Below are 126,425 nucleotides of genomic sequence, written 5' to 3' on the forward strand. Positions count from 1 at the left end.
CTAACTAATGGTGAGTGAAACTGTCGACTAGCCGCAGATTTTATTCTGCATCTGCTGAGTTCTGTTGCTTTTTTTCCAGTGTGAAGCCGTAATTCAGCCCTTCTCTTTTCTTCTTGTTTCTCAGAATGGTCGTAACTCTTCCCGCACCGTGCCTCATCTTTCAGGCTGGGAGTCTGATGTTCTTTTTTCAGCACATAACCAGCTCCATCATTCTAATGTAATTGAACCCAGAGCACAGTCATCTATCAGTCAGTCTTGACTGCCTCTGTGTACTGCGTGCTGGATTTGTGGGTGTGTGTGATCTGGGGAGATAGAGGTGATCAAACACGAAAAGACATAACACAGGAATATTATATTTTATTCATAGCTTTAAGGGTTTAGAAAGAGGAGTCATCACAAACTGGTTAAATACTACATATTATGCGAACGGGTGTGAATGGAGTATTTACACCACTAAAGTCATTCATCACCCCAAAACACTCCTGCTTTTTCTATTTCATGTGACTACATTAGATTTTGTGCAGAAAATGTGATTTTTTTTATGAGCACATTACAAATACACAAACATCTCCTAGCTGGACCGGAGTCTTTGACATGAAATAATGAAGACAGCATGTCACAGAGACTATTTTCAGACGTGGAATAATCCAAATTTGTATATTAACCTGTGCAGTGGTGTTGCACACTGAAACATCTTAGCAGCTCTTGGATGACTTAACCTGAAATTTAGCATGAAATTGAAATTTTGAGCACATGTGATCTGAAGTTGCAGGGATGCTTCAACCTGTCTGAATTATCAGGAGATAATATTAATTCATTCCACACTGCTTTTATGCACTTAAGTGACTTTAATAGGCTTATAACTGCACCCCCGTCCTGTCCTGCTCTTTCTTACACACATTTACACACAATCACCTTAAATATTCACTCTGATTTTCATTATTACCTTTCTTGCAGTTTCCATTACATGCACAAGTGTGGTCACAGATGAAGCAGCATTTGTAACTTCTCTTTTCTTTCAAGGTTGTGTAGATAAATTTGACTTTTTAAAAAGCCTGATTGGAGTGTTTTTATAGGTGTGTGTGGCGCAAAAAGCCCAGCGTTCAAACTCAGCTTGCCAAACAGAATCATGTGTTAGTATCATCAGATACAAAGGTCAAAAACGTTGCACTTGCCCTGAGCAGATCACGGTGCCATCTTGCTCTTGACAGCTATCTTAGAAGATGAGCGCTGCTCTCTCTCTCTCTGACTCATGCGCGACATTGTACACTGTCACCAGGCCTCACTGTTCAGACTCAGCCCTGGGCTTTGATGAGGCTGAGAATGTGTATCTATCTGCAGCAGTGCACATACACACCTGCTTCTGATAAGAGCAGATGATAAGACAAAAGCTAAGAAGGAAGTTTTTTTTTCTCTTTTTTTAAATGGTCATGTGTCTTTACAGAAGCCTGTTATTGACTCTGACAAGTGAGACCAAATAAGGGTCCATGGTGAAACATAAGAAGATCAGCGTGACAGAGCTTCAGCTCCCATGTTCAGCCGTCTGATACAAGGATGACCCCTACAGGATTGGAGGGGGAGTGATGCATGGGACCAGGTGAGGACTGGGAATGAAGGATACTTGGCAAAGAAAAATGCTAATCTGCCCAGTTGCTGCATGAAAACTTTTGCCACATATGGACAGTGAATCAATCAATCAATCTTACTTAAGCACAAGTCCTTTCCTCTAATGCTATCCTTCATGGGAGAAACTGTATCTTTGGCCTGTATTTGTCTTGGAGACAAGTCCTGGTGTGATGCGTGTTCAGGTGTCTCGTCCCGGATTAGACTGTCAGAGCGCATCAAGCTCAGTTTCTGTCACTCACCATCACACTCAGACTGCTAGCGTCATCTTCCATCCGCTGCCTGTCTCAAGACACACATGAAAAGCAAATGAAAACCTTCCAGGCATCAAATCTGAACAATCTGTTCTCATCCTGATCCTTCAGGTAATGTTTCAACCTCGGTGCAACACAACCCACAGGCTTATACTAATCTCTCTCTACCATTACCTCAAGAGATGCCTGATCAGAGATAACATTTATAATTAAATGTCTCATTTTACACTCTTCCCTACTTTTTATTTTTATTTTCAGCATATGTCTTTGTGTGGTTACATTTCTGTGAGTTAAAATTTGTTAAGAATATTTCTATGTAGTTATGAACATAATGTCACTTTCACTTTATCTATACAATCCAATTTGACACCTCCCAGACACACTCAGCCACTTCTAGTATGCACCATCTCTTTAAAAGTCCATTTCCAATAGAGTTGAGCCATTTTTTAAAATTTTTATTTTACCCTCATTTATACAGATTTGACCCATTAAGACACATGGATCTTGAGGGAGGGACCTGTCCACAATAAATACAAGTAGTTACAAACATACACGACAGTACAAATATACTCATGAAAGTGCTAAAAAATGTATTCTAAATTTACAAAAATCAGGAACAAGACCTCAATACTCTTTTAAAAATGTAGATAAACACAACTTGCGTGTTTAAAAAAAGGGCAACTTGGCCTTCACTATTATAAAGTGTTTTAGATTCAGGACAGAGTTTAGCATCGTCCTGCTGGAATATGCAAGGCTTTCCTTCCTGTCTTTATGGAATTATAATTTGCTCTAAAAACTTGATAAATGCTCCAACATTAATGGCTCCTTTCCAGATGTGCAAAATTGCCTGATATATTACTAACCTGTTTGTGCATGGGCCGTCACAGCTTTCTGCAGATTGCTGAATGTCTGCACATATGCACCACATGGTGCTCTTTTTTTTTATTTTTATATCCAGACAAGTTAAAGATTGTTACCTGTAAACCTAACATGTTGCAACATGTTCATCCTTTGTTAGTGAGATAGTAAAACTTACATTTCAAACCTTGTGTTGCCCTGTTCCAGTGTTGCTGCCATCAGATTCAAGTTCAGCTAAATATCACGAGACAGTAAGATGTATAACTTTCAACATTTCATTGATTTCTGGGCACTTTTGTAAATTGGATATTGCTTCATGTTTCTATGTAATTGAATTCTGTTTATACATGTTACACAGATTTGTCAGACCTGGTTTTATACATCTCAACAAAATGAACATGTCTCATTGGCCTCACTGTTAACTAGAAAACGGTGAAGAAGTCAGAGAGGAATAAAAATGATACTAAAAACTGCTGATTAAAATGATCCTGATTGATGACTAGTCCACTTCTATCACATGCATGCAGGTACACACACAGACTTGTATCTCTTCATCTGAAACTGTTGTGCATGAGAGCCACTGTCTTACTGCATTGTTACATAGTTTGTAAAGAGTTGCTCAATAATGCATTGTCAGACTAGACATGAACAGCTCGACGGAAAAACCTTACCCCAACAAGCTGCTCTGTCTAGACTAGACACACCAGAGGCACTGCATCAAGCTGGAGGAAAGGCTCTCAGACCCCCAGTGACTTAGTTTAACTTTGCGACAATTCACTGCACTGAATAAGGTGCACCCAAGACGATATCATGGAATCAATTGTTTCCTGTAATTTAACAAAGGGATTATTGCAGGGAGGGAAGGGAACAAAACACACACACAAAATTACTGCTTCTAGCACAACATGGAACACCTGCATCCAACTGGACTTGCAGCAATCTGACGAGAACATATCTATGTTGTTCCCTAATGTTTGATTCCTTCCTTGTGTTAAAGACATCTGAGACATCTCACTCTAAGATGTAAGTCGCTTTGGAGAAAAACATCTGCTAAATGACTGTAGAATTGAATAGAAAGTGTGTGGTTGTGTGTGTACTCATTCATACTATGGGGAGCAAAGTCTGTTTGCAGGAGTACCATGTGAGAATTTAGCTCCTTTTTGAGGAACACTGGTGTGTCTACATCAAGGCTGAATTATCCAATGGGTATTATGGGCACAGGCCCAGGGGCCCACGTCCACTTGGGGCCCACATAGGGCATATAACAGCAGTTTGGACATGAAACAAAATGTACATAAAAGCCAGATAGTTGCACCACAGTGTCTAGTGTATTGTAATTGGTACCAGTGGCTGAAAGATGTTAGAAATGCCGTTTCACAGTGTATCACTCACAATTTTTACAATGTTGCGGTGACAAAGGGGGCCCCTAGAATACTCCGGGCCCTGGGGCCTGTGCACTTTTGATCCGGCCCTGGTCTACATACTATAAATTATTCAAGAAGTTTCAGATTATTTAGTTTTAAGTTTAAGAAAGTGTTGTGTGTTTCTAGGAGTGAATTTATGACAGGAGAGGTTGGACTGAGGAAATTAAAAAAAAAAACTTGTGGAAGAAGGGGTCGCGATCAAAAATGTTCATTTTATTAAAACAACAAACAAACAAACAAACAAAAAACCTTAACGCAAACTGAAAACTTTCACACTTTAACGCTTAAATGATTAAAAAATTTCATTATATTTTAACTTTGTTGTGTTCAGCCTGGACTCAGAAGTGGAGTGGCCATGAAGTCCCTCCTCTTACAGGAAGAAACCTGCAACAAACTTCCTGCTAATCGTTGTTTGGCAACCGCCAAATAAAAGAAACACGTAGAAGAGCTTCCTGCTGTCCGTCTCTCAGCTCTGCTCCGTGATCATCCAGGATGGCAACTCTGCTTTGCAGACTGGCAGCGTCGAGGTGTCTGACAGTGAGTCTGCGCGAATCGCACCGCCGAACCGCCCACGTGATCAACCAGGACGGAGCGCGACTCGTGGGCCGAGGTGGCGGCCGCCCTCTGACGGCTCCCCCAGCCGCCAGCAGCCGCGGACAGAGCTCCCAGGCGGCCGTGGAGGTGGACCTGAAGCGGTTAGAGGGGGAAGATCAAGGTAGGAACACAGCTTGACTGTTCTACTATCAAAGCCTGTGGAAATGTCAACTGTATATGTTTACTTTTTCACAATGAACAGTCTGTATTCCCATAACTGATAAGACACACATCTAAACTATCATTATTAGAAAAGGTTGTTGTGTTTATTTCTCTGGAGACATCATGAAGCATCAGAATGCAAAATGAGACTCTGACACGATGGATAATAATAATAATAACAATCATAACAACAACAATCATAATAATAATAAAAATAATTATTGTTATGATTGTTGTTTTCGTTGTTGTTATTAAATAAAAGAAGAATTAATAACAAAAGAAGACGAAGAAGAGGCTTTTTCTAAAGGAAAAAAATGATAAATAACTATCCCTTCTTAAATTGGGCCATCCTATTTGGAACTGGATTCTTGTTTTAATGAATGAATTTTATAACTCATTAATTGATCTTTTCTTTCTTTTTCTTTATGTGGGAATTGAGGCAGTCCCAGTGAAGCTGCTCCAATAAAATAAATAAATAAAATATTAGAGCTAATACATCCCCATAAAAAACATGTGAGAATATTACAACCCATACCAACTAAATCCAACATAAATTTTATTTCCAGTTATAAAGGTGTTTAAAAAAACAATAATCTTTCATCCATTTCTTGTTCGAGGAACCTAAATGAGGAGCCTCCTGTGTGCGTCACTGCAGCACCTTGCAGGTTCCTTTAGGGTCATTTTTTAAATACTCTAAATGTTTGTAAACAAAACTTTGTCTACTGTCTTGCATCACTGTCATCAGAGCAGTTGTCTCCAGCTTGGAGTGCTCCCCTTGAACATTTAAAATGATGAGCAATGACACATGATATATTTCACTTAATTAGTAGGGTTATTAACGGGATCTATTGTTCTCCAGTGAGAGGGATGTCACACATGTGGAAAACATTCAGCATAACTCTTTATCTTCCGAGGACTGGACATCTACTTAGATTCATTCCAAGGTCCGACTGTAGAAATTACAAACATATGAAAAATCTCAGACGCCACAGGCCTCAGTTTGCATGGTAAAAGTTCCCATTAACGACAGCAAAATTTTAAAAGTTGTATATCCATAAATATCCAATGAGATCTCATATTTTCCACAAACTGCTGACAAGCTGTGATTCTTCGTCAGTCTTTGTTCAGTTTGTCATGGCAACCGGAAGTAATACTTGCATCTTTATCTCTGTTATTAAAAGAGAATAACATGTTGCTGCTGTCCTCGCTCCCCTTGTTGCTTTCTTAACGTCAGGCATCGTTGAAGTTATGATGTGCCGACATAAAGCAAGAAACGCTCTCGGCCATGTGTTTGTGTCACAGGTAAGCAAACCTCTACAGCTATCAACACGCGCAGGTTTGCACACACACACGCTAACAGAGTCCTCTGTGTGTGTGTGTGTGTGTGTGTGTTCAGATGAGGGAGCTGGTTTCCAGTCTGTCCAGTGACTCTGCTGTGCGAGTGGTTATCTTCAGGAGTTTAGTACCAGGGGTTTTCTGTGCAGGTGAGAAGTCTCAGCTACATCTGAAGCATACCAGAAAATCTGCCTCAGTATGAGGTGATAATGTGTGTGTGTGTGTGTGTGTCTGTGTCATGTGTGTCTACATAGGTGCCGACCTCAAAGAGAGAGCGCTGATGAACAACACTGAGTCTGATCTGTTTGTTCACAGCCTGCGCTCCCTCATGACTCAAATAGGTAGAAAGTTAATCGATAGATCAACGGACTTATGGTAATACGTGCGCACACACACTTGTGAACTCACCTCACTTTGTCACAATGACTTGGCAGCATCGTTGCCCACACCGACCATCGCGGCAATGGACGGCGCTGCCCTCGGAGGTGGACTGGAGCTCGCCTTGGCATGTGACCTCCGCACTGCTGGTGAGCGACTTCACCTACCAATCCAGAGCTTTACGCCTGAGTCACATCTTTGTTTTATTCATTCAGGTGATGTTAATTCAGTTGGAAAGGTGATGTCATGTTCTCTTTGCAGCCGTCACATATCCAGTCATATAAGATCAGCGAGTTGAAACAGGGTGGCGGACAGCAGCACTTAGGGTCATTTCTCCACACTGACAGCTCTCTTTTTTTGCATCACTGTGGATCAGAGCAGTGATTCTCAACTCAGGCGGTCCCCCAAAATCATCAGTTTCTTATAAAATTTTTAAAGAGGGGTTTAAAACCTTAATTCCTAATTGGTACATGAAGCTGATGAACTTGGAGTGTAACTGGAATAAAACTGTACTTCAGAGCAGTGTGTTTCTCAAACTGTTTTCTGCAACCTCAGGTAGAGTAATCTATCAGCCAGGTACACCCAGGTTTGATAGCAGAGGTAAACAACAGCATCTTTGATTGGAAGCAGAGGTAAACAAAAGTATCTTTGCCAGATTTCTGTATATATGGAGTGAAAATACGTGTTCAAGTTTTCCCTCAGCTTACTCAAAGTTTTCAATTTTAAAACATGCATTAACAAACAGAACAATCAGTACAAACACTGGAATGAAAAGGAGGCAGGAAGGAGAAATATCTTATATAATCTGCCCATCATACATATTAAACCAAACATAACACATTGAACTAGAAAACGCTGCATTTTCCAGCTGAGAAAATGTCTGTTAGCATTTCATCCATCACCTGCCAGCGGGCAGGATGAGGTCGTTGGCCACATTGCAGGGTTTCCTTTTGCTTTAGCCACATTAGAAACCTCCAATTTTGATGAGGAAGTGGAGGCTTTTCTTATTATGTCATGTGTTCACCTGAATTATACAAATTTCCTCCTTAAAACAAAACTCAAGTGGCTTCAAAACAGGACAGGCGAACTTTCCAGCGTGAAGCCATGAGAGATGCGGTGGCTTCTCCCCACATAAGGAACATAATTCAGTTGCAGTTCATAGATGTAAATCCAATTAAAAACCTTTCTGCTGTAATACTAACAGTTTTGTTTACTCAGCCTTCCTCTTTTTTTGGTACCTGACTGTTTTCAGCATCGCTGCGACGCTTGTTTCCATGCTGACCAGTAATTGACAGGTGATGTTATTTACTATGAGCCAGAATGTGTCAAAAATCCTGGTTTATTGCTGACATGTGTTTGTAATGATGAATTAAACTTCATATAAATTTTAGTTGTTAACTTTACATTTAGAGTTTATTAAACTATTTATTACACGATTATTACATTACATTTGTCTCTCTGTGTTGGCCCTGTGATGAACTGGCAACCTGCCCAGGGTGTACCCTGCCTCTCGCCCAGTAATTGCTGGGATAGGCTTCAGCTTTCCCGCAACCTTTAACTGGACTAAGTGGTTTGGGAAAAAAAAAAGAATGAATGAATGAATATTACATTTTACATGAACACACTCTTACCGGGCCTCTGACAGCAAGAAGGTCGCTGGTTTGAGCTGAGGGGAGGTTTGAGCAGCGGTTTTTCTGTGTGGAGTTCGCATATTCTCCTGGTTTATGTGTGGGTTCTCTGCAGCTACTCAGGCTTCCTCCCATCATCCAAAAACATGTTTTTTAGAGTAATTAATCTCTCTAAATGATTGTTTGTCCCTCTGTGTTGGCCCTGCGATCGACAGGTGACCTTTCCAAGGTGTTCCCTCCCTGATGAGTGCTGGGATAGCACCCCCAACCTTTAATTGGACTAAGCGGTATAGAAAAAAAGAACACAAACTATTTTTGCTATTTTTGTATTAAGCCCGGCTACCTCCTGGGGTGTACCCCCGTTTGAGAAACATTGCCTAAGAAGAAGGAAAAGCTAAACTGGATGTCTGAAATATAAAAAAAAGTTATCATTAGTCAGGTAAAAAATCTCTTTTCCTCCTCCTGACAAGCTGAAATTTTAAAGATGTGTGTTTTGCACCTGTGGGATTAATGTTCTCACGATGAGCATTGGGGTTAATGATAGCCATCTGCCCAGCTGTTTGTACAGATGATTCGGTGTGTGATTGGCTGTGTTAGGCGCGGCGGCGCGGCGATTGGTCCGACCTGGACGAGCTAGGTGAGCAGGTGTTTGCGTGTGCTGCTCTGACAGAAGCATCAGTCAGACTTTACGCCTTCCGGAGCTTAATGACACTCAGCAGCAGAGACCTTCAACTGTCCTTTCTCTGCGTTTGTGTGTGTTTCAGCATATTCTGCACAGATGGGTCTGATTGAGACGACACGCGGGCTGCTCCCAGGGGCCGGTAAGACAAGCAGAGGTCACAGAAGTGACCCTGGACGGTATTGATTCTCTGGGTTGAGAGATGAAACAGCTGTGAGAGTTCACCTTGACGTGGTTTGTCCTGCAGGGGGCAGTCAGCGGCTGCCGCGGATGGTTGGCATCACTCTGGCCAAGGAGCTCATATTCACAGGTAGTGATACAGAATTGCAAGTGGTACAAAGGTGCAGATCACAAAAGGGGTTTGTGTGTAACTCTGTTAATGTGTTTTTATCAGGGAGGCGTTTGGGGGGGCAGACAGCTCTGGAGATTGGGCTCGTAAACAGAGCTGTGGAACAGAACCAGACGGGAGACGCTGCCTACCGAGAGGCTCTCAGCCTGGCCAGAGACATACTGCCCCAGGTTAGGAAGTAAAAGTGCTCTTTTCTTATTCTGATGCAGCTTAGATGCTGATATACACGGTCTGTTCCTTCAGACTCTCTGAAGAGAGAAGTCTCTTCTGCTTCTTGTCCACCTCTTTCATTCACCCTGGTGTTTTCCTGCCACCTTCCTCTCGCTTGTCTCTTCTCTCTCTCCAGGCTTCTGTCACTCCAGATATCTTTCACTCCAGTTCAGATGCTTGCAGTCGGCTGGGCCAGAGTGGCAGCCAAGTGGAGAAGTGGACCGCATAGCAAAGCCCATACAGTCACAGCAAAAGCTCAAACTAGTGTGGATTGAGGGAAGAGACAGTAGATTGAAGCGATAGAGAGCGAGATGGAGTGAAAGCGATGATAGCTTTTTCATCTTTTTGTTGTGGTTATTTTCTTCCACTTACCTGGGCTGCGATGGCAGCAGGCTTATCAGGAGCCATCAGATCGCTCTGCAGCGTTTTACAGCTCTTCCACAACAGGTCGCAGACGAGATGTGATGTGTGATCCCTCCAATGGATGATAATCTTTACCGAGCTGCACATTGCCTTAACTGCATCTTCTTACCCCACATGAGGAAGATCCCAAAGTATTTATACGTCCTGCTTGACTGAGCTGTAAATACAGATCTTTTTCATGACGATAGGAAGTAGGAACTTCATGAGGATGGTTATTATTGTGCTTTTCCCTCTCTGCACAGGCTCCTATTGCTGTGCGGATGGCAAAGGAAGCAATGAGCAGAGGCATTGAGGTACGTTGTGAATCGCAGAGCTTCAGTGATTTTTCTTCTTCTTTTTTTGACAGTTCATTACAGAAGTGAAAGCGGTGACTTTTATTTTCTTCTTTTAGGTTGACATTAGTTCAGCGATGGCCATAGAGAGGATGTGCTATGCTCAGGTAAGAGATGTTTTCAGAATGCTGGGTCTGAAAATGGCGATGTGAAAAATGTGGATGATTCCACTTTGTTACACCTAAACACAGTTGATGCTTCATCTGATGACAGCTGTAAGGAAATCATCTCCATCACTTTTCAGGTCATCCCCACGCGGGACAGACAGGAGGGCATGGCGGCCTTCATCGAGAAGCGACCCCCACGCTACACTGGAGAATAAATGTGACACTTCCATGCCCACACATGCTCCACACACACTCTCATGCCAGACTGGTACCATCGATTGATTTTGTCCAGTGTCAGTGCATTAGTCAAGGTCAGTGGTAGTTGTTTGCTTTTGTGACAATCAGAATGAGATTCAGCAGAGTAAATATCAGGATATGTACATTTTTCTTCTTTATGACATTCTGCTCTTTATGTTATGGCTGAATAAATAAAACCACACACACACACACACCTTCTCCAGTTTATGGCAATGTACATTCTTTATTTCAAAACATGACTGAGCAGCAACATGGCACCGTCTTAGCAGACATACAGTATCATGACGTTTTGCATTTTCCATTTGAATTAAATTGTTGTGAAAAATTAAACTGGCCCTTTTTTCCTTTAATTCTGAGCAACGTTTACTTGTTCAAATAAATATAATTTTCAGGACAGGAAAAGAACAGTTGTTGTTCAAACTCATGATCAATCAGGGGAACATGCGTAAATAATACGGCCATCATATACTGAGGAGATGGGGCGACGTAGCGTACCATTTTGTAGCCAAATATACTATATTCATTTCAATCTATATACATCTCATTATTGTAGCAAACCTTCTGACCCGTCACCTGACCTTTATCCCAGTTATCACCGTCTTATTAAAAGTTTGTAAAGAAAAGCTGGTAATGATTGTGTAGAAAATGGTAACAGGCTTAAATAAGAGCAGAAAAAGGAAAATGTGGGCGTCAGGTTAGTGTCTTCTCTGTGCAGCAGAAGCACAACTGATAATATGGCAGATCAAGATCACACGGCTGCTAATTTTCCCACTTTGCCATGACTCTTAAAACAAAAAAAAAAATAAAATAAAGATAAACAATAGAATTATTTCCATGCAAACAAATTCTGAACAATATCTATTTCTCTCTCGTTGTCTATTATGTACAAACTACATACACTCTTGGAGATGCAGCTATTTGTACGGACGTACATACACACATGCTCACACCAAAGTGCTGTCTCTGTCTTTAAGACTGACACATAGAAACGCAGAGCCAACATAATATTTACAGAAATTTCTCAAAGAGAAAACAGTTGCGACTCAATACGTAATATCTTATCATGACAATGCTGCCCACCATTTGCATCCTGGTGAGTGCATTTTGCACTAATCCAGTCAAAACAGCACGTGATACTCAACGTATCGTGTAAATTCTGCTCGAGTTTTCTGTGGTGCTGACCTTTTGCCACTGAGACCACTGATTTAGAGCTGCACAATGTTCAGCAAAGACCAATGCACTGGAGACTCTCAGACTTGTTATATAATCAGTGTTTCTGCTGTGATGTTGGAAACATTTGAACACACTGACACACCCTTGGCTAGTGGTCTTTCACATGATAGCAAAGGCATCAGCTGATACAAGACTAGGAGGGGAGTAACAGTAGTTTTGCAGACCCAGAAGCGTGGGTGTCAGTGATCAGAGCGCTGCTATGAACATATAAGCAGGCATTCCTAATGAATAGAAGCAGCATTCAGATCAGCATGCTTGAGCTCACAGCAGTGTCATGCATACATTTAAAGATTAATCAACCAATTCGGACAACCAGAGCATTTGGCAACAGGAAAAAGCACATCAGGAAAAATGGCCCCCAGTTCAGCTCTAAGGTCTGAGATTTCCAAGTGTCACCGGCATGTTTTTTGGTACAAAAAAAAACAAAAAACAAAACCACTTGATGCCAAAGTCAGCAAGCACAAAAATACTCTAAATCGAGCTTAACAGACCAACAGCTTATCATAATTTAAGATTTTAATTGGAAGATTTTGCACGTAAATATTTTTGTTTTGAAACAAACACAAAGGTAATAAATAAAGTTAGTGTGTGCAAAGATTTGCAACGCCTCTGTCCTTTACTCTTCAGGGGATTCGTGTGCGAAATATGCATTCACTGTCGCACACATGCAACTTCCCTCACTGCGGTGGGAACCAGTCTTGTGTCCTCTTCTTAAGGAGGGAGCATCATTCTGAAACAGATGTTAAAGGATGAAATCTTTAAAGGTGTTCTCAAGTATGAGCTGGAAAATGTAACTATCGCTGCTGCACGTTAGCCGTTACCTCTGTGGGGGTTAATGTGGCGGCGGCCGACGGCTCATGTGCGCAGGTTGACCTGTTCGGGCTCGGTGGCGTTGCAGGCTCTCCAGAATGCTTTCAGCCAGCAGCTTGACGTCTCTGTGGGTCTGAGGGTGTGCATGGATCTGTTCCAGCTGCTGCAGACCGCCCTCTTCCAACAACATGCTGCAGTAGCGAGAAGCTGCAGACAGCAGACGAGAGGTTCCCATCACTTTTTATAAAAAAAACAGATAAAAAAAAAACCAAAACAGCACGCTCCCATCCAGCCCTTTATAATTATTCAAGTTATTTTTAGTGGTACTAAATCATTGCCAGTAGACCCAGTTCCTATGTATGCCTCTTCTGTATTGAGAAAACTTATTTCTCAAGATATTTGCAAGTTGTGTGTTTGTGTGTGTTTGTACACTGAATTTATGTGTACAATCACCAAATCCCACATTATCTTAAAAACATAATACTCTGTTTACCCCTCTTCATTACCACTGGATAATGAACATTTACATTGTATGAGCAGCGATGTGGTGGCAATGAAGAGGTTAAGTTGATGCGATGTTTGGTGCGATGTCATTGGTTAGCCTCAGTCAGGTGGTAACAGTCTGGTACATTTGAAGGATGGATGTAAGACATCGATAACGTGAACTTGTCAGGTGTCACGCTGCAGGAATCAACCACTTCCAGCGGTTTTGAAGGATCCAGCAATGTGGTGAGACCTAGCAAGACTGTAACCATAGCAACCACAGGTGCGTGTCCCTCCTCATCCTCTGCTTACTTGTTTGTTGATTTAGAGTTGAACAGTATTAGCCAGGACCAGCTTGGTTGAGCTCTAGTAGCCTTTCTCTGTGATGAACTGATGGAAACTTGTGCAGGTTAATAACTGAGCGTTCTCCCAGTTCCTCTTGTACTGGGATGCAGCGGCGTGCTGAGTGGCGAGAGCATGATGACAACATCTGCCTTGTGCGGAGTGTTTTGTGATCTGAACCGATCTATTAATGTATCGCTATTTAGCATCTTTTAATAACTGATCTCGTCCTCAGACAACACGTCTGTCATTTAATTATAAATCGTATTTTTGATTGAAATGTTTAGACGGACTTTGTTAGTCATAAATGAAATGGTGTACTTTCCTTTTCCCCAATAATAGAGGAAAATACTTTTAAATTGTATTCTATACATAATCTGCTTCCACATGGGTCAAATATGAACAAACTGACAAATTAAACTGGATTTTGTCCCCTCATAAATTCAAAGTTCATTTGATAAAAGGAGCCCGCCCACAGCGATCAATTGCCCGGCCTGGTACTGCGTTGTAACGCCAGCACTGCTGTGTGTACACATATTACTGCCGTCCCTTTCCAGGAGTATCAGTCACACTTTTCAGTCTTGTCTCATTCCTGGAAATCATGACTTTCCAGGAATATAAGAAACAAGATTTGGTTTTATTACAAGGTGCTAAAGTCTGCAACATGTGAGCGGTTCAGATGGATTGCTAACAACATGACAGCAATTATTTTTATTTTGACAATGAATCAGCTTCAAAAGTGCAACTGGTTTATTATTTCAGCTGAGTCATTAATCTTTCAATAAGTATTGATCAACACTGGTAAAATGTATATTTTATTCCTATCAAAGGACACTGATGCTGGTGTTAACGTGAGTGTGTGTGTGTGTGTGTGTGTGTGTGTGTGTGTGTGTAGGGTAGGGGTGAAAATCATGAATGTTTTACATAACAAATCAGATGTTTACGATGCGGCTATAAAACAATTATTGTGGGACACCTTTACATTTTACAAGTGTTTGATACTAGTACACTCTCAAAAATAGAGGTAAAAGAGGATAAAAACAAGGATATTTTTATACCTACAGGTACATTTTAAAGAAATGTTCTCTCAAAAGTACAATACTGGTCTTTATGAGACTAAAAGCACACCTTCAGAGTATGAAAAAGGGTTCAAAGTGACATAAAGTACAAATTGTACCATTTTAACCATAAGGGTACCTGCAGAATTGAAAAATGTTTGTCGTGACAAAATCTGTTGTTAGCAGCAGTGCTTTAAGTTGGCCGATATGTAGCGGTACGCAGTACCGGCACTTTTAAATTCTATCCTTTTGCATACCGGAACTATTTTTTACAGTGTATTTTACATACTGGGACTTTTACCTTTACTTTTCTTCGGCAATCAGTATACCCTCCTACGACTTCACCACATATTGCAACTTATATTTGTTGATTTTAATAAGAAGTTGCCTCAAAAGAAATGTATAGTTAAGACCAGTTTAGATGCACAACGCTTGCTGTAGCCCACAACGTCACGCCGCACGTCACGTTGTTCACTCGCTTCTGTGTTTACATTGAAGTGGACGTGCTTTGAATGAGAGAAAAGGTGGAGGAAAAAAAACCTATCGTGGTTGTAATGTTACAAACTAGAGCAGAGTTGAGTGATGACAGTAGTACTACTTAACAGTCATTTACTACACCAGACAATGAAGGTCAGATGCTGCAAACTAACTGTATTACTGGTCAGTATTTTGAGTTTTTGAAGATTATTTCTAGAATAAAGATAAAATAATATTGCTAAGTTGCATGGACCAGGCCTAATGCTGGGAAAAACATTAAAAAAAACAAAACATATGCAGTTTCAGGATAAAGTGCTTCAGCGTATGTTTGCTATATCTGTCAGTAGTGTCAAATATGCCACTGAGGATGTTTTTGTAGTTGGCCATGTACACACTGAAGCCATCCCTTTATTCTTGAAAATCAAGTACATTCTGAATGTTGACACTTGTTGGGTGTTGTTTGGGAAACTGTTATTTCTTTGCTCTTATAACAATCATTTCCATGCTTACCAAGTAACGGTTGATTCTGCTCAATCCCGGAAATGAGTTGGACTATCAAGCTCTAGATCAGGGGTCACCAACTCCGATCCTGAAGGGCAACCATCCTGCAGCTTTCATTGTTTTCCAGGTACAACACACCTGACCCAAACCAATGGCTCATTAACAGGCAGGTGCAGAAGATGACAACAAGTTCTTGGAGAACCTTTTCACTTGGATCAAACGTGTTGTACAAGGGAAACACTAAAACCTGCAGGGTGGTAGCCCTCAAGGACTGGAGTTGGTGACCCCTGCTCTAGATACCCTAGATACTTATAAGGGGGTACCCTTATAAGTACCCTGTTGTACCTTTTTAACTGGGAACATTTCTGTACTATAGTTTGAAGGTACATTTATGTCTTGCAGGGTACATAACTGTACTTTAAGTGACACAACTTGATAAGGTACAGAAATAGACCAGAACTGAAGGGTACAGAAATGTCTCTCAAAAAAGTACACCCCCAGCGACAAGCATTTGTACCCTTTTAGGTACAAGTTGGTACCTCTATTTTTGAGTGTGTATAAATTTACCTCTAATTTCCATTTTGATAAAATTACTGGAAGGAATCGGTCAAAGTTCATCATATTCTGAATCTCTAACATAAATAATAAACTTCTAACCAACGTTATACTGCTATGTGCAAAATGTTGTTGTCTTTAGGTTGACACAACTTGAATATAGTGTTTCTTTTCCACGTACTTTTTTCTTCATCTTCACAGCCAAAGAACTTTCACATGTAAGCTTTTAATGCAGAAGATATTACTGACATTTCATATTCACCAGTTGTGTGTGTGTGTGTGTGTGTGTGTGTGTGTGTGTGTGTGTGTGTGAAGTGCATGCCACAGGCTCTCTCAGTTCTGTCTTTTCCAGAAGAGCAACGCCCCACCCCTCATACAGCTACACACACTCCTAAACTACTTTAATGTGTGGAAGTGTGGACATGAAAAACATCGTGCTCTGTATGACACACGACTCGGGGGCTTACACCTGCTGCTCTTACCGTCGAGCGTGAACGTGTCTGTAAGGTTTGCTCCGCCAACTGGACGCAATCAGTGTGTACATCTGTACACATCTGTACCATTTGTACAGTACAGATGTGTAGATTTACCCTTTCAAGAATTATTTTCATCCTCTAAAATGCCATAAAACAAGCAGGTGCTCGTTCACATCAGCTGTACCCAACAGGAGAGTTGTGACGTGGTGAAGATGTAAATGCAACTTGTCTGGATTAGACAGACAGGTTGGAGCTACTGGACTACAGTAACCTTTCATACACACATATGTGTGTGTGTGTGTGTGTGTGTCTTACCGTTCTTGCTGCACACATGTTGCATGGCCCAGGCTGCCCACAACTGGACACCAGGGGTATGAAAACACTCCAGTAGGGGAAAGAAGGGGTTAAATGACCTAAAGAGGCAGACAAAGACAATATATTTCCTTTTTCGCCTCAGTGTCAGATGTTTTGGGTTGTTTCCTGTAATTTCATAACAGTGTTTTCAGTTATGATTCATGTTGGCACTTAAAAAACACCTGCAAACGAATGCAGAAGTCGCGATGCGCTTTAGGGACTCCCACTTTAAACTTCAACTCTGCTGCGTCTCAAATGTAAAGAAAAAAACCAACTCTCTACTTCATGCATTTATTTGACCGCTTCATTCGCCTGGTTTATTTATTTAAATGACTGCACATCTACAGTTTTAAATATGTTATAAAGCACTCTGCCTGAAAAAAACATCTTTTATAAATCATGCACAACTTTCAGCTCACCTGTAAGCCACCATTTCACTCTCTGGCGGAGGCCACTTCATAATGACTGCATGCTAGAGACACAAACAAATTATAATCAATGCAACTATTTATGGCGGACGTCACCGAGGTCTGAGCATGTTTGCGTTTTTTCCCTACCAGCTGTTCAAGCAGTGAGGAGCGAAGACTGGGGCTGAGCGTCCAGGCTTCCTCCCCTCTGGAGGTCAGATGTGCAAGGATGCCCGCTGCAAAGTAGCTGACCTCCACCTCCGGGCTGTGCAGCAGAGTGCTGATGTGATCCAGAAAGCCCTGCACCATCAGCTCTCCATGTAGCTCCCCAACCTCTGCTATGTTGTTCTGCACAGCAAATAGATGTATTGGCCAACATTCATGGTTTAAAGACAAACAAACAAACAAAAATAAAGCAGAAAACTCACCAGAAGGCCAAGAACCTTCTGCTGAATGGAGGACTCGTTGGGGAAAGACTGCAGAGAGGTTGAGCAGCATGAAATGTTAAAATACAAAACAGCAATGAGTCAGAAAGCCTTAAAGGTTTACACATGTGCAGAAAAGGTTAAAAACACTCAAGTATGACCAATGATTCATTTTACAGGATTCTGCTTCAGGCTGTTGATGCTTCATGTTCATGTAGACATGTCTGTGTACCTCCAGAACTTTGATGAACAGATCCAGCCCCTGGTTCTCGATGAAATGGCGGCAAGTTGTAGGTGATTCATCTGTGAGGTTCCAGAGTGCGCTCAGTGTAAATTTGAGGGTTGCGTCCACCACGACCTGAGTCGCCTTCTGTCGCACGATGTGGAGCAGTTGCTGCAGCCAGAGAGAGAGGGAGCAGGAGAGCGGTAGAGAGACACAGAGAAAGAGTATTTGTCATGAAAATTCAGCTTTTCCTCTGGTTAATTCACCATTAAAAGAAAAAAAAAAATGACCCAAACACACCTTCACTATGAACAGCTCTGCTCCCAGCTGGGCCGTCTGCTCCGTGGACAACTGCAAAGAGTGAAAATCAGCATTGTCAAATTACTCAACAGACTATTTACAATCCATGGAAAGCAGCTAACCTGAAATTTTTTTTTAAAAAAAAGCAGCAAACAAACCTTAGCAGCCAGAATGGAAATGATAGCGACAGCCATTCTCTGCATGTTCTGGTCTTCGTGGTTGCAGAGCCACTGCATCACCAGTTTAGCTGCTTCGAACCTGACAAGCAAGTGGATCAAACAGAATATTTTAAACTCCGCTTTTGACAGAAGTAAATTATTCATCGTGCTAAGGCACATTTATTAATAGGATTATTTTTTATCTTTTAGTGTTTTTCTTATTGTAAACATTTGCTTCAAAAGGACAAGAGGGTGTATGTGATAAGTTATGCGTTTTTCACCTGTTAAAAGGAACCTCTTGCAAAATGCGATCGCTGCAAAGAGACAGGAGGCAGTTCTTCTGCAGCTATGGGAGAAGAAAGCAAAGCATTGTTGGCAAACCTGAAAAATATCAGTCGATACGTCTTGACATGACTGTCGATGCAACTTTTCAAACACCTCTGGACAATTAAACCGGTGCATACAGAAGAAAAAAGCGCAAACTAGTAGTGTAGTGAAAACGTAACTATAGTATGTGGAACTCACGTGGTATAACTTTTATGGTATAACTTATCGGTTCTCTAGTTTTACTGCACATACACTACCAGTCAAAAGTTTGGACACGCTTTCCCACTGGATTTAATGGGAAAGTGTGTCCAAACTTTTGACTGGTAGTGTACATTGGTGCTAATTTTTAGATGTCAGGATTTAGTTGCTTGTCCAGTGCAGCCAGGCTTGTTTGGGTAAAGGTGAGCAAGAATTGTAAATTCAGGAGTTATCTGACGTCCAACTACTGGACGTGTTCGCTCCGTTATGAAAGCTTTTATTTTGCACAATTTTGACTTCATGCCTTTTAAAGGTTTGGTTTTCAACAAATAATTTTTTTTCCCCCAAAGGTCATAAAAATGAATGTTTGATCGATCCAAACAAGTTAGGTTTATTTCTGCAAACATCCACACATACACAAGTAAATATGTTTCAACCTCCAACAGCCTCAGCAGGTAAAAAAATCTTCCATTTCTTTGAGTTGTAAAACATTTAAACGGGTTTAAATTTAAGACCATTTCTTTTTCTGTTATTGGTAAATTAAAAAATAAGTTACACTGCATCTCAAACAAGAAATATCCCAGTAAATGAAATTACAGCTGCGTTATTGAGGTAATTTTGATCGTGAAGGAGCAGTACAAGTGTGAGGTTACCTGCTGGTGGTTGGGGAAAGTCCTCATGGCCTCCAGCAGAAGCTGTGTGACGGTACTCAGCAGTCGAACTGGCATTCCTGCTGCTAGGTCCTGCTTGGTCAGGTTGAACACACATGCACTAGCTGCCAGCTGGACATTTAGAGTTGCAGGGTGATTCTTCATACCCAAAACTACCAGCTAGGAAAAAAACAGAGATAGAAATATTAGGTAGCATTACTGATGTTGTTTTTTAAGAGATTATGGAGGGAATCGAAGCAGCCTTGATGGAAACAGAGAGAGAAAAAAACAACCTGAGTTTACCTTTAGGATGTCAGGTCTTGGTTTTTCCATGACATGAGTCAGGCTGAACAGATGAAATAGAGCTTCTCTCACAAAACCCTCCCTCTCACTGTACCGCCGCAGTGCCTCGCAGATCTGAGTCTCGTTAGCTTCCCCCGTTACCTGATCACACACACACACACACACACACACAAACACACACAGGATTAGCTTAGCAAACCTCAGTTTTCATGCTGTTTGATTAGTGTGTGTCTATTCCTACTTTTAGATTTCCTTCTCCAGAAAGGAAGTCCGAAAAACCAGCATCTGTGGCTAGAAGTCCCACAAACGTCATCCCGGGTCTCTCCTCAACAAACACCTTAACAGCTGCATCTGTCACCTGCACCATCAAAAAAAATCATCACATGAAACTTCCCTCTGAAGTCGGTGCGTTACATTTTAGTCGCAATAAAGGTAAGAAACTGGTGCAGTCAGGGACGAACCTGTTTTCTCCCCGACACATCGAGGGAAACAAGAGCGGGCAGGATCCGCGGCTGCGCGAGCAGTTGGCGAGCCACGTCTGAGGTAAACTGCTTATCATCACTGATGTCCAGGTGCTGCATTTACAGAGTTTCACACATATAAAACAAGCATGGAGAGTCTTTTTCTGTCTTCAGAAATGATAAACAAAAATACTTTTTTTTTTCCAGATGTGAATAAACTCACCTGCAATACATTCAGCTGGCCGATGACCCCCAGCAGCTGCTTGGTGCTCATCTCTAGCCTCTTCAGCTGGTGCAGCGTCAGAGAGCGCAGCCGCTCCTTCAGGCCCAGCAGCGGAGTCAGGTTGGTAACTGAAGTGTTGGAGAGATCGAGACTTTCCAGCCGAGGCAGAGAACACACATCAACCAGCCCAGAGTCGTAAAAGTCTACGTTAGCAAGAGAGAGGGAGCGCAGGCCCTGTAGGGAGCTGAACTGGTACCAGATTGGCTCTTCTAGCGAGGACATGGTGAGACCAGTTAAAACAAGTCGCTGGAGGGATTCCTGCAGATTGTTTCAGGACAAAAAAAACAAACATGACTAAATAAAATTATGTTAACTGAGAGAGGAGGGTGCGGTTCGGGTCACACAACATGTCATGTCTGTACCTGACAATATTTATTTGTGGCAAGTCCCTGCAAAATATCAGGAATGGTGAGGTCTGCATTGACTCTGGCAGCATCCAGCTCAAGCAGTCTGTGAGGGCATAAGGCTTTCTGAAAGGCCTCTGCAGAGATCCGTGCAGTGCGGACGCAGGCTCTTCTCAGCCTCAGGTATTCGCAGTTCCTAAACACACCCACTGTGCTGTCATTCAACAGACCTGTGATGGGATAAATTTGTGTTAAGGTTCATCTTCGACAAAGATGAAGTTTATGATGCAACATTATAACAAAATAAGATAGACAAGAGATGCAGGCATATTCCTAGTTTTAGGAAAGAGGCTACCTAGGCTAAGAGGAGATACAGGTGATAAATCCCACCTGAATATCAAATGTGAATTAGTTTCTGGCAATATAAGCTGTAAACATGAGCAGACCTTTTACTAAAACACGGTGAGCTTATATAATAACCAGATATGTTAAATATTACTTGTCGAAATAAGACATGAAAACATACACTAGCTCAGGGGTGTCAAAACTCAAGTACTTGAGGGCCGGTATCTGACAGGTTTTTGTTGTTTCTCTCTACCAACACAGCTGATTCAAGTCAAATGGATCCAACAGCTTCTTGTCAACCTGTTTAATAATTTCAATCAGGTGTGTTGGAGCATGGAGATAACAAAAACCTGCAGGTTACTGGCCCTCAAGGACTGGAGTTTGACACTTGTGCACTAGCTGATGCATTAACACCAAAATGACAAAAATGTAACTGCAGGAGAAAGATTATTTGAAAACAACACAAAAACTATGATCTTGTAATCTAGAACTAGGATTATGTTTCTGTTGAAAATATACACTTTAAAAGGAAACAGAATATTGTGGCAAATTAAGATTAATGCAGAGAATAATGCTCAAAAACTCCTAGATTGTTTAGTTAAAGTTTAGTTTAGGGAAGCAGACACCCTCCCCACCTTTAAGACTAGGCTGAAGACTTATCTCTTTGATAAGTCCTATAGCTAGGGATGGTTAGCATCCCTTAGTTATGCTGCTATAGGTTTAGACTGCTGAGGGACATTTCCTGATACACTGAGCTTCTTTGTCTCTTTCTTTGTATCTCTCTCTTATTTTCCCCCCAATAACAGTGTTGCATCATTAACATGTATGGCTTCTGTCTCAGCAGGTCTCCCTGGCTGGGATTAGCAGTTCTTGTTGTCTGTTGTCTTTCTGTCCTCTTCCCCCCACACAGCAGAGGCAGATGGCTGCATGTCCTTGAGCCGGGTTCTGCCGGAGGTTTCCTTCCAGTTAAAAGGGAGTTTTTTCCTTCCCACTGTCGCCAGTGTGCTTGCTCAGGATGGGAGATTGAGTTGGACCCTCAAACTCAATCTGTTGGTTCCCTAATATAGGCTATTATGAATTGGCTTTCATTATGTTCTTTTTTCTGTCTGTAAAGCGTCTGGAGATGGCATTGCCATGATTTGAAGCTATATAAATAAAGTTGAATTGAATTGAATTACCATCTCCTTATCAATTTTCAGACCAACTACACCAATAAAGGTAAAACACTGTCATTTCCCTGGAGTTCATGCATCCCCCAAAACGTACTGATGTATCAGGCTTACCTTCAGTGGACATCTTTGCCAGCAGCTGGTCTGCTAGCTCCTGTGGGAAGAGCACAGCCTCCCTGAAGCACAAGGATCCATCTGGCCGCTTCACGCAGAAATACTCCAGGTTTTGGCTCACATAGGTGAGGCACAGGTCTGTCAGAGCCGCTGGAGCCGCATCATCCTGACAACACCGACAGCTGTTTATGCAGCTGGATCTCACGCAGCTTCTTCACAGGTTATTATGAAGAATGATCGCAATGACTTCATGACCAGAAACCAAAACGGTGACTTACCGTGTTTAGGAAACTGCAGGCCATGGTTGTAGAGAAAAACTGTGTTTTTTGTTTTCTTTAGCTTATGCAACGGAGACTGGTGTCGATATTAGCAGGAAGGACACTAACTTCGTTCCTTTGTTGTCAAGGGCTGATTCCAAAGTTTGCAATGTTCAACTTGCAGCTTGTAGGTGCGACAGAAAGCAGGAGAGGACAAGATGTGACAAACCAACCAGCTAGCTCACTTGTTGTCGCCTCGGTGATGGGAAATCACTCCCGATGCAAAAATGTCGAAAGCTGTCGGCTGTCGGTGAATTCATGTCGACTAGTCGCTGCTGTGTGGACTGAAGAACCAACGGGACACGGAGTATTCAGTTCGGGGCTTTTTTCCGACTGGTTCAGAAGAGACAGACAGTAAACAAAGGTCACAGCACAGGAAGTACATTACCAGAGGGCGGGACTACGGAAGCCGAAAGAGGAGCGTTACAAAACCAGGGCGATATCATCAAGAAACAAATCTGCTCGTCTTATTCTTATTGTCAAGGGGAAACTATCGCTTGAGTGACCGTAGTGCGCTTTCATAACAACTTCACCACTTACAGCAGCCATGTTGAGTTTTTAAGTCAAGGGAATATTGTGTAACGTTTTGTAAATATTTCCTTCGCCAAGGTCAAGTAATACTGGATGTGGGGAGAAGAGCCAGTTTAACACATGAGACTGTTGTGTGTGGGTGTGCAAAATCTGAGACATGGCTGGACTTATCAACTTTGAAGATGAGAAGGAAGTAAAGGAGTTTTTGGACAACTTGGGGATGGAATACAGTTTTCAGTGCCACAAAGAAAAGGATCCAGAAGGTAGGCTAAAACCCCGAGTTGTTTACAGATAACTGGTGCAGAAACACTAGTTTTATGACGTTGCTGTTAAAAAATAAATAAATAAATGCCTATTTTCCCCCTAGGGTGTCAAAGGCTTGCTGACTATTTTGAAGGAGTGAAGAAAAACTATGAATCTGCAGCACATGTACTCAAACACAACTGTGAGACTAATGGACACGGAGAGAGCTGTTATAAACTGGGAGCTTACCATATCTCAGGCAAAGGTAGTGTTTTTATCCTCTATGTTCCTCTCTTTTCCCATATAGCCTACATTTTAAAGGAAATTATTGCACTTTCCATTATTAACTGGTCATACTGTATTATATTATATCATATCATATTATATTATATTATATTATATTATATTATATTATATCATAAACATAAAACTGTTACAGAAAGTAGGTCATAACTGTGACTGTTCAAACATATAAAGGTTAATGTTAGAACCTAATAAATTTTTTAAATGTTTTTTATTTGGGTAAAAGTCTGAATTTAACATTAAAGTTGTATAATTGTAGTATGTCTTACAAAGAAATACCGATTGAAAACAGAGACATTGGAAGCAACAGGTTTGACTTTGTGAATTGTAAAAATATTAGCTCATTCTGAATTTGATGAATCCGACACATCTCAAAACTTAATGCCATTGTGCAGTACCTCCTCTTCTTTAAACAACTGTAAATGTTAAGAAAGTGTGGAATTAATGGGAGTTTTAAGAGAAGAATATTGTCCCAGTCCAATCTACTTTTGACCTTTGCCCTGTCCCCTGCACACAGAGACTCCTTCTGATTTTCTTAATCTGTTAATATTATTTACTGCACAACATAGGAACCTCAGAGTCTTCAGTTTTACATCGAGAAATTCCTTCTGAAATTATTTACTATTTTGAGACAGTTTGTGGCTGAAGGGTGAACCTCTGTCCATCTTTACATCTGAGAGACTTTTTCTCTCTGAAGTGCTCTTATATCCTTTTACATTACTGACCTGTTGCCAATTAATCTAATTAGTTGACAAATGCCCTCCAGTTGTTACTGAAAGGTGCCAATTAATTTCCCAGTCTTTTGTCACTACTTTCAATTTTTATTTATTTATTTACTTAATTATTTTTGGTGTGTTTCTGCCATCCTTATACCAGTTAGCTTATATTCTCAATGAAATGGTAAAATGTCTCAATATCTTATATGTTGTTTATGTTCACTTGGAACAAAATGTGGATTTACGAGATTTGCAAATCATTGCATTATGTTTTTTCTTCACATTTTACACAGCATTCTGACTTTTTTCTTTTAGATCTGGATGTGTAGAAACTGCCCTAAACAACTTAAAAATTTACAGCAGTTTGCTTGTATAAATATTTACCTTACACCCCTGCAGAAAAGACTACATTTCCATGGCAAATTCTCAGTCTAAAATGTTTCCAACAGGTGGAGTTACTGTGTGTCTGAAGACTGCTTACTCCTACTTTTTGCGCTCCTGCAATACTGGTGGAAAGAAGTCTGTAGACGCTTGCCATAATGTTGGTCTGATGGCCCATGATGGGCGAGCCATGGAGAGCGGGTCCGACCTTGCTGCAGCTCGACAGTATTACGAGAAAGCCTGTGATGGCGGCTTTGCTCCCTCCTGCTTTAACCTCAGTGCCTTGTTCATTGAGGGCAATTCTAAAGGCATGGCACCAAATATGACTCTGGCTTTTAAGTATGCCAACAAGGCTTGTGAGCTGGGACATGTGTGGGGCTGCGCCAATGCAAGTCGGATGTACAGACTCGGGGACGGTACAGAGAAGGATGAGAAGAAAGCAGAAGAGCTGAAGAATCGAGCGAGACAGCTGCATGGTGCAGAAAAAGAGCGGCAGCTTAAATTTGGGGAGTAATTATGACAAACTTGATTAAATAATCTTTGTTTGCTTCAATTTTGTGTTTGGTGTTAATTAACTTGAGCAAAAAATCCAGGAAAAGGAACTGACAGTTTCAAAGGTGGGTGATGATGCATTAGTTTTAAAGTAATCTGATAAGATGGAGATTTTGCTTCCTTTACAGCCTGTAAACTGTAAGATTTTAGAAGAAGTTTTCATTTGTATCAAAAGCTAAATACAATAAAATAATCTTGCTCATTATTTTCATCAGTTGTGTTCAAGAATTTTGTGTATAAATGACAAATGTATAAGACACAAGCTCTTAAGGTTATGCTGAGGTGGAAAACACTAAAGATATTTAAAAAAAAAAAAAAAAAATTAAAACTGCGTTTCACCAAAATCCTAAGGATTTAAAAAATTTTCGAACCACTTAGTCCAATTAAGGGTCGCGGAGAATCTGGAGCCTATCCCAGCAATAACTGGGCAAAAGGCAGGGTACACCCTGGACAAAAACTCAAATTTTCTGAATTAAGATACTTTTACTGTTGTTAAACAAGGAAATGAAGTGAGAAAAAATAACAAAAAAACAATAAAAGAATTGCCTGAGCTATGAAAAATAAATTCTGTCTAAACAATCCTTTCATCATACAGTTCACATTTTTAAATCAAGATCAAGACAATATGACAAGTTATTGAGACATTGTCATTAGGCTGTGACGATGTTTTGGGTGCCAATTCAATTTTAATTGCGATTCTAACAATTCTTCGATATTGCTGATTTTTGTAGATTAAAAACAAAAAGAAAGGTACAAAACTCTTTTTTTGCTTGTCATTTTTCTTGACTTCAATTAAGAAAAAAACAACACAGTAACCAGACCATCATTCTGCTGCTATAATGCCCAAGAGGACAAGCAAAGATCAATAAAAACAATCAAAATGACTAACATTTTATAATGGATTTTTTTTTTTTTAAATAAAATTTAACAGAAAAATTTTATTTTAAAATTGTGAAGCAAAAAAGTCCCAATATTTGATTTTTCAATTTGATTTTCCCAGCCTTAATGTCATGTTAATGTCGTAAGCCCACCACTGTTGTTGGCTTTTGTTTCAATGAGCTGTTTGAGGTGAAGGAACTACAGTATCATTGCACAATTTGACCTAAATGTTCTACAATAATAATCAGTGTATCATAAACTTTTTATTCTCCATAAATTACACCTGAAATTTACTCACTTTCTGTGAGGAGTTTCACAACTGATGAATTTTCAGCACTGCATACAAATTGTATTTTTATGTAAGTTAAGGAGCTGTCCTACATCCTCAACCACTGATGATTATTTGGATGAAGACTTCATGGATTTCAAGCCTCTTCTGTGAGACTTCCTGGGTTTGTTAATACACACACGTCTGTTTCTGGGCAGGTTGGGGAATACATGCACATGTATGCATTATTTATTATTATTACTATTTATTTCTTTTTTTATTGGTGTAAATGTAGACTGATCCATTTTGCAAGGTAACAGGGATCTAAGTCATCTTTGTTGTGTGTCTTGTGATGGCACAGGACAATAGCAGCGTTGAACAGTGTGTGACTGTGTTTAGTGGGAGTGCAGAGTCAAGACATTCACCCAGATCGCAACACAAGGAGGCTGCAAAAATGTTAAATCAACATCACATTTTGTTTATTGCTTGTGATCTATGGTGGTTACTAAAACATGGTGATTCATGCTGCAAACTACATCTGCATTAAGAAGCGGAGACAAAGTTGTGCAAACAATTAACCCTTTTTAAAAATAAACGAGACACAAATAAGTGCCTATTCAATGGTGAAGGAACAGATTGTGAACATAAAAGAAATGCCTTGTTAAAAACACACACAATGCAAATATTGTTTACATGAAATAACTTCTAACTCATCAACCAACTGACTGCACATATCTTCTACTGTATATGAAATTGCCTTTTTGATATTCTTCTCCCTCATCTTCATCCCCTATGCTATTAGTGTCAACTTCTGCATAATCCTTCTCCAGAGCTGCCATGTCTTCTCAGGCCTTAGAGAACTCTCCCTCTTCCATACCCTCACCTACATACCAGTGTACAAAGACACTTGGGATTCATCGGATTGTACCTGTGGTCGAGCCAAACCCATGTCTCTGCAATAGTACTGGTGTTGGTCAGGATGCAAAACAGCCCTCTGGACCATAACCACTAGGTACTAAAGTGGGCGGCTGGTAGTTTATGCCAACCCTGAAACCAGTGGGACACCAGTCCATAAACTGGATGGTGCATTTGGCTTTGATGGTGGCAATGGCTGCGTTGACATCTTTAGGCACCACATCACCACAGTAGAAGAGGCAGCAAGCCATGAACTTGCCATGACGACTGTCACATTTCTGATTAACAGGCTGGAAGCAGGCACCGGAGATCTCAGCTACATCATGATAAGCCTTCTCAGCAGAGATAGGGGCATAGGTGATGAGAGGGAAGTGGATGTGGGGACATGACACCAAGTTGGTCTAAAACTCTGTTAGATCAACACTGAAAGCACCGTCAATATGCAGACAAGCAGTGATGAAGGACATGTTCTAACTAAGCAGACTGTTCAGGTTGATATAGGTGGGACGCCCAGTGTTGAGGTTATTCTGGTAAATATTGTAGACTGCCTCACTGTTAGCCATGAAGGCACAGCCAAAGTGCTGTGGGGTAATGTAGTTGGTCAAGATGGAGTTGCAGGGCTCCACCATAGCAGTGGGCCCCTCAGGAACAGGGTAGACATAGAACTCCAGCTTGGACTTCCTAGTCGATAGAAAGATGCTACATCAGCAGGGATGTGAAGCCAGAACCAATACCCCACCAAAGCTGTGAAAAACCAGGAAACCTTGAATACCAGAACACAGCTCAGTCTGAAAACTATCTATCTATCTATCTATCTATCTAGATATCTATCTATCTATCTATCTATCTATCTATCTGTCTATCTATCTATCTATCTGTCTGTCTGTCTGTCTGTCTGTCTATCTATCTATCTATCTATCTATCTATCTATCTATCTGTCTGTCTGTCTGTCTGTCTAGATATCTATCTATCTATCTATCTATCTATCTGTCTGTCTGTCTGTCTGTCTGTCTGTCTGTCTATCTATCTATCTATCTATCTATCTATCTACCTAAAGCAACATTTGTCATAGTAAAAACATTGTTTGGATTATTTTGTTCTTTGCTGTGAAATATAGTTTTACATAATTTGCTTATTTTTCCCCTGAACAGTTTAAAGTTAGCCATCCAACTCTCCAGTCTTAGGACAAACTGATGTACAAATTTACACTGTGAATTTAAATAGAAAACACATAATATTAATGGAACAAAGGCCATACTTGTCAAAACATATTCATATATATATATATATATATATATATATATATATATATATATATATATATATATATATATATATATATATATATATATATATATATATATATATATATATATATATATATATATGTGTAAACTATTATAGAACAGCTATAAGGTATGATAACATTGGTACACCAGTAGCAGCCAATAGAGGGCAAAACAGACAGTCTACCACCAGAGGGAGGCAGAATCTAATGCATGAACTTTGAGCCATTTTCAAACCAAAAAAGTGCGCTCTGTCCTAAAACCTGCTTTTACAAAAGACACAGCCAATCTGTCAAACCAACATCGCACTACAAAGAAGTTTTTAATACATCGTATAAACATTCATGTACTCTACCCCTCACACACACCACGACCATCCCTGGACAAATTAAGCCATTGTGTTGAGGATGATGGGCAGAGTGAACCCGTTTGCACCTTTGAAACTCCTCCCACGAGCCGTGCGCCTCCTCATCCCTCATTCAAAACACTACACAGCTGTTGCGATACGCACCGTTGTGTGCGCAGCGTTATAGCTCAAAACCGCTCATCTCTCTCTTGTCCTCTGATGTCCCGCTGGAATACCAGAAGCGCAAACAAAGAAACGACACTCTTCGGTGAGTTACCAAGAAATATGGGGCAAACTTTGTTATTTTGAGCCACATCATTTAGTAGTACCTCTCCAGCCGTCGAGTTAGCAGGCTAACGAAACATTAAGCCCCGTGAACAGTTTGGGTGTGTTTGTTTTCATCTACAGGATGCTCCCATATCAAAATAAAGAAGCTCATATCAGGAGGAGGGGTCATAGAGTTATGATTTAAACAATAAGGTGGATGCGGAGACTTGTTCTGGATTTTGTTCTGCAAGCTTTCTGTAGCTGGGCACACTGATGTATTTTTGCTCTTGTGTTTTTTTTTTTTCTCACCCCACGTGAAGATATGGTTGCCTCATCATCACACTCGGAAGGAGCAGCGAAGAGTTTGATGCTCTGCCAATAGTAAATCGTGCGCTCCTCTTCCGAGCTAGTGAGTGAAGCTAGTTAGCGGGGTTTGCAGCATGCTAATATGCAGCCCTTTAGAGACGACTGTGAGTTAGCAATTTATGCATTTTTCTTTTATTTAAAAAGCAATATTTTATTGTGTTTAGTTTTGTCAGTGCATATTACATCTAGCTTTTGTATTAGAGGCCACAGAGTTTTAAGTCGACCCGCTTGTTCTGTTAGCCCACCCGAGCTCGCATAGCGACAGTATCCACTGTGTGCTCCCCGGTTCGGATAGCTCATTGGCGGTGAACCCCCTGCACAGCTGCCCTCCGGGGAGAGCTATGGGTGTGGCGTGGGCTCACCCACGAACAATACAGTCGCAGTTTTGTTGTTTTATCTAAACCAGCGTATCATCGATGGGCAAATGAGCCAAAAAGAGATGGTGTTTTTTTTTGTTTTTTTTTGTTTGTCTGTTGAGGGTGTGCAAAACCACTGCCGGTACTTTAGTCTGAAATTATTCAAGGGGGAGAAACTTTTTTAGCTTGAGCCAGGAGAGCCCTCCTAAAAGTGCAGCTGCTGGGTGATTGTCAAACCAAAAACACTCTTAATAAGCCTTGTGTTCCTCAGAAGTCTGTATGTCAGAGAAATCAGAGCATGTCAGAATTATAACTTCTATCTTGTTAGCCATGTATTTCTGGAACTAGATGTCAAGCTTTCTGTTTGTGCTAAAAACACATCCAACATCAACATGTATCAGCATTAAGACTGCATAGATTCTCTTTATTGTATTTTGTTAAATGTATGTTGACCGATAAGGTGTAATAGCAGTCATGGTACAGGATCAAAGTTTGTATTGCAAAAAAACTTACCACTAAAATGAACAATCTGCTTCTTAAACTTATATGTGTCCTCTTGATTTTTTATATTCTATTATTATAATATTCCTGTATTTTTTAATAAATGACTCAGAAAATTGCTGGTTAGCAGCCATATCATTTATCTACGAGACCAGGAATAAGTGCAGATATGAACATAAATTGCAAGGACCCACACTTGAGTGGGCTGAAGACAGAATCACTTAGTTTTTTTGTCTTCAAATAGTCTTTCTTGTCATAAACTCAGCTTCCCTCCGCTCGTACCACCCATCCAACACTCTTTGTCAGTGTCGTTGGTGACGTTGCTGTCACCTGTTCCTCTCACCCCATTTTAAAAGACTCTCAGGAATGTTCCATATCAATATTTTGTGAGGTTGTGTGGAGCTGCTGTTCTCAACACTTAACATATGACCCTGAGGTCATTGGTTCAGACTCATGACTAGCATGCCTTTACAGTACCACAGCTTTCTTATTCAGAGGAGGCTGAAAAGTTTGGTTCAATGTCAGCCATCTTCTTTGACAGTTGAATATCACCACTGAATACAGCAGAATGTAGTAACTGGATTGTGAAGCGTATTGGTCATATTTATGTTGAGAGCACTATTTGCCTGAGTAAGTAGATACTCCAACAGTTAAAGTTTAGCCTGTGAAAACTATAAATCTTCAATCTTCCATATATCAGAGTAGAAATATGGTTGGGAATTCCTGATTGTATTTACTTTGTCCTTTTCAGTCTAAAAGCAGAAGATGTAGATTATCTATTTATTTTTGTCTCTTACAGATCTGAAGTTAAAATTCAGCCTGAATGACGGCGGCCCGAGAGCATCTAAAACATCCGATGTCGTACAAGGCCTCAGGCTTTAATCCAATAAAATAGTGTTGATTCATTTTTCTGTCTTGTGTGGAGCTTTGCACTGGTCTTAAGTTCCCATCTACATGCCGGTTTACAAATGCTGTTTTTAATTAACCATTGTGTAATTTTAGGCTAATCCTGTTCTTTGTCTCTCTTCCTTCTGTAAACAAGAACATGATGTTGCATATCCGTTGCTTGCCAATGGAAACAGTTCGAGGGCCCGGAGGCTTTGCTGTAGCTCAGTTGGTTATTGTGCTATATTTTATTTTTAATTACAACAGCCTGTATGCCCCCCATAATCACTCATGTCTTTGGAAGAATATAAGGTAGTCATTAATAAATTGAGTCCCAGGCAAAGAAAGTTATTTATATTTATATATAGGGTATGCCTTTGCAGATATTGTCCTACTTCTCTAACACTAGGGGTTTTGCGCCCTAAACAGACTTTATAATGTAATTAAAGTAGCGAGCACTTTAAGAAACCTTCCTTTAGTAGCTCCAAATGCTACCTCTACCTTCTGGCCAAGGCTAATCCCAGAGATGCCTCATGTACATGAGTCCATCTGTTCAGGTCTGTGGTGTAGCTGCTCTGTCCAAGGTCTGAAAATGTGATTAGTTAGAGTTACATTTGTGTGAAATGAAATTCCCTGCTCCGAATCTGAGCTGTGTGTTTACAAGAGTTTGGGATAAAGCACACAAAGTTTCTGCGTCATCAAGTGCAACCTTACGTCTTTGTGAGATTAAGTTTCCCTGCTACTGCATCACATCATGTCTGTTGCACTGTTTGTGTGAAATGTTCATTGAGGCCTAATGTATTTGTTTCACATGGTGAGGTGCAGGTCAGTGAACAGGCAGTCATCTTGTGGGCTCTTTATGTACATATTCTAGATGCGTTCTGGTCTGCGTCAAGCTTTTTCTCCGGGTGACCTCCAACCAGTGCTGTTGCTCAGTTGCCAGGGTAACTTTATGCGTATGTCTGGCACATCCCTTCAGCACAGATGGAACTGCGAAGTCACATGTAGTTGTCGTCTCCCCCCCATGCCTCTCTCTCTCTCTCTCTCACTACACGTACAAATGCACAGCTAATCATGTGTGTTCATGCTTTCTCTTATTTTTATATCAACTCAATCTAACATCTAGTATAGCAGCAGTCCTCAGCTCTTGAACACCTATAAGACTGTTGTGCATTCCTGTGTGTTTTATAAAGATCATATGAGGTGTTTCTAATGTTGCTGGCAGTTTGTTGAAGTGGGTGTTGGAGATGTGAGCTTGACTAGCACCTGATTAGCTGACTGTGTGCATGACTGTGTGCAAATGTGTTAGAATAAGATAAGAGATGAGGATAATGCCTGATTTCACTCCAGAAATCTCAGAGGCGGACCCCTCCGTTTGACTGTTTAGATTGAGCAACATGACTTTTTGTAACACGAACAACATTTGAGGAAGTAGAGCAAAGTTGTCTCCCGTCATTGTTTATGTGTTTGCCATGTGGTTCCTGCTGTGTTGTAATCACAGGTCTGTTTTAGGAGAAGTGCAGGCCACCGGAGGCAGTCGGACACAGACAGTGTCGCAGTGGAAACTGCACACACAGGGTTAGTCTCGCCTTGTAGCCCAGTCTCTGTTTTACGCAGACATGGCATATATGCAGCCCAGAGCTTTCGAGTGTTTTTTGTCTGATTTTGACTGCTGATAGGAGTAGCTCATGTGAACAATTACACAGTAGAGTGCTCTACACCCTTCTTTCCTCTGTAATATCAGGCTCTTTTCTTTTTTTATTTCACATCGCTTTTGTGTTGAGTTGGATCTGATGCTATTTTAGTCCTACTTTGTCTGCATGCGTTTCGTTTCCAGTTAGCAGGCAGCATGCTTCACATTGCATCTGACATGTACTACATTTGGTAACTGGCAACCCCCCACTTCCTGCTTGTTTCTCCTTTTCTTCTCAAGTCTTTTGTGTCTGAAGTGTTTTGTGATTATTATAGTTTTATTAATCGACTCAAAACTTTCCATAATGTACTTTGACGGCCTTTCATGCAATGCAAAAGGGAGAAAATGGCTAATTGAACCAGTTTTCCATTGGGTACCAAACCCTCCTTGTAGCTCTTGCTTATCTGATGCTGTGTTTGGGGGAAAGTGTTCTCCTGAATCAGGAGACACAACTCTGCTGACTTTATCGGCTAACTTAGCTTTTTCAATGTGACCAGCTGTCATTTTGCTCTTAGTTTTGGGCCTTGTCAGCCTGTTGATATCTTTCGCATGCAACAGGAAACAGGGTTAGATAAACCACTCTGCTCTTTCTCTGCTTGGATAAATTTTGCAGCATTTCTTGAGCTGGGGAGGGGGAGTGAGTGTTTTACCACACTGTTTATTTATTTGTGGCATCTAAACTCAAATTTAGGGTTAATAATGTTTTTTTTAAAGAAAAAAATGCATTTTATCAAATACAAGTTAGGTGTGTGGGCACCTAGTTATTAATTTTTCATTTGTATTTAGTGCAGCACTACCAGGTGAAGAATGTGTGCTTCATGTGTCAGGTTTTTTAGGTTAGGGGAACAGGGGTCAAAAGAGGGATCAGGGACTGGCCTGTAGGAATGAAAAAACAGTATTTAAGGCATGCTGAAAGGAAGGTCCTGTTTCAGTGCAAATGATTCATTAACCACTCTGTCATGTGGCTCTGAAAATTCAGAATATAGTGAAAATTAGGTCTTAATGAGGATTAATAACAAAGTACGAGACTAGGAAACGGCCAGATTTATCATGTGTATTGGGATACATCTTGTCAATGTAAAATGCTAATGTTGACTAAATTCTCCAGGCCACTTTTAGCTGAATATGATCGAATTAGACATAATGTGAGGAATTTCTTTTCAATTTGTGTAGTGCTGTTAAAGTGCTCTGCTACTTAACACAAAGTATGTTTAAAAATAGCTAGATGTCCAGTTATGGGGGGGGTTGAAGCACAACTTAAGGGAAACAGAGGAAGATTTGGCACAAATTTGTTTTTGGGATTAATGATGGGGCTGCTCGATTGTGACAAAAATTATAATCACGATTATTTTGACTGAAATTGAAATCTCAATTATTTAACACAATTATCCAGTATATTTAAACAATGCTGCGTGTCGTGGTGTTCTCGACTCCGTGTCGTGCATTATAACCATCTAATGCACGATTCCGAGTTGTTTAATCTGCTTTTACCGCTTATATAGGAACTATTTTACGTTGGCCTCGATGTACGTTTTAATGCCAAACAACAGCTGTCAGGCTACAGCGCATTTTTCTCATTCACCTGTTAAAAGACAGCTGATCTGAACCAGGTGAACTTCCACAACCTACTGCAGTTATTCTACATTGACCTGCAGCCGGAGCCAACTGAGACTGGCCGCCTGGGAGTGCTTTAGGACGGGAGAGGCTCCCGCTTCTCCTTCCATACAGTAACTGCAGAACAACATGCGCCTTCAAGTCAGTCGCCAAAACACCAGAAAAGTCTCTAATAACTCCAGTAAAAGTTGCTAGATTTGTCACGAGTCGCTTTTAACAAAAAAGTCATCAGATTTAGCGAGAAAATTGCCAAGTTAGCAACAGTAGCTGAATAAAACCAAAGCGGCTTTGGGAAGACTTTACAGCACAGCGCTGCAATGCCAGTGACGCTCAATTAGCAACTGAAGACAGCAGGAGAGGAAACTGCAAAGAGAAAAATAATCGCACCCTTTTATTTTTATGATCGTTGAAAACCCAGATTGTAACTAAGATTAAAATCCGATTAATCGTCCAGCCCTAGATAATGATCATCATTAACTCCTGGTTACTAATGCCATACTGATTGTTATGTCTGGTTATTGTTAGCAACACAAACACCGACATGCCCACCATCTGAATTAAAGTTCCACATGTTTGTACTGAATGTGGTCAGACATGACTTTTCTAGACCATAGCTGATTATTATAATCATTGGGTTTGTATTTCATTTTATTGCTGCAGGTTTTAAACAATGTAATTCATTCATTTTTTCCTCCATTTATGGCATCTTTTTGGACATTTGGATCAGAGAGATGGTTGTTTGGCTGGCAGCTAAGTAACACTTTAAACAAACATTATGCTTGAGTTCAAAATCAATGAAAGATGAACGATTAAAGATGGGATGTCCTGATCTGATTACAAGTGTCCAATTGCCCCCTGGGTTTACTAAGTACACCTTAACTCCCAATATTTTATGACTTGGCCTCAGACATGCTGCTTTTAGTCTAATCGCTGCTGTGTTAAACATTAGTCTTGGGCAACATCCTTTTGGGATTGAATGCTTATTTTCAAGGTTGTATTTAAGGTTTTCTGTTTTAGATGTTGTTGCGTTGTGGGACTGCAAGCTGCAGTCTGCAATGAGAGCGTCGCTCTGACTGTTAAACTAAGCCCATGCTGACGTCTTGTGTCCCATAGAAAAGTATTGGATATTGTATTAAGTTTAGGATAAACTTAATACAGTCAACAACCTTTAATGTGTGTTTTCTGCTCAGTACCCTGTTTTTTGGAACCAAAGTTTGTACTTTTGTTCAGTGTAACTAAAATAGACTAGTTGAATGATTGCTTTACTATTTTGGGCCCATGTGTTTGCTGGTGTGTTTTGTGTAAAATGAATGTTGAGACTGTTGTAGTGTTTCTGCTCTTCAAACAAAGAACAAGGACAAACTGGCTGAAGTGAATATAAACAGACACACGCCTACCCTTCCACTTCCCCTGCACATTGTCCCGATACACCGGTCTGTATCAGTGCTGCGACGAGTCTTTATTGTCTAACAGCACCGCCTCATCTGTCTGTCTAAACCATGAGTGGTTTGGCTCGGGAGCAAACCTGAAAGCAGAGTCTTTGCCATGTCATGGAAACTTGTGTACTTGGTCCTGAACTCTGCCAAAGACAATACATCACACACAGAGAGACGATATTCCTACCCTCTGTTCTCTTTTCAACTCTCTTCCTTTAACTCTCCTCTGCTTCCAGTTTTCTTTTGTGCATTTTAATCCCTATCAGGCAGCTTGACCTCAAATAGACTTTGAATGTTCAACTTTTTGATTTTCTTTTGACCAACCAGCTCTCTGATAAATGAATGGTGATGACTCACATCTCAGTCAGAGGCTGAGATGTCTGTAGCATCTGAAAGAGTCTATTTAGATGTGTGTGACAGAGATTTAGTGTTTCCTGTCGCCTTGTCAGGTTTCCCCACAAGTTAGGTCTCGACTTGCAGTCAGAGACTTGCATCCACATGCCTCCAATTACATGCTTAACATCACAGCCCTTAATATGGGAATTAAGTAATTTCATGCACTTGATTTCTTTCTTTTCTTCTTATTTTTTTTAAGGTTTATGTCAAAATTTTAATATTAATTATTGTTTTTGAAGCAATCAGGAGGAAACTAATAGATGTGCTGGGTATAAGTTTGGTTAACAGAAAAGACATTATTCAAAAGCAGATGGGAGGGTTTTTATTAAATTTAGTTAACAAATTTTGAGTTATTTCTTGAGTTTGAAATTGTAATTTGTTTTGTAGAATCTGCTAAGTATTTGGAGTGGTTAGGACTAGAAAAAAGACCAGAGGTAATAGAAACTAAGTCTTTTCTTTTAGTAATTTTACCTCAATAGATAAACCTTTAGTAGCATGTGTCTTGCTCTTAGCTTGAGAAAATATAGGCATAAACCTAGAGGCTGCTTAAGTCGGGCGCTGAACATTGTAATTTGTGTGTCTGTGTGCAGGCAGCGCAGGCCGTGGCCATGCTGCTCTGTGGGAGAGGAGGATCAGACGAAGGGTGTGAGGGGCTCATTCAGGGAAAACAGGGATGAGGGAGAAGGGGGGGATTGAAAAGATACAGCTGTTTCTTTAGTCTCAGCTGTTGCTCTTCCTCCATGCCGCCCCCACCTCTCTTCCAAACACACACCCTATCTGGAAGAAGCACACTGTGTAACATACTGTCTTTTGAAAGAAAGACAGAGGAATAAATCTGTTCTGGCTGCTTTCTGATGGGAATCAAAACTCAGCCATGGCCACATTAGGCAAAATCTGCTCTAAAGCCTTCATTTAGATGTGTTTTTTTTTTTTTTTTTTTTTTTAAAATCTTTTTTTTTTATTTTTTTACCTCAGCTGTTGTGTGTGTGTGTGTGTGTGTGTGTGTGTGTGTGTGTGTGTTAGAGATTTGAGACCTCTCAAAGTAAACAGCTGTCTCTGTGTGGGTGTGTTTCGTATTCCTCTTTGATGAGGTTTAGGTGACATTATGCATGAAGCTTTGGCACTTATTCTCACTCCTATGCTGATCACAAGTGTAGAAAGTTGACATACTTTCATTACAAGCTTCTTCGCTCTCGCTGTCCCCTCGCTCTATATTTTTTTCCTATACCACCTTCTCATAGCACTGACTTTTTTTTTTTTTTAAAGTTAATACCAGTTTTATCATGCCCTCAAACCAGGGCAGTGCCAGGTTAGGGGAAATCGGGCGCGCAAAACGGTCTCAGTGTGTGTGAGAACACGTGTAATGCTGTAAGGGCGAACTGTTATCTCAGTCCTGCTCAGTTAAGCGAGTTCAAAGTGACTTGTATTCTGGATCGAAACTAAATGCTCAGCTGAAACTCTTTTCCGTCTTGTCGTGCTGAATTCTTGGCTGCACAAGCTGTATCAGTCTTTGCTTGATTTGGTTTTGGCTGCTGCACTACTGTTTTGGGTCTGGTGTCTCAGCAAAGTTGGCAACTCATTGTTACAGAGATGGTGGTGGTAAAATTGTTTTGACAGTTCAGGACAGCATGTCTGTACATCACATAATGGAGCAACTCCCCAATTTTCTCCAATCCCAACCACCTCATAAAACTACCTTTTAAAATAGTTTCTCTAAGTTTGTCTTCAAGATTAACCCCGGGCAGATAAGAGAAAATGGAGCGTGCCTGAACATGGGGTCACTTTGTGTGTGATTGGGACCTTATGAACTAAGTGTTTAATGGATAAGCATAAAGATCTTATGACCTTTTGTAAGGTAGGATCAGGCATATACATTCAGGGTTTAAGTCTGCCAGCCAGTTTCCTGTAGTTGGATATTCAGTGTATTGTGTATAAAAAGAAGGAATTGTACCTTGTGTGTTATACTTGGATTGCAGGTGTTTGTGTATTTTTCCTCATATAATTGTACAGTTTGTCAAGTTACAGCATGCAGGGTCTATTTAGTCAATAGCTTGCTCTAAAACCCAGAGGGCTAACCCTTTCCAGTCCTGGGAAAGGGTGTGTGTTTCTTTTTATAGCTATGTAAGATGACTTTTCTTTTTTTGTTGTAGCACGAGTGTACCACCGCTTTGATGGTTGTTAACTGCAACAAATTAAGAGTGTATTCACCACATCAGCATAGTATGATAGATTCGGTCTGATTAGGGACTTGGTTCATTTATTGTCACATTTCTTTGACAGTAATTTTCCACATTTTGCCTGCGAGTTATTTCTGTCCTCCAGAGTAGAAATTAGTAAAGAAGTGAGTTTTGGTGGCGTTTACCCACAATGCACTTTGTTTTGTAGTTCGCCTCCTGTATTTGATCCGCTTAAAATAGACAGAGACCTGCATTTGTAGGCCGACCGAGTTCGCTTCTTAGATCTACATCAAAATTCGTTTGCGCATTCCCAGTGCACCCAACCAAAGCGGACTTGCCGAGCAAACTGAATCAAAAAACGCTGATAATGTTTCCGACGTTGAAACTGTGCGGAAAATGTGTTTGTGATCAGTTTTTCTGGGTTATGAAAAACAATGATGATAGTGCAGATATGGCTTCACCAGCTTAGTAGATGGGATAAGAGTTTTGACTAGCTCTTTCCCTCATATGCTCATTTATAACTATTTACATTTGTTTTTGTCCTTTTCGATTAAGGTGATGCAAAGAAAACTGATGACTTGGCCCAAAAATGGAATAAAAATGGAAAGAAGTCTTGAGAAATAATTATTTATTCTTTAACATCAGGACATTTAGAAATGTTTGTTTCTAGAAATGGAAACCACACTCTCCAATATGTGTGTTGTTAACTATTTTTGTTAGTAACAGGCATTTTAGGCGCGTACAAAAATGTTGCCCCCAGGATGAGGAATTACGTATTGAATTTAGCTTTTACAGCTAACAATTTTTAATGCCTGACTCTAAAATTCATATAATAAATTGTTGATGCAAACCTAAGAGGTGTGATAATCACATCAAAGAAAGTTAAATCTTTGACCCCACAGCCATGCAACATTTGTATTTGCCCTCTTAATGCACACACGTTTTCAGAGCACCTGAAAGTTTTTGATGCAACACCAGAATGATAGAGACGGACAGATTTCTCAGATTTTCCAGTTAACAGCGGTAACGTGTTTAATCACAGCCTTTTTAGTGAGTGGCAGAAAAAATAAGGACAAACACAAGGCAGCTGACGAGAATTTAAATGTCACTGAGACGGGAAAAAATGAAGCCATTATGTTGTCTTTTACATAATGAGCATCAAAAATCTAAATATCACTGTAAATATACATGAGACAAACGGGGAAAAGCATTCAACTGCTTGTCAATGCAGAAAAAAGCACATTACAGAAAAAGGAGAGTATAGATTTTAGTTGGTTCATTTTAGCCATTTTACAGCCAGTTTGAATGAACAGTCTCTTTAAGGCGTGTTTTGCCTCTTTGCAGCTGTGATTGAATAATGCGTCAATTTAGCTCAAAGTTAGACTCTTGAGAAACTGGATCAATTTTTTTTTCACGTCTGAACATAAAGTTAACAAAAGAAAATGTTGGTTTTTTTTTTTCTTTCTTAACATTGCTAAGGTTTCTCCAGTACCTCTCAGCATGGATTTTTAACTTTAGCCTAAAGGCATAGTGCCTGTTCTCCACAAGATGATTTCACTGCTGTGGGTTAGCCTTGTGCCAGTCCTCAGAGGCTCATAGAGGAAGACATAGAGATCATATCAGTTTCCTCTAAACATTACTACTCTGACTGACTGCTCTGTTGCCCTGCATTGTTAGCTTGCCCTTTGCTTGTTAATAGTCCGTGCAGGGAATGACCACAAACAACAGTGTAGCTGCCAGCATCACACTTCCTCTGTTTCCTCTTTCACCCCCCCTCCTTTCCCTTTCCCCCACCACTCCTCTGTCACCATGCTTAGGTCACTCGTGCTTCTGCAGTAGAGTTGAATTTGGGCTGGCCTGCCTGCCTGCTCCCAGTTGGACAACAAATCAGGGTGAAGCCAGCACGCGCAGGCACTGGTCTGCACACAAACTGTAGGCCAAAACTCCTACACGTGACAGCCTGCTGCTCTGAGGCTATGCCACATGCCACTACTCCCAAGTTTGGCATCAAAGCCTCTTTTGGTTCATTTGATGGAAAAGCAGATATCGTTGGACCTTGTACTGATGCCTGTTGGCTGTATTTTTAGTACATCACATTCATTTCAAAATCTGCTTCTTGCTGTTTATTAAATCTGGGCTCCAGGAAATTGTTAGCTCTCGGTGTTACCTGTGTCTGAGGCAGTTATCCATAACCAAGTGTGTATTAAGAGAAAAGATGGAGGCAATTTCCTCCAATTATCAACTTATATAAATTAGTGGAAAAGATTGAAAAAGGCAAACAAGTACATTTAGAATTGGTGTTATTTCTCATACAGCAGGGGGGCCTGGTCTGGTCCAAGCGGCAACCTCCAGTGGTTAAAAGTGAAGCCTTAGCTAAAGTGCATAAAATTGCAGTTCCCCCTTCATCCACTAGGGGCTGCAAAACAGAGCGAATGCCCATAGACTCCCATGTTAAAAACACCAACTTCACAGCAGAAATAAACATGTTTACAGCCTGGTTCAAAAATCCATTTTCGGTTAATAAGTTTACTCTCATGACAACTGTAGGGGGAGTGAATTTTTTTTCTAACGCACCCGTTTAAAAGTAATTAAATCTCAAAATGCAGCATATTTAGGGGCATGTCCTTTTGATTGACAGGTACCCAATCTCCAGCGTCAAGTAATAAGAACATAGGACAACTGCGGTTTTTAGTCGGTTAACAATGTAGCTGGGTTTGCTCTGAGGGACAGGCGGCTCGGAGTTCACTCGATGTCAATCATCCACCATGACACTCACAGCCCCCCTCTCAGCTCCACCTCTTTGCCCACATTTGTATTTTCCGGGCGAGACGACGCGCATCCCTCTGCTGAGATGGCGATGGTAGGAACCGAACACCGAGCTTTAATTCAGCTATTCAGAAACCTATGCGTGACGTCAGGGAGGCTCCGTCCATCTTTTTATATACACAGTCTATGGTCTGTTCCTTGAGATCTATCAACCTGCAACTTGTCCAACACTCTTGAGACAAATGGCTGAATTTCCTCATTGATGTATCATATCATGCAGTTTTGCAGACGCTTGGTAACTAGTCGTTCATTTAATTGCCATTCTTTGTCAGTCGTGATTGAACTATAAATAAAAACTAACTTCCTTTATTCAGATCTTACATTCTCTGGTGATTTTAACCTTAGCCTGCCAACCACTGAATACATCATATACACATTAAACACACTCATATGCAAACATGCCTTATGTATTTCTCAAATTTTCTTTAAAAAAAAAAAAAAAAAAAAAAAAAAGCTTTTTCTGTTTGTTTGTAACATTTGATAATATCCTGTTGTAGATAAACATAAGTGTGACCTGTACAACTCACTGACATCTGCTGTCCAGTCTAAAAAAATAAAGTAGCTTATCTCAGAAAGTCACATTTACCAAAAACCTGCAGTCAAACACAGCCTACAGGGTACAATCTGATGTCATCATTTCATATTGTACCAGCTTTTCAGTTCACTTCCATTGAGCTGCAATCATCCAGCCTGATGTGCAGCAATCATCACTTTTTTGTAGCGTTTGTGACTTTCTTGATGGTTCTCATACAGCGTAGTCCTGTGGTGTAGACCTCAAGGCTCTGGGACAACAGTTTCAGATGTGCTTCAGTGAACCATTACTCAAGCACATCTGGTAAGATGGGTTCTCTGCCAGGCCTCGGTGGATAAGGTTAGCTGAGCAGGGGATGTCATGGTATATTGACTGAATCAGGAACTTTATCAGGTGATAGTATGTTCGCAGTATTTTCCAATCATTTGCCTGCTTCCATCCCATCCTTACGTTCCATACGTTTAATTGTGAATTGAAGGACAACGGAGGGTTTGAAAGGTAGTGCAATTTTATCTGATTAAAAATGTGAAGTTTTCATTAAACTAAAGTGTGTGTTTGATATTAATTTTGCAAAAGTTATGTAAATAACAGCCTTTACACCCACGCTTGACCAGCATCTTGTTTGTCATGTTTCTGATGGAAATAAGAATCGGCTGCTTTCATCAAGCTGAAAAAAACCTTCTGACAGATTTTATTGAGATTCTGTGTGAATTTTAATTATTTGCCACAGAAATAAAGCTTTTAATATGCATTAAGAATAATGATCAAAATGCATCAGTGTATTCAATGTTTGCACAGTTTCTGCATATTTTATTTGTTTTTGAACAGAATAAGCTTTCACAGACTGCTAAACAGACCACAGCTTGTGGTTTACAAAGAACGAAAATCCAATTAGTTGACATTTTCAATTGCTATTGGAATGTAAGGCTTATAGTCTTGTGTTGTCGAGTTCATTAACTGCATTAGATAAGCAGCAGCATCCGTGTCACGCACCTATGTCTTCATAGCTTTCATTCATAATGGTCATTGATCTTTAAACTAAATCTCTTTGTTTCTTGGGTTCCCCCCTTATTTTACAGCTTGGTCTTTCTTATTCTAATCTCACATTGCTTTAGTTTTATTAAACATTTCCACCAGTATCATCAGTGTCTGATCATTGTGTTAGTCTTCAGGGATCCCCTTTGGATGGGACCTAAATCTCACCTAAATATGATGATACAAAACATGAAGACGAACTTGTTTAACAGTCAGATATTGGATATGTTCAAGTTGACCCTGGAAGACCTTATGCAGTTGTATATGTGTGTAGTTTTCCCTACTGGCAGTCACAGTTTAGACTCGTGTGAGAAATGCTGCAAATTGCTCATGCTGTAAACAGTTTTCACTATAAAGTGATGGTGATTTTAATGGTAGATGGAATGGCTCTTTTGGCTCACTGAGATGATGGAGAAAGTCTGCTTGTTCTCAGCTGTTTTATTGGTTTTCTAAACATCTCTTTGCTACAAAACGAAAGGGGACTATTAAACTATTTTTTTTGTATACTTATATAATTTATTAGATGCTTTGCATTCAGCCTTTTTGTATGTATTCTATGAAACCAGCACTCAATTTAGGGCAAACCGTCTGATCACTTAAAAATATACAGCTGTCCTGTCTGATGAAAATGAAGGCAAAAACGCTGTTTTACCTCCAGAAGTTTTTGTTTATATTTGAGTTGTGGCTGTTTTGCTGTCAGACTTTGCTCTCAGCACGAATGCTTGTGAAAACATTTCCTTCTCTCTAGTCTAGCTTGTCCAAACTACCACGGCACTGCTGCTACCCTCTCGTTGACCTTCAGAAGGGATCCGAACATCAGCGGCATGTTAAGTAATGGTGTGAAGGGGCTGTTGGTCATGCTCCCTCAACAAAACGCACATACAGACACACACAACTGTCACTCCACACAGGCAGCGCCACCAACCCCAGCTCCAACAGCTAACCTGCTGAGTGAAAGCGGTACATATCGAACCTCTGTGACACACAGCTCTCACTGTGTGTTCGTGCAGGTTATTAGAGAGTGTGTGTGTGTGTGTGTGTGTGTGTGTGTGTGTGATCAGCATCAACCCGTCTTTGTTCTCGATCAATAGCATTTCCCCCAGGGGGCTTAATGAGCGCCCAGGGAAAGGGAGAACCTCAATCCAGCTGTCAATGGTATTGCATTACTGGAACACCACAAACTAACTCCCTGGTCATTGACAAATCTCACAAAAGATGTGACCAGATTGGAAGTAACGCCTCACATTGTAGTTTTGTACAGATGTAAGGTGATAAATTAGTTTTGTTTTAAAAACTTTTTCTTTTCACAAAGCATGATGGTTGCCATACCGTACGGTTTAGTAGAAAGATCATTTGCCTGGAACATAGCTTTGACTTTAACAGAGTGAATTATCTGTGTGTGTACTATGTGCACTAAAGAGAAGAAGATGAGGACATAGCTTAATGGGCTGTCACATCCCTCAACGCTCAGCTCAACACACTGACCCACTTTGACTCTCTGACTTTGGTGCATTTGCGGCATGCTTTTCAAATGCATCAAGCTTTTCTGTCAGGCACAATGGAAAGCATGTCTTCTACAACATTTTCTTACACTGTAAACACAGTGAAGAATCAAAAGAAACGCATTCTGTTCAAATGACTACATGCACACTTTAGGAAAGAAAAGATCTGTGAGGGTTTGCTGCAGTGTGGGGGCAGATTCAGACGGAGGCTTGCAGAGCTGTTAGGCTTCAACTGTAGAGCCGTAGGCTGTGACTGGCTGCGTTGTCAAAACCGGCCTGTTGGTGCTGAATGCTAAATAAGTCTCGTCTCCTGTTATGAGCCTTCATTTACAGTTAAGCAGCTTGAGACGTGACCTTATCAGAGTTTAGTAAAGATAAGCAGAAAGTCTAAACACACTTTTGCATTGCTTTGTGTGTGGTTTTTTTTTGTTTTTTTTTTTGGCTGAACAAATGGGGGATGTAAGCCTCCCATCAATACTGGATTTCTTTATTTTGTACGCTGCTAAGTTACATCTAATGCTGAACTTGACACAGGGGGGAAACAAGAGAGAAGAGAGTGGAGAAGAAAAAAGAAACGGAAATAAGGAAACCTAAAAACTGTAGAATCGGAACAAAAATGGCTGCTATGCCTGTCAAGAAAGTTAATGCCCTCTGTAAGATAAGAAACCAATCATTAGGACCACCCATATGGAGACAAATGGAAATAAACCATGAATATAACACCACCTGCAGCAAGACTGTGGGAACATAAATGTCACCATCAGTATTAAGCCTGTACTACAACACAGTAAGTAATGCATCTCTTTTCTGTGTGTGCTGCTGATAGTGTACACCTACTGTTGGGGATAAAATAAAGTAACTTATATATATGGAAATGTGCTGGGAGCAATATGATGCACATTGTCTCTAAAAGCCAGGTTATGTGATGTTTCTATTGTACAGGACCATCTGGAAACAAGCCCTACAGTTTTGTTATGACTACCATATATTAATAAATAATTAAAATGGCATGCTAATCTTGGAGCAAAACATTTTTTTACAAAGGGAAATGGTTAGGCCTACTGAATCACTGGACAGGATCAATACTGTATGATTCAGATGTTACATTTATTGCTTGCTGCACTTAAAAAAAACAAAAAACGGAATAATTGATATTTTGTTAATTTCATACAGATGAATTCATCATTTCAGCTTAAAGTATAAATTTCTCTCAGCACTGCAACAGACTGTCACACTGGCTGTACAAACACAAAAACATGTGAATACTTAACAGGCTTCCAGTTTGTAGATAAGTATTTCTGCTGCAAAATCAGGCTGAAGTAAAGAATTTAAGGACAGACAAAGAAGTGTAAGGAGGACAGATTACATGCCAGTTGGAGGTGGTGGAGACCTGCTTTCAGGGCCACTGGAGACAGGAATGCAAAGGGTCTGTGCAGGATGGTTAGTGTGTTGCATACACAAATATGCTGGCATGTGCATACTGACGCACAGAAATGCTCACTCATACACATTGTGCCTCTCTGTAACAAGGCCATCGGGCCTTGTTACAGAGAGGCACAATGTGTGTGTGTGTGTGTGTGTGTGTGTGTGCGCGTGTGTGTGTGTGTGCGTGCGTGCGTGCGTGCGTGTGTGCGCGCGCACCACAGTGCGTGCTTGTTAAAAGGCAGTTTGGGGACCTGAATAGAGGAAGGGAGAGAGAGGTGGTTGATCCAGAGCTGCTGGCTTTACAGCACTTGCCATGCGATGTAATGAGTCACGTTTAGTGTAACGACACGTCCCTTCCTACAAGCTCCAACACGAGCCGTTCTACTTTCTGTCACTCATCCTCTGCTTCCTACTCCAAACCTGGTCTTGTCCTCTTGAAGTCTTATCCTTGTCTTATTCTCTAAAAACACTGTCAGCCTTATAATTATTCCCAGCCTTTCCCAAACACAAACTGATACCCTGTTGCTACATGCATCATACTCTCTCAGCTGACAGTTGTCAGCAGACTCATTCCAGTTGCTTCCCTTTTAGAGGTGCATAGATGATGTTATAAGGAAGAGGTTTGTTTTAACTGCATCAGGCAGGCGAGGACTTTTTAAAAAAGATATAACTGGAGATGTACACTTTGTAGGAAGCTGTAAAGTTATACATGTACTCTCACAGAAGGGTTTAAATCAAGACTGACAAGCAACTCAGGAACTGACTGTAAATGGCCAGAAATGGATTTTATTTTTCATTCATTCATTTCATTCATCCTTTCTAACTTCCTAACAAGATATCTGACTGGTATCTGTACACAGTAAGGAGATGAACATGACATGACTCTTGTTATTTACACTAGTTAAATGTTTGTACAGTGCCATTGTGTATGTCTTTTATGAAACAAAGACTTAATGTTGACTTTGGTCATTGAAAATCTTTATTTTCTCGTTGTTCAGCTTGTGAGCTGTGTACTCCTTTCCATCATGATAGCAAATTGGAGAAGATGAGATCTCAGCTGCTGCATGATGACTAAAGGCCAATCTCGGTCTCCCAGCATGCACACTTTGCCCTCAGTCCTTCACATCTGCTGTTATTTTGCAGAGTAGTGAGACACCTACTGACTGATGTGAATCATGTCAGCAGCTTGGAGGGGTTTGCGATTGATGGATGAAGCTGGTGGTGGTTGGAGAGTTCAAGTTGGATGTTTACCATGAACAAACTAAAAATGAAAAAAATCTAAATTTGCAACAGTAAAAAGAAAACTTAAGTTTTACTTGACTGGCTCTTATTCTTGTCATGTTGTTGATCAGCTGTATGCTTCAGATCATTTTTTGGAGTGTTGTGGTTCTGTTTGTTACATATGGCTGCGTGGGTTTTCCTCACGGTCAGAATAATCACGCTGCCTTTCTTTCTGTCTCTCCCTTCTCTGTTTCTTTTGTTTTCACTTTCACACAGGCAGCAGGAGCCAGCCTGGAAGAAAGACAGGACTCAATAGACGGAAAGAAAGAGGGAGGAAAACGGAACAATAGGCAACTTCACTTCTGGCACTATGCGCATCTGACACATATCTGGTAAATACGGCCTTGTCTGTGTGGGCATGGTCTTTGGAAGGGGGATGTTTCTGTGGTTGCATGTGTGACTGCTGCAGGGTGGTATGCTAATAATTTTTAATCACCTTGAGATTTGGTTGTAGTTGGAAACATCACAGTTACAGGTGCAAACGAGGGGTTTTTATGTTGCCTGCAGTAGTTGAGATGGAAGCTTACTGGGTACAGGCTTTTATTAAAAGTGGAATGGCTTGGGTAGTAGGTCGCAAAAATAACAGTTTCTGTTGTATGAGTGTATTTTTTCTGTTTGTCTAAACACAATTTTGCAAGTTACATTTATCACAATGGCTTGCTGCAGTGGTAAAAATATCACTTTGATATCACAGATAGGGTATTTTTCGGGCCAAAAGGCGCTTTGGATAATAAGGCACAATATCAATGTCTTTTAGTATCACATCTTTTTTTATACATAAGACACTACGGGTTAGAAGTTGCATCATGGTTAGTGATAATTCTGCCAGTTGACACGTTAAATCACCTTTATATAACTCTACTAGTGTTGCGGGCGTCACCATAGCAACACCTTAATCAGCTGGTTCAGATCAGCTTTTGACAGGTTAATAATAGAAACACCTGTAGTTTGACAACAGTTGTTTAGCATAAAAAGTACATCGAGACCAGCAAAAAATAGTTCCTGTACTTCAGCATATTTGGCAAGTTTTATTTAAAAAAAAAAAAAAAAAAAAGTAAACATTTGCTATACAATGTTTACTGTGTGGGACCATCATAGAAGCAAATTAAACTATTGGGATCCATGTAATAAAACTGTGCATTAGTGCCACTGCACGTCATGGTGTTCTAGACAGCTTGTTATGCATTAAAACCCTACTGGTAATGCATGTCTAAGTTGTTTAATGCACTTATTCCATGGTCCCACACAATGAACTGGTACTGGTATGTTGAAGCCAAAGCACAGTACGTATTACTCCGCGAGGCGGCTGACAGTAGTAATGCCCTGAAGTGGTACAAAAACATTTTGACTGCATTTTTAAGCACCGTGTTCCACATAAGATCAGTTTGAGGTCAATAAGCATAACCAAAATGAATTAATAATTAAAGCGCTCCGGATCATAAGACGCACTGTCGATTTTCGAGAGAATTTAAGGATTTTAAATGCACTTTATGGTCTGGAAAATACAGTATATATGTCACATAATTTTTCCATAAGCAATACTGGTGTAAAACACAAAGCATGCATAGGTATTAAAAAAAGGAAGTAAGGTAATTACAGGTTTAAGATTCATAAACAACAGACTCTGAGTTGTAAACACAAGGCAGGTATTGCTTCCTGTACAAATATGTGCTTCTGTGATGATATCAGGGAGGCTGAGATGACGCAGCGTGCAGAATGCAACTGCAGAGGGCCCCTAATGATTGCTAAAACACAGCCTGTTAAGGCAGGAGCCAGCCAGAAGAACTTGCAGGCATGCACACACACCCACACACATACTGAAGCTAGCCTTCAGTCTTCAAAGAAACTCCTTTTATTTTTCATTGCTGCCTCCAAGAGTGTTCTTGGTGAAGAATAATCGCAGTTTGTTTTTCATTTTTGGTTACTTGCAGTGCTTTCTTCTCAGACTCGATACCTTGTCTAGGTTAAAGACTTGTTATTTTTCAGATCTATCAGTAAAAGGAAACTATTGGTGTTATTTTTAATCAAATAAAACTTGTGCAGCGTTCATTTATTGCTCTTGAAATGTTATTGATCCTCTGGTTTAAAAAAGAAAGGGAGAAAAGGGTTAAATATTTCTAATTTCTGTCAGTCTTTGGAGTTTTAGTCAAGGAAGCAGAGAAATTTCAGAAGTAAAGAATCATTTAGGCGGTGAACTTGACCAGCGGTTCACAACCTTTTTGCAACGCAGCACCCCTTGAAAAATATTTCTTCAACCACGTATCCCATAACTACTGCAAAGTATTTTTAGTGAAGAAAAAAGCATGAAATCGAGCACTTTGTCAGTTCGGTTTGGTTTATTAAACTTTAACCGTGCACATCTCTACTACACTTCAACTAGGACTCCGTTGTTTGCGTTGTCAAGGCGACAGTGACTGACTGATATGATTTGGCGCGCAACGGTTGGGGTTCAATTCACGTGGGAATGTGGGATTTTGGGAGGAATGATGTGGTGTAAATCTAAATGTAATTTCAGTTTATGAATGTACACTTACATTTCATGAAATAAATAAAATATTTATATTATTTTATTAAATGATGGTTTAAAGGAAACATAAATTCATAAAATGTTTTCAAAAATCTATTGTACCCCCTAGAATGCATTGAAGTACCGCCAGGGGTACGCGTACCCCCATTTGAGAAACGTTGAACTAGACAAATCTTTGCTGGTTGAAGATGGATTTATGAAGGTTGTGATTAGTATACAAAACTGTGCTCCATCAGCCGTATCTATAGACTGCTTTGCTATAATAACAGACAATAAAGACCTGGGATAGCGCTGAACAACAACCTGTCTCCAGCTTCCCTTCTTTTAAAGTCTACGGAGAAACTATGAGCCAGCAGTTAGTAGTGGTTGAACATTCAGACTTTATTCTTTTGGCCCTTTTTGATAAAAAGGTGGATATGATAACTGCTGAAAATGGATGAAAATTCAAAATATGGTTAAACTGTTTGATATTTTAAGGTGTGTGGTTTAATAATAATTTGGATTTATCGATGTGCCCAACAGTCAAACTACACTGTTTACCCAATGATTCTCCACACGATGTAGTAAAGTACGGTCTGAACAGGATTGTCTTCAGGAGGCAGTAGGCAGGGTAAGCTGTTTAGTACTGTGGAGCTAACAAAGAACAAACTCCCTCCACAGATCTTTTCTTAATGCTCATCCTAAGCTCCTTCTGTCCCGTCCTTTCTCGAGTGTAGTAAAGACAGGCTGTGAAAGTGTGCATCCATATGGCATTCACAGGCCTGCTGGGACACTAACTGAGCTGACCTGCGTCACAAATCTACGACTCATTTTCCGGGGGCTCATTTTCAAGTTAACTGGATGTAATATTGAAGTGAAGTGGAGAATTTGCAGATCTTGCATCCAGTAGGTGGTGCTGCTGCTGCTGCTACAAGCTAAGGGATCACTATTGCAGAGATAAAGGTAATAATGATAAGGATATGGTGTAACATTTACTCACTATCATGATTTCTGTGTGTGTGCAGGGGGCTGGGCAGACTTTGCTGCAGCTGAGGATGATGAACGGTCTCCTGCGCTAGTGCTAGATGGTATGGGAATGATGGACCTCCCTAATGGCCAGTCAAGTATCACCACTACGGCGATCTGTGTGTCTGAGGTGAGGACACACTTAGTTTTTACAATAATCCTCTTTCATTGTAAAATGCCTCTTGTCCAAACTGCTCAACTTCTTTCACTCCAAACATTATAGTCAATAAATTCACATCTCTCTTTAAACACTGTCATTAGTCTGAACTGTGTGTGTGTGTGTGTGTGTGTGTGTGTGTGTGTGTGTGCGTGTGTGTGTGTGTGTGTGTGTGTGTGTGTGTGTGTGTGTGTGTGTGTGTGTGTGTGTGTGTGTGTCTCCACTAGAAGAGCAGCAGCTCAGAATCTCTCAGTGATAAGGGATCTTCAGAGCTGAAGAAGAGTTTTGATGCTGTTGTGTTCGATGTGTTAAAGGTGACTCCCGAGGAGTATGCAGTAAGTCAAGTCTGTGTTTTGCATGTCCGTCAGTCCGTCTCTTCTTCTCTCATTAACCTGTTCTTTTTAAAAGGCAAAGTATTCAGTAAGCACAAATGTGAAGTGCTTACTTGAGACAGGAGGAGATGGGATGTTAGGGGTAGAAATGGGGTCAGAGTTTGGGTCAGTAATAATTGATGATCTTTGGCAGTGCTAAGCAGGCACTAATAGAATTCTCAGCTGCCGCTGCGAAAACTTTCCACTGCTGGCTCTGAACAAACCCCAAAGTCACATTCGTGTTTGGCTAGCCTCTTTTTCATGCACTCAATTTCCCCAAGAATAAAGTGTCTTCTTAATATCTGGCATCTAATTAAAATTCATCATCGACTCTTGTGTTCTCCCCACTTCAACCACAAGGGGGCACTGTGTACCTTATTTTCCCCTAATCCTTTCCCACTGCTATGTGAAGGCTATTAAGTGGTTCTGCTAGTTAGGACAGTGATGGGTTGTCAGAAGCACACTACTTCCTTAACAATAGCATCATCCAAGCTGTTCAGTCAAATAGTTAGTTATGGATAAACGGTACCAATCAAAAGTTTGGACACATACATCCATTAAATCGAATTGGAAGGTTTGTCCATTAAAACTTGGAACAGTTAACTTTATCCACAGTGATTGGTACGGTTTGGATGGATTAAAGATGAAAAAAGCAATAATAAATAGCAACAGGTTGGGAATTATGAATAAACAAGTTTTATTAATTAGCAAAACAAGTTTAACAAGGTGTTGTTTGGTTTCCCTCAGGGTCAGATCACACTCATGGACACTCCTGTATTCAAAGCCATCCAGCCAGAGGTGAGTCACCATTACAGTTTTTGCTCCCGCTTCATTTAAACCTGAACATAGTACACTGTGAAGAGTAGAGAAAAAGGAAGATAAATGTTTTACATATTCTGCTCTGTTTCATCAGCAGCAATCAAAGCTAAGTAAACCTGTGGCTTTGGTCATGTTGGCTCTTTTTGCACAAAAAGCCAAATTTCTTTGAGCTGTATAATTTAAGCTGACATTCAGTTGGATTTGGCTGACTCATTTTAGTGAATCAACTTTTTAGCTTTTGTTGTTCTGATGGCTTTGCATCAGACTTCCAGTAGGAAGAAGGTTGGTAGAATGTCAGAAGTCGTACTTTCATGCTGTCTAAAAGGGGTTTTAACAGGCATTTCTAAGGAAGAACTGCATGCCTTTAAAAGCACAGTGGTAATCTCACCATAAGAGGATAAAGCATCAGGCTTTAAGGTAGAGGCAAAAAAGCTCCATCACCCCTATCAGCAAAAATCTTGCCAAAAGAAGGCTGTCTGAATGGTCTCAAAGGACGAACAGTGCGCCTCAGTCTTTTCTCAGGTAAAACGAGGTCAAACACTGACCTCAGACATACCAGCTTTTCACATCGTCTTGGGGATATAAAAAAAAAAGCATGATTTACTGACTTCTTTTACGTACTTGCAGTAGCAGAAGATGGGTGTGTATAAAGCGGGGAGATGGAGAGGGAACATTAATGGTTGTCATCAAATTTCAAGTGATCAGTGATGCTGCTTACAGTGTAAACTTAGGCTGTTCACTCTGAAATACACATGGACTGAATCAACCACGGAGAGCTGGAACATCATTCCTCTGAGACATGGTTTGAACTTTGGTAGAGCAGGATTTTTACTGCAGCAGGATAATGAACCCAAACACTTAGAAGAGCAAGAGGTGTTTGTCATATAGACTTCCTTCCACGGTCGTCTGACCTCAACCCCACTTAACATTTATGGAGCTCTGAGACAGATGAGCATTCCTGACATCACAAAACGCTCTTTGGGATGTTAACGTCATGCTGGGAAACATGAGTTATCAGCTTTAAATAAACTTAAAGCAGTTCCAGCGCTGGTACAATGATCATAAAAACCAGAGGATGCAGACAAATTTGTGAAATATGAAGAATAATTCATGTTTTCACTCAAACCTTCATTAGATAATAGTTGTAGAAAATGTTAAAACAGACTTTTAATGGTATCTAGTAGGGCGGTGACCATATGCGTTCGTCTCAATTCGATTCCGGTTTTTTGGGTGCCGATTTCATTTAAATTGTGATTCTCACAATTCTTCGATATTGTTGACATTTGTAGACTAAATACAAAAATAAATGCACAAAACTATTTTTTCCCGTCATTTTTCTTGATTTTAATTAGGAAAAAACAAGACCGTAGTCAGACTATCACTCTGCTACTATAATGGTAGCCCAAGAAGACAAGTAAAAGGATCAATAAAAATTACAAACATTTTATATTGGATTATTTTTATTTATTTGAAAAAAAATATCTATAACTAAACAAATCTATTTTAAAGTTGTGAAACAAAAAAAATCAGATATTCAATTTTTCGATTCAGTTTCACCCCCCTCGTATCTGGATTAGTTTCTACACAGTGTGTTGGCCTAGTGATGACTGATGATGATCATTAGGTTGTTGGGGCTTCTCCTGACAGCAGGCATGTATAACGTCTGTTTAAGGTTGACCTTTGTGGTTTCATAAAAGCAGCATTAAGACCAGTTCAGTGTGATGTGGTCCAGCCTGAACGTACTGTATGTGCGTTCCCCACAGGACTCGCTGCAAATTCTTTTCACTCACTCTGCAGCTTGTCCTTTCTAAAACTCGCAAATGGTTTTTATTGAAGGATTGGAAAAGCAAGATGTACACAGAATGAAGCTTGTTTTGTGTTTTGTTCCATGTGAATGACTTGATGTGGGTTTGAAGGATGATGAAGAAGGAGGAAGTTAGCGAGAGTGGGCATTTTGGCAATAAGTCAGGTTCATTTGCAGGAGGGGCTGTGTGAGTAGGTAATGTCCAGATGGAAAGAAGCAGCTTATAGGTCGTTCAGGAAGACAGAGCAAGATCTTAGCATGTGACAGATTGGACTAGGGAGAGTCTTTGTGTTCTCACTGCACTCGCTGTGAGAAAAGGTGCATTGCTACAACATAACCGAACTCTGCTGGAGTTTCCACTGCTGTCCGTCTTCCCTTTCCTCCTAGTAGATGCATAATGGGCAAAGCAGACGTGCGTTTGTGTTCACACGCGTGCTGTTTCACTCAGAATAGGAAAATATGAAATAACTTTATTCCTTGAGTTATGTAATTATGTTTTTACTGACATCCAGCCTGTTTTTGCCCCAAAACCCTTGTGATTGCTTTGCTGCAACAATGAAATCAGAATCATCTTGTGGTGTATAGTATGAGACAAACTGGGGTCTGACAGGCAGCTTTTTGGCAGCTTTTTGAAACAAATATTTTCATTTTAGTTGTGTGAGATGAGAGAGTGGAAGATTGCTTGTTTCCATGATGTAATATGACCTAAGACTCGTTTTGTTTTATAGATTTGAGGGAGTCAACCATCAATTTGAAAGTGATATCTGCAGATTTTCTAAACTTTTGCAAATCCAGATGTTCTTTTCGAGCATTTCAACTCATTAATTTAACTCATTGTGTCGTAACAAAGAATAATTGTATGGATTAAAAAACACTTTTAAATGCAGACTTTTTTTTTTTAATTGTAAAATGCATCGAAGTGAAATATTTTTAGTTTGAACTAATTTATTTGAGCTTTTCTTCCAAACATGCAGTCATTTCCAAATGCAGTGAACTTGATAGAAGTGAAATAATCATAAGCTAACCTTAACTTGGCCGGTTGGTGCTTGTGTTTCAGATCTTTTTATTTTTCCTTTCTCAGTCTCCATAAACACATCATAACTACTTCAATATAAGAGTGTGAGACTGTGGAAGAATCAGAGCAACATGCAGAGACAGACATCTTTTTTTTTCTTAACTTGCACATTTGACACATAATCAGATGTTAAAGCATATGCTGGCAAACATTGCTCCAGACAATCTTTTAGTACAACAAAGGAAGTTATGAGCTCAGATTTTCCAATACCAACATGAAGCAGATGTACGGAGATGGGCCTAAAAAGCCAAACCAAACCCTGTGGACGAGGAAGAGAAGATGACCTTCTGTCATGACAGCAGTAAATAAATGTAGGTAAATTGTGAGTAGATGCACCACAAACCGTGATGGCATAAAGTTAGTCCCAACCCCTTCTGCTTCATGCTGACAGCCGAATGATTTATTGTCGGGATAGGAAAATCAAAGCGGCCAGTGTTCTTTTTCTTTTAAACTTTTCACGAGTTGATAAAAGGCTTTGAGTGATTTAGTCAGGAAAGATCGGAGCTGTAACGCAGGAGATAAACAGAAAATCTAAACACACCTGATTTTATATTAGGTGAAAGCTCAGAGACGGTTGCCACACATGAGTGGGATCGAGCTCTGTGGAAAAAGCTGTTTTTCATGACTAAGCAACACGTTGTCAAGAGTTTTCTGCTCAGGCCGAAGGGCAGGAATAACCAATGGAAAAGCCAGGAGATACATATTGTTTTTTGTTGTTTGTAGAATAATCTATACTGCAGAGCAGACTGATGTTTAATCTACAACCCCCAGATGGGTTGCTGTTATGTTCCTTGGCTGTTGGTTTGCAAAATGAAATGCCATTAAAATGTCTAAATGGATCGGGGGGGGGGCAGTGGGCTGCCTTTTGTTTTTAACACACAGTCATGACAACAGCCAAGTGAGTGATTAAGTGGTTTTGGCTGGCAAGCTCTGCTTCAGTTCTCAGGGAACAGCAGTCATCTTCCATTTTACATACACCGAAAAGTATGTCTGCTCCTCACGTGTGTGTGTGTGTGTGTGTGTGTGTGTGTGTGAGAGAGAGAGAGAGAGTGTGAGAGAGAGTGTGAGAGAGAGAGAGAGAGAGAGAGAGAGAGCACCCAGCGCAGACCTCCTCTGAACATGTTAAAGGTCACAAATAAGTCAAGAAGATGTCTGTGAGTTGGAGATGAGAGCAGCTAAAGTTTCACTTTCCTGAGTTGATTTGTTTCCTGTAGTTGCATAGAGCAGCCTGTAGATCTTCCACAGACTGTGCACGTTTCCTAATCTGTGAATTGAGCAGTATTAGGTATACAAAAGTCATAAGATTCTTCCACAGCCTGTCTGCATGATCATAAGGAAACATTTATTATTGTAATTGCTGATGAAAATAATGCTTCAAAAGTGACAGGTTTTCTATTGTCAGAACCAAATTATTCCACCACCAGTAATTTATTTTACTCATTATATTTAATGGTTCCTTTTGATATCTTAAATGCATGTGTGACTTGGCGGTGACTTTACTGCACACAAAGTACATGCAGTAAAAAAAAGTATTTGACGTGTGTATCCCTGGAAGAATAACTTGTTTTGCAGAGAATGGTAAATATTGCTGCTGTTTGCTTCAGACTTGAGACTTAATGTATTTTATTTGTCTTTTCTCATCTATTTTCCTTTCTCTGTTCTCATCTATTCTGCGTTTATATTAACCCAGATCTGACGCAGGCAGGTTAATCTGTAGCTCTGTGCCTTCATAAATTAGGCATAATTTGACTTGGTCTTAGGTTCCTCTGCAGTTCTGCATCCTAAAGCACTTATCGGCAATCAGACACAACTGTGCAGATTTTCCATCTCAGGGCCTCCTGTCATCCTCCTACCTCTGCAAAATTCCCTCTTCTTTCAGAAAACTTTTTTTTTCTCAGGCTCACTTCTTCCCTTGCTCATCTTCTTTCTTTTTTCCATCCTCTCTTCAGCTTTTCTCAGTGCTTCCTGTCTTGGCATGCGGCCGGTGAATTATGTTCCATGGGGTCCCAGCGCGGTTTTCCATTTACAGCGTAGACAGAAAACAAAGGGAATTCCTGTGGTATCTCACATGAGCTCCTCACAGTTTCTTTGCATATCTGCAGCTATTTATTTTATTTGTATCTATGCATTACTTGTATATCATAGTATACTTGTAAATTGCAGTATTTACTTTGTTTTAAACCATAACAAATGGAAAAGATGTTGTTTATTTGAAGGTTAAGATTACAGATGTTTTTGGTTGCTTTTATGTCCCAGTCCAAACTTTATTGTTTGGATGCAAAAGAATTTTTTTATCTCATCAGTTTTTATTTGTATGTAATTGTGACAACACCCAACTGTTGTCAGAGTTAGTCATTTTTTAATTATCGATTCTTTTACTTGAACTTTTATGAAAAAGCCATAAAGACACATCACACAGCAAAGTAAATTAAACTCTGAAGATGCTAGAAAAGCTGTGGAATTTTATCTCGCTTTTTAAATATACTAGACAATTTGATTTTATAATAACACACCAAATGGGGAAAAATAAAGGTGCTGCTTGCATTATTTTGACTCGCTGCGTAACTGGATGGATGGGATGTAACAGTAGAGGAGAGGTCCAGGTGGCTGAAAGAGGTCCAGTGTTGAAAGTTGACTTTAGGTTGTGGACATGTTGTGGTCTTGGTGAAAGCGTGTGCGAGTATGTCTGCGAGCTTCTTCTTGGGCGTCAGCCTACCTGGGTGGCAAAGTGGAAGTTGGAACTATGAAAGGTTCACACGCATCAACCTCCTACAAACTGAGGAGCGCGCTTGTTTTAGGAATCATCACCAAAGTTATGCAGAAGGGGAAGCGGTGTGATTGACATGATGGAAGGAAGCACGTTTTTAAAAAGGACAAATAATTAGTGGTGAAATGGGTTACAGTGTCCTCCACTCTGGTTCAGCTCCAAATAAACACATGTAAGGCTTCACACAGGCTCGTAAACCTTGTGGGAAGATACTTTTGGTCCCCCCACAGTGTTTCATTTTTATAGTCTCCTTTATCCCTGCTCCACTGAACTCTTTCTTTTCTTGTATCCCCATCCTGTCTTGGGAAACATAGACTTAAGGCATCACTTCACCCACGCTTGAAGGTCTGCTTTTAACATCTGTATTTGATATGTTGCTTCTTTGTCCCCCTCCTCCTTAGTTGCCTCAGAGACTCACCATTAAATGAGCGCAACCTTTCCTTGCAAAAAGACATCCCGATGCGCTCCAGCTCACGGACTGTAAGATGGAGCAGTTAGATTGAGGCTGTTGCTTCCAAATGGTCACACCGCCTAACAGGGGTTGCAGAGTAGAGGAGCCTGATTCAGCTGTTCACATTGTAGCTCAAGACAGCCGGGCTGGCAGGGTTCAGGAGGAGGGCCTGCACTACATCTTTCCTACTGTTATGTGTCCTTGGCCTCTGGACAGTTTGTGGGGGCCAAAGGAGGGACTGGGTTCCCCTTGCAATGTCTGTGTGGTCTCTGTTTTTACCTCTTTGCTGAGGACAGCAGCTGAAGTCCAGCCTGATGCTCACAATGAGACGACTGTTTGTGTTTGCGGTGTTGGAATTTCTGTGTTCAGCTTCCAAAATAACTATTCTTCCTCTTAATGAAGTTCTCTGAGATCGGTGTTTGTGCTGCTGCTGCTTCCGCAGCTGCCGCTGCTTTGTAGGAGCAGCATTAATGAGACTCACTAGGTTTTAACATATACAAGTAATGATAATTATTAGGGGTGGGAAAATAGAATTGAAAAATCGGAAATCGGGATTTTTTTCTTGACAATTTTAAAATCAATTTTTTTCCCCAAATAAATAAAATTAATCCGCTTTAAATTTTTGTCATTTTCATTGTTTTTATTGATCTTTTTACTGGTCTTCTTGAGCATTATAGCAGCAGAATGATGATCTGTGTTTTTTTTTCCAAACTGAAATCAAGAAAAATTACTTGCAGAAAGAAATTTTATTTAAAAATAAATAAATAAATTGTTTTTAATGACAAAAATCATCAATACTGAAGAATTTTGAGAATCGCAATTCAAATCGTATCGGCACCCAAAAAATCGGAATCAAATCAAATCGGGACAAAAGCATATCGTCACAGCCCTAATAATTATGATGTGAAAAATTGCACGTGGCTTTTAAAATCCAGTGATTTGTGGCTTTAGTTTCTCTTACAATTACATCCCTTCGGTATTTGGTGACAAACTCTTAATTTTTTTTTATATTTAGTCAATAAAAAGGTTTCATTTCAGCGTGCTCTGACATTTTCTCGCTCCCAGTGCATAGAAAAACAAATTTTCTTTTGACAGTATTGAAGTTTGCATTGCTTATATTTAGTTGTTCTTTTAAATGTCTCATTAACATTGTATTAACACAACCACAGTTGCCAGTTGTGCAGCTGGCATTCGTTCTTCAGCTTACTATGGATTTAACGACGTCTCTGTCCGTGTACACTACTCAGCTCTGCACTGAAGATGAACGTGCTCCTGCATAACTTAACCAGTTTGTTTTTGCAGTCATTCATTAATCTGTCAGAGCCTTTGACTGGATCTAGTCTTCATCTTCATCTTCATCTTCATCTTCTTTCTTCTCATCTGCTTTTCTCTCCAAGCATATCCTCCTTTCCATTTCCTACAGAGTGACCTCCAGTTAGACTGCTAAATACATTAGTAAAATGCGGGTGTACACAAAATGCCCCGTGGCTCAGCACACAATCTTAAGTTTTTCCCCTCATTGTTTTTATGCTTTCAGGAGCTGTCAAGCTGCGGCTGGAACAAAAAGGAAAAGCACAGCTCTGCTCCAAACGTTGTGGCCTTCACCCGCAGGTTCAATCAGGTGGGAAGAATACAGTGTTTTTGTTCACAGCTTATGTTAGAAATAATAATAATTAAAAAAAAAAAAAGGAAAAACTAAATAAAAATAAAAAAAAGAAGGAAAAACTACTCCTCCTGCCTTTTTGGAGATTTATGAGTCTTGGCCTTTGAGGTATGAAGAGATGACAGCTCTTCTTTCCATCATGCCCTCTGCCTCCATCCTCCCCCGCCACATCATCACACCAGCGCTCCCAGAGGTGGTCACTGTGTTTGTCATGGCAGCTCTTAATGATCTCTGCTTCCCCGTCTTGCTCGTGAAATGAACTATATTATAAGCAGACAATTCCAACCCCCCCAAAATAATACAGGTCTGAGTAAAACATGTTATTTGTCCTTAGCTGCCCCTTGTTTCTGGCATACATAAGTATTAATGGGCATGTGTCGGACCGTGTTATACACTCCCTTTCAGTGCCTTGTTATATCAACATGAAGTTGGGGGTAATAATTCAAGGGGCAGCTGTGCCCTTTAATCTGCTTCCAGTGTTTTTGCCAATCTCCTCCAAGACCCACTTTACTGCCCTCCAATATGAATATGAGATAATCTAACAAGAATGTTGTTGCTGTGGAAACTTTGCCATGTATCTCAGATCCCAAACAGTGATTCAAGAAGTTTTTGCTGCACTCATTCAGCAGCTGTAAGCCAAGGAAAATGAGCTGGATAAAAGCACTTGGCCTGTGAAGGTAGAGAGGCCCCAGAAAGCCCCTCTGTATGAGCTCAAGCCATATTATTGGGTTTGTTGCTGCCCTGCTTTAGGAGCCAATAAAGCAGAAAATACTTGGCCGGTCTATTTAACACATAATGATGAATGCACTGCTTTTTGTTTTTGGGAGGTTTAGTTGCTTTTACATAAGCCTATTACAGAAATTGTGCTGTAATTTGAATATATATGTTAGATCTTTTAGATTTGATCGTTGACTAAGTGTCAGCACATCAGGGATGAAATCCTGACATCAGTCATCTGCCAGATCTGAATTTCCATCTCTTCCTTCCTCCCCTCAGGTCGTTAAACTGGCTGATGCACAGCTATCAGCTCGTGGTTTAATTTCATCTGCTTCTGCTAATGTATGATTATAGAATCAGCGGGCCCTTGTAGCTCCATCTGGAGGTTTCGGTTCTCTGTTAAACACTGCCACCAAGACATCCTCCTTCTGTACAGGATGTGCAAAGACAGCTCCCTGTTTAAATAGGCTTCACACTCAGGCACATATACACACCGCTGAATGTGTCTACTGTATGGGGAGCACTCATGAGTGATCTCATCTGTGTGCACTTTTGGACGGCAAAACCGTATGCAGCACATGCTCTGTAATGAAGCCCATAGGCACAGTGATTTTTACAGAGATCCTCTATCCAGGGTGACCTCAGATATCAAGTAGGACCTCAGAGGAAACTAAAAGAGAAGTTGCAACATGTTTTTTTTATCCCACACTGGAATCACACGTTACAGTTACTAGAAAGTCTCGTTTGCTGTTAAGTTGAAGCCGAAGGTAAAGTCAATTAAAGTCTGGGTCCACCATCTTTGCTTCTTCTGTCAATTTTCATAAATGTCCCACTCCTTCTCTGCATCCATCTTTACGAGAAATGGTGAAGAATTAAAAACATATGCCTCTATGTTTTCTGTGGATACACTGTCCCATGGATTAGAGCTAGTTTGACGTTTCCATCCTGTCTATGGGACACAGCAGGGAGTGAGTGAAGAGTAGCTGGGTGAATTTAGCTCCTCAGCTCTTCACCTCTACCCAGAAAAAAACAAGTATTGGGGTATTTTCCAGGAAAAAGCAGGCAAAGACAGATAGGTTGGGGTCCACACATGAAGAAGGTTGGAAAAGATGCAGAAGGTGGTCCAAGCTGTATCTGGACTTCTACAAAGAAAACACAATAGTCCATGACTTTAATTACAATTCATCTTTTAGGAAAAGTTTGTTATTAAAGGAGATTGAAAATGAGGGAGACACATGTAGATAAGATCCCAGAAAGGATCATGTTTTTGTGCTAAAATAAGACACAGAGATGGTCCGACTTTATGTCTTATCAGAACACAATGTGCAGACAGCTGTGAGCTGTGAAAACCCTTAGAGCCCCGCAGCGTTGAATCTAACTTCCCTTCTCATTCCCTCGCTTTTCTTTTTCCCTTCTTTCCATTCCCGACATCCCAAGAGCTCAAACACTGATTGATTCACTGACATGTCTGAATGTGTATGTCTAATCAGAACTTTGTCCTGCCAGCGAGCTCCCTAAAGAGACACATTTCCGACATCACTCCCAGTCTGGCCAAGTCTCCTGAACACACACGTGTATTCAATATCTTCTCCCTCCTTTGCCTGTTGACATACTTGGAGTTATCATGCATTTCTACCAGTTGAAATGAAGCAGATTATCAACTGATGGTCTTGTTTTTCATCAAATGCTAATTTCTAATGACTCTAATGGAGCATTACTCTTAACCGTCTGCTTTACTTTGGTTTCAGAGCCTGAGGTATGTTGGCGGCTGCTGCACTTTTTGGCTCTTGATTCGAATTGTAGTGATCTGGAGATGCAGATGTCCAGTTCCCAAATTTAACACACCTGAAATCCTCGTTGAGCCTTGGATATTATGCATGATTGTGTCTTAAATCTGTTTTTGGCAGTTCTGTGAGTTTTGCTTGCTGCTGAAATCCTTGCTAATGTGTTTTTCTCCAGACAAGTTTCTGGGTGGTACGAGAGATCCTTCATGCCCAAACCCTGAAGATCAGAGCTGAGGTGCTGAGTCTGTACATTCGCACCGCCAAGGTACACATGTCTGAGCTCAATCCAACTTTATTCCTCATGAGGGTTGGTTGCACAAACTAAATACGTGTGTGATGACATTTCATAGAAACTGTGTGACATGAACAACCTCCATGCTGTCATGGCTGTGGTGTCAGGGTTACAGAGTGCACCCATCTTCAGGCTTACCAAAACATGGGCGGTAAGTATATTTAGCCTGCTTTTCATGCAAATGTGATATATTAATCCTATACGGCATATAATAAGATAAGACATGTAACCAAAGACAAAAAAAAACAAGCACAGGTGAGATAATACAGTGTATGAGAGTTGGGGAGAATAAAAATTGTGCATTCACAACAACCTAAACTCACACGATTCAATTACAAGACAAGTGTTCACCATCTCTTGACCTTATTATCCTTCTCAGAGTTGAATATATTGAGAGATAACAATGTCTTCAGTACTTGAAGGAAAAATTCAGCAACATCTGGTACGGACATGACCAGTGTCCATTTACTAACATGTATATGCATGACAACCAGTCTGTGTTGTCTCTGAAGATGTAAAACCTCCATATTGAGGGTAAAAATGTCTTTAATTACAATTTGCAGCTCAGCAGACTCACTGAGTTCAACTGTAAGATTTTTTTTATGCATTGTTGTTGTACGAGTTCTTTTAGTGTCACTTTTTGGTAGAATTTAAGAAAAAACACTTTTATGTGCAGAGCTAAAATAAGATTAACAATAAGCAACATTGATGCACTTTGCCTTACTGTAAGCCTGGTGGGCATTAAGGAGACCTGGAAAGAATAAAGATCAGGAAAAATCTTTCAATAAATTTGTGTTTTGATCGGAACCAGTGAGGAATTGAAACACAATCCTGGTTAGCAGACAACATAAACTAGCTGTTGCTAACACTGTTTTTCAGAGTGCTGTATAGTTTTAATGTCATGTTTCAGAGTATCACAAAAAATGCAGAGAGGTGGTGATGTTAATATGGGGGCAGTAACCGTGCAACAGTCTTGGACACTAAGACAGCCTGATGGACACAAAGGGAAAAAGCAGCCTCAAGGAGTGATAGCAGTTCGTTTTTCAATCTTGTACGATTATGCTGGCTTTTATATATCCAGCTATTACTTCATAATGTACAGGCACCTAATCCTCTTGTCTAAAAATGACTGCTCTGCATAATTGCATTCATTTTTACCAAAGCATCTATTAAGTCCCCCCTCTCCTGCACAAAATGCATCCACACAGGAACTCAAACCCCATTTAGCTTGTCTGTATTAAAAACCCTAAAAAGACCATTTAAGTTGGTCAAAAACAACTAAAACCTTTTAAAACTTGTCTGATACAGGAGGAGTTTCTGCTTTATTATACAGTATCTGCCTCTCTCAGCATTAGTGCTGCTTCTCCGGCTCATTTCACATCTTATTATGTTTACAGACACACCTTCATGGACAGCATTCATTAGATTACACTTTCCCCAAGCACACACTGTTGTAGATGAAATAAAGGAAATAGCATCAATTAAGTTTAATTCTATTTTTGTATTTTTGCTAGCCTTGATGCATTTTAAGCCTATTTCAGTGTCTTCATTTTTCTATTTTACTTTTCCATTTCCCTTCATAGTTGCTAAGTCGAAAGGACAAAGCAACGTTTGATCGGCTCGACTACCTGATGTCCAAAGAAGACAACTATAAACGACTAAGAGACTTCATTAGCAGTCAGAGCATGGTCTCTTGCATACCCTACTTAGGTAAGTGAGACAAATGTATTACACTCAAAGACCACTACACCATCTGATCCTTAAAGGCCGCTTTGAGATGCCTGAAATGTGCCTCTTTAAAATGTATTGGCTGTTACAGGCTTATGATTGATATGATATCAAACCTCTGGGTCCGACAAAACAAACTGCCTCAGCCTGCATGTCTGGTATTATTGCCTCATGGATTATTCAGTACGTCAGTCATATTTTATCTGTTGTTGTTCTTCTATTTCTCTGTCTTTTTTTATTTTTTATAAGCTGCTTGTTTCCAGTGTAGCTTTTGCCTCTTTTTTTTTTTTTTTTACCTCATCAGTCATAGATTTTTATTTAGCTTGGCTTCTACAAACTGAGAATAGGGAACGTTGAACATAAATTTACTGCTTTGTGCACACTCTTCTCAAAGATCCTCTTAGCAGGAACAAACACATGAATCAGTGAGACATGGAAAAGAAAGTCCTTTCCTTAAATATTAAAACTTTTCTGTCTTTGGCTCCACGGTATGACATCACACAGAGATCCCTCTGAAGGAAAACACACGCGTTCATGTGTGTGGTTTTACTGCTGCACTGTTTGTTCTTGGTTTGATTTAAACATTACTGCATTTTTTGCCATTAGTCTACTCTCACAGCTACTGCTGTGTGATTCAAACATAGATATTTAAGAGTGCAAAAACATAAAAAAGAGGGCTGAAGACTCTTAGTTGTAACAGGAACTTCTAACCGTCCATTTTTCTGCATTGTTCCCCGTCATAGAAGGCAAGTAATGACAGGCTGAGGGACAGATGCAAAGCTCGAGCTGTGAAATGGCATAAATTTGCCCGCTTACATGTATGCTCTGCTTGTTAGTACGGAGGAAGAAACTTTCCATTTGGTAATTTTTTTTATGTGACAAGCAGCGATGTGTGACTAGCAGCTCTCGGGGTAGAGTTTCTTTTGTATTATCAATCTACGACTGGGACAGTGTTTCCTTGGAAGATGACGTGTGTGTTGTGTAACCAGCTGGCTGTCTTGGGAGTTGAGAAGAGCCAAGTTGATGCAAAAAAAAGAAAAAAAAGAAGGGAAATCACCACTCTTTTACTCTGAAACATTTCCCTTAATCATAAATTCACCCAAGCTCTGAGTGGTCAAAAACCGCAGCGCTTGTTCCACTCTAAATCTAACCGTTGGGTGGATACGTGCGAGTGTGTATGCAATAGATTAGTTTAGAGAATTGATGAAGCATATGTTTGTCAGTGAGCACTAAACAAACTTGGGCCTAAGCTTATATGAAAGCCAGCCCACATTGGATGTTTTAAATGAACGTGTATGTGTTTTCATGCCCATTTTGTGGCCTCCCAATGAGTTTCTGCATTTTGGATAGATAACATTTCTGATGAAATGGTAATGTGTTTGCACTACAGTGACAGTTTAGGTTTTTCTTTATGTATAATCTCTGACCTGCTGCTGTTCTGCTTGGCAGACACAGCACTCTCTTGTCTGTGCACAGCACACTGCCAGCCTGTTGAGTGCTCAGATAAACTAGTTCTGTAAATCGCATAAAGACAAAGAACCCTTAGAAATGTATAGCTCCACAAACATACATAACCACAGAATGTTTCCTCAGCTCATTATCCTTTCACCTTGTTTACACCGGCTGTGCATTGAACACAGCATAGCAACAGTTGTCTTAGTCCTCCATTGCTGTCAGCTGCTATAGCTGCCGCAGTATCGAAGTGTTTTGACTTTTTTTTTATGAAGAGAAAGTTGTTGGAATCGCATAACATGCACTCATTACAGTTAAATATATAACTTATAAGTTTATTGTGGTTGTAAAAAGGTGAAAAAAGTCAAACGAAAGCATATGTGTTGTTAGACAAAGAAAAAACAGAAAGGAAACATGGCACATCTCTGATGTCGCCTTGTTTATATTTTATAGTCCAAGTATACTTTGAATTTATTTTTAATGACATGTTGTAGTACGTATTGTCTCGTTGGCTTCTGCCAGAGGAGTCAGACTTAGAAGAACGTGTGTAAAGGCTTTTGCTATTTGTACTGAGTAGTGGTAGCTGTGGACATGGATCAGCTAATGTACTGTAATAGAAAACTCCAGGATTAAAGTGTTAAATGTTCCAGATCAAAAATTCTGAGGGGGGGACACTCCTGTGGAACTCATCATTGTCAGATGCAGTTCTAGATGTCCAGCAGCTTTCCTCTCTGTCAGCTTTGTCAGCTTTCCGTAAGCACGAACATGTGAGCTGCATTGTGTTGACTGTAGCTGAGCTGTCCCCATAGTGTCACAGCAACAGACAACTCCTGTCTGTTCTGACTTACAGCCCTCTGGCGAGAGAAGTTGTCCAGAGGGGAACCATCATTTCAAAATATGCTCAGTGGCTTTATGTGAAAGGAATGTTCTCATCCGAGCACCCTTCCAGCTGTCTTTGTTTTTTTTATCATTCTGTCTCTTTTAGTCTAAATTCATCCACAGCACCATCAGTTAATGTCCTCCCACATCGATGTCTGTCTTTGATATAGTTAATTTGTCTTTAATAAGCTGCCGCTTTCTTAATTTTAGGAATTTTTTAAGCCTTCCTTTTGCAGTAATCTTCTTCCTTTCCAACATATAGTTGTGATTTTTTAATACAGTCCCTTACAGTGGTCACTGTTGTGGTCACTTCGGCTCCAACCTCTTTTGATTGAAATAGCAACTTCTATTGCACTTAAATCACACCAAAGACAATACATATGTTTAAATAATTTATTATTACTTTAAAATATTTTTTAAATAAGTGTCCCTCCCACTGAGAGATATATTGCTTTTTGGCTCTTAAACAACACTGAATGCTTTTTGATACCAATCTACTGATGGTGCAAGGAAAACCCAATTCCATATTTTTATGAAGTTTTTATTCTTTTTTTTTTTTTTGTTGGATGGCTAGCAGTGCACATCACATGGTCTACATCCACATGTCAACCAGACAATCTGGAACTACTCTGATGTGTTTGTGTTCTTCTGTTCAAGAGTTGCTAATGCATTTCTACATGGGGTTAAAAAAAGAAAAAAAAATGAAGAATTGTTTAGTTAACAGGAGTGGCTATGAAACGGCCACGACGGAATACATTTACTATAAATACACGATAAATAACAAAGAATGGCAGCATGACAACACTGTGAACATTTGGATTGAGTCGAGTCACAACTCTTAAATTAACTTTTACAAATATAGCTAACAATATTTACAAACCACTGCCAGCTCAGTCATACACACATCAGACAAGCACATGGTGACATGAGTTTACCCCCCCTCTCCCCAGAAGTCCAGAAAATCCCAGATACAAGTTGACAGTAGATTTAGCAAAGTCTGTCCTTTACCAATTGATTTTCAGGTATTCTAAAAGCACAACATGAAATCACATTCATTTTCATGGTATTTATGTTACACATCTCAGTATGTCCTGGACCCCATGCTATGGGAAGCTCTACTTCCAATAAGTCGCCATTAGCTGCTCAAAAGAAATGGCCTTTTCCCTTTATTATACACTGAGTCTGAAGAAGACAGAGTAAAATAAGACACGAGAGTAATACCAAATGGCCTCAGTGGGCCAATAATGTCCAATCTGAGAGGTGGAGGAGAGCAGTTACTTAGAGAAGGTGATGTGATCAGTCTCCATTAAAGCTGCTACGCAGACTGATGAAGTTGTTATTGTCTGGCCATAGACATATGCCCGCTGTCTCCTCTTCAGTGGCTTTTATACAAGGCTCTGAGATAAGGTGACGTGGATTCCAGATTCTTCCTTTATACATCATTTATTTATAGGTAGAAAATGATCAAACAGGAGGTGGGGGTGTGATTAAAGGAAACCACGGTTCAAGGTTTCAGTCAATTGGTCGGATCATGAGGCGAACAGATTTGAGAGAGTAGAAGCCACCGCCGTAATCCGCCCAGAAGATCCCATCTTGGAATTTGCTGCGGTAAACTCCACCGCTATACCACACACCATTCAGATTGGTCTGACCACATGCGTTGTACCACCAGCCACCTTTATGGAAATGGGCGCAATTACCTGTTGTAAAGAAGATGGCGACATCAAATGAGATCAGAACAATACCCTTGCTATACAACAAACATAGCCAGGAAACATTTAAACATATTGAAGTATGACGTTGACCTACCGGAGAATGCGTCCTTGTCCCGATCGAGCGTAGTGAACTGCTTGCCGTTGTGACTGCTAAAAGAATCACCAGCATTGCCCTGGTATGTGCCCAACCTCAGCCGATAGCCCTCGCTTTCTGACTCCAGGTGGAAACTGCTGTACTCGGCGTACACCTTCTTCCCTGTCCAGTCTTCCAACTCTATTATCAGCTTATAGTCGCCCTGTTTTGCCAGGTTGAAGATATTCTCCAACCCTAGCCAGTGTTCACCGTCGATGTTGCCGAAGCCTTTCTGTAGGGGACAAGCAACACAATATCCTCTGTTCAGTCATAGTCGTGTTTCAATGTCGCAGTAGTTTCATTCAGAGCAAGCACACCAGATGCTTTGACTGTTCTGTTTAACAAATGGATATTTTTATAATGTGGCCCGAAAATACAAACCATGTCCAAAACACACAAACAGTAACGCAAAGTTGGCTAAATGAGATTTCATTCCATAGTGCAGAGTTTAAATGAGGCTGATCCTACCTCTCAAATGGCAAGAGATCAAATCTGCTTCCCATTGAGATGATAATGTGTTAAGAACGCTATCCATGGCTTCTCAGTCTACAAATTAGTTAAATGGCAGAGGCAGCTGGGATTTGGTCCAAGCCGGATGGACAGTTGAGGACAGGAAGTGCAGAGCTGCTGAGTCACAATTCTCTGATCTGAACAACATGCATGTATTGATTTTAAAATCTAATCTCATAGCCAAGGGGAAACCCTTTTTTCATTATGAAGAGAAAACTCTGGGACCACTCACACTGATGTCATATTTTGCTCTGTGCTCAAGTTTTCTTCCTTCGCTATTCCTCACCAGTTGTTTAGAGCATGGGTCATGTCTCAACTCCAAGACTGACATGGGAAGAAAAGGAGGAATAGATCATAGCTATGGGGTTGAGAGTGGAGCTATGTTTCCCTCTCAGCCCACCAGGGTTCTCTGATCACATTTATTTGTATGTAGATCCCTGGGTGCAGTTCTTGGCTGCCATTTCAGCGTGAGGAAATCCAACACTAAGCTGTTTATACTATTGGACCACGAACTCACTTAGTGACCCCAAAATGAACTTGTGAGACTGGAGAGAAGAAGAATAGCTGTGAGAAAAGTTCAGTGATTGTTTTTTATTTTATTTTTTTAAGCCATGCATATGCTTGTTTTAACCTAATGTTCTTTTTTAGATATTAGATTACCTTATAAGTCTCCCAGTTGCGAAAGAAGTTAACAGAGCCATCTCTCCGCCTTTGCAACACTGTCCATCCTCCATTGTCAAGGCTATGTTCGCACCAGGCTTGAATCAGTCGATCACTATTGTCAGTCTTAAGCAGATACATCCCGCTGGTGGTGTGGCCCGCCTGCCGCACCTGGTAACAGTCCTTGAAAGGACCTTGGGTTGGAAAGATGGTTAAAAGAAAAAAAGACGGGTGAGAACACAACTAATTGCACATTTGATTATCATTGTTTATCTTGTTATTGTTGTGGTTGGGTTTCCAGAGTCAGAACTTGGTAGACCAGTGGAAAAAAAAGGAAAGACACGGAAACATAATGGTTTTAGGTAGATGTATCACTGTGACAGTCATTGTCCATCTTTGCAACTGAGTTGTATCTGATTTTATTCAGATCACAAAAGAAAATGTCTGTATGAAAAATCATAAAAAGATGTCTAGACACTTTAAACTAGTAAGTAAATATTCCTCTATGTTTATCCTTCAGTTGGAAGATGTACATTGCATCCAGAAGGAGCTGAATGTAAACCCACCATATTTCCTCCCTTTCCCCTTGTGTGAATATTTATTAAACAGACATGAACACAGGCTTTGTGTGGGGGGCCTCACGGGCCGTTTGCTAGATGGTTTTCTTAGCTGAGTGTTGGTGGAGCACATGGGGGCTCAGAGTGACACATATCCAAAACTTCTGAGCACAGGTTTGTATTTTTCAAGTATTTCTTAATCAAAACTCATCAAGTTGTTTGTTTGAGGTTAAAAATAAATCCAACATAACTTGGATCAAGAAGGCTTCAGCTAGACCAAACTGTGGCCGGCCATTGTGTATATACAGTCGTACTGAACCTACACGGAAGAGCCTTTTCAGGCGATTGCGGTGTTTTTCACCGTCTGCAGAGAAGTGTTCTCATGCATTCTCTGTCTAATGGAGGAAAAAGGAAACTGGAATTAAACCTTACTCTATTTTTCTTATTTTTGTCCTTTTGTTGTTGTTTTGCCATCCAAGTAGAGGTTCTGCTGTACCTCACACAACCCCTTCCTCGCTTTGTGCATTCTTCCATCCCCCTTTCTTTCCCTTCCTCCTCGGAGGCTTTTAAAATATGCCACCTTCACTTCTCATTAATGCATCTCAACATCACTGGAAAGTGTTGACAGCTTAGTGTTTGTGTTTTACTCCCAGGTTTCTGAAGAATTAACAGCAAAGCACTTATGAAACAGGGTAGTTTACTTATACTTTAAATTACTGTCTATGTGAGACCATATAATTATCATTATATTTTTTCTTGTGTGTTTTGTCATGTGAGTAAAGTTTGCGACGTCGACGCATCTAATTAATAAAAACAGGTTTAGATTTTTTTCCCGCTAAATCTTGCATACATGTGTTCAACTAGATATTTCTCCATGAATCATTTTATTTCACTGTGCAGAGTTTAGCCAAACACACCTTATTTTATTTCCCCTTTTGTCTGAGGGAGAAGTGAATGATTTCATCCATTTTACCATGGCGTTGTATAACATCTGTCAACATTCCCCGCCATACTCTGGTCGCCAGTCAAAATACAAAAGCCTGAACCAAGTTTTAGGAGCCATTTCCAAGTAGCATTCTAACCTTGCAAATTAGTTTCATATTGGAGATGATGTTTTTCAGATGTCAGAACCAGTCTGTCTCTGGGAAATGAGCAGTAGCTTTGGAGAAGAGCCTTGTCTATCTTAAAAGATTTTTCTTGATTTCATGGTTTTGTGCAGGGGTTTAAGACTCCATTGTATGTGCACTTTGACGATGTCTTTACCTCGTGTGTCTTCCATAGACTAAACGGAGCCTTAAAGTAGGTATTTTCCCCCCGTTATATGAAGTATTTTTCAGTCTTGTTCAAAGAGGCCTAATCCACATCCCACTAATTTAGTACATATGCTCAATACAAAGCAGCCAATACAGCCAGCCAAGTGGGAACACAGGAATGTATGATTTCACTGCCTCTGTAGCATGCCAAAGAAGAGCCAACTGTGCCTCAGCAAAACCCACTGCTGTGAGGAAATGCGTTTTGAATTGCAGTCCTTAGCTAATTGTGCGTAAGTAGTTGTTTGTACGTTTAAATCACACTATTTTAGAAATAACAGAAAATGATTCGGGACATTTAGTCTTTTTTTCTTTCAGCTTCCATCTCCTAAAAATCATTAGGTGTCTAGTTGTTTTACAGTGTTTACTTATCCCGGCTTCCTCCTCGCCATGTTGAAACCAGCACGTACCATCAGAGGTAAGTGTTCCCTGTGGTGGTGGAGGATCAATCCCTAATGGGCTCGCGGTGGATGAATCCATGCGTGATCCTCGGGTGAACGCCCTGTTATTGTATCTCGGGATCTCATTGGTGAAACGGTTGTTAACGGGTATTTTCTGTGGCACCACTTGCACCAGCGGAGGAACAGGGGGCAGCTCGCTGCGTCCCATCGTTCTCAGGCATTGCTCCTCTAGCGCCGAGATGAGAATGGACTGGTTGTTGACCACCCCAGCCATTGTGGCAAAACGGGCCTCCAGCTCCTTGTACCTGGAAGCCAGTCGCATCATCTCTGAGGTCACATTCAGGACACGGTTCTCCAGCTGGACCAGCTCCAACGAATTGTCCCTTTTCCTGATGATCTCATGCAGCAGCTGCATATAGAGCTGGGTCACCCTGGAGTTCATGTTCCTGCTTTCTTTCCGCAGCAGCTTCATCTCATTCACTAAGTTACCGTCCACATCTACCACCAGCTGTAGCGTCTCAATCTCACGCCGCTGTTTGTTAAGCACCTCCCGCACATCTGCAATGTCCATACGGGTCACTCTGTCCTTGTCTGGCTCGGGGCCTGTGGTGCTGGCACAGATTGGACCTGATGACGCATATAAAATATCTAGATTAGCAAGAAGCTCAGACGACTAAATAAAAAGAAAAGATCAAAAGATTTGAGTTGTATTCTATCCATTGTACCTGTAATTCTTTGCTGAGGTACCAGGAAAGTATAGGAACACTTTTTAGCATCGGCATCCGCAGCAGCTCTTTTACTCCTTTGGAGGGAAGAGTCTTTGGTCCTCCGGGCTTCCCTGGAGCTCCTGCAGTAACTTTCCTCCCAAAGGGAGAGGCAGAGCAGGGCACACAGACTCCACATCAGCCCCCTCATTGCTGCTGGCTGGCTGGCTGGTCGGATTGATGGACAGCTACTGGGGCTTCCTCCAAGCCAACCTGAAAGAATAGAAGACTTTAAGGAAACCCTGACTAACAAAAGGAATGGACTCATCTGGGATGTTTGTCGTATGCTTTTCCAGAACAGACTTCCATTAGATTTCAGTGATATGTTTTACACTTCAGACATCCACAGATAATCAAGTAATTGTTGAGAAAAAGGTGTAGTAGCAGTGATGGCATGGTTGTTTTGGAGAATTTTGCAGTAATAAATGAATTTTTCTGTCCAGCCAATAGCATAAGGTCTCCTTCATTTCTGGATGTTCTTCATAAAGTTCCTTACTGATAGATACTCCACTTTTCTGAAGTTCTGTTGGTTTCCCTGAGATAGGAAGGCCTTATTCACTCAGACTTTGTGCTTTACCTTTGCTGGATGCCCTAACATTTAGTTTCTCCTCTGTAGTCCTGGAATGAAATGTCTCTTTCTTTAGGAAACATCTATCATCTTGTCTCGTACAGTATGCAACTTAAGTCTTTTATGACTACAGAAACCTTTCCAGGAAAACTTTTTAGATCTTTTCAGCATGTTTTCTACAGAATATCTAAGTACAGTTTGGCTACAGTGTAGTTCTTGCTCCTCAAATAGCAGTTATTTTTCCAGATTAGTCCATAAATAAAACTTTAAAAGGAAAACTAAACCTTGGACACGCACATGGGGAAAAGTGATGAGAGTTTTTCCAGAATTATTCTTAGTCAGGTATGTCGTAGTCTTGTGTCAATTAGCTAGTACCGGCCATGTTTCCTCACTAGTGGTGGAAACAGCTGACTAGTTATGTAAGCCAAATGAGTGTGTTCATACAGAGTAAGGCCAGTATATTTTATATATAAGTGCTGTTTAAATCCCATTTAATTGTGTTTTGCATCAACTTACTGTAATTAATGCCTGAATGCAATAGAAATGCAAACTATATTGCATAAAAAATTCTCTTTCCTGAAGTTTGGTATAAAGAGAAAAAAAACACATGTGTTTGATTTTTATTGTTACAGTAATGCTTACTTTCACAGTTCTGCCCTCTCCAACCCATACCCCCCATGTAAAACACACTGACCCCAAATTCCAATGCCGCTTCCTGTGAGACAGGTTAAAATACCAACAGGGATGTTGGGTCGGAGCGAGTATTTGTGTTTCACTTGAAAGGTTTTTACAAAAGCACACATGCAGGCAGTCAGAACAGGGGTGGGAGATGAAGGAAAAAAATGTGTGCAAAGCTGCTTTTGGTCTTCTCTCGTGTGAGGGGGGGGACTCCTGGCATTTCTGGACCTCTTTTCCCCACTATTTAGTGTTTTGTTTTTCATCAATACATAAACACACAAAAAAGACTTTCAAACTAACATCATTGCTCTGTGTGTGTGTGTGTGTGTGTGTGTGTGTGTGTGTGTGTGTGTGTGTGTGTGTGTGTGTGTGTGTGTGTGTGTGTGTGTGTGTGTGTGTGTGTGTGTGTGTGTGTGTGTGTGTGTGTGTGTGTGTGTGTGTGTGTGTGTGTGTGTGTGTGTGTGTGTGTGTGAGTGAGTGAGTGAGTGAGTGAGTGAGTGAGTGAGTGAGTGAGTGAGTGAGTGAGTGAGTGAGTGAGTGAGTGAGTGAGTGAGTGAGTGAGTGAGTGAGTGAGAGAGAGAGAGAGAGAGCAAGACCGAGCAGGACCAACTATCCCACCTAATCTACTCAGTCACTCCTCACAGTCAGTTTTCACTCAGTGCCACATCATTAAGTCGTATCTCCACCCTGAGACTTGGGCCTCGTGTGTCTCTCATATGACGCCATTGTGGTTCTACAGGAATTCTGGCAATTATGTCACTTGGAACAATGTTGAGAAGGGACAGTGTTACAGCGAGTACTCCAGTTCGTGTGCATAAAGATTTGTGTATGTGCATGCACTCTTAACGGTACGTGTGAGCATTTGCATCCATCTGTATGATTGAATACTGTGTGTGCATGACTATCCAGGGACGTTATTCATTTTCATGGTCGGGTGTTTTTTCCAGCAGCCAGTGTGTCTGACAGCGTAACCAGGTACTGTATCCTTGCTGACCTCAGTGAGAGCTGCTAACGACTTTAACAGCAGCATCAGTTCTCCACTGTGTCCTCTCTTCTAAACCATGGCGGCTCTGTTCCTGTTGCTATTGGCTCCCAAGTTGTGCCCATATATGCACACGAATGAAACAGTCTTTTAAAGCTAACCCATCAACTGATACTGACATTTCTTTCTTTCATTCTACTGTTTTCATTCTCATCCATTTCCTTTTTCAGTTCCTGCCTTTTGGAATGATTTCCTTCTAGGTGGTTCCTCTGAGCATCAGGGGCCAAGCCTCTTTCATTGAACCACAACATATCAAAGAAATTCCAGGAATCTCAGGCAGGTCACTTTGGGTGTCACAAAGGTGTTTCTTCAGAGCTGGCAGAGTGAAGTTCCTTTTCTTTTTCTGTCTTATGTGCTTCAGAAGATCAAAACTGTAGATTGAAGGGCTTCAGGACTGTGAGGCTGTTTGGTAGAAAACATAAAGCTTTCATCTGTCAAAGAGGACCTTCGTGCCTTTGCTCATATGTTACATTTGTGTTTTGAATTCAAGAGGAAAAAAGCTCATTTAAAATGAAAAAGGTAGTTTTGATTTGCTCATTCAATTATATCAATTATATTGTATCAGCAGTAGCTAGTGCTTCACTAGTGCACCAAAACACACTTATCCGGGCAGATTTATGTCCATTAACTAAACTACAGCTTGCTTTTGGTTACCAATGCTGCATGTCTGGTGGTGGTTCACAGTACATTATGTACTTCAGTGAAAATGTACAGTCTGTATATACCATAGAGAAGCGCTGAACCATGTGCATGTATACTACATGTACTGCACAGAGGAGGAGATGTGGAGCGACAGGCTATGAAGCAGAAATAAAACACAAAGATTCAAAAGGACAACACATACAGTCGTAGATTAAAGATAGAGGAGCCCAGCACTAGTAGAAAATGGGTCATGGCCCTTTTCCCTTCCTGGCCAGGCATCATAAAAATAACTTGAGGCAGATCCTCTCAAAGATAAAGAAAAAAAAACCCCACTTGCTTTCTCCTGTTTGGCCGAAGCTCCTCAGTTTAAAGGGTAAACCACCTTCTCTTTCCTTTCTCTTTCTTTTTCAATCCTTTTATTTTACTGGTGTTCCTTTTCCTCTCTTTAACTGCAGATAAACGAAGGCATATGGAAGTCATATGCTGTAAGCAGAGCACCAAAGAAGAAAAACTGAAACCAATTTTCCCCTCAAATGTTGATATGATTTATCAAATTTCTTGTTGGCGCTGCTTCGCTGACAAACAGCTTATTTATTCCTCTAATGTGCAACCAGTGAAATTATGTCTGGAAAAAAGGATTTGCAGCAGTCAAGTTAGCCTGCCTTGTGTTTTGGCAACACTTCTGAACTTCTTACTCTTCCCAGATATCCTCTTGGGTCCTCACTCCCTAATAATTCTTAATAATGAGGAGGTGTGTTACACAGCCTCTTTGATTGGCCTTATTTCCCTCTCTGTCTTTTACACGCTTCTCTCTGGACGTCTGGTCACTTTATTCTGAGTAATAAGAAAAGTCTTAGAGCAGAGCCTTCTGCATGTGCTCTTTGTTTTCACCACACACTCACAAACTTCCAACTGGGAATCATTTGCAGCTGAATGAGACACAGTCGTCTCTCTGTTTAAACCCATTAAACTGCAACTTTTAATGTTCTGAAATGTGCTTTATGGTTTCTGCCCGTTGTTCCCTTATTAATAATTTCCTGTTTAAGATGTGCAGCTCATCTGGCTCTTAATGAATCCGCTTTTGGCTTATTCAGTGCCTTGCTGACAGACCTTGATGCTCCCATTGTTTTCTCCATTCACCTCCCTATATTATAAAATAGGAAGTCTTTTAGCTTGCTTCATGTGTGGAGACTGCGTGCCAACTTTTGAAAGAGACTGGTTTTCATCTACGTTGGAGGTGTGCGCTGCAGCTGAAGGTGTGCATTAATCCTGATTAGCTTTGTGCCTAAGTGGGAAACCGAAATTATTCTTTTCTGTGTGTTGAAAGAGAGGAAATGACCAGAGAACTCATTAAGCAAAGCAACTGCTTACAGTATTTCTAGACAGGAAAAATTAGCTTTGAATCGTTTAAGTGCCATTATGAATGCTGGTTGCTACCTCCAAAAGACAGCCATATGGAACTGTTATGGCCTCAGGTTACACTGTATGTATTTGCAAAAAGCCTCCTGAAACCTTGATAATTTTTAACCATTAATATACAGATGGTATAAAGTGTTAGCATGGAAATCTGACTCTTTGCAGGTGTCTGGTTAGAGGCAAGGCTGGTCTTAAGTGTGCTCTTTCATGTTATACTTCTACATCCGTTTCTGTAAAGCAGCTAAAAACAAAGTAAATACAGGAATATGGATGAGATATTGAGATCAGCTTTCAAACGGACAAACACATTGAGTTCACCACATTACTTCATTGGAAGAGTCTGTGCAGCTGTTTCAGCTTAAACAAGCAAAAAATGCCAGGGCTACATGTGTAAGTGCACCATAATTAAGGCACATTCAGATGTTTTGTACCAAAGTGGACATGAGAGTGTGAAATAAAGACCGAAGCCTTTTGATTGCCAAAAGTATGTCTGTTTCTCTTTGAGTTTTAGAGGTCATGGCGTCTCCTGAAATAATTTACCAATTCTGATGTGTCAGTCTGTAGTCTGATTGATTGCAGTTCAGCAAGTGGGAACAATTGACTTGGATAAAGTTTATTGGATTTTTTTTTATAGTTAACGCACTTCCCAGCTTTAGAAATCCCCTGCTTCCACTCCCCCATCTGGTAGTCAGACTTTCCCACAACAAGTCCAAAATGCCCCCTAAACACACAACACATCATTACTGGTCAGAAAAAAATGGCAAGAAAGTTAGAAACAAAAAGGGGGATGAGCAAAGAGGAGGAGCGGGAGTGGAAGAAGCAACGATAAACTGCAGCTTTGCTTTACATGGCGACATGGAGCGCAGCCAGGTCTGCTGGAAGTGAACAAGCAGAGGCCCATTTCTTTCCAGCCTGACATCCATGCATGATGTCATCAGTCATTTCTGTCCACAGAGCAGCGTTGGTTACATTACCGCTTACATATGTTCTGTTTTTTTGGTTTTTTTTCTGTGTCTGCTTGTTAAACAGTCAGATACAGAGACTTTTGACAGGATGTAAATGTGACACGGGAGAAAATCGGAAGCAAGGTGGTGCAGGGGAGGATGCAGCATGAGCGAGGAAAACATAAAAGCAGCTGACATTATAAAACAATTAATGAAAACAGAACGAGGCATACACCGAGGAGCAATAACAACAACTAGGAAAAAAGCTGCAAAGGCTTCATAAAAATGTTTGGAAAGAGTCAAAACTTCCAAAGAACAAAAGATGAACTAAACAATGAATGCTACTGTACTATACTATAAAAAGTAAGTAAAACAATTTCCACCTCCTGCTTTCTAGGCACTGAGTTGTCTACCTTTATGATGCCATATTAGTGAGGAGTGAAAACCCCAAAACACCCCTGAGGCCCCACGGGCCCCCATCTGTTTTGCATCTTCTGTAAAGAGACTCTAAACATGTGGGCTGAGTTTGGGGTCAGAGGTCTATATGTGGGATTAGGATGCAGCCCCGCCCTTCCGCTACCTCACCCACCCCGTTGTCCGCTCCACAAACTCTAAAATCAATTGGTCTTTGTGGGAGGTGGGTTTCTCCTCTTCCTGTTTATGCACAGCACACACATTAATGCACATTCTCTGTTTTGAAGTAGGTTTGTTGTATTCAGGTATACAAAGCTAATAATAATAATTCTGTCTCTTTTGTCCTTGTATTAAGATGAAGGATGTTATCCTTCATCACGCCACAACACTGTCTTACCTCACCCGTTGTAAAACAAACCACAACAACACTCCGTATCGGCACACTGTGTCATAATGCCAGGTTTTCTAGATGAAATTCTGGCAATGTACCAGGTTTTTAGCGCGTTGCTACTTGGGAACATGCTATCCAGGGCGACCAGGCAGATGACAGGTGGCTCATTTTCAAACCAAGCTGGTAAAGGCAGACTTGGCTTTGAACAAATGTTTCACGCTGCTGAAAAGAACTGGAGGCGACTCAGGAAAGAGCGGAGAGCCAGGAAGAGGGAACATTAAAAAGTTACAACATTTTCTTTGGCCAAACACAGAATTTTTTTTATTTAAGAGATGGCTCGTAATCTCTCACATGCACTTTTTTTTTTTTTTTTTAAATTTTTTTTTTATTGGTATGCATTTCTCGTCGAGTCACACCTCAACTTAAACTCATGTGTTGGAAGACACATGCTTTCTATTAGCTGAATCAACACGGAAGAGCACATAAATTTGCTCCAACAGCATTACACATTCATGCTCACTGGCTCTGCTTAGCTGCATGCCTCTACTTCTCTTGTCTGCTTACTCCGACCCCCTGGCTGACCTCTTGCTCCCTGTTGTGACCTGTCTGTTCAGCTGTGTCCAAGAGCTCATTAAGAGGATTTTAAATGAGCCTCACTGTATTGCTACAAATTTTCCTTCAACTTCTGCTGCACTCCATTTCAAAGATGCCCACAGCTTTCCACTTGTGTTACAATACATTTAAGAGATCTAGTATGTCCAAGTTGTTTTTCCTTGGCTGGATTTAACTGCATGTGGTCAGCAGTGCAGGAGCAGCAGTTTTGGACAAGTCCATGGCTGCACCGAGCATGTGTTATCTTTGACTGCTTCTGCGTGTAGCTGCTTTTTCTCCTGTAAGATCCCCAGAGAGGGTCGGCTGCACAGTGAGATACGATAGTATTCATGCCTATCGTCCTGAAAACCGCGGCCGGTTGGTGCCAACTGGGTGAGCCATCAATCCCCTGCTGTTTGTGACAGGAAGGTTAGGGGGGATGCAGCGGGCTGCTGGGTCTGACTGCCTCATTGTGCGCTGCCTGATTTCTTTTTATTGGTTCATCTAAGAGGTTTTTTAAAACTTTACGTGGAAAAAACATTAAACGGAGGTTAGAGGTTAATAGAAGGCTTAGTTTATATATGGATTGGTAGTAATGGTCCATAGTAATGACCCCTTTCCCCTCATTGGGATTTGAGGTTCAGGTAGACCTGATGGCTAAGCGCCGCGCTTCAGCACGGAATGTTCTGGACGTGTTTCAGACAGCTGCTGCAGCCTCCTCCATTTCTTTCCTGCATTTTCTCCTCTGTTTCAGCAATGAGCTATTGAAGATATTGATATTCTGATTTATTGCTCTAAGGAAAAATCAAATCAACAATTTTCTTAGCATTTTAGTTCAGTTTTTTTCTGAGCATGTCTCTCACGGTCATTTACATCATTCACAGATGTGGCTTGCTAGCAAATGTGATCTTTTCCACACATCCCTCTGACACACCAGGACGTAAGTGAAAACATTTGAAGACAGTTGTGAGTTGTTGTTATGGAAGCACACCAGACTGATGTTATTAGAGTTCAAAGCCTCTGCTGTCATGGCAAGCTTGTGACTCAAGCATCTCCACAGGGCATGATTGATATAGGACTCATTTTTTTCCCTCCTAATTCTCACCAGTAAAGGGAACTTCTGCACTCTAGTCAAAAATGCTCACTTTTAATGTTTCAACAAGCAGCATAGTTTATTTTTTGTGCCTCAGAGTGTGTGACTATGTGTAAAGAAACATGTCACTACTTTATTATGTACGGTTTTATTAATCTAACCCTTTACCAGGTGAGCTCAGCTCCTTCCCAACACCCTGGTTCGACACCAGGCTCTGATACTAGGAACCAGAAGCAGAGAAAAATAAACAAGCCTGGCTCCAGAGCTCAAATCTCTCCATCTGATCAGATCAGTCTCCCTCAAGTGTGTTGCTGGAATGTCCCACTTTTCTTTCTCTGTTTTTTTTTTTCCTTTTCTCTCTAGCTTTCTGTTTCTCTTTAGAAAAAAATGTGATATTAATTTTGTTTTTATATTTGGAATGTGTCGCTTTCTCACATCCAAAAGATTGGACTTAATTCAAGCAGAAAGTCTGAAGTTTTTAAGTTGTTTTATATAAGAGATGTCAGTTTTAATCCTTCACTCTGGAAATACCTAAATCACTGGTTTCTGGTAAATAAACTTTTGCTTTTCTCCAGAACAACGGGCATCCTTTATTGATCATGCATACACTACTATTTGTAAACATGATCTGTCTCTTAGCATGCTGTGCACAGAATATTGCAGTCAGACTCGAGAGGAAAGCCAAAGAAGCGTTGCTAAATGTTTCTGTCTGCAGCCACAACCTGCAGTCACAAAGCGTCCCAACCTCTCAGCCAGAGCTCCCACAGCTGCTCTTGCACACAAATGCCATCTTGCCAACACATCCACACATTCCCAAAAACTAGATTAAAAACAGATTGAGCTGTCAACTTTTACCTTTTTTTTTTTTGTTACCAGTAGTAAGCAGTGACGTTTTCCTGCAGTTATAGTTTCACGTGTGTATTGTATTGTGTCTTCACCGAGCTGCAGCGCTCAGGACTCATCTCTCTGTCTCTTTTTAGTCCAAATCCTCTGAAGTTGCTCCCTTTTCACCAACTCCTTTTGTCCCGTGTGTAGCTGCAAATCACAAGGCTTGAGTCAAGGCCCCAACTTCCCAAAGATGGGCTTGTTGTTGTATTAGCTGTCCTGGGGCATGGTTCAAAAGCCGGCCTCTTCAGCAGACTGAGCTCCAACCACTGATGCCTAGAGTTTTTCACAAAGGTTGGGGGGAAACTAGAAGAGGGAGGGGAAGGAGGAGGAAGACGGGGGAGGAGAAGGGGGGATGTCAGTGTTGAAGATTTCCTTTCTTTTTCTTCCTTACTTTATTTTTTTGCCGCTGCCCAGCCTTTCTCTGATGTCACTCGGATGGAAAAAAAATACATAAAAAGAAAGAAACCGAACCGCCTCATTTAACCTCCCATTGTCAACAACAGGCGTCTGTCATTGAGGAAGTGGTTAAGGTGAAAGGAGACGAGACCTGTTTAAATCCTGACATGTTCAGAGTGTATGCACAAGCTGCTCTGACACAGTTTGTCCTATATTATATCTCTCAGTGTCCTTTTTGTCATGTGAAGAAGTGATTGTAATGCTGCTGGGGTCTCGGGACGCCTTCCTGTCGAGAACAGCTGGACACAGAAGCAGACAGAAAACAGTGATTTGTGTTGCCATCAGGGCAAAATGTTTTCTTCTCATGCAGTCTGAGCTTGTTCATCCTTGCCTTTTTTTTTTTCTTTTTTCTTATCACAGTCACCTCACAAGTATGAAATATTTAAACAATGCCTTTTAGATCCCAGCTCAGGGAAACAAACAGACACAGCTCTCTCTTCTTTCTTCCTCTTGCTCTTATTGCTCCACAGAGGTTTCCCACATATAATGCCATACTCTGCTCAACCGCTGGTTTTCTGAGCATGGATCTGTGTGCTGGTGTTCGAGGCAGTATGGATTTATGCATGACTAAATGCTGTTATCCCTGACATGCTCATAGCAGAGCAGCTGTAAGGGTTAAGCCTTCAGGATCCCCTTCTTCCTCCCCTTCTCCCCATTTCTCACATTCTCTCTAAAAGCCAAGTCTCCAAACACTTGTAAACTGCTTCCCATGTTCCCACCCTCTCTTCTCTCCTTTTTTTCCCCTTCTGCTTTGTGTCTAATCAGATACTGGTTTATGTATGTGTGTGTGATACAAAAACATTAACATCTTTTATCTGTTGTTTCTGGTCCTGCATTTCTGTGTTTAGTTTCTATTCGTGCATCATTGTAAATGCCTTATATCTGCACAAATATCCGAGTACCCTGTGTTTTCCAGCAGGATGGAGGCTTGTCTGTGTCATTGAGTATTTGTAAAATCTTTTCTTACATCTGCTCTCAATCTCTACCCTTGCATGCAAAAGAAACATTGAGCAAGACAAAGAGTAAAAAAAAAAAAAATGAAGGAAAAGGACATCGTAATACTTAGAAAAATTAGTTAATCTCTTTTCTGAACGTTAGGAAGCTGTTTCTAGGTTTGCGCAACGTTAATATTTATTCAATGGGAAGCTGAGAGTCTGAGGTCTGCTCCAGGCCAGCCAAAAAGAGGCAGTGAAAGGAGGGGGACTGAGGGCGGTGAGAGATGGCTTTGAGTAGGAGAGGCTGAGGAGACGATCTGTCGTCCAGTCAAAGCACTTGTTGAGGTCGTGCAGGAGCAGATTATGATGAAAAAAAAAAAGTGTTTGAAACTTTAGAAAACCAGCTTAAAAAATTCCAATTCATGCTGTATTCTTTTGCTCGTGTAATTTCTGACAAGCTGTCTGTAATTACCAGCTGGTCTTAGACAAAATAAAAAGCCCACAGCTGCAGGACACTTACATCACTTACCCATGGAGATCTTGCTCAATTCTGTTGTCCAACCTGGGTTGTGTCTACATGCCTCGAGTCTAGTGCAATGTCAGGAAAACCCTCATGTTCACCAGTGTTGGTTACAACACCTCTGACAGATGGGCGCCGTAGTCTGCATTTGGCTTGCACTGTGACCTTTATCTTGCTGAATAGTATGTGCATGAGAGAAGAGGGCTGTGAATTTTGAACTACTAAACGTTTTTCTGTGTGCTGCTTTGTTTCAGGCATGTACCTGTCCGATCTGACGTACATAGACTCAGCCTACCCTTCCACAGGCAGCATACTGGAGAACGAGCAGAGATCCAACCTAATGAACAACATTCTCAGAATCATATCGGACCTGCAGAGATCTTGTACCTATGGTGAGACTAGGAGCAGCCACACATGTGGGCTGGCAGGACTGGGTAGTAGTTGGACAGACAAAATGTTTTATCATGTAAGAAAGTCTGCTAATTAATCTCATGCCACAGTCTAATCCATAAACTTCTTCCAGAGTTTTACCTGATAATATTTGGGATGGGATCACAAGTGCACTTTTCCTTTTTTTATGCTTGTGTTTTCCTTCTTTCAGATGTACCAGTGATGCTTCACATACAGAAGTATTTGAACTCAGTCAGGTATATCGAGGAGCTGCAAAAGTTTGTGGAAGATGAAAATTACAAGTAAGAAACAAATAAAATTCACATCAGCACCTTTTATTTCTGGCCAGACTGTTTCATTTCCTCTTTTATTTATTCTGAACTCATATTTGTTGATTGAAACCGATATGTTTGTCATAGGTTGTCACAAAAGATCGAGCCAGGTACCAGCACACCACGAGCCAATGCCTCCAAAGAGGATCTTGCTGGTGAATATGTGTTTACATCTCCAACAAAAAGTTCTTTTGTTTTGCGTATTCCTTGTTCCTAGAACGAGCTGCCTTATCTGTTTTTGCTCTCAGGCCAGGAAGCTTCCGCATCCCCTCTCTGCAGCCGCAAGTGTTCAGTAGCAGCTGAAGGAACCAAAGTCCCGGCCACACCTCCGTCTCCCAGAAACCTGCTTCCCTACGGACACAGGAAGTGCCACAGCCTGGGCTACAAGTCGGTGTTTTAGTCGTCGAGGTGTTTAAAGAAGAAAAACACTGGCAGTTCTGTGTATTTATATGTTTGCTGTCATTTTTCTTCCATCTCAGTTTCATCCATAAGATGAATACAGTGGAGTTTAAAAGTGCTACGTTTCCAAATGCTGGTTCTCGCCATCTGTTGGATGACAGTGTTTTGGAGAGCCATAGTCCCACCAGAGGACAAGCAGAGAGCTCAACCCTGTCTAGTGGCATTTCGCTCGGTAAGATTAAAATATGGATTCTTCTAAACATAACTCAGTTTGTTTCAGATCCTGATGTTTTGTGTGTGTGTGTGTGTGTGTGTGTGTGTGTGTGTGTGTGTGTGTGTGTGTGTGTGTGTGTGTGTGTGTGTGTGTGTGTGTGTGTGTGTGTGTGTGTGTGTGTGTGTGTGTGTGTGTGTGTGTGTGTGTGTGTGTGTGTGTGTGTGTGTGTGTTCAGGGAGCAGTGAGGGCTCTGAGCTGAGTGAAGAGATGTCGTGGCCTGCTTTTGAGAGGTAATGCATTGACATTAGCAGCGCCTTTCCATCACATCCTCATGCAAAAAAAAGAAAATCATTAAACACTCATCTCTAATGTGATCATCTAATTTTCAAAGCTTATGCAAAATGTGCCATTAAAACCCGACACCTGCCATGCACAGCATCGCTTTTAGCCCCGCAGCTGAGTCCGTCATGCCTCATCCCTCCTCTGCTGCAGTCAACCTTTAGCAAAAATATAAAGGCGCTTGCGTATCATGTGCTTATCTTTTAAATCCTTCAAACCCCCCCCCCCCCCCCCCCCCCCCCCCCCCCCCCCCCCCCCCGTGTGAGCAAGTTTATTGAGCCACACGCATCAGATCTGAAACGAAACCCTTCAGCTCAAGAGCCTGCCAGCCTGAAAACCATCCTACACTATTTATCAGAACATCGTTTCTTTGAACTCTAACCAAATGACTCTTCATCCAGCCCTAGCCCATGCAACTTGAACCAAAAGATGGCTAAATAAATAAATCAAGCAGTCACACAGCATAACCCTGTTCCGTGCCCCCTATCCTGTGCTACCCTGTATCTTATCCTATTCTGAACAGGACTCGGTTCTATCACTCTCTGGGCCCAGTGACCCGTGTGGCCCGCATCCCCTACAGAGGAGTCCTGAGGCCCAGCAGGTACCTGACTGGAACCAACTTGATCTCAACCAAACTCTCTCTTACCCTCACTTTTCACCCCTCAATCGCTGCCAGGGGCCGCTTCGTGCTGATGCTTAGTGTGTAGCGCTCGGGTAATCTCGGGATTTTTGTTTTTTTTTAAACACATGAGTTTTCTGGTGAAGTCATGAATCAGGTGAAGGGGAAAGGTTCTCTTTGGTGGTGATGAACCCAATCTGTTGCTGCCTATAATCTAACTACAGCTTTCTTCAGTTTCCTGCATGTCTGTCTCGCTCTCGCCAACATATCTTGGGGTTATAATCTATGTGCCAGAGTTGTGACAAAAACCTGAGGCTACAACTTGGAAGATGAGATCTGGAGCACATTTAAATACTAATGGCTTTTCAGTGAGACGATGTCCCTTTAGAAGAAGCGCATTGTGCCTCCGGTTCTCATCTTTCCAGGCCCTGAAATGAGAATCAACCAAGACTTCATTTTCTGATGTGCTTCCAAAGTATTTTGCAGCTTGGAGCAAAAATGTATTTCCACAGACACACATGGCACGCCACGTGTTACAGGCTACAAACTGTGATGTCTCCATTCCAGTAGTAGAGAGGGACAGACTTCTTGAGTATTAAAGCCACTTCTCATGTAGGCTGCATATTACACTTCCCTCGTGGTTATGGATGCTTTCTCTACTTCTCTCTCTCTCGCTCTATTAGGCTTCACTCAGCTCCCAAACGGAGCTTCCTGCTCTGATCCTCCAGACAGACACAATCTGCACACCACCTTGCCCGTTTCTTATCTTCTCTTTAAAGACGCTCAGATTTATATCTGTGAAATTCGATTCTGTCAAAACAAGACAGAAAAAGTGTAGTAAAAAAAAGTCATGTGAATGAAAGAAGAAAGGGTGAAGGTGACTTTGCAGATTGCATCCTCCTGCACTGTTAATCTCAGATTTGATCAGTGTGATTTGCTGTGTGTACGTTTGCACATATAGCACATAATGTTTGTTTGTGTCCGACTGCAGCTCAGCTGAATCAGAAGAACTTGCAGTTCACTTATACCCAGGAGCAGTCACGGTGCAAGGGGTGTTGAGACGGAAGACTATGCTCAAGGAGGGCAAAAAACCCACAGTGAGAACACACGCGCACACACTCTCTAATATACACTTATAAAACCGCGAACGTGCATGCTTCCATATGTTTTTCATACGTGTACTCTATACAGGAGCACATGGGCAGTAAAACCTGTCTGCAGAACATGGATTTGGCCTCAGAGTCTGTAACCTACAGAACACCTCTGTCTCCGTTTGTTCTGTTGTCCTTGATTCTTGTCTCTTCAAGACATTTTAATGGTTACAGTATTTTCCGCTCCGTCTGGACTGGAAATAAACCTGGATTTTTTTCATGTACTTGAAATAACTTAACACCATCATAGGTGGTGTGGATGATTTTATGAGCTTATGTAGCCGTTTTAACAAGGTCTCAATTTTTCCTCCAGTTTGGCCTGTTTTTCCTCACCAGCAATATTAATTATATTAATATTGAATCTTTAGTTAGTCTCCTCCTCTTTCTACAGTTTTCTCTCCATCTTGTATATTTTTTTGTGCTTCATTTTCCAAGTTTTACAACATAACAAGCTTGTTCATATCATCATCATCTCCAGCTTCAGTGTAATTCACGACTGTCACTTTTGTTCTTCCAGGTGGCATCTTGGACCAAATACTGGGTTGCTCTTTGTGGGACCCAGCTTTACTACTACACTGCCAAGTCCCTGAAGGCCACTGAGAGGAAACACGTAAGTCACACAGATACACACGGGCACATCTTGCGTTTTTATCCAGCAGGTGCGCGAGGTGTTGTTTGTTTGGGCACGCAAGGACAGAATACGGAGCAGAAATGTTCTCCATGTGAACCGTAGATGTTGATAGAAGCAAGAGCAACAGCTCCAAGTGATCCCAAAACAACACCTATTTTATTAGGAGACAACACATGATAGCCATTACTTACTCTTAAAACAAGGTTTAATTACAAAATGAGCTCAGAGCAAAACACTTAATGATTCTTCTTCATGTACTTTGTTTTTTGGTACAAGAGGAAATGAAGGCAATAAGTTACGCATTTTTCACATTGCTTTGACGTTAAATTAAAGTAGGATGGCTTGATGTGTGTTTGGATGTGAGTTGTTGGGACTGAATCATCATGACAAGAACACTTAGTCTGCAGCCCAGAGCTCAGAGAAGCACACAAGTAGAGCGCCAGGAGAAATTACGAGAACTACAAGATGAAAGTCGATGAGAGAATGTCAAACAACAGTTATTGTGTGTGTGCCTGTGTGTGTGTGTGTGTAAGTGTGTGAGAGAGATTGAGTGGACTGGTGGGAGTCCGGTGCAGCCGGCAGACAGACAGATGGTAGCACTCATTGAATAATGAGACCAATGACATCACTGCAGCCCTGTGTGTCACTCACAGGCTAATGAGAACCTTGTGCAGCGCATATTGCAAAACCAAGGGGTCACACACAAAAGCATGTGTTGATATTTCTTCTGAAATATTCACAGCTTCTGATGACTGAGTGCCTTTTTTAGGCAGCCCACACATGATTCAGGGTCACACAGGAAATATGTTCACATCAGAGTACCCAGCCATCATTCTCTATCACTGAACACATTACTCTGTTTAAAAGTTTCCTGAGGTACCCATAAACTGTATATGCAAGTAATAAATACAGTCTCCTAAGCGAAAACACAGCTTTCCTGTGTTTTGTTAAGACTGACAGGAACTAGTTGCCAGGCATTTAGTACATTTCTACATTTCCTTATACTCCTTTTTCCTGTTTAGCTTTGTGCGTTTTGGAGCCATTCAGTTGGGTACGGCTCCATTCAGCCGACTGTGCCCAAGAGGGAGACACTTTGAAAGAGTGTTTCAGCCATTAAATAAAAAGCTGGTTGGTCGCGCAGCTACTTTCTCTACTTTTTCTGTAATTTTTTAAAAGAATTTGCAAGTTAACACCCGACTTACACTGCAACGAACTAAACATGTTCTGGTTCATGCTTATGTCATCATGTTCAACGGGCAACACTTAACTGTTGTGAAGGTCTGCCACTGCTGAAGATGAAAAGAAAAATTGTTTAGATTGTTAGGAGAAGCTAAATTATGTTTTAATTTGTCGTCTGACCAGTTCAAGTCCACATCCAGCAAGAGTGTGTGTGTGGTCGGTCTGATGGCCATGATGGCCGATGATCCAGAGCATCCTGATGTCTTCCTGCTGACAGACTCTGAGCATGGTAAGGCTTATCTCAAATACACACACATTTGTTTTTATATTGCTGTGTGTGTTTGTAATTCTTGAGCGTTTTAACCAACATCAGCCATTAAAGCTGAAGACTTCTCCTCAACTAGAACCTAATTAACCTAAAGCTGAATCTTAAAAATCACTTTGCAGTCATGGGTTTAAAATCCCAGTCGCCACATGTTGGTGTAAAGTCTTTGGTCATGGTAGAAAAAACACACACTTAGATACTTTAAAGGGGTTACAATGACGGCGAAACCAGGTGCGGTGCGCGCTCCCGATGTAGTGCAGTGGCGGGAGGCGGGGCTTAATGCGGAAGAGTCTCAATCCACTCGTTTTGCCCACAGGCTGATCTGACAGCCTACGGAGAGGGTCGGTCTGAAGTAAATAAAGTCATTTGTGACAATAACTCGATCAATCGCAGCCCTTCTGGTCTCAGAAATAAAAATAAATTAGCCTGAAATGCACATAATAGTTCCACTTTAAAGAGAGAGAAAGGAAGTGTTAAACGGCAGACTTCTGAAACTGGATGCAACGAGCTGAACTGAACCACGGGTTTGCCATCTGTAGTCAGTGTAAACTTTGGCGCCTGGTTTTTCATGGTTCTGCTGTTAATAAAAATGTTCTATGTTTGTATTCGTGTTTCTTTTTAGTTATTGACTTGGGAGCTGAGCTAACCCCCCCCCCCCCCCCCCCCCCCCCCCCCCCCCCACACACACACACACACACACACACACACACACACACACACACACACACACAATCAGATATGTTCTGTATATTTACATTAAAGAATACTTAAGATTCTTTTCTTCTTGCTGAGCTGTGCGTCCCCTTTGCAAGCTGAAGCGAGTTCATATTAATCACATCGACATTCTGTAAGTTTGCATACAGCTGTTAAAGCAAAGGGAAAATTTCCCCCTTCATTCACTGCAACTATCTTCCTGCTTTATTGGGCTGGTCAGTGTCATGCAGGGTTGCATCCATCTTTCCAGTCCGTTGAGAGCACTAATGGAGAGGAGAGTCTCGGCATCTCACACTGTTTGTCTCTGTTGCCTAGGAAACACCTACAAGTACCAGGCAGGGAACAAAATGAACGCTCTGCTTTGGTTCAAACATCTGAGTGCTGCCTGTCAGAGCAATAGACAACAGGTATGAAGTCGCCCTGAGCTGACATCCAACCTCATTTTCATAAATCAAACTAATATTTTTTTTCCTTTTTTCCCAGGTGCCAGCCAATCTGATGTCATTTGAGTAACTGAAAAGGAGAAGTGTAACTGAGCAAAGGATGAGGAGGATGAGGAAGATAACAGACTCAGTAATGGGAGCTTTCACTGCCATGAGTCCTGATAGCTGAGTCTCCGATTCTAGCCCCGGCCTCACTTCAGCCTCACCTGCCACCACTGCCTTAACCAGACTTCCTTGTGTGTTTGTGTGAGAGCGCAAGTCTGTTTTGGATGTGTTGACTACTGAACAAGGACCTGCACCACTGCTCTTGTCTCCCATTCGCGCTCGGTGTCTTTTGTTCAGCACTTCAGTGGAGCCCTTTTACCTCTCCTCACTCTGACCTCTTGTCCGTGGAGGGACTGGGATGATCCCCTACTTCATTTTTCTTCTTTTTAAAGGGATACAGTTTTTTTTTTTTTTACTTCCCCCCTCAATGCTCAAATGAGAGATTTCCATCTTCTCTTTGGCTGGACACAAAATCACAGCACACACACTCTCATCAGGCTGACCCACTGGACGTCAGAGGGTCGCAGAGCGTCTTTTTATATTTGCTTGTTCACCCTTTCATTTGTCACATCTCTTGTATTGGCGTAAAGTCTCGTGATTATTTAATGAACCACGTACTCACAAACTCGCACGCGCACACAGAAGCCTGTTTGATTGCAGCGTTGTAAACGTAAGGGCTCTGATCCACCCTCCGCTCCAGCTAGCTCTGTTCTCTCATTTCCTGAATGCGTCGAGCTTTTATTTCAGAACTCGACCCTCATTTTGTCATACATGAGTTGTTTCGTACAGGTGTGTGCTTGTGTTGGGTGTGACAGTTTAAATCGGAGGAAATGTATCTGTGGTCCACATACAGTAGGTACGATAGAGATAACTCCAGTCTAGGCTAAGCTGTGTTAACGGTTGGGCAGATGCTTAAATGAAACCCTGTTCTCCAGTGTTGCTTGCTTCCTGTGAGAAGCTTTGGCTGTGAGAAGAAATGAAGGGTTCACCGGACTCACACACACAGACACACACACACACACACATACACACACACACACACACATACATACAAAACACTAAAAACTTGAAACTGTGAAAGTCCAAGATAGAGAGCAACGGGAACTCGTAACACGTGGTTTTATCTCATCTGCTCTTCGTTTCTTGTTATGATTTCTGGTCGGCGCCACCGAGAGCCATGCAATCGATTTTAAGTCTTGTTCGTTTGTTGTTTTTGCTTTTTGTTTTTTTTGTTTTGTTTTTTTTGGGGAGGCATGGTGCAGATCACAGTATTACTATATGTTAGATGATTGCACAGCAATGTAGCTCTGTCTGTTACATGTGAATGTTACATATTTTGTGTTTTCCTTTTGTTCTTTTGAAACATTTAAGTAGAATATTTTATGAACATGTGAATTTAGTTTTTTTTTTTTTTCTCTTAAAGAAGAACTCGCATCCCCATCAGGTCAGTTTTAGGCCAAAGTAAAGTTGCTTGTTTTTGTGAAAACATGAGCAGGATGCTGGTGAAACACAATGATGGGTTGCTTTTTGCCCAGTAAAATTTAACCATCAAATTGAATCAAGTTTTTTTTTTTAAACAGTTGTTTACATCGTACGTTTACACAATCGTCTGCTTAAATCCCTTCGTGTCCAGCCTGACAGTGGAGGACAAAATACCCAGAGTCTGGTTCAGGCTGTTGAGGAAGGATGATGATCGCAACACTTATTTCTCACCAATTCCAGTCTGTCCTCTTCTCCACGTTAATGTCCAGTTCATAGACACACTGATGTATTAGAACGTGTCCTCAGCACAATGTACTGTACAATCTAACAGTCCTTCTTAGGCTAGTTTTCTTCTCAGTCAGACATTACATATTGAGTTAGTTTAAAAATGTTCCACTCTGTATATTATCTAAAGGAGACAAGGTCGTGGATGAACCTGTGGAAGTATGAATGAGAAAGCCAAAGAAAGGCCTGTGTAATGTGACAGTCGCTGCAGGTATGTGTGTGCATTTGGATGTCTTGGATTGCATTTTAGCAATGCAATCCAAGCCAGATTAGGCAAACCCTGGAGGCTACCATCACTGCTGAGCAGGGCGACCAGCTACCCAATCATCTGTGTGAATGACAGCCAGCTCACGCTACATCTCCACGCTTGCTCTGAAAGTGGGAAGAAAGGAGGACTTGTGAGCAGATAGGAGGTGGAAACGGAGCTCATCTGTCTGCGTCTGCAGTGGGGATGAAAAGAAAAGTCGGCCTGAAGTGACAGAATCCCAGAGCAAAGCTCTGCAGAAAGTGACTTTTTTTTAATGAATTCTGTTGATTGGCCGAAGGGACAAAGAAGGCTGTGAACGAAACGAGTTGAAGTAGACGAAATGGTTCAGAATGGGTGGTTGAGAGATTGTTTACCTGCGTTTTATCACAAATGCTGGTTGTTATTAACATAAATATTAGGATGTGTTAACCAGCTCTCACTTGCAAAGTATTGACAATGTTTGCACAGCTAAGTAAAAATGGAAGATTAGAGAATCTGCAGAAGTAGCACAAAGGTCTTGACAGTCATGCTTCGTCACATTTGCTTTCTTTGTTTTGGCTTTATTTGATGTTAACTATGATGAAAGAAGGAGATGAATGAAATATCCACTTATGATGTCGATTCCAGTGTAACCAGAGCAGAGACGAGCTTTACAGGCATCTTTCACAATGAATTCTTTTTAGTTGTACAATCATGTCTTTCCAAATCATGCCAAGCGCTTTTTGTGATGTTTCCCTCTCTGTGTTTACATTGTTTATACATGTCTGTACGGTGTATGCTTAAAATAATGAAAACCCTGTTTAATTTGGGGACATTTCAGTCTTTTCTTGGATTTTGAGCCAAACCACTAACATTATTGCCCATTGATGTATAATTTTGGATGAGAATGGAAAATGTGTGTCAACCACTCTTCAGTTGTTCTTTCGGTTTTTATGAAGAAAGTTGGTTCCATGCTTTGAAATTCTCCGCTTTAATAGTTTGTATCGCTTCCTTTAATCTGTACTCACTGTACCCAGATGCGCAGTTTGCATAGGTTTTCTGTATTATTTGTTTAGAGAGTTCTTTCTGAACAGTCTTTTTAATGTTCATGCAAAACATTTAACAGTTCACATGAAGAGTTCTAACAGAGGAAGTATTACTTTATTCTTTGAACCAATGTGACTGCGTGCCGTCTGGGCCCCGGTCGTCTGTCATTCACTGTTTACCGAGGACGGCATCGACAGCAGCAGCCTTCGTTCGAGTCATAAAAGTTGACAGCGGTGACATGGAAATGATATTTACCTGGCTCTGTGTGTGTGTGTGTGTGTCTGTCTGTCTGTCTTTGCCTGTCATGACTGTGGCAAGCTCTGTGACCTCATCTCTGAGCGATGTGCTGCCCGGTGTGAAGACTAAGAACCAATAAACACTCTGCCATTTTCTTTTTACTACACATCTCAGTTGTTTGTTTCATTTTTTTTTTTTTTTAGGTTTACAAGTCTTAATATTAATTGTCATTGGGATCCAGATATGTTCAGCTTTTAATATTTAAGCAAAAGAATAATTTGACAGAGCTGCTGAAATAGCTGCCAAACCCTGTTGATCATTTTGGCCACGAATTAATTAATTATTTTTTTTTTTCCATAATTTTTATTCAACAAATAGTCTGAAAATAATGGGGGTTGTTTGTTTCCCATTTTCCTTTACCCAGAAATACTTTATAACCAAGAAAATCACTAGTTATAAACTTCTGATGACAAGAAATTTATACGTTCTTTTAACAAATTACTTCAGCCAGGGCCTCCTTCAGGTTCCTCCTTGAATTTACTTGTGTATTTTATTTGTGGCACATAAATACACATCAGCAATTTAATTTCCTGGGATGTAGGTTTCTAAAATACTATAAAATTACATTTTTACCCTTTAATTTTTTTTTTTTCAAAAAGAAGCTGAAACTAAATATTTCAGTCTTGTCGCCAAAACCTGACTAAAAGCATCACTTGGTATTATACTTGTTACGATGTTTTTGACTTAATGAAACGAGAAAAGCTTTAGAAACATAGACATAATATATAAATGTCTACGTTTAGAAAGAGTGGCAGCATGAGGGTAAAAGTAGCGCTGCATTTAGTTTCCAGCGCGTCGTAGCGGGGCGGGGTCGTGGTGAAACACCGCCACCTGGTGGACAGCAGCAGCACGTGCAGCAGGAGGAAGTGTTTCGGAAGTGGACACGGCAGAGAAGAAAAGGGCGGAGGAAAGGGAGCTACAGAGTGGATAATGACAGTGACTTTCAACCCCCATACAAATGATTTAGTTTAACTTTCATATTGCAAGGCTTAACAGAAAACGGGAAGCTGGATTATTTATGTATAAATGAAGCGCTGCATGTGTCCGTGAGGTAAGTCTGCCAGTAAACACAGCAGACGACGTGCAGCTAGCGGGCTGCTAATACAGCAAGGTGTACAGCAGTTTGCTATGCAGTTAGCTTTGTTGAGAAAGATGTTATCATGTGACGGAATATCTTTTTTTTTTCATGACCAGAAGGGATAGCTGTAGAAAGTAGCTTTGAGGTGTTTTACGGTGAATTTTATGCGACTGGTTCCGGACAGGCGTTTTCTCTGGTTTTCAGCAGCAACTCCATGAAAGACCGATATTGTGTTGGAGAAGCGGATGCTTGCGTGGCTAAACCCAGTCGGTTGAGCTTGAATAACACATATTTCTAACGCCAAGTTTACTCATCTTTCTCCTTTTTTATTATTATATGTCAGTCTGTTAATATTACCTTGGGTTTTATTGTTTTAAAAGGCATAACTTAAGGGAAAGATAGTAGCCAGGTAAATGTCAGGTAAGCGTGTCATTCCTGTTTTATTGCTTTTGCACTCCTGCGTTTCACCCCGTCCCCCTAACTGTGTTTCAGCTGCAGACTAAATCCTGTAACGTGATTATCATCAGTGAAATGTTGAGTTTTCGCTTGCAGGGCTGATAAAGGACCGTGCTGTGTGCACCAAGGCAGGACGACACGTCCATCATCAAGCCAGTGGAAACAGGCAGGGTCAGACGGAGACAAATTTCTTCTTTCATCCAGAGCTAAAGAGAGGGAGGTGTTACTGACTGAACCAGCTGTAATTTGTGGCCCCATGTTGCCCCATAAAATGAAACCGCATAAACTGAGTTCTGTGTGAACTGAGGAGACGAGCTGCTGTTGTTCTGAAGCATAAATGTTTTCTGCTTTTGCTTCATCAAACATTTCAGCATCTCAAATCTCAGGGTCTATTTTTTTTTTTTTTTTTATATATGTCTAAGTTGATGATGCTCCAAATGTTTTCAGTGCAATGCAACTCTCCACTGCAGGGTAGGACAGCTTTGCTTCTGAAATACACCCAGAATGAGGGTAAAACTTGTCATCTTTTGGATATTTTGCTTCGAATCTTGCATATATGATGCACCGGTAAAAGTCCTACCCATGTATGCAACTTACCATGCCACATGCACTAATGCACCAAAATGCCACAGTGGATGTGGGCTTTCTAAGTGTGCTCTCAGAACAAACCAGATGGCCCCACTCCTCTTCAGCCTGCAGGACTATGTCTGTGATTTCCAGGAGGAATTTCAGACCACAGGATGGTTGTCCACTTCAGCCTCAGTTCATTTCTAATGAGCTTGGTTTCAGAGAAACAGGGCTGTGTGTTTCTGGGGCTTGTTTGCATATGTAGCATTTTAGCTTATAGTCGTTGCTGCAGTGACAAATGTCTGTTCACTGACATTGATGTGTACTCCTGCCATCATCCCTCCCTGTTTCACATTTAAAAACCTCGCTCTTTTGATATCCCATCATATTACTAACTTGTTGCCAAACAAGTTTTATTTATTTTGTTTATCAGTAAGACACAGTTTTCCAGTTTCCTGTTGACCTGACCAGTTTGATTTATGTTGCAGCAAATTCAAAATGAAAATAGTTTTTCATTCCACATTGTATTTATCTTGGTTTTTCTTAATCAAGCATATGATTTTATTTAATTTGTTTAATTTTTTTTTAAGGTTTTGTCCTTTACTGAACATGGTGTCCTAACTTTTTCTTTGGAAAATGGGGTTGTATTCTGGGGAGCTTTTAACTGAGCTGCAGAACTGGGTCGTCCCCTACCCTCAGGGGGCAAAACAAAGCAGAGACCTAGCTAATCAATCAGTTTTCTCCACAAACATTATTGACAGTATGTCCTGCTTGTTGTTCTTTTTTTCCCCCTCATTATTTTCCTCCTCTAATCCTGCAGGTGACGGCACGTTTCCCCACATTGTAACTCCTGGGAAGCAGCAGCAAATCATCGTTCAGAGGAAGTGTTTCAGCTGCACTGCATGCAGGCGGGTAGGAGATAGTTCACTGCAGAGGCCATGCATCAACGGTAAGGGGGGTGGGGTGGGGGGGGGGATTAGCTGCAAGAAACACACAATATCAGGTGAGGAGGGGTTCGGGGCCGGTCAGTGTGGAGATGAAGCTCAAACAGCGCATGGTGGTGCTGTGTGCCGTGCTCCTCCTGCTGGGCCTGGCCAAGATCTTCCTGCTGGATGGTGGCGAGGGGTCCGCCGCGAGCCGACGGGATCTCCGAGCATTTCGCAAGGTAAACATGCAAGTCCACAACATCACTTTTAGCTATGCATGAAACAAATGTATGAAAAACATATGTATGCAGAACAGAGGTGTGTATGGAGAGGTCACCAGGATACACACAACAATAATAAACACATTGATAAGTATTTATGTATCAGTTTAACAACCACATGTGGCGTTGTTGCTTTCATTCTGACAGATGGAAGCTGGCCTTTCTCTGCCTCGAGGTGCTCGCCTCACACACACACTTCAGTCCCCGTGGGAGATAGCGAGCCAGTGGGTGGGCCCCAGAGAGGTGTACCCCGAGGAGACCCCTGAGCTGGCGGCTGTGCTCACTGCCCTGAGCACAGCCAGGATAGAACGTGCAGACGTGGGCTATAAGGGCACACAACTTAAAGCCTTGCTGGTGTTAGATGGTGGACAGAAAGTGGTCTTCAAACCCAAGAGGTCGGATATTTGAAAAGTGGGACGAAACATTCCAGTTTTCCCATGTAAGAGGGATTTAGTTTTCTCATTTTTCTCTCGCACGACTTCAGATACAGCAGAGACTATGTGGTTGAGGGAGAACCCTATGCGGGTTATGACAGACACAACGCAGAGGTTGCTGCTTTTCACTTGGACAGGTGTGTGATTGTCACTATTTGAATTCTGTCCTTTAATCTTGCGTCTCTGATGTTGGATAATAATCCGCTGGCATGCTGCCGTGGCTCTCCATCCTGTCTGCAGAATCCTCGGCTTTAGGAGAGCACCTCTAGTGGTGGGTCGATACGTCAACCTGCGAACAGAGATCAAACCTGTGGCCACTGACCAGCTGTTGAGCACCTTCCTCACACAGGGTGAGTCTCTGTCTGCCTTCCATTTGTCCTTTCACTCTCTGCAAATAAACGTCCAGTAAGAAGTGAGCATTTTAACTCCTAACTCCTAGTAAGTGTGATGTTGCTTCAAGAGTGATTTATCTTTTTATTGGATGCCCTCTCCCGTTTCTTATTATTTTAGCTTTCACACTTAGTCGCTCTCAATCTGCAACTCAAACTTCTTGCAATCTTTCTACATATTGAGCACGGTAAACCAGGATGCTGCCTGTTGAGTCTGTTTGCTAAAGGTGCAGTGTTTGTCTCGTGCCATGATGCCAAGTCACAGGAATAATAGCAGAACATGTCAAAGGACATTGATTGAGTGGAATTGTTGTCTAGTATTCTCTAAATGATAAAAAGATCCAAAGGAAATAAGAAAAAAGGTTCGTGGTGGACATGGTTTTAAAATGTTTTGGACGCAGTCTTGCCTTTTTATTGAGGGGAAACTCTATTGAATTACCTCATAAAAGTCAGTTTATCAACCACAAGGAGTCTGCTTGTGATAACGGATGAGTATTGTTTCATGTGGTTTTTACTATGCATACTTATTCCAGTTACCTGGTTTGGTTGATATGATCAAAATCTCTTATCCCAGTATAGCTTATTTTTTATCCCCTTAACGATATACATAACGATATAGAATTATTTGCGTAATTTTGTGTCAGTCATCAGTAATGTGTCAGATGTGTTTGGCAACAGCAGCAGTGATCTCCTTCCATCTGTGGGAACTATGGCCGTATGACGTTTCACAGGTAAAAGCCTGTTGCAGCGTTTACGTCTGGAGTTTATTATGAGCGCTTTCGCCACCATTTGACGCTGCTTATGCTCGTTGATTCTATTCTTTATTCTGTATTCTTTATCCTGATTCTTGCGGAGGTGCTAAAATGAGTTAGTTGTGTCAGAGTCCGTTGTTGGGACTGTGAGCTAGTCTGTTGTCGGTTCCACGTCAGTCTTTTTATATCCAGTTTGCATCAATGCAACTGAAATTTTAGGGCTGTGACGATATGCTTTTGTCCCGATTCGATTCCGATTTTTTTGGGTGCGGATTCGATTTAAATTGCGATTCTCACAATTCTTTGATTTTGCCGATTTTTGTAGATTAAAAACAAAAACAAAAAATTTTTAAAAACTTATTTTTGCTCTTCATTTTTCTTGATTTCTATTAGGAAAAAACAGCACAGTAGTCAGACCATTATTCTGCTGCTATGATGCCTAAGAAGACAAGTTAAAAGATCAATAAAAACAAAAATTACATAAATTTTATAGTAGATTAATTTTTTCTTTTGGTCATCTTTTAGCGAATTAGCCTGCTCTGAAACGCGTCTGCCACTGTCTCTCTCCATGTTTGTGTATATATTGCAGCGTGCATGCCGTAAAGAGCATCTTGATGTAAAACACCTTACCGTGGTGTAAACGATAGAGCCTCATATGAAATGATAGACATTTTCTATCGTCCAGGCGATACATATAGTCATATCACCCAGTCCTACTGGCTTGGATGACGTCAGCAAGCTGGGCTCCTCCCTATCTTTAACTCGTGTTGTTTCAAACACTGAAAAATTAGTTGTACTCATGGATGGAAAATGTTTTTTCTCATGGAAAACTTTCAGTGCAGCTGAAATGTTTGTGGCTTTTCCCTTCTGTGCTTCAAGAGAGATCAGCCTCTGGGGACTGCAGGTGCTTGGCTTTGTTTTTGCTCTGATCTACTTTGTCAGCTGTAAGACCTTGTGTAGATGTGTGCTTTCTTCTCCAAACTGAGTACAATTGATTGAGTTTCCCTCTTTTGGACTTGTGTCAAGGTATGCAAACAGCTCAGCTACGAAGCTGCCCTTCAGGTATCATGCCAGAACCTGAATACATAATTCGTTGCTATGTTTACATAGTGACATATTATTTAAATTGAATATAAATGATATGTTAGATTATAGTCAAATGAAAGTGTTTACGCCAACACTAAAAAGAGATCTGAAAAGATGGATGAACACATGAAGCGGGTCTGCCTGGTCATCTGCTGAACTTATAACACTGTAGTTAATGTTTTTCCCTCTTTGTTTCCCAGTTAGATGGCAAACAAGTCTTGTTCTGGTTGGTAATATAAACAAGGTGGACTGAATGTGGACGTCTGCAGCTCGGTTCAACTCGGTGAGAGAGTTGAATGGAGCGCTGTTGAAATATTAATGATCCTATTCCTTGTTTGCAAGAAGCATCATGGACCAGTTCAGTTTTCCTGCAGCCATATTCTCTAAAATCGATAAATACATTGCATCTTCTTACCTCCATTTGGTTTGAGCACATGTAAAGAACACATTTATTTCAGAGAGAAATGATCACATTTGCTGTATTCCTGTTTTTCACGCCACTCCTAACATTATAGTTATTTGTTCTGATGGAGCAGGATCAGAGCCGTGTTATGTAACTGAGATGTTTATAATATACTCAGAAAACTAATGATCTGAGGAAAAATGATTAAATTAAACACATGTGATTATTCTTTGTTTTTAAAAATTAAAAGAGGAACTGGAAAAACTTTTCTTTTTTTAAATTAAAAACAAAAACATGAATAAAAAAATCTGTTGTGGCCTTGTGGGTACAGAGTTTACATTAATTAGGGAAAGAAAGGAATTAGTGTTGTATCAATTGAACTGCAAGCTGGCTTATAAAGAAGACATGATAAGGTGTGAATACTCTTTAATTTTCCACATTTTAAAGGTGCCACTTCATTGCCAGTCAGCTTAACATGACTCATTTCTTAAACAACCTTTACCAGATGTGGGTTGTAGCAGTTGGACAAACAAACCCATCATCACAGTAAATACAAAGCAGGGCTGGGCGAATAATCAGATTTTAATCTCAGTTACTGCTGTCTTCAGCTGCTAATCGAGCGTCTCTGGCTTTGCAGCGCTGTGCTGTAAACTCCTCCCACAGCCGCTTTGGTTTCATTCAGACACTGTTGCCAACTTGGCGACTTTCTTACTAAATCTGGAGACTTTCCAAGTCTTCTTGGCGACTTTTTTTTTTGTTAAAAGCAACTAGCGACAAATCTAGCAACTTTTACTGGAGTTATTGGAGACTTTTCTGATGTTTTGGTGACTGGCTTGGAAGGCGCATGTTGTTCTGCAGTTACTGTAAGGAATGAGCAGCGGGAGCCTCTCCCCGTCCTAAAGCACTCCCAGGCGGCCAGTCTCAGTCGGCTCCGGCTGCAGGTGAAATCTAGAGTCATTGCAGTCGGTTGTGGAAGTTCACAACAACATAGTTTATATTTATCTATTCAGTTTACATCAGTAATTGCATTTTGTCAAGACAAAGCTTCATGTTATTTGTTTGTTTTCTAAAACTTGTGGAATCCTGCAGACATTGTTTAAAAGCCACTGTTTAATGTTAAATAAATTAATGTTGTTAAAGATGATGGATAATTGTGTTAAATAATTGAGATCTCATGATGAGTTAAAATAATCGTGATGATTATTTTTACCATAATCGAGCAGCCCTAGTACAAAGATTTCTCATTTAAAAAGGAGTTTTTACAGATGTTTTTCTATGTATATAAATCAGACCTTCACCATCTTTTAGCAGCAGCGGTAGGGAATGAAGTGAGAGGCACCACAGATATGATTATTCAGAAAGCTGATGTGAAAATAGTCCTTAAAGGGGTCCTATGATGGTATTTGGAGTTTTCTGAGCTTTCTACAGTGTTACAGTGTTGAATCCTCATCAGACATGTAAACGGCACGGTTTTTTGTCACCTAAACGCATGTTTGAGTTTGAGTTCCAGCGCGCTCACCGTTCGGTTTCCATAGCAACGAAAAACGCTCATTTTAGAGTTTTTTTCTACTTGGAAGTCTTTGTGACGTCCCGGAGGATAAGGTTCGGTGATTGGTTACCTTCTACTGGTTAACAAGGGCATGTACAAATACATCAGGCGGGTGGAAAACGTGGGATAAAGTTATTTCCAACGATGGCTGCTGAGTTTACCAAAGAGAGACATCCTGCTGCATTCGTTGCTGTGGGTTGCTGTTTTCCACTTCATTTTCAGGGTCTGATTCAGGTTCCAACATGTAGGGCTGTATGCTATGTGTTGACATTGTATTTTGTTTTTTTTTATTGAGTTCATATTAGCCTAATCCTTCTGTTTATGAGATGTTACAATGACGGCAAAAGCAGGTGCTCCCGATGTAGTTCAGTGGCGGGAGGCGGGGCTTAATGCGGAAGAATCTCAGTCCACTTGTTTTGCCCACAAGCTGATCTGACAGCCTACGGACAGGGTCGGTCTGAAGTAAATAAAGCCATTTGTGACAATAACTCGATCAATCGCAGCCCTTCTGGTCTCAGAAATAAAAATAAATTAGCCTGAAGTGCACATAATAGTTCCACTTTAAAGTGTATTAGTATACAGAAACAACATTTATACCTATTGACAGGCTTCCTGTGCTGCTTCAGCCATTTACAATATATTAGAGAATGATCTCAACAAATTAAACTAAACTATGGCGCAGACCTACGTTTTTAACTTGGTTTAGTTTATACCACAACTTCAAAAATCATCCATCATCAGTCAGGAAAAAGCATAAAATACATAGAAAAAGTCGTCCTGCTAGCAGATTCTAACCTCACAAACGCTGCTCTTTTAATCACAACTTCAGTCCTCTGGTTGAAGCCGTTTGTGTCGCTCCAGTCTTCGCAGCTGTTCATTCTTATTCTGTGCCTGAGGTGATCAACATTATTCCTCTGTGTGGGTAAAATTCAATATATGTTACACAGTATATGTGAAGAAGATCTGCAGCGTTATCGTCATGAAGCAGTGCTCTTGTTAGACTTTAAATAACATCACTGACTTAAAAAGTGTTCTCAAACACTTGTTTGTGTCTTTATGAGCGTCAAGTAAAAAATAAAAACAAATAATAAATAAAGGGTACAGTGTACCCACAAGAAAGAACGGCATCTATCTGGTTTTATTGGATTAATTTGAATTTTAGTGCAAACCTAAAGTGTATCACAAAACACACAAGGAATGGAGAAGTGTCATGAAACTGAAAAATAAATTTAGACTAAATTTACTTCCTTCTTTCTTTCTTTCTTTTTTTTTTTTTTAATCTAAACATGTGGAGGAATGATTGTAAGGGATAACGGGCAACACCAGCTGGTGAAACCTGCAGTTTGGGTGTAAAGAGCGTTATGGATCAGCCTGTTGTCCTCTCAGAAGTTCTGATTAACTCTGCTAAGGAAACCTGACTTAAAGTGCTGTTTTTTACATCTTCTGCAACTAAAAAAGCAACATTTTAAAAAGAAGTAGAAGTTTAAGAGAAAAACAATTGTCTAGATGTTGAAATGGACATTTAAATGATTGTCTGTACGACTCCACGTTTCTTCTTCAGTTTAGTATTTACAGAACTGCTTTTGCAATTTTTCCTCTTTTCTTTTTGTTTGTGCTACTTGATTGAAAGCCTTTTGTATCTTTTAAAGATGACCCACAAGTCTGCCACAAGGCCGTTTCACACAGTCGTGTGATCCAAGAGAAGGGAACTTCCTCTGGCAAAACTCAGACAATTCATGCAGACTGTGGCTCATTGTAGCAGGTTTTATACTGTGAATCCCACTGAGGATCAGCAGGAAAAAAACAAAACTCCTCCTAGCCCCTGTGTCAGACCACTTTTATAAGGCATCCTGTTATTTCAGTTCTTTCCACAGGAAGGCACGTTTTGTGTGTACAGGGATGAAACACGGTTCTTCAGACGCATTGTCGAGTCCGGTAGTTTTGGTAGTACCAGGAGCTACCAGGCAGTTCACCACATTTTTGGCCCATGCAGTGGGAAAGAAAGATACAAGCAATTAAAAATAACAAAAGCAATACAGTTGAAATACTAAGAAACAACCAAACAAGACCTTAGAAATATCAATGAAAACACAACGCGGAAAGGAACAAAGCAAAATTGTACATGTAGATCTGTCTTTCCTGTCGTCTCCACCCCAACCAGTCGAGGCAGATGGCTGCCCTCCCTGAGCCGGGTTCTGCTGGAGGTTTTCTTCCTGTTAAAGGGGAGTTTTTTCCTTCCCACTGTCGCCGCGTGCATGCTCAGGATGGTGGATTGGATCGAAGTCATGATTCGATGCAATCAGTTGGTTTCTATTATGAGTTATGTATGAATTGGCATGAAATGATGTGTATGTAAAGTGCCTTGTGACAACATTGTTGTGAAGTGGTGCTATACAAATAAAGCTGAATTGAAGATTAAGAATAAAACCCTATTAATGAATCAAGCTGAACTTTACAACTTGTATCCTGCCTCTAATTGCTGGGAAAGACTCCAACTTACAGCTTTGTCCAATTCAGGCTGGTAGTATCAATAAATGTGTGAAAGAATAATAAATCAAATTGGCTGCAGATTAATTAAACATGTTTCTACAGTTATATTTACTGTATTTATTTTTTAAACTTTTTTTTGCTCGTTCATCAAATGATAGATGGATAGATTTTTTTTTTATCCTTGAAGGGAAATTCAAATTGGCAGCTCAGTAAAAACAGTCCGTCTTCCACTTTTATAAATAAGTACTTAAGACTGAAAACGTCATTAAATTAGCAGATATGAATTCCACTGACATTTAAAACAATAAAAAGATAGACATGAAAAACACCACTTTCCCTGAGATGATGATGATATTAAATAGTCTAACAGCCGTGGGAATGAAAGATCTCTGTTATACGATATTCCCATAAATGTTAGGGATATTCTGCTTTTTATACGTCGGACTTTACCTAAAATGTTCTGTAACTTTTCCAAGTCAACCAAAAAGTTACCTTTTTGAGGTATTAAGGTAATAAAAACCTCTTTTCTGAGAGTAACTGGCTCAAAAAGGCAGAAATACCAGAAAACAAGCAAAAAGGCATGAACGGTTTCAGAAAAAGCTCAGTTCAGACATGACATCATAGGATGAATTATGTAAAGCAAGTTTCCTTGTTGAGCCTTCATACTTCTCTCCCGCAGTGAAATCAGTTTTGTTGATTTCGTATTGGTGTGTAAATAATTCAAAGTAGAAGGAGCTGCATATTTTAAAGCTTTTTATTGCTTTTTTCCTGAACAGTTTGCCTGAATGACAAAACCTCAATACTGTCAGATGTGATTAAAACTGAGTTCAAAACTCAGGAAGGTGAGATCATCGCTCTTTGTCAACACATGCATTTACAGTCTGCTGCATTTAGCCACATTTTATTAACAAATGTTTATTACAGGGACATTGTAGTCAATCTTTAAGGGCGGGTGTTTTACTGCTGCAGCGCACTTGAATCAGATGAATTTGTCAACATGACTCGAAACAACTTAAAGAAAGTCATTTCATTTGAATCAGTGAATCAGGTGTGTAGTTGCAGGAAAACAATGAAACATACGGCCTGCTGCCCTTGAGAACTGGAGAACTCCCATTTGTTATTGTTTACTTGTTGAATTAATTTATTATTAACCCTTTCATGCATGAATTATTAAAAAACAATGCAACAGTTTTTTAAATTCAGTATTTTACCTCTACAGACAAATGCGATGATGTTTTTTTATTGGTGATATTTAGAATTTATAATGATTTATGATTTATTTTAATGTATTCTATGAAATATTTTTAAAATAATATATAATCATAATTATATTCTGTAAATCTTTTATAGAATATATGTGTCGTTTTCTTTTCCTATTTATCGCAAGGGCAAACTTGCGTCATTGCATTATGTTCAATTATATCATGTATTTATTTATTCTCCAGTGAGTGGAAACGTATTAGATGACTCACTAGCATCCACTGAAGTGGTTTATTTACAAAAATATCCTCCTCATTTATGAATATGCAAGAAAACTTGTAAATAGGGGTCCACCACAGGGCCACTATGCACGAAAGGGTTAAATAAAAACAAGAAAGGACCACTGATTGTTCTGGTTCAGCCATGGCTTATATTTACACAGTTTTTGTTCGACTGTTCACGTTTTGTCATTATAGGACTGAAATGACGCCTCACACACGACCAGTTATTCAGACGCTTCATTGGTTCTGGTTGACCACCACTGTTGTTGTCTTTTAGTTCAATAAACTGAGATAAGAAAGAAAAAAAAAATCACCATGACAATAAATAAATGACCCGTATTCATGATACAGTCAGTCTAGAATGAACTTGTTACATTCTCTGTAAATTTTTACCCAAAAGTTTAATTTTTTAAAAACTTTTTGTGAGTGTGTTCTTACAAAAGATTCAGCAGTTGTATGAACGGCAGCTTTCTGTGCCACGTAAACATGCTTTCAGATCCTGTGAGAATGAGATTTTTTTCTTTTCAAGGAGAGTGGAGTGCAGCTTATTTTCTCCAGCTAGAATTTAGAGATGCTCTGTTTTTTATCAGATGTGTTGTCTTCAAAAACTCCGTCTGCCTCGCTGCAGGCTTTAAGTTTAGCAGCTTTCTCAGGTTGCTGGTGATCCAAGACTTCTTGGGAAAGCCCCTCGCTGTATTTACTGCTGTCCACACAGAAGGTTGATCATCTTTCAGTCGGTCGTAGCGGTGAAGTCATCTCCATGTGGCTCACAGAGGTCTGTAGCCTGTAAGCAGCTTCAGAGGGTATCCAGCATGTTGGACTGTATTCTAGTCCCTGGTTTGACCACAAGGTATGTAGGTGGAGGTGGAAAGAACCAGATTATGGTCTGATCTATCAAAAAGGAAGCACAGTGTATGATTAATATTTAGTGCAAATGCGTAGACGTACTCACTTATTTAAAAAAAAAAAAAAAAAAAATACACGGTGGACATGACGGCATCTGACATCTCATAAGTCATTACTTCTTTTTTTTTCTTTTTTTTTTAACCCCCTACATGTGCTATGATGCTCCATTCGGATCTCATTTATGTCTCGCTGTTCATAAGATGTTATAAGCTATCATGGCCATTTGGATTTAATGTCGTCCGTACTGTTTCTTTCTTCTCTCCTCAGGTAATAATACATGTTTCTACGGAAAGTGTTACTACTGCCGGGAGACGGAGCCGGCTTGTGCCGAGGGAGAAATAATGGAGGGCTCTTTAACTCTTTGGCTGCCAGATGTGTGGCCATTGCAGAAACACAGACACCCATGGGGACGTACGTACAGAGAGGGGAAACTGGCCAGGTTGGTGTTGAACACGAGTCTGAAGGAGATCTGTGGAGTTGAAGGCAGGGAGAATTCTCCGACTTGAGTCGATTCAGCATCTATGAATAAAATGCAAAACAAAACTGCTGCTCCACTTACATCTTTTTTTATCCAAAAACCACTTCCTGAGGAGCCAGGATGATGACATCTGATTACTATCTGTTGCCCAAATACAATATCTGAGAACTTTTTTTATGTGTGCGTGTGTGTGTGTGTGTGTGTGTGTGTGTATGTAAGAAGGTGCAGCATTACAGAAGCACAAGGCTGTCACCCCTCCCCCTCAGAAAAAGTATATCACATTATGAGATGATATTTTTATTGTGAAAACAGGAAGCATAAAGTTTTGCATGCAGACGTTGATGCGACTTAAAACTATCGGAGCAAAATACATTGAATGGAAATTATTCATGTCAAGTTGAAACATGCATTGTTGTGCACACAGGAATGTGTGACGAATATGAGCAACACGTCACCTCCCTGCGCGCAGTGAGATGGCGCACACGCATGTGTCTGTCTGTGTGTGTTGCTGGTAACATGTAGCAGTGTTTATGCCTATGGCCTGGCTGTCATCTGAAAACTAAAGTTTAAATTATAAATGCTATATGTACCGCCATATGCACCGCCAGGAGAAGGAATTTACTGACATGAAGACGTAGTTCTGTCTAGTTGATCACAGTGTCCTTCAAGCTTCACCATCACAATCTGTCCTGTGAAGTACAAATTAATCCCATTCAGTAAATCAGACATTTCTCTGATCTGCTGCATGTAGTTTCTGCATTTGAAGGCTAATGCGGTTTATTTTCCACGTTTCATTACAAAAAATATCTTATAAAGTAATAAGTTTCATGTTTTTAAAATAAAACTTATCATGTAATAATGTAATGAGTTCCCAAAATAATTTTTATGAAGGTGACAGCTCTGCAGCTTCCGTACGGCACAGTAAACGTTCATGTTAATGCAATGAACACCTGCAGGGTGAAGTTTTAATTAAAAAAAAGAAACTCTACAGAATAAAATTTCACCAGCAAGCAGGGCAGATTTTCATACTCCTGTTGAATTATAGGGTAATATAATAGTTAAAAAAAAGTGTATATATGTTGATTCTTGGCTGTCAGTCCTCTGATGAAGCTGAAGCACAAAGTGCTGAGTCGGCTGAATCAGTAGGTCATCGGTTCTTGACACAGTATCCAACAGTTTTTACACATCATATGCACTCATATTACTCAGGCACTTTAAAAAAAATATGGTATCTGATCAAAAATGTATTTTAAACCAAAATTATTTACTTTGAGTCAGAAAAATGCCCAAATGCAGCATATTCTGTTTTTTTTTTTTATTTGGCATTTTTATTGGGTTTTCTTCAGAGCTGCACCTATAGATTATTATTAATAATCAATTAATCTGCCATTGTCATATAAAATTTGTCGATTAATTAGATAAGCTTTTTTCTGTTTCTTTAAATATTTTGTAGGCAGTAATTGTACAGAAGTCAGTAACATTTACATATCTTATATTTGAAATAAACTTTCATTCAACACCATTTGCAGCTACTGCAAAATTATTTTACTTAAAACAAGAGCAGCAAAAAATAAATGATTTCACCAATACTGACATCAGTTAATACCATTATTTTTCTCTCATGCTCATGTCTGAATCATTGTTTCTGCTGCTGTTGCACTGCATCATCAAAATTCAGATAGGAAGGATGCATTAAGGTGAAAATGGCTGCTTTCATGTAGATACAGCAACCATCAGCATATTACAACAGGAGCAGCATCATCATCACATACAAGTTGCCGTCTTTGTGACAATTTGCTCTCACTGGTCTTTAAATATTAAAGAAAAACCGACTGTAAAAAAGCTGAAGAGTCATTTTTTTGTCAGAATTTTGCTAAAAATCTGTGTCAGCTTTGTATCATTAAGGACAGCGCCCATGCTGAGTTTGAGTATGTGTGCACAACGTTAATGTGAATGTAATTTTGCTCCCACTGCTCGATCTTCAGGAGTCAGATTTACACTTGTAAAGCTTGGATGCATTTCACAAATCTCACAAGCGAATACTCGCATGTTGCTGAGGTCAGAGAGGATTTGCATAAATGGAATGCATACTGTAAACACACCATGCAAATAAGGTCAGACTCTTCAAGACATCATCGGTATTTTAGGCTGTGGCTTTACTCATACGTAAAAACGCTCACATGATCTGACACTACCTGCATGATCTTATATTTATATTATTTAAGAGGTGGTAATGTGGTTTAGTCATTTTAAAAACATGCAAAACCTGAGCTTTCAGGGGCTTTTTCTGTTTCATCATTCAGGTGGGAATATGACGAAAGTTACTGCGAGGCGGTAAAGAAAATGCCCCCATATGATGCAGGGCCAAGACTGCTGGACGTCATCGACACGGCTGTTTTTGACTATCTCATTGGGAATGCCGATCGACATCACTACGAGAGTTTCCAGGACGATGGAGGTGCCAGCATGCTGATCCTGCTAGACAATGCAAAGAGGTGAACAATCGTTTAAAAGTAGTCGAAGCAAATCTTTTTCAGATGAAACGATTTACATTAAAATCATTTAGAGGTTGACTTACTGGAATTGTGCCTTTTATACAAATAATCACTGATTAAGGTTTTTTGTTTTTGTTTTTTTTTAAACACTTTCTCTTCTGTTTTTATTTTCAGTAAGTTTCTCTTGACATTTTCCACTTATTTCCCATTTTTTTTTCCCAAGAACTCACTTATCAACACTGAAACTCTTTTATAACACCCACTCACTTTCATGAAGATAAATAGCAAGTTTTCTATATTGCTATTAAGTTAGTTTCTTTACAATCAAAACAGTGTGATACTTTGGTAAACCGGAAACATGTTATCTATTTTTTTTTTTGTTTGTTTTTTTTAAAGTGATGTTTTTTGTTGTCATAAATCTGAACCAAATCTGATTTTCACCCGAAAGGAGATTTTTATCAGGTTGTTTTGGAAAAGAGAGAGAGAAAAGTAGTTAAAATGCAACTAGGTGTTGCCTTCATCAAGGACACAGGTGAAACCTATGTAGACCGTACCAGGAAGTGACATCATGAGCACATGAACAAACAAGTGGCACAAATGATATGAAATGAAATGAAAAAATGCAAAAACCCCAAAACAGTCCATCACAAGCATCAAATTGAACAAGCTGATAATAGTAAAAGTTTTTATGACCTGAACTAAATCTAAGGCACGTATGCATCGTTTAGATCTCCGCTAAGCAAATACAGGCTCAATGTAAAAAAGGAACAATAATCAACTTCCTTGTAGAGGCCAGGATGTGTCATGGCCTTCAGTTGAGAAATCCTAAATGTTTCCTATTGTTAAAAAGTTCCATTAGATGGTCATTACAGCTTCCAAGCAGTAGAGAAAACCACAGTCATTGTTGGGTTTTTTAGAGCTGTCATGTCCTGTCCGTCTGTCGTGTTCAGCTGTGGGATACTTGTCATTTGAAACCCTGACGGCATAAATGTGCAAATATGTTCTGTGTTTGGTGCGCCTCACATAAGAACAAGCACACTCACGCTCCAACATGTATATGGCACGTCTGGTGTTAGCTCAGGATCCACTGAGCTAAGCAGAAGCACCGCGGTGCGGCGCCTTTGCAGCTGACCGCGGCAGCACCACTCAACAGGACGGGTTCTACCAGGTGCAGTGCGGTGCGTTTCTGACGCATCCTAGAAAATGCCGCCGCTTTCTGCTTCTCTAAAATACGTGTCAGTTCTGTTTTGACGCTTTGAAACCGCAGAGCGGATCGTTCAGGCAGGAAGTCAGCTGATGAAAAGCAAAGTGGATAGTGATGGAAAAATCGAATAGAAAAATGGAAAATCAGGATTTTTTGTTTCATAATTTTAAATCAACCTTTTTTTGTAAAAAAAAAAAAAAAAAAAAAAAAATCAATTTTTTTTTTTCAATTAAATAAAATTAATCCACTATAAAATTTTTGTCATTTTTATTGTTTTTATGGATCTTTTTACTTGTCTTCTTGGGAATTATAGTCACAGAATGATGGTCTGCCTACTGTGTTGTTTTATCTTCACTGAAATCAAGAAAAATTACAAGAAAAAAAAGTTTTATAAATGTTTTTTTGTTTTTAAAGTGGAACTATTATGTGCACTTCAGGCTAATTTATTTTTATTTCTGAGACCAGAAGGGCTGGGATTGATCGAGTTATTGTCACAAATGGCTTTATTTACTTCAGACCGACCCTCTCCGTAGGCTGTCAGATCAGCCTGTGGGCAAAACGAGTGGATTGAGACTCTTCCGCATTAAGCCCCGCCTCCCGCCACTGCACTACATCGGGAGCGCGCACCGCACCTGCTTTCGTCGTAATTGTAACATCTCATAAACAGAAGGATTAGGCTCATATGAACTCAATAAAAAAACAAAATACAATGTCAACACATAGCATACAGCCCTACATGTTGGAACCTGAATCAGACCCTGAAAATGAAGTGGAAAACAGCAACCCACAGCAACGAATGCAGCAGGATGTCTCTCTTTGGTAAACTCACCAGCTATCGTTTGAGATAACTTTATCCGACGAGAGTAGAAAAAACTCTAAAACGACGCGTTTTTCGTTGCCATGGAAACCAAACGAGAGAGTGCTGGAACTCAAACTCAAACATGCGTTTAGGTGATAAAAAACAGTGCCGTTCACATGTCTGATGAGGATTCAACACTGTAACACTGTAGAAAGCTCAGAAAACTTGAAATACCATCATAGCACCCCTTTAATCTACAAAAATCAGCAATATCGAAGAATTTTGAAAATCTCAGTTTAATTGAATCAAATTCCAAAATATCAGAATCAAATACAATCAGGACAAAAGCACATCGTCACAGCCCAACTTTTTACTCTGAAACATCAACATTTCTTCACACAGGCGGCACCAAGACGTTGGGTGAAAGACACTTTCACTTTATTAATGACAGGAGGAGGAAAGCTGTGCTGTTTTACAACTTATTGTTTTGACGCCACACGTCACCACGATAAAGAAATAAAGAGCTTCACGTAAGACACAGTCGAACTTTTATTTTATTTGCTGGATTATTGTTCGCTTTAAAGCAGTTTTATAAAGCAATTTAAGTAGGCCTACAGTCGCTATGGCATGATGGCACAATCAATCCTCACGTGAACCACGACGCAAACGTTCTGCTATGAACTATGCTGGTGAAACACGGCGTTGGGCAGAAAGCTCGACACAGCACAACAGTTCCACGTTCCGTCTTCAGATGTATTACTTTTCCCAGTGGGATGGCAGAAGTTGTATTTCCCACATGGATGGTTGCTTGTCAGTCTGGACCTCAGCATTTTGGACACTTCTACAGGCATGTCTGTGGAAGAGCTACATATCATTTATTTTATTTATTTCAGTTTGGTTTTCATCCTGAAATCAAAATGAAGTTGTTCCATTAATTTCTAAAACTAAAAACATATAAACAAGCCCATTAGACTTTTAAAAAATCTTTACATAAAAGACTAAGTTATGCAACAACAAGTCATTTTTCTGGAGCTCCAGGGGCTGAACGTGGTTTACTTTGCATTGACTGCAAGCGGAAGTCGTTTCCAGCTGAGATCTGTTAACTAACTTATTGCTGGGAATACAATAAAACAATATAAAGAAAGTTCAGATACAATCTAACATGGTGAGAGACTGATGTTACCATGATGGTAGGGCTGTGACGATATGCTTTTGTCCCAATTCGATTTAGAATTTTTGGGTGCCGATTCGATTTAAATTGCGATTCTCACAATTCTTCAATATTGCTAATTTTTGTAATTTAAAAACAAAAAAAATGTACAAAACTGTTTTTTGCGCGTCATTTTTCTTGATTTTAATTAGGAAAAAACAACACAGTAGCCAGACAATCATTCTGCTGCTATAATGCCCAAGAAGACAAGGAAAAAGTTCAATAAAAACAATAAAATGACCAAAATTTTATAATGGATTAATTTTATTTATTGAAAAAAAACAACAATTTTTTCGCACAAAAAAAATCAATTTTAAAATTGTGAAGCAAAAAAATCACGATATTCGATTTTTCGATTCGCTAATGGTTTATGTGAACATAATTCTAATCGGATTTATAGTGTGTGAAGCGCTGGATCACAGACACCTACACTTAAAGATAGTATATTGGTAATGATATAGTAAGTATAATTACTATAGTAAGTGAGATATACGAGATATATATATATATATATCTATATATATATATATATATATAGATATATATATAGATATAGATATATATAGATATATAGATATATATATATAGATATATAGATATATATATAGATATATAGATATAGATATAGTAAGTATAATTACTGTAATTGCGACAATTATTATAATTCCATTATACTTTTTGTAAGTAATACTGTAAATGCGTATTCCCTGATTGGTCTCTTTTGGACTCAGCAATGTGCCTTTCCTCCATGTTACTTACATTTACATTTCTTAAACTGGATGTGAATCTAGGCGACCTTGAGTCACATGTTGATCTCCGTAGCAGTAACAGGTAACCTACCCATCCCTTCATGTAGGGTAAATACAAGATGTGATGATGGCTAAATGACTGACACATCATTTAGAAGCTACACTCTGCTGTGAAGCCACTTACCTTTTCAAACCTCAACAAAAATCATTTTTCATAAACGACTAAAACACAGCTAGAAAAAAAACACCAGTGACGCAAAAAGTTCAACCTCTGCAACGTCCTGATGAAGTAAACAAAGACTTTTACTGGATGGAGTCACTTTAAATATCAGGTCTCAGATAAAATATTGTAATAAATTAAACCTATAAACTATATTTGATGGGTTTTAAGCTGCGATGCACCAGAATAGAAAACAATCATGGTAGACCCAGCTTGTTTTCCTGTGTGTTCTTTTTAGTTGTTGTCATCGGTGTGATTTCCAAGTGGTTGATGTTTTCTCACGCATGCTCTCTGTGTGTTCACACTTGTCTGTAAGTGGGCAGGAAGCCGCTGTGACATGTGGGATAAATCAGATAACATCAGACCTTTGCGTTGATGACAGTACAAACCGACTCGAGAGGAAAGGGAAACTGTAGAGGACTTCTCTTGTCATTTGGGCTTTTTTAAAAATAGAAAATAAGACTAAATAAAATAATCTTGACCTTCTGTGAGGGTGGAAGGTGCCATTTGGGGGTTGGGACATTATTACACGCATAAGTATAGTTTAACTACCTGATATAAATCAAAATGTGGTTGTCTGAGTAACAGTTGTGACATTTATTTGCTTCATGCTGGGGAATTTGCAAAACCTTTGTCAATTCAATTATATTCTGGACAATGTGTCCAAAACATTATTTATCTTGCAGGCGTACTGTTTAATGCTTGTTGATGTTTTGGAAGAAGATTATAAACTGGATCCTTGTGAGCACAGTGTGTCAGGTTGTGTGGGAGTCGCTCTTCCGCATTGGTTCCTTTTTAGTGTGGAATTCTGTGGTGTTGTGGCATTATTGTGTGTGATGTTTGTGTTGTGTTTTGTGTTTCTGCTATTCTCTGCTGTAGTTTGCAAAGTATCACTCTGGCATTTCTTAAAAACTGGCAACAAGGCTCTGGTTGGTAGGTTTCAGTTTCTGTTGTGGCGCGGATGCAGCTCAGGAGGATGAGCTGGATCGGTTCCAGGCCTCCCCTCATTGTCCTTGGGGCAGGACAGTGAATTCCGCATTGCCCAGCATTAGGTGTGTGTGTGTGTGTGTGTGTGTGTGTGTGTGTGTGTGTGTGTGTGTGTGTGTGTGTGTGTGTGAGAAAAGTGGTGTGGTGGTTAGCACTGTGGCCTCACAGTGAGAAGGTTCAAGCCTTGGAGGGGGGGGTTTCTGTGTTGCATGTTCTCTTCATGTTCTCTGTGGGTACTCTGACTTTCTCCCACCCTGCAAACACACACGTCAGGTTGATTGATTTATTGGCTGTGTCTCAATCAGCGCACTAACACTACTTCGCGCACTATATTTCAGTGTGTAGTGCATTTACACTGACTTTTGTGCAAAAATCTCAGTGCACTGAAAGTACCCGGATGCTGCCCTAAACCCGCCCATAAATGCAGTGTGGAACGATGGACACTTCGCGCACTAAATCGACGCCATTTTGCTGACGTAGCGGAAGAGGATGGACTTTCCATCAGTTTACCAGGTAAATAATGGCGGAGTTTAACGCCGGTCCAGGCGGGGATTCATTTGTATAAATGTAAGTATTAAATTATTCCGTTATGATTGTGATGTATACTGCAGCCTGCTCATCTATCCCTGACGATAGTTATGGATAGATTAGCACACTGTTAGCAGTTTTTATCCGCTGTAGCGGACGTATACAGGTTATATGTGTTTATAAATGATGAATGTTATGGGTTCTTTATGTTCATTGATCCTTGTTGAACGTCCAGATGAAGCATTGTAGTGTTTATAACGTAAACTATTAATACCGATATAGCGCCAGTTTTTAGAGAGCGGTCCGTTACTATGGATAAATGTAATGTAATACACTGATGCCATAAATCTGCATCGTATGGTCAGATCTGAACTGCTGAGACTGAACGAGAAAATATAGATATAAAATAAATATAGTAGTGAATTTAGTTGGTATGATTATTAGAGTGCAAAGTGTGAGGTGTGTAACTTTCTTCTGCATGGCTCCACCTCGTCTGTCCCTGATTGAAAATCGATCGAGTGTGTGTGTGTGTGTTTAGTTTACGTTGTAGTTGGTGTCATGTAATATTTACTGAATGTTTCGTGTGTTTTGTGTATGGTAATAAATTAATCATTACAAAATATTTAATTATATTAGAAAAATGTAAAGAGGAGTTCATTGTACATCTTCATTATATAGAGACACAATTAGTTTCCCATTCACCAAATTATTTATTGTTAAGATATAAATGCAATCATGATCTGGGGAGTAACACATCATTGCCATCCTCTGCTTCTCATCAGTCTCACAGATGGTTCCTGGAGATGCTGCTGGTTCTCCTGCTGGTTGTTCCCCAGCTGCCCTCCTGACATCTTCATCATCATCTGGCTCCAGAAGGTCACCGCTGCTCATGCAGATGTTGTGGAGGACAGTGGATGTACTTCACCTCCTTCCAGAGCGTTTAGGAAGACGGACCTCCACCTGGTCTCTAGGATCCTGAAAGACCTCTCCACACACACCTGGCTTCTGACAGGCAGCAGTTGAAGCGATCTTGCAGGTGGATTCAGACAGGCTGCCTGAGGAGTGTCATGAGGAAGATGGACTGCTACAAGCAGGGGGAGATTCAATAAAGGATTCAATAAAATGTTTCTGTAACAACTTTGCTGCGTCCCTATGTCTGAGCAACTTCTTTACAGCATTACATTCCCTACATTATCATTTATAATCCTAATCCTAATCTGCACAGTATCAGAGTAAACACCAGTTAAAACAGATGTGCTTAATGTAAAGGACATTTTCTCCACTGACAATATCTTTGCATATTTAAAAGCTGTTTTATTAGTGTTTTGATTTGCACGTTATTATATTAATAAGCCTGTGGGAGACATGCAAAGACACATGACAGTCTGATGTTGCTTTGTATTGTTAACAACTGAGATGGATCACTCTAGTGTAGGCCATAATATATGATGATATGATACATAAAGTTATGTTTGCTGGATTTGTTCATTTCTTTATTACAACTTCCTATAAAGAATTTAGTGGGACGAACCGTCCCTGAAACGATAAGCCAACAATGATGCGAGACTGGCAACAGGTACGCACTCTGGGCACGCATGCAGGCGGGTCATACACGTTAGAAATAAATAAATATACGTACCAACTCATGTTCAGCCAATCGGAGGAGGATCCTTTGTCATCTTTAATGCGATGTAGTTTCATGAGAGAAGCAAATTCATTCTCCTAATTTAGCGCTTTGTTTTACTTTTGGCGGCAGAATAATTGTGGTCAAATGCGAGTTTGTCACTACCGGTTAGTGCACTACGTCCAGTGTTCCATTTGGGACAGTACTTACCCATCATAGTGCGCACTACAGAGAAAAGTGCGTAGTGCACACTATGCACTAACGAATTGAGACACAGCCCTGGTCTCTAGGGGTGAGTGTGAGCATGAATGCGTGTTTGAGTCCCTGTGTGGTCCTGCGACGGACTGGCGAGCTGTCCAGGGTGAACCCGCCTCTCACCCGATGATCGCTGGGATAGGCTCCAGATGAATTAAACCTAGAGAATAAATACATTTGAACATTTTGAATGAACAGCAGTATTGTTTGTTTGTTTCCTTTTCTGTTTGAATTGATTAATTTTTTTTATGTTTGTTGCTTTTTTCCCCTCAGCTTTGGGAACGCTGCTCTGGATGAGCGGAGCATCCTTGCACCTCTCTATCAGTGCTGCATGTAAGTCTGGAAATGATCCGCTTTTCAGTACGGACATTTACATTTGAAAGGACACAAATTATTCTGGCAGTCAAACCAGACTTATGACATACACATTAACATATCAGCATGACCGAAGTCATGTAATTCTCGTGAAACTGTACTATTACACCCAGGGGTTGCCGTTGGCGACTGAATCTCTAATGCATTTATGAACAGGTTTATTGTATGAGAAAATAAGATAAGTGAAGGCATTTAGATCCTGGAGTTTAAATAACTGACTCAATAATTAAATTAATTATAAAATGCATCTTTGTTGTTCAGACTTTTGCAACAAGCAAATGATATTTCTTAGTGATCTTACATGTTTTTTAAGCATTGATTATGTTCCTGCTCTTTTTATTTGACCGAATCAGCAGCATGGTGGTAATAATAGTTCCTCTAGGCGTAACATGCAGTAATATTAATGACAAGTTACTTTGCAACCTGTTACATTTAGCCGCAAAGACACCGACTGTACGAGACTCCCCAGGGTTGTGAAACTCCAGTCCTGGAGGGCCAGTATCCGGCAGGTTTTTGTTGTTTCCCTCAACCAACACAGCGGATTCAAATCAAATGGATCCAGCAGCTTCTTCTCAGGCAAGTTTTTAATTTGTCGGGTGGGTCGGAGGATGGAGACAACAAAAACCTGCAGGACAGCGGTCCTCCAGGACTGGGGTTTGACACCTGTGCCTCAAACCATCTGAGTTTAGTCAGCATATTTGGTTCAGGGTTCCACTGATGGCACTACACTAAATCTCTTCAAATCATATTTAACAATAAGATGACAAAATGTCAACCAGTCAATGGCAACGTATGGACACTTTTAATTAGACTGAAAATCCAATCAGAATAAAAATCCATCATTTTAAACACCCCAGCTGATCCAAACTGGCTGCGATCAGAAAGAATTTTCAGTCTGATCAAGAAGGGTGGTTCAGCCAGATCAGCAGGCAAAAATAACCATGCATATTTCCAATCCCATCGTTTTGTGGTTGTTTCTGCGCATGCTTGAACCACGCGGGGGTTACGGGACAGTTTGGCTTAATGAATGACAGCCACAAAACAGAACAGGACTACAGCGGATGTAATGTTTTTGTTGGAAACTGAAAGAGTTGAGGATTTATTAAAGCATTTAAACGATCAGAAGGTTAAAAAGAAAAGAAAATCATACTTTGGTCACAAGATTGTGTTAAATCTGTCCATCATGTGGGATTACTTTACCCAGCTTCCATGTGAACACGGTGTACCATGTCATCTCCGATCAGCTTGATTCTGGACTGATAGATGAAATGTGTGTCTGTGTGAGCGCAGTGAGGAACAGTTTTTACACAAACAGCACAAACCAAACAAAAAATACATTCACTTTCAGCCACAGACCCAGACTGAGCCGCCGTCTCGTTTGTTAGTGAAATGTTGAACGTTTTCCCATAACGATGTGTGTGGGCAGGCAGATCTTTAGATTAATATATTTTACTAGTTCCAGCGGACACTTCTGATGATGTGAACTCAGAGTTCTGTGTTTTTCTGATACACAATCCTCCCCTGCTTTTATAAAAAAGGGTGTGTAGCAACATCAGTTGTCTATCCACCTTTTGTTTGCACAAACACGCCTCTTTCATGACAGTGCATAGAAACATATCTATCAACTAGAATGATTAGGCTCCTAAGTCCCATTCTTTTAGATGGTTTTGTAAAAATGATAAAAGCATGAATGAAAACTACGGTTCGTATGTTGTTCTGGTTGTTTTGTCAGATGGTTACACGTGTCAGAAACGGAAACTGAAAAGCGACACGCTGAAAACGCAAATCAACTCCAGAGATGTCTGATATTATCCACATGTTGATATTCGCAGCGGATATTGACATTAAAATGCCATATTGGAAATTACTGGTGATGGCTTTTATTTTTTAATGACATATTCACACAACATGCACTTAATTACATATCAACCTCTTCAGCTGAGTCTCCTCTAACTTGATGTCATGTATAGTTTTCCAAATATTTTTGTTTGTTTGGCACAACTCACTCCAAAAATATCTGTATCGGTTGATAAGGGTATCAGAAATGAAGAGTTGGACGAAGTTAGTATATTGCATATCAGTAAAAAGCCATCTTCGAACATCCCGGCTACAGTCCTTAACATCATGGCACTAAACACGCTGTACTATATAACTATTACCTCACTGTGCTTGTATTCTTGGAAGAAGACATTGATCACATTAAATGACGAGCTCAAACTTTAATTGTTGCTCAGCTGTGCCGAATTCCTGCTAATCTGACTTATTTTCATTTTCTAATATGTCATTCTGTTTCTATTTTTCCATTTTGTTTCTGTGACAGGATCCGTGTGTCCACATGGAACAGATTAAACTTGCTGAAAGGTGGTGCTCTGAGCTCGGCCATGCGGCAAGCTCTGGCATTCGATCCCATTTCCCCAGTCCTGGCTGAATCGCACCTTGCAGCCCTCGATCGGCGTCTTTCTGGAGTCATAGCAACTGTGAAGCAGTGCATGGAGGCACAAGGACCTGACAACGCTCTAATCGAGGACCGAATGAACCTCCCACATCCTTAGAAACAACTTTCCCAGTCCTGAAGAAGGGGGGGTAATATCCAGCCTTGAGACTAGTCAAGGAGATGCATCGTGAGTGAACAAATCGCCAAGGCGAACCAAAGACTGCGTCCTTCATCCTCTGTCCCTTCATCTGGCCAGGCTGGAGTAGTTCTCAAATAGGAACCGCGGGACTTAAAAATGTGTAAATGTGACACCTTTAATTATGAACTTTCGCTCAGGACTGTTTGCACTTAAAGACAGTGTTTCTTGTTATGGCTGTTTGTCTATGACTACTGGTTTTGATGGTACTCCCCCTTTGTGCCAAACCCTCCCTTCAGTTCATGCTTTTCCGTAGGAGTCTACTGAGGAGGACCGACAGGTTGTCGAGATAAACACAGTGAGAGCATAGAAAATGAGCCACCGTCGTCTCGGAGTGTGACACCTCAGCCATGTTTCTATTCAAGACACGAAGCCGTTGCTTCCTCGAATTGATAAGGAATTTAAATTAATTTTAAAACTGAAAAGGTTTTATTTCCTTGAGGTTTAACCTTTGCAAGGACCAGAGTATTGTCTCCGCTTCGCCCTGTACATATTTAACTACAGTAAGTAGATGCTTAGAATTATAAGATGGAAGAGTATAAATTTGTGGATTATAATATTAAATAAATGAAAAATGTGTGCATGAGTGTGTGAGTGCATCTGAATGAGTGCCATATTGTGCCGTAAATAAGAACGCTACTGACTTGAAGTTTGGAGTGGACTGAGGTTTGGTGTGTGGCTTCATCTTCAGCATTAAAACCATGGTCTGTTTACTGTTGGTTTCTCTGATTGTTTCTTGTCTCTGCTTGTTTACCACTAAAAAGCACCAAGGCCCTGTCTGATGTGTTTAATGACAGCCGGGTGCAGCGTTCGAGCCCGAAGGGGCTTTTCATTTTACTTCTACTTTTATTGTTTTGATGGTTTATTTTAGTCATTTGACCTGCGATGTGTCACAGGTCACATCTGAAAGCACATCGCTGGTAGCTGCCGTCTAGTTTATGATAACTGGTGTTAGTTTTCACTTTATCTTGGTTCACTTTCTGTAATCCTTTTACTTTCATTTTTCCACTTTTGAGTCAGATTTTAATCTAATGCAAGATGCGAGTAATTCTGCGGAGCAACATATTAGTTCAACCGTTTCTATCACAGTCTGCATTGTTGCCATGGCATCACTTTAAATGATGGTTTCATTCAGGTTTAGAAGATTTAAACACCAAGAAAATAATCAAAACAACCCTTTTTTTTTCTCATTAAGGGGTTTTTGAAGGGGGTTCATTCAGCGGTGGTTTGCACACCTGTGAGCAATTCAGCATCCTTCTGTCTCACAGTCCCTCAAAGTTGTGAAGACGTATGCAGGTGTAACACAATTTTTGTTTTCATATCTTCTAAGTAAGAAAAGATTTCACATCAGTGAAGCATTTGTCAGGATGTGTGTGGGCCGTTGATGAACCACCGTTCTTCCACAAGCTCAAACTTTCCTCATCTTTTTTTGTGTCAGCTGAAATTGAAATACCCATCTTGTCCATCGAGAGGAAAAAAAAACAAAAAACTGTCATCCTTGTAAATCGTATGTTTGTTACGGTCCCTCTATGGACTTCCCCATTTGAACCTGCACTTCTGTAACAGATCATCTTTCACCACAGCTGCTTATCGCTTGACATTTCATTAGATCCGAAGCAGTGGTCGTGGGGGCATCATGACTGCAACGTCTGCGCTCTGATAGCCTTTTGCTGCAGCTACGGAAGGGGAGTTTCACTGTGAAACTGAGTGGCAGCCCCCTCCCTCCCCTTTCCCACAAGCAGATGTTCGCTCTCAGCTGTCAGTGAGTGTCTTGCTGTTGCATCAATCTTGTGTTGTTGTGTGCAATAAGCCAGATGATGTAGGACACCTGTTTCGTTTATGCTAAGCAGGTGTTTTACATGGAACATAAACCAAAACATAGAAACTTTGATCAAAACCACAAGGCTTATGTTGGGGCATGCCAGGTCATGTTAGAGGAGATATTTAAGCTTTGCCTCTTAGTAGGGGCCCCAACCCAAGTTGTTAAAATTGACCATTGATCAGAACACTCAGCTTTGTGTCTCATTCATACAAGTAAGGTAGATGCCTGGCTTTTTCTTTGTGATCAAAGTTAAAGAAGACCTCCTCCCCCGCCCACCCACGTGTAAAACAAGCTAATGGTTTCCTCCTCCTGTGGTCAGCCAGCATTCACACTAATCGGTACTTGCTGGGGTAGACAATGTGCCTGTGGCGCATAATACACATGTGCTGATGCTTCTTAGAGAAATATCAAAACCTGCATGTGTAGGAGATGAAAATACGGCTTCAAAATATTACCAGAGGAGATTTGACTCAGTCCAGCTCCCACAGGTACACTGTATGTCACGATATAATAAATGTGCTCATTTCTGATTATAGGAGAGTCACGGGGGATCGTTCACAATCGTATAGTCAGGTTGAACATCATACAAGCCACATCGTTCCACCCCTTCACACACACAAAGTTGCAGAGTACTTTAGCTGGCTTTTTCATGTGCTTTTTACCCAACATACATGCACTGGAGGCAATATGGGCTTCAGGGTTCAACACACGGTCAGAAGTTGAAGTCAAACCGCCAACCTTCAATGGCAACAGGTTTAGCAAAAGATTGAGAGAAATGTTTCATACTGCACATCTTCAGCATCTCTTATCCTCCTGTCACTTCCTTCCAGCTCCCTCCTCTTAACAATCTGCTCTGACATATGTCAGTTGTAGTTTATATATGCAAGCTGATCTCTCCAAAGCATCTTTTAAGCCACACATGTATAATCTCTTAATTGTTTACCATAAAACTAAAGGTGTTAAGATGAAAGAGAGAGCAAAGGGAAATATTTTGCTTCCCTTCCAAAAGCGTAATTATACATTTTCGTAAAATGGAAGGGAGTTTTGGATGTCAAAGATGACGTAAAATACACTATAAGCTCTACGGATTAACTTAAATTAATCTTTTCTATACTTGAGAATGCTGCGTGTTTTATCCAGCAACATTATTAACCCCAAAAAATGAATTACTATGATGATTCCACTAACATCACCGACATTCATGAAATGAGATCACAGCATAAACCTCTTCATTTTGCTATAAATTCACCCTGAAAGTTGAATATTCCTAATTGTTTTAATCATTTTTGTCTCTTTCAAACTGCAAATGAAAACTAATTGTTTTCTAGTGATTCATGACGTAAGGTTCATCATCCTGTTTGATTCTCAGAAATCCTCCAACTGTCTGGTGGATCCTGCTTTGGGAGTTGTAGGGGAAACACTCATGATTAATCACCTATCCAGGCATTCTTCTTGACTTACTTGGGTTTGTTTTTCTTTCCTTTTTTAAAAGTTATTATTGCTGCACCATAAACTATTCCCTTGTTGCAGGATGCAACTTCGTATGAGAATGGGGAAAAAAAACCAGCAAAATCACCACAAAAGCAGATGCATTGCAAGCTCTATTGATGGTGTTAAAAGATTCACACTTATTGGTGTTAACCATGAGAGATGCTTTTTAATATTCTAGAAAAAATATTTTATGAAAAAAATGTAATCATAAAACTATTTGTTGTGAAGTTATATCAGCAATTATGCTCAATAAAACTTGTAAAATGTTCATGCAGCCGCATCAGACTGGTGAGCAGCCCTGGATGTACTCCTGCATCTGACCTGCTGATTGTTGGGATAACATCCAGCGTCGCTGTGAACCTCAACTGGAATAAGCAGGATAGAAAATGAAGAAGAAGAAAGAAAATAACATTGATTTGCCTTTACAAAGCATGCTTGACTTTTAATCTCATAGGACCACTTTAGGCTGCAATAATAAGTTAATTATTTCCTAAAATCCAGACCCTTTCTTTCCAATTTACACACGTCTTCCTTCCTGGTCAGTGCCACTGCCTATAGCCCCCCAGCAAAAATGATCTGGACCCACCACTGAACTATCTTCAGAAAAGTCCCAGAACGTGCTAGTTCTAAGATGTCAGGATGTTGTGTGGTTTTATGAAGAATTAAGAGGTTTGATAAGGGACAGGACAAAGTTGGGGCGTTTTACTGAGGTGTGTGTGTGTGTATGTGTGTGTGTTTCCCTCTTTTCTGTACTCAGTTGAAGCCGCATGCACGCAGATGCATGCCAGCTGAGCACTTTGCATGTGGCAGTCAGAAGAGAGAGTTGCTTTCAGAGAATGAGGGGGAGGCTGGTCGCGCGCGACGCAGGGGAAACCTATATGTGCAGAGCGGCGTGGCACGCGCTCTCTGCCGCTGCAGAGTCACAGGTTTTGGGGTCCTGTGCAGGGGAGAGCATGTTTTGAGTGTGAAACCGTTCCGTTTACAGAAAGCCGTCCCTTACCCGTCTCAGCATCTTACTGAGAACAAACTGGCAACCAATCAGATCCCGGTGCGCTGGTTTCGCTACTGACTCTCTCTCTTTCATGTAGTTTTAGTGTATGTGCGCGCGCGCCTAATGTTGCACGAGCATGCTGCAACCCCCCCACCCACACAAACACAGACTAAATAAAGCGCAGAAGATGAGCACTTTCTTTCCAGTCACTCACCTCCTTTACTCCTACCAGTTATAAAGCCCCGCGGAGCTCCGACTGGGAGCTCAGAGCGCTCATTGACCAGATGAAGATGGATGTCGAGGGAGGAGACCGTGTGATCCACCGGAGCAGGCGCACGTGCAGGCTGGCGGTGGTGGTCGCTGTGCAGAACATGCTGGTGATGGCTTGCTTGGTGGTCACTCTCTACGTTTACTGGGACCTTCAGTCGTGGGTAAGTTAAGCTGCGAGAGAAGTTTGCAGAGATAAGGAGCTGGACGGGATGTGCAAGCAGTTGATTGCCACCATGAGAGCAGATCATTATTATTATTAATATTTTTAAATTTTAATGCAATCAGATCAAGTTTTTTCTGATCAAGAATAGTGAGGATAAGGTGAAATATAGTCCTGCTATTAAGGTTTATGTAATGGACATAAAGTTGACCCATGCAAGTTTTTTTTTTTATGTCCTGCAGAAATTAATTCAAATTTAGATATATTTATTTTTAATAGCCTACTTACTGGCTTTTATGCCCTGAAACTGTTTCTCTTCTCCTACTTTCTGATTTAATCGTTATTTATGAGAGGATGTAATAAAGTACCACAAACAGAAAGCTGTGTCCTGCAGAGAAACCAGCTTTAAATAGAGTTGAGAATGAAATACTTTACTTTTCTTGATTTTAATTAGACTTCCCAGCACTATTAATCTGGGCAGTTATTCCATTTTTACTAAGCTTTGGGTTTAGATGATTCAATAATAGCATTACAACAACAAAAAGCAGCAAAGATCAAGTCAAAGTCTGCTGCCAGCTGAGACTGGAAGTGGTTAATCCAAATAATATTACTAATTTTGGAAAGGGAATCATGGGCTAAACTGAGGTAATTCCAGATAAAGCAGCATAACTTTTCATTTTCAGTGTAGAGTCAGTTAAACCCATTAAAGTTTGCTTCATATAAGTGGTGCTGTTGAAACGTGGCAGGCAAAAGGAATAGAATAATGTTGTGACCTGGATGACTTAGACTCTACATCAGTCTTACTGTATTGTGAGCATTTGATTACATTTGCTCTACTTGCAGTCTGTGCTGTTTATTTCTGATATGCTACTCTCGGTACTGTTATTAATCACCCAGTGTAAGATTTTCCCTGGTTTCTGTTAGCATGTCTGTTTTCACACTGCATCACTTAACCACTGCATCAATCAAACGCTGTTCCCTGAGTCAAACATCAAGGGATCACATTTCAGAACTGTGTGACCTTCTTCAAAAGCTCTTACCCTGAGTTACATGCCTAATGTTTGACTTATAGCAGCAACTAACATTCAGTGAACTTAAAGATCAACAACTTTCTTGTATCTTTCATCACTTTTTGTCTTCTTTTTGCAGGAATCTAAAGCCATTCATATACAGTTCGATCCAATTGGAGGTGAGAAAACATTACCTTAAATATCTTGCCATATCTTTATTACCCTTTAATCAACTCATGTTGAAAAAAAATAAATAAATAAAAGAAACCAAAAACAACTAGAAGAAAGCTTTTAAGAGTCACATCAAGATGAAAAAAGTCAATCTCACAATAATATCTTCATTGAATTTATATATAAATAATAATTCATTGAATTGAATTTCCCTTTAGGGATTAATAAAGTATTTTTCATTTCATTCATTTCATTTCATCTTCTAGTGCTTCGTGAAAATAA

The 126,425-nt window shown here is 40.5% G+C and overlaps 6 protein-coding genes and 1 pseudogene across 7 annotated transcripts; 4 read left to right on the forward strand and 3 right to left on the reverse strand.

The window, feature by feature from the left end:
- Nucleotides 1-4,651: 4,651 nt before the first annotated feature.
- Nucleotides 4,652-10,687, forward strand: echdc2 (enoyl CoA hydratase domain containing 2; the record flags this gene model as incomplete). The annotated part of the gene is made up of 11 exons (XM_079245694.1): nucleotides 4,652-4,874; nucleotides 6,150-6,217; nucleotides 6,312-6,399; nucleotides 6,505-6,591; nucleotides 6,685-6,777; nucleotides 9,021-9,077; nucleotides 9,183-9,245; nucleotides 9,330-9,454; nucleotides 10,160-10,210; nucleotides 10,309-10,356; nucleotides 10,494-10,687. 11 exons carry the CDS (start codon nucleotides 4,652-4,654, stop codon nucleotides 10,569-10,571), a joined length of 981 nt encoding a protein of 326 aa, XP_079101820.1. The 3' UTR covers nucleotides 10,572-10,687.
- Nucleotides 10,688-10,834: 147 nt separating this feature from the next.
- Nucleotides 10,835-23,241, reverse strand: zyg11 (zyg-11 family member, cell cycle regulator). Its single transcript, XM_079245142.1, has 18 exons — nucleotides 22,889-23,241; nucleotides 22,611-22,776; nucleotides 21,001-21,212; nucleotides 20,579-20,896; nucleotides 20,356-20,469; nucleotides 20,136-20,252; nucleotides 19,895-20,035; nucleotides 19,595-19,771; nucleotides 18,698-18,762; nucleotides 18,417-18,516; nucleotides 18,259-18,309; nucleotides 17,968-18,129; nucleotides 17,739-17,786; nucleotides 17,461-17,658; nucleotides 17,323-17,375; nucleotides 16,865-16,962; nucleotides 12,669-12,864; nucleotides 10,835-12,577 (listed from the first exon to the last, which is right to left on the reverse strand). Exons 1-17 carry the CDS (start codon nucleotides 22,910-22,912, stop codon nucleotides 12,680-12,682), a joined length of 2,229 nt encoding a protein of 742 aa, XP_079101268.1. The 5' UTR covers nucleotides 22,913-23,241; the 3' UTR covers nucleotides 10,835-12,577; nucleotides 12,669-12,679.
- Nucleotides 23,242-23,330: 89 nt separating this feature from the next.
- On the forward strand, nucleotides 23,331-26,027 carry coa7 (cytochrome c oxidase assembly factor 7). The gene is made up of 3 exons (XM_079245411.1): nucleotides 23,331-23,721; nucleotides 23,826-23,966; nucleotides 25,170-26,027. Exons 1-3 carry the CDS (start codon nucleotides 23,616-23,618, stop codon nucleotides 25,613-25,615), a joined length of 693 nt encoding a protein of 230 aa, XP_079101537.1. The 5' UTR covers nucleotides 23,331-23,615; the 3' UTR covers nucleotides 25,616-26,027.
- Nucleotides 26,028-27,513: 1,486 nt separating this feature from the next.
- Nucleotides 27,514-44,290, reverse strand: LOC306759947 (tubulin alpha-8 chain-like; annotated as a pseudogene). The gene is made up of 2 exons: nucleotides 44,216-44,290; nucleotides 27,514-28,503 (listed from the first exon to the last, which is right to left on the reverse strand). The product of its transcript is annotated as a tubulin alpha-8 chain-like (transcript).
- ralgps2 (Ral GEF with PH domain and SH3 binding motif 2) lies at nucleotides 33,259-90,564 on the forward strand (the record flags this gene model as incomplete). The annotated part of the gene is made up of 21 exons (XM_079245047.1): nucleotides 33,259-33,300; nucleotides 47,856-47,971; nucleotides 51,171-51,301; nucleotides 51,556-51,663; nucleotides 52,447-52,497; nucleotides 60,153-60,236; nucleotides 62,955-63,044; nucleotides 63,130-63,222; nucleotides 64,655-64,781; nucleotides 84,013-84,150; nucleotides 84,360-84,450; nucleotides 84,568-84,635; nucleotides 84,729-84,867; nucleotides 84,960-85,111; nucleotides 85,329-85,383; nucleotides 85,956-86,033; nucleotides 87,043-87,148; nucleotides 87,720-87,812; nucleotides 89,196-89,301; nucleotides 90,367-90,458; nucleotides 90,535-90,564. The coding sequence occupies exons 3-21, from the start codon at nucleotides 51,236-51,238 to the stop codon at nucleotides 90,562-90,564; spliced, it is 1,767 nt and encodes a 588-aa protein (XP_079101173.1). The 5' UTR covers nucleotides 33,259-33,300; nucleotides 47,856-47,971; nucleotides 51,171-51,235.
- Nucleotides 67,635-82,087, reverse strand: angptl1a (angiopoietin-like 1a). Its single transcript, XM_079245048.1, has 6 exons — nucleotides 81,815-82,087; nucleotides 73,142-73,393; nucleotides 72,426-73,043; nucleotides 70,149-70,342; nucleotides 68,940-69,210; nucleotides 67,635-68,830 (listed from the first exon to the last, which is right to left on the reverse strand). The coding sequence occupies exons 2-6, from the start codon at nucleotides 73,329-73,331 to the stop codon at nucleotides 68,643-68,645; spliced, it is 1,461 nt and encodes a 486-aa protein (XP_079101174.1). The 5' UTR covers nucleotides 73,332-73,393; nucleotides 81,815-82,087; the 3' UTR covers nucleotides 67,635-68,642.
- Nucleotides 90,565-96,985: 6,421 nt separating the features above from the next.
- Nucleotides 96,986-120,922, forward strand: fam20b (FAM20B glycosaminoglycan xylosylkinase). Its single transcript, XM_079245546.1, has 8 exons — nucleotides 96,986-97,142; nucleotides 97,332-97,579; nucleotides 97,669-97,755; nucleotides 97,859-97,968; nucleotides 106,942-107,113; nucleotides 109,456-109,647; nucleotides 117,497-117,556; nucleotides 119,919-120,922. The coding sequence occupies exons 1-8, from the start codon at nucleotides 97,014-97,016 to the stop codon at nucleotides 120,148-120,150; spliced, it is 1,230 nt and encodes a 409-aa protein (XP_079101672.1). The 5' UTR covers nucleotides 96,986-97,013; the 3' UTR covers nucleotides 120,151-120,922.
- The last annotated feature ends 5,503 nt before the right edge of the window (nucleotides 120,923-126,425 follow it).

The sequence above is a fragment of the Telmatherina bonti genome (assembly GCF_933228915.1).
Source record: "Telmatherina bonti genome assembly, chromosome: 8".
Lineage (NCBI taxonomy): Eukaryota > Metazoa > Chordata > Actinopteri > Atheriniformes > Telmatherinidae > Telmatherina > Telmatherina bonti.

Coding starts and splice junctions, on each gene's coding strand:
- coa7 (XM_079245411.1), top strand. CDS start 23,616: ATGGCTGGACTTATCAACTTTGAAGATGAGAAGGAAGTAAAGGAGTTT. Junction 23,722..23,825: donor CAAAGAAAAGGATCCAGAAG/GTAGGCTAAAAC, acceptor TTTTCCCCCTAG/GGTGTCAAAGGCTTGCTGAC. Junction 23,967..25,169: donor TTACCATATCTCAGGCAAAG/GTAGTGTTTTTA, acceptor TGTTTCCAACAG/GTGGAGTTACTGTGTGTCTG.
- fam20b (XM_079245546.1), top strand. CDS start 97,014: ATGAAGCTCAAACAGCGCATGGTGGTGCTGTGTGCCGTGCTCCTCCTG. Junction 97,580..97,668: donor GTGGTCTTCAAACCCAAGAG/GTCGGATATTTG, acceptor GCACGACTTCAG/ATACAGCAGAGACTATGTGG. Junction 97,969..106,941: donor GAGCACCTTCCTCACACAGG/GTGAGTCTCTGT, acceptor TTCTCTCCTCAG/GTAATAATACATGTTTCTAC.
- angptl1a (XM_079245048.1), bottom strand. CDS start 73,331: ATGAGGGGGCTGATGTGGAGTCTGTGTGCCCTGCTCTGCCTCTCCCTT. Junction 73,044..73,141: donor ACCTCAGCAAAGAATTACAG/GTACAATGGATA, acceptor ATGCGTCATCAG/GTCCAATCTGTGCCAGCACC. Junction 69,211..70,148: donor GCAACTGGGAGACTTATAAG/GTAATCTAATAT, acceptor TGTCCCCTACAG/AAAGGCTTCGGCAACATCGA.
- zyg11 (XM_079245142.1), bottom strand. CDS start 22,912: ATGGCCTGCAGTTTCCTAAACACG. Junction 20,470..20,578: donor GCCAGCTGAATGTATTGCAG/GTGAGTTTATTC, acceptor CTGTAAATGCAG/CACCTGGACATCAGTGATGA. Junction 17,659..17,738: donor AGAAGGTTCTTGGCCTTCTG/GTGAGTTTTCTG, acceptor TTTGCTGTGCAG/AACAACATAGCAGAGGTTGG.